At 43.7% G+C, this 115705-nt stretch overlaps 1 protein-coding gene and 1 pseudogene across 2 annotated transcripts; both read right to left on the bottom strand.

Annotated features, from left to right (window-relative positions):
- Positions 1 to 9613: 9613 nt before the first annotated feature.
- Positions 9614 to 98228, bottom strand: LOC308329132 (gamma-aminobutyric acid receptor subunit rho-2-like; annotated as a pseudogene). Its single transcript has 10 exons — positions 98074 to 98228; positions 91740 to 91852; positions 64608 to 64675; positions 55043 to 55266; positions 41906 to 41990; positions 40489 to 40629; positions 31896 to 32048; positions 21106 to 21314; positions 9891 to 10057; positions 9614 to 9854 (listed from the first exon to the last, which is right to left on the bottom strand). The product of its transcript is annotated as a gamma-aminobutyric acid receptor subunit rho-2-like (transcript).
- Positions 57011 to 58627, bottom strand: LOC308329133 (sodium-dependent lysophosphatidylcholine symporter 1-B-like; the record flags this gene model as incomplete). The annotated part of the gene is made up of 1 exon (XM_080783339.1): positions 57011 to 58627. The coding sequence occupies one exon, from the start codon at positions 58625 to 58627 to the stop codon at positions 57011 to 57013; it is 1617 nt and encodes a 538-aa protein (XP_080639465.1).
- Positions 98229 to 115705: the final 17477 nt, after the last annotated feature.

Raw genomic sequence — 115705 nt, 5'->3', positions numbered from 1 at the left:
TATCGTATTTATACTATTTACAGTTAAACCTATATGTTTTTTTTAAATGTTTTATGTTTATGTTTATATGTTTGTTGATTGTTAATTAGCCTCCCTCGGTATAAAACAAATTGTTAATCAACAAAGCGTCTAAACCGCTTCGTGTGACAGACTAGTCACTAGTCCAAAACCAACATAATATATTACACAGGGTATTGTATCGTATTTATACTATTTACAGTTAAACCTATATGTTTTTTTTAAATGTTTTATGTTTATGTTTATATGTTTGTTGATTGTTAATTAGCCTCCCTCGGTATAAAACAAATTGTTAATCAACAAAGCGTCTAAACCGCTTCGTGTGACAGACTAGTCACTAGTCCAAAACCAACATAATATATTACACAGGATTCTGATTTCTGACAGCCGGTTGCCAGGGAAACTCCCGTAGCAGCCAATGGGAGCGCGGCCGTCCCTCTGGAGCATGGGACGTGCAGTGTTTGGCGTGGAGGGGAGGGGCAGATTGAAGAAGCACACAGCAGCGTCGTCACTCACACCATTCAAACTGGAAAAGGCGCCTCCTGTCATGTGACTGAGCGATACCCAACCCCAGTAGGTCCAAATATAATGTAATACAGTAGATTAGAGGGGTAGGCAGCAGGCTGCAACCTTGGGCACGGGTGGCAACCGGTGCCAACTGCCAACCCCTGCCAACTGCCAACATTGGCACAGTGAAGTTCACTGGGCCAATGTTGACAGTTGGCAGGGGTTGTCATGCACCCTTCACTGAGTGAAGGGTGATCACTATTCACTGGAACACTGGCATAAGTGTGAGAAGAAATAAATGGTAATTGTTTATGGACAATTAATATTTGTTGGAATTGTTTTACCGGTCATTTTTAATATCATACAAGCAGCCATATTTTGAACAGACCCTAACCCTCTAAGACCCGGATTAATTTCTACTTGCAAAAAAGAGATTTCAACCTTACTACTACTTTGTACTACTAGGAATTAGGTTAAAAAAAGATGTTACAAAAAAAAAGAAGTTTGATGAACATTTTATGCACATATAATAAATTAATAATTTACATTTGGGGGATATCTTTCACAATAATGAATAAAACATGTTCTAGACATTCTAATGATCACAAAAAAACATATATTACAATTATTTCACTTACTTTTATTAGGGTTAAAGGTCAAAAGTCATATAGGTTAAAAATTGAAAACAGAGTCCAGACATTTTTAATTTGTGTGAATTTCAGCCTCTGTGGGGGGTATTATATGCAAATATCATGAACAATGGCATTGCAATGAACATCACTGATGACGTTTAGGTGAAAAAAAATAATAAGAAATAAGTAATTAATTAAAATAAAATTGTTGCTATAAAGCAACGCTGGGTCTTAGAGGGCTAAGTAGCTGCTGTAAGCCAGCACTATAAGGTGAGAGTACAACCAAATCCTCTGCATAAATCATGTGATTAATAAGGTGATCCCCCACCATGCAGCCAGTTTTACACTCTTTTAACTGTTCTGATAAATCATCCAAATACAAATTAAATAATATAGGCGATAAAATTCCCCCCCTGGCAGATATAAGGGGACACCTCGCTCTTGTAGCTTTAGAAAAGGTTTACCGTGATGAATACGGTCGGTCAGGAAACACAAAAATACTGTACTGTTGCAACTTCTATACTGACTTACAATTTCCAGTGCATAGATACATAAATCAGTGCCATGATTTTTCTTAAGTGCATAGATACATAAATCAGTGCCATGATTTTTCTTAAAACCGAATTGATTGTCGGTGGATGCTTTTGGATGTATTCCTTGAGCCTGCCCATGAGGATGACTTAGACATTATGCTCGCCAGCGTGATTGGCCTATAATGTTACCATGTTATCCTTGTAACAATCATTGTAAAATTTTAGGCTTGAGTTTTAACAGGAAAAGTTCAATAGTATATTAGGCCTATACATGCTCTTCAAAATAATACGTATAAAAAGTATACAATTTTCCAGGCGAAGGAGCAGCGGTTCTACTCCGAGTCTCTCTCGTGTGACTGAACTTCTCACCCTATCTCTAAGGGAGATGCCAGCCACCCGTCGAAGAAAACTCATTTACATCAGTGGTTCTCAAACTTCAAGGACCCCAGCATGACCCCACTCTGAGAACCACTATAGAACCGTTTAAGACAGCTCTTTCTATGTATTAATATTATTGTTTTTACCATCATGTTGTATGGAATGTGATATTTGCCGTCTTAGTAGTCAAAGTATAATGCAGGGATACTCAAATAGATTTACCTGTGGGCCACATTGCAAAAATGGCAAGGGGCCAGGGGCCAGTAGATAAAATTACGACATTAATGATACTTGATAACTTCTCTCTTTCAATTGCTTTATTTTCGCAAAATGTATCAAAGTACAATGTGCATGCACACAATATGTAAATAAATAAATGTGTTACATTTTCTTGCATAAACACAAAGAGCTGTTTCCATAACTGCACAAATTATTGCACATAACATGAGTAGCTGTTATAATAACATAACATAACATGAGTAGCTCTTTGCCTGCCTGCCTGCCTGTCTGTCTGTCTGTCCATGAGTAGTTATTTGTCTGTCTGTCAATGAGTAGCTGTCTTACTGTCTGCCTGTCTATGAGTAGCTGTCTGTCTGTCTGCCTGCCTGCTTGTCCAATTGTCCATGAGTAGCTGTCTGTCTGCCTGTCTATGAGTAGCTGTCTGCCTTCCTGCCTGTCCAATTGTCCATGAGTAGCTGTCTGTCTGTCTATGAGTAGCTGTCTGCCTTCCTGCCTGTCCAATTGTCCATGAGTAGCTGTCTGCCTGCCTGTCCAATTCTCCATGAGTAGCTGTCTGTCTGCCTGTCTATGAGTAGCTGTCTGACTGCCTGCCTGTCCAATTCTCCATGAGTAGCTGTCTGTCTGTCTGCCTGTCTATGAGTAGCTGTCTGCCTGCCTGCCAGCCAGCAAGTTCGTTAACAGAAAATAAATTGTTATGGCTGAGTAAAATAAAATACAATAAACACAATTTGCCTGAAAATAGATTACCCAGCTATGACCTTTTTCATGAAAAAAAATGAGTAGTGATATGGCTGACTGAGTAAAATAAAACAATCTACCTGAAAATAGATAGCTATAAGTGAAGAGCAATTTCCGCAATTTCTGCAATTACCATTTCCGCAATTTCCGCCTATTCCGCAATTTCCATTTCCGCAATTTCCTCAATTTCCATTTCCACCATTTCCGCAATTTCCGCAATTTCCATTTCCGCATTTCCGCAATTTCCATTTCCACAATTACAATTTCCGCAATTTCCATTTCCAACTATTAATGGCAGCTGGGTTTCATCATTCAAATAAAATAGAATTCTGTCCGTTTAGCTATAAAATTATGTCAGGGAATAGGGATACACAGTATATGTCTTTCATTTGCATTGCATCTCCCCCCCCCAAGCTTTTATTTTCGTTCGAGTAATAGTACAACTCTAATAGTATTACTTATAATAATGTAATTAAAGATAACTTCATTCAGATTTATTTATTTTTATTTCATTTTCCAGATTTGTTTTTCTTCTTTTTTTTTAGATTTTCATTGGTGGGCCAGTCATAATGGTCCCGCGGGCCTGATGTGGCCCGCGGGCCTGAGGTTGAGTATCACTGGTCTAATGTATCCGGGAAAGAAATAAGAGTGATGTTTGACAGCATTCAGGATGGTTTTTATTTAATATCACCTTAATAAATAAATACATTGCAATTTGTAACATTCTTCAATGTCAGTATAGCAACAAATTAATGTTTTACAGTGATAGGCATACTGTACATATCATACAAAAACATATCTCACCCGCAGGCCGCTGCACAGACAGTATAGATACAGTAAAACTCCAGAGTATTTGTGTTGATGTAACTTGCCTTTTTGTACATTTTCAGAGTTACAATAACACCCTGGGTGTTCCTGTAAATGTGTCTTCGAAATAAAGAGTACAGGGTGACCCTATTAGACCCTATTAGGGTCTCCACAGCAAGAGTCCTGCGGGTATATCTAGTCAAATTAAACACATGATATCAATGGGGAATCGGGATAGGTTGAAGGGCTGTGGAAGTATACGTAAAAAATTATAGGAGACCTCTTTACTGGATATACAAAACATATATATTTTTCCAAACCTTACAATGGCGCATGGTTTAGCAATGCATTTTGTTTACACTATAGCAGTATATACTGTACGTTTCAAACGATATTTCAATATTATTATCGTCACCGTCGGGCTGCGGAAACCTTGCATGTCCATTATTTCCTCCTTCAATGTGACGTCACGCTTTGCAACGTGACGCGTCGTACGTCCAACATGCTGCCATTTGCACTTTTTGGGGGGGAAATGTTAACATTTAAACCCATTTTGACCTGAGATCAGATTCTAAAAATGTCTTCTACATCCTGACAGTTTTCTGAAAAAGCTACGTTTCTATGTCGGTCGTTCTTCGATTTTTCAAAAATAGCAGACCTACAAGCTCGTAGGCCTCGCAGACCTACGAGCTTGTAGATCTGCTATTTTTCAATAACTAAAGCATTACATAATGCCAACACCAAAAGGGGTTCTCGTCCAAAATGGGTTAAAATTATCGCCTATAATCGCCCAACATAGGGGCGCCAGGTTGAATGTGGTTCATGTGTCTGTGGGTTTTTATAAATATTGAAAAGTACAAACAGCTTGTGACTATAATAACTATAGCTTGGTTCCATTTTCCATTTCCTGAAAAAGGCTACGGTTTTGAACATACAAGGTTTCCGCCCGACATCGACGATCATATGCATCAACATAAGGAAAATCAAATGAACCCCCCCCCCCCCCCCCATGTTGTGCTTGATGGTCCTTGAAAGTTGCCTTAAAATGAAGTCACTGTAATATTATATATCACTTTGAACAAAATGGTACACCACTTTACAATGTACAGGAACAGTTAGCTTCATTAAAGCCTGATTCATGGGGCTGTATTTTGCGTGTCTTAAGTACCAGGTCTTATTCCCTAACTTGAGTAAACTAAAGACCTGGAGGCGTGATCAATGCTCTTTGGCCACTCAGAATAGCCAAATGGCATTGATCACGCCTCCAGGTCTTTAGTTTACTCAAGTTAGGGAATAAGACCTGGTACTTAAGACACGCAAAATACAGCCCATGGTGTCTCGCGTCGAGAATAGCGGACCTCCAAGCTCTCAGTGCGTCACAGGCCGGCTGGTCGGCTGCACCGCGTTGAGAGCTTGGAGGTCTGCCATTCTCTGCCGTTCTCGGCGCCATCGCATCGTAAACTATATAGGCGTAAGACTTCACAGTCTGTAGCACCTCATAATATAACTATCAGTCTCTCAACTCTCCTTTCTGCTACATTCTACAATAGACCTTCTTAACAGCAGTAGTGGCGGACGGGACAAAGTATACTTGTGATAGTCATGTGATGATCAAATATAAATGTCCTTATGGGGGTATATCTCTAAACAATTTATTTATATAAAGAACAGGCATTTACTATGGGCAGCCATGTTTTGTAGTTGACTACCTCAGTCAATGAAGCAGCCAGCATTCACTGAGGCTACAAAAAACAAGTATCTGTGTTTTATTCTTATTTAGACTAAATTCCACTCTGTTGCAACATAACATACTCGGGCTTAGGCTACTTGAGGCCTACTGGGTTTGAGTATTTTGCTTTTTAGACTTGCTGTTATAGACTTGATAAAAAAACAAATCTGGATGAGCCAAAGATCTGATTTGAGGTGAAAGTTACTCAGTCAAGCATTGGGTTGAAAGTACTGGAGAGTGCTTCCTTTAAAAATGTATTAAAAATGTTTTCGCTATGCATTACAAATTAGCCTATACAAAGTGCATTGTCCTTTTAATATGAATGGATTGTTGTGTTGAAATTAAACATTTTCAAACTAAATGCAAGGATGTTCCAGAAAGTTTAATACAACATCAGTAATAGTGAACGTGAATATCTGTAATTGTTAACGTCAAAAGCGCAATATTTGACTTTGAAATGTATCCACAAATAGGCTACAAATAAATAAAGTGCAGATACTAAAAACATCTACACAATTAAACTACTACTACTGAAATACTTCATAACTGTCCACCACTGATGTTACCTCCTGTGGGTGTTACCAAGGATACTAATTAAGGCTGTGTTCCCTTCGAGTCAAACAGAGTCAGCAGCTATAGAGCACCGAAGTCCTGACGTAACTCGCTCATCCCGACGATTCCCCTGGTTCGCGGAAGTAATTTCTCTATGGAGAATAACATGGGGTGATCTTAATATCGTCTACTATAAGCGTTGTGGTCCAAAAATAAACAAGCTGTCTCGGCGTTATTGTCAGGGAGGCGTCTCTGTATCGTTTGCAACAGTCAGTCACTCATATATGATACAGTCTGCTTCTAGCGAAAATCTAACTAATTCAGCAGCAGTAACATTAGCGTTTTCTCTCAGTCAGTTGATTCTTCATATCCATATGAGTGAAGCGGCCGGGGTGACATTTTATTTATTTTTCAAACACAGTTGTTATATGAGGCCATCTAAAATCGCCTCAATGGGGATTTCAATGCAACTAAACAAATACATGAACCTGGGGACTGACGCCCTCTACTGGAAGTGACGTCAGACTTCGGTGCTCTATTGTGCATGTACCTACTGTACGTTGGAAAGACTCTGCTACACTAAACGGAACAAAGCCTTTATACCACAGTAACCCTGGCATCCTTTTTTGGGGCAATTCATGTTTTTGTAAAAAAATAATAATATGAATTACTAAACGTTCCAAAACTAGGTGTTGAATCGTCATTGGTAACACCTACATTTTGTTAATAATGGATGCGTGAAAAAGGTCTATAGTGCAAACAGTTCATAAACATTCAAACAGGTAGCCACCACTTTGATTCATTTTCTTTCTTTTTTTCTTCTTTTTTTTCTTTTTTCAAAAATCACCAGCCTGAAAAGGCCAACGTCTTACAGATAATACAAACTGAAAATAAGATTAAGGTAAATACCAAATTAAATGTATTTTTCTCTTGGGGTTCAGCTTCGTACCATGATTTTGCCTTATTAGTCGCTAGAACGACAGGGCGTAGGCCTACAGCCGGCGACAAACCTATAGGCCGTTTACTGCCTTAGAAAACAAACCGCATGTCACTTCCTCCATATGAACCAACGGCATAAGCCTATGAAGGACTTTGGATTTTGTTCTGTAATGAGATTTATCGTTTTTATTATGTTAACAGTTTCCACCTAGTTTAAACAACGAAAGCTGGGAGACAAGCTTGTCCTCATTCCTTATAGTCGAGCAAATACTTTAGAGCAGTGGACCTGAACCTGTGAGCAGACTGGTGAGCCAGTCTGCTCACCCCCCCAGGGCCTTTCTCAGCCCCACCCCCTCTCCCACTGTTTCTATTGTGTTTAGTTTCCAAAATGGCCGCAGCACCAGGAGGGGATGGGGGGCGGAGGTGAGCGGGCGGGGTCGACATATGCCCTTACTGGGCTGCATTCAAGACACTTGCCTTGTGTCTGAACACAGCTTCATCAAACAAAATGTTTGGTCAAACCATATGGGCTTCCATTGGAAATGCATCAGAGCGGCCATTAAACACAAAGACACAAGACAGACACAAGACAGGTGTCTTGAATGTGTGAACGCAGCTCAGTAAGGGCTCACCTCCGCCCCACCCCCTCCTGGTGCTGCGGCCATCTTGGAAACAAAAACACAATATAAACAATTGGAGAGGGGTGGGGGCCGAGAAAAAGGCCCTCATTAGGAAAACACTGGCGATTTGAATGATATCAACATTAATATTTAAAATGGTATATTTTCTTTAAAACCTTGGGAAAGAACACGTGTGTGTTCATATAGTGATATTAAAGAACACGTGTGTGTTCATATAGTGATATCACCGATAAGATAGGAATGTGAAGAACACCACGGCGGGCTCCATTGATCAAAGCGGGAACACATAATCGATCGATTTGATCGTTAAAAAATAAACATGCTCTGAAAATGCGGCACAGCTGCCGTCGTTAAGTGTTCAGACCAGGTGGTTCTGCTTTCAAGATTTTCCAAGTGGATCCTGATCCTGATCCGGGAAAATGATCCGGCAGCCGCTGGTTTCTACAGACCGACGTCAGTCTCGTGACGACTCTGCCCCGGGTCGTTTGGCTGCCCCGGGGAGCGCCCGTATAGAAAACAACACGTGTGCGACGACAGCGCCGTCTCAATGTTCCATCAACGCCCCAAAACGCCACCTTTAATTAAAGCAACTTTTAAATCAGTAAGTGTTTAAACACCTCATACATTCAGTGTGCGCTGAAAGCACTGTCACGTTGTCCACAACACAGATTCACTTGAAGATAGTTGGCGAGCATGTTTTTGTTTGTTTGTTCTTATCTTTATCTCCCGGCAGAAGCGAACTCCATCTCACATAATGGGGGGGGGGGGTGTGGTCGTCATGAGGAAGCTTTTTTTCAAACAGCAGTTGATGAAGAGAGGTTTTAGTTTTTTTTGTCTGTTTTTTTTTTGCAGGGTTTGTCGACAGCAAAAGCTGAAAAGGGAATTCAGCGACGACACAGAGGCTGAACACATGCCTGTGGGCCAACCGGCTTCTATTATTCCTTGTTATGTTTTGTTTTCGTCTCCACACCGTTGTAAAGTAATGAAGTAATGCTGATCAAAGTGCCATATGAGAGACACACAGAGAGAGAGAGAGACACAGAGAGAGACACAGAGAGACAGAGAGAGAGACAGAGAGAGACACAGAGAGAGACACAGAGAGACAGAGAGAGAGACACAGAGAGAGACAGAGAGAGACACAGAGAGAGACACAGAGAGAGAGAGAGAGAGAGAGAGAGAGAGAGAGAGAGACACAGAGAGAGACAGAGAGAGACAGAGAGAGAGAGAGACAGAGAGAGAGAGAGAGACACACACAGAGAGAGAGAGACACAGAGAGAGACAGAGAGAGACAGAGAGACAGAGAGAGACACAGAGAGAGACAGAGAGAGACAGAGACACAGACAGAGACACAGAGAGAGACACAGAGAGAGACAGAGAGAGACAGAGAGACAGAGAGAGACACAGAGAGAGACACAGAGAGAGACAGAGACACAGAGAGAGACACAGAGAGAGACAGAGACACAGAGAGAGAGAGAGAGAGAGAGAGAGAGAGAGAGAGAAGAAGAAGAAGACGAATAGAAGCAACAAAGCAAACGAGAATGCCCTTGAGGATGTCTGTTCTTTTTTCCCATCCTCCTCAACACGGAAGAGCTTCTTTCTGTCTGTTGGATCACATCTAGAACCAATTAACCGCAGCTCCACCCATCATCGTCTCAAAGGTCTTATAGTTCCGCCACGTCGTCCCTCGGCCTCGGACGCTGTATTAGTTATCGTCCTAATCTGAGCGCCGCCGGCCAGCCTGCTCTCTCTCTCTGACCCATTAATCCATAAAAAAAGAAGGTGTCACCATTCGGACAGGTTGTAGCAGCAGCAGCAGCAGCAGCTATAGGGCATCCTCTCCCCCATCCCATCCCCTCCAGATCCGATCAGATCCAGACCCAGAACCAGAACCAGAACCTCTCAGCAGTAGACGGACCAGTAGATGAGGTTGAAGAAGATGTACGCGCCGGGGAAGATGCTGCGCGAGTACTTGTCGATGGCGTGCGTGTTCTTGATGATGTTGATCTTGGGTATGCTCCGCTTCTTCTTGGTGGCGGTGGACTCGCTGCTCACCGACAGGTGCACCACCATGTGCTCCGGCTTCTCGGAGGGGACGGCGCCGCCACCGGGACCACCCCCCGTGTTGGTGGTGGTGGTGGTGGCGTGGGGAGGGGCTCCTCCTCCTGCGTGGTGGTGCAGGTGGTGGTGGTGGTGGTGGTGCGCGTCCTCCTCGGGCTCCTCGTCCTCTTCGGGCATGACCATGGGGTCCACGGTGTAGCCGGCCAGGCTGTTGGTGTCGGCCTCGCTGTAGGTCCCGTCCATGGCCATGCGCATCTGGGAGATGCCGCACGTGCAGGGCAGAGACTGAGGGGGGGAGGGGGAGAGGGAGGGGGAGGGGGAGAGAGAGGGCAACGGTTCAATACCAAGGCAAATCACGTCATTAAAACGCATTGAGGCCTGAGGATGATTCTACAAAATGTCTTCTAAATCCTACACAGTTATTCTGAAAAAAAAACTATGTTTCTATGTCAGTGGTGCTCAAACTATTTCATGTCAAGGACCCCCCAGGAATTATATGTATTTGGCTGCCGACCCCCATCTGAAAATATGTGGTTCCAGGGACACCCCCCTCCCATCCCCAGAAGCAAAACATTTCATGCCTGAAACATAGCTAAAGTATAACATAATGCTTAAAACATGCTTAAAAAAACATTTTTTCAACCATTTTTTATATCTTTCAGAAGATTTCAACAATAGCAGATGTGCAAGCTTGTAGATCTGCTCTTTGTATCTTGAATAGCCAGCACTAAAAATCAAAAAGTGACAGATCATTCTTTCCCGGTTTTTAACGCGTAAAGTTCAAATCTCTGAGATTTAAATGAAGACTTGGTTATTAAGGGGGAGGCATCATTAGGCGTCCTGTGGTGAGTTAGATTGGAGGCGCGGGACAAAATGAGCCATGAAATTGTTATGTTATACAGTATGCCTCTACAGCACTGACTGCACAACATGATCTAATTCACAACTATTCATGTGTTTAATAAAAGTTACACGCAATTATTACAAATCCAGACAGCCCAGAGTGTTTTTATTTGTAGTCACAAACTTTAGTTCACGCTTTTCATTGGTTCAATTTTTATATATATTTTTTATAAAACAAACAAACATGAGGCGCTGTGAGCTTGTATCTTTGCGTGACGCTGTAGCATGTCAAAGTAGGGAAAAATAACATGCAGGTCTAAATCTCAAAAGTAGCTAGTAACTAAAGCTAAATCAAATACTTTTAGCGAAGTAAAAAATAATTACATTTGCCTCTGAAATAGGCAGATGAGAAAAATCTCAAGTAAAGTACTCAAGTAAAGTAACTGTTTAGATATTGTTTAGATAAACTCCAATCCAGCCAAACTCAGCCTGTATCAGATCTGTGCCACATCCAGATTGGAATCAGATTAGTTTGAAATAAGTCTAAACACAAATACCTCAAAAATGTACTTATTTACAGTACCTAAAGCTGTAAGGAATAGCATGCCACATTTCTTTTTGGTATTCAGACAGCTAGCAATGGGTAAAACTCTCCCACATAAAGATTATAGTCTCTGTGCCTCAATCTGCATTCAAAGACTTTACCAATGACAAAGCTTCTAGGAACATCTTTGAATGCAGATTGTGGCCCCTAGATGTGTCACAGAGTGTTTTACTCATTGCTGGCTGTCTGAATACCAAACAATAAATAAAAAAAGTAATTACAATTTGGACATATTATTGCTTATATAGCAGCTTTAATAAATTAACTTTCCACCACTGGCCTCCAGCAGCGGTAACATAAAAAATAAATAAAAAACTTCACATTCTGATTAAAGATGATAAAATGACAGCTCCCCAGCTGCTAAAACACATCCCGTCTGATCAGGCCCTTAATAATGGTCTTTTGGGAGCGGTCTACTGATCATTCCCACCACGTTTCCTCCCGTCTGGGCTCAACTTATTTGAGCGATATACGAGACAGAACAGAAGGGAGAACACGCTGTATAATAATCCTCAGAGGTGTAATATATAATATATATTATATATTACACCCTCTGTTCTGTCTATAATATATCATCCTCAGAGGTGTAATATATAATATATATTATATTATATTATATTATAGACAGAACAGAAGGGAGAACACGCCGTATGATCCTCAGAGGTAGTTATGAACAAAGACGTATACGCGAGGGGATTAAACGGCATCTGCATGACCCGATCCCAACACGCCCACACATCATTATTATTTAATTTGTTTTCAAGTTCAGTTTCGCATCAGTTCCACTAAACTCTTATTAACTCTCCTATTCTTTGTTTGTTTTGTCATCCACTTAAACCCAATTAACCGGTAGCATAATCGGAATAGGCCATATCAGTATCGGTCGGAACGGTCTCAAAATAATACAGATTATTTCATCGGTTTTAATCGTGTCTGGTACCCCCTCCAAATTCAGAACCAACATGGGAAAGTTCTCATTCTACAACTACTCCACCAAAATGTCCTGCTGACACCCAGTGGTAAAAAAAAGTACATTTTATTCTTAAAAAAATAAAAAATTAAGTGTGAATACTGCAATATAGACGTATACTCTCTGTTACAGGTAAAAGTCTGGAATTAAAAATGTACAAAAAAATGAAAGCCTGCAGTTTCTATTAGCTTGGATTCCCCTTCGGTGAAGAGCTGGGACTAGGTAATAAGACGCAAGTAAGAATAAGTGAGACGCTCTTAATCCGGAGCGATTTACAGTAAGCAAGAACAACACAAGCTATACAGTAATACATCAAATACTGTGAAATAGTCATCAATAATCATAAGCAAGCTAAGATTACTGTATCTGTAAAGTGAGGCTATAGGAGTATACATTATAGAGTTCTACAGTACGTGCTATACGACTACATAAAATGATAAATTATAAATCTAATACAACGCTAAAATATAAATCTAAATTCCATAAGCTTAGCTTTGGCATAATATGCTTGTAAGGTCATCGAGGCTAGCACTGCGCAAAAAGCATGGAATACGGCTGTGTATATTATTACAGGAAACTCCCGTTAAACTTTCCAACAAACTCCGGTAAACCCCCGAATTGTACCATCACACCTGTATATTACCGTATATTAACTGTATATGCTGCTAAACTTGAGGTTTACGGGCAAATCTAGTGCCAATAATTGCCTGTTAACTCCTCTTTTCACGCAGTGTAGTGCAAGTGCTACGGCAAGTGCTACGGTCTGAAGAGGTGAGTTTTCAGACTATACGGCGGAAGATTGGGAGTGAGTCTGCACTGCAGTTCTGATTGCAACGGGAAATGCATTCCATTCCGTGTTGGAGCCAGACGGGAGAAGAGTTTGGGACGTGCTGTGGAGAGTTTTCCCTTTTGTCCCGTTGTCTACCCAACGGTGACGATATTACCACCAGTGAAACCACCCGTGTGTTTTCGTGGGATAAGCTTGGAAATCACATCAACACAATTTTGGAGGAGAGTGGGTTAATTGAATAACAAACGGCACACGGTTTTGTCCTTCTAACGGCATGAGTCGATTTTATACATCGTCTCGCATGGTGTCGACAATGTCGCTCCCGACTCCTTCCAAACTTCATGCATAATTCAAAAGCTCCAGCCGGAGAGGGGAGGAAAAAAAACAGCCCACACCAATATATCTGGCAGGAAAGATGTGCTTAAATCTCCTCGACCGAAAGAAAGAAAATAAGTAAATTCCCACACACGCACACTTATGTCACCTCCTCAAAAACAGTGGAAGGCGTTTCGGTCACCAGGGCTGTTCTTGAGTCCCGTAAACTCGTAAAGTGTGTGCAGGAATCGACTTTTGTGTTTTTGATTTGAACTACGAGGATTTGATTTCCCTGCTGTAGCACAACAGAGTGACGTGGTGTGCAAGCAGTTGGTGTAAAACTGCAAAAGTAACCGAGTAAATGTACTCATATTGTACAATATTGAGGTGCTTTGACTTTACTTGTGTGTCAATTTTTTTAGATGATTACACTTCTGCTCACCTACATCTCAGAGGAAGTATTTTTTTTATTATCATTATTATATTTCTTTACCGCAGCCTACTTCTCAGATTGATCGAATGTCTCGTGTGTCTCGCTCTGACTTTTGGCCTTAGACCTTTTAGACCTCCCACTATTTTCTATTACATAAACGGTTTTGAAACATCGCTAAACTGCGGTGGCTCTGCCAAACGGTGAAAACACAAAGCTACCGGTAGTTGTAATCGATGTTGTTAACCCATTTTGACCTGACGTCGAAATTAAAAAAAAACGTTCGCTCTGAAAGAATATATATTCAAATATTTGTGCCGCATTTTCAGGATTTTTCAAAAATAGCAGACCTAGATCTGCTATTTTTCAATAGCTAAAGTATAACATAATGCTTAGTTAAAACACCAAAAGGGGTCCCCCAGCTAAATGTTGGAGCGATAACCACATAATCTTGATCTCTGCAGGGAGAGCATCAAAATATTTCGCTCAAGAGTGAAATTATTGTTAAACATCTGCATTACTTAAATTGCAAGAAGTCTAAACTTTTTGATAACAAAATTTTTAACATTAGAGCTGATATTATGAATGGTGCTGCTGCTAGCGCAAACCCTCAAACAGCAGCTAATGGTCCCAGAGTAGATCTCTCCAGGGGGAGCCTATTAACGTTCTGCGCAATTGATGAAGATGAACTCCGCAAAACCATATCACAGATGACATCATCCTCCTGTTCATTGGATAAAATTCCCACCACCTTTCTCAAAGAGGTCTTGGACAGTGTGATTGGAGATATCCTAAAAATTGTAAACAGCTCTCTACAATCAGGTGTCTTCCCAGACTCACTGAAGACTGCTGTAGTTAGGCCCCTACTCAAGAAACACAATCTTGATCCCTCTGTTTTGGGTAACTATCGACCCATTTCAAATCTACCCTTTCTGGGCAAGGTTTTAGAAAAATGCATCTTTCATCAATTGGATGTGTTTCTACAGAACAACAATGTGCACAACAAATTCCAATCTGGCTTTAGGAAAGGTCACAGCACAGAAACAGCACTTGTAAAAGTAATTAATGATCTTAGGGTGTCTGCTGACAAGAAACATGTATCTGTTCTCCTACTCCTAGATCTAACGGCTGCATTTGACACGATTGATCATTCAATTTTAATACAGCGTCTGGAGCACTGGATAGGCCTGTCTGGTACGGCCCTGTCCTGGTTTTCCTCCTACCTATCAAACAGAAGTTACTTTGTCAATCTAGCCGAGTTTGACTCAGACAAACACGACATCAGCTCTGGTATTCCACAGGGCTCGATTCTTGGCCCTCTGCTTTTCTCCTTGTACATACTGCCATTGGGCGAACTCATTACCAATCACGGAGTCAATTTTCATTTCTATGCTGATGATACCCAACTTTATCTTTCTGTGGCTCCAGATGATCCCTGTGCTTTAGACCCGCTGTTGACCTGTCTGTCTAGCATCAAATGTTGGATGAGCGAGAACTTTCTCAAGCTAAACGAGGATAAGACAGAAGTTCTCATAATCGGTTCTAGTGAGCAGAAAGAATCAATAATAAGCAGACTTGGTAACCTGACTGTAGAAAGTAACAGTAAAGTAAAGAACCTGGGGGTTATTATTGATTCTGAATTGAATTTCAATTCACACATTAATCATGTTACCAAGATTGCCTTTTTTCACCTTAGAAATATTGCACGAATCAGAGCCTATTTGTCCTTGGACGATGCAAAAACGCTAATCCACGCCTTTGTTTTTTCTCGGCTTGACTACTGCAATGCACTTTTTTCAGGACTGCCTAAGAAAACAACTGACAGACTACAACTTGTCCAAAATGCAGCAGCCAGAGTTTTAACTAGAACTAAGATGAGAGAACATATTACTCCAGTTTTGGCATCACTGCACTGGCTTCCGGTTGTTTTTAGGATTGATTTTAAAATTCTTTTACTTGTCTATAAAGCTCTCAATGGTCTCGCACCTTCCTACCTACATGACTGCTTGCCTAAATATGTCCCAAACCGCCCCCTAAGGTCTTCCACTGCCGGCCTGCTCGCTTTGCCAAAAAAAATGGCAACTAAAAAACACGGGGAAGCAGCTTTTTGCTTCTACGGGCCGTCGGCATGGAACAAGCTCCCACTGTACCTTCGTCAGGCAGCCTCTGTAGACATTTTTAAAGCTCAGCTCAAGACCCACTTCTACAACATTGCTTTTAATTGATCTTTTATTTTTTTATTTTTGTTATTCATGTCCTCACTGTATTGCATTACTGCTTGTTTTTAATGTTGTTGCCTTGCTTTTCTTTTATCCTCCATTTCTCTGTAAAGCACTTTGAGCTGCATTTCATGTCATGAAAGGTGCTATACAAATAAAGTTTTATTATTATTATTATTATTATTATTATTATTATTATTAAACAATATTAGAGAATGCAGAAGAATTGTTAATTTGAACAAAATCTGTGGAAAAAATCTCATACCCAACTGTTACTGCTGTCATGTTGTAATTATTATGCAATTTGTTAGTTTTCTAAGTTTATTATTTTCTTGATATATATTTGAGTAAAAGGTATATTTATGAGTTGAAGTTTCCGGTGCTATGCCCATATATGGTTTGCGTCGTCGATGGTTCACAATCATTGTTCCACTGTTCCGTAGAGATGCCGGGCGGTTTTTTTTACAGCGTGTTGCTGACCAACAGGTTTGTGTGTTTAGAGTTGTAACCGTTACATCAAGACATATTGACATTGTGTGGTTTAAATGTCTTATTCATGGAATGACTTGTATTTCAGTGTCGCTGTCTTTATGGGCACTTCAGAGGGCAAAGACGTCCTTTCATTTCCTTCGGTTTACGCAGCAGCGCCAGTGAGGTGTGTTTGTTTCCTTTCTGCATTTGTTATTGTTTCTTATATGATAATGTTTCAGTATTGTTTGGTTCTAATCTGAATGTTCGTTTTATGCTTTATTTTACAACAGTTTGACGTTGTGGATTGATTGTGTGACAGACAATAAATCTACCAGTGATAAAAGAACTACCTTGCCTCGTTCTGAGTCCGTTGGGAGTGACACCAACGACAACAACAGATTCTAAGCCTCGAGTCTGAGGCGCTAAATCTCATCAAAATGGTGGTCCGTAAGCTCAAATACAGACTAAATAATGGACCTTGATATGGAAGAAAGGTTGAAACCCATTGATTTAGTACACTAGTCGTGTTCCCGAACGGGGGAATAGAAGATGGTGTCTTCAAAGTCGCTGCCTTCAAAAAGAGATGTATAGTGATCATAAATTCAATAAGGTCAGACTACAGAAGTCCCTTTTTCTTTTATTTTCCATCAGTCAATTTTGAGGGTAAATTGAGCACCTGGTCAAGGGCCAGCACAACAAGGAAGGACACCACTGGCTCCCAGGGGTGGAAAGTAACTACCGGTAAGTACTTTTACTTACTGTAAGTACAATTCTGAGGTATTTGTACTTTACTTGAATTTCCAATTTCCTGAGTATTTCCAATTTCCAGTACTTTTACTTCTACTTCTACAATTATTTGAAAACTTTACTTACTTACTTTTGATTAGAAACATACATTAACAGACAGACAGACAGACAGCACTTAGGAGTTGCTGCACTGCTCAAAACAACACGCAAATGTTGCTACTTTTGGCAGCTATAACTTTTGCCTGCTTATTTTATGCTACGTGCACAAATGTACATAATTGTATCTTCCTTTCAGATGTTTTCCTTTTGCTCTCCCTCTCTCTGCTGCCAGCCCCCACCACCCTCTTTGTTTGTCCTGAAAATAAACGAGCGATGGAGCTAGCACAAACAAATTATATCCACTTATTTCTTTAAAGCTGTAAGCCAGTGATGTGACAATAATAACATTGATTTCCTTTTAATATTCTCTGCAGGCCAGCGAGTGAAACGGCAGGTCCAGAAGGCCCTGCGTCAAGTCCAATGCCATGAGTCATGCAGTGTTGTTTTTGGCAGCAAGTTTAGTCAAGTTAGTTTTAGTCATAGTCTGTTGAATAGCATTCATTTAGTTTTTGTCATAATTTTAGTCACCTGGAATGTTAGTCTAGTTTTAGTCAACTTTAATATCATAAGATTTTAGTCGACTAAATCTACAGTTGATTTAGTCGACTCAAATGTATTTTGGTGGGCCTTGATGTCGTCGTAATGGCTAATTTTACACTTGCTGAAAATAGCCGATCTACAAGCTGACAACGCGTAGCAGCGCGACACGTTGTGAGCTGATATCGTGAGCTGATATGATATCTGATATCATAGCTGATATCTCATCTGATATCATAGCTGATATATCATGATGTTGGGGATGCTGTGATATGCAATAGGCAACAGTTTGGTCATGCACTAACAATGCGACCTTTATTTATATGAAAAGTATAAACTAAATGAGATGAAATCATTCCCAGTTTGTTCACAAACAACAGGCTCCAGATGTCTAAACACACAGCCTACCCTTTGCTCCCTCTGTGGCATCTGTGGTTAACACCCAGTTAACACACTTTCTTTTTTTTTTTGTCTGTGGAAGTTAAATATCGTCTCTGTCAGGTGGAAATCTCATCTGTCCTGCAGGGATTTTCAAATGGAAAAGTAGCCTGGAAAAGCTTAGAGTTTCGAGCTTGCACGTTTGAGCACATCGAACGCGTGGACCTCACAGGTCACAGACAAGCTCAGGGAGAGAAGGATGAGGCTGGCTGGGCACTGCGTCATGCACCCGGGAAATGTGGTGGCGATCAAACAGAAAGTGTGGAAGCCACGGGACTCGCTCTTTTTCTCAGCATTTCGCCCAGACGGGTATGCTTTTTCTGTGAGGTTAGGGTTAAGGTTAGGGTTAGGGATAGTGTTGCGGCTGATAGCAATCCCCCAATGCATTGATCAGCCGGTAGGCTGAGCCTGGGAGATGGGAAATGTATGCCAGCATTAAAAAGGACTCGCGTCCAAACGAATGCTCAAGTTTAAAATGCTTTTACTTCGGCGTCACCAAATATTACAGTACATTGCCAATAAATATATCATAAATTGAAGGTTAGGCCGACCTGGGCGAAACGTCGAAGAAAGAGGGAGTCCCGCGGGAGCCAACACAAGGCACAGCTAGGAGGGGAGAGAGGCGGCGGTGCACCACCTACGTAGACGCACTGCGGAGCGACAGCGGAGCTAACGACACTGCAGAGCTCAAAGCCCTGAAGCTGGAGGGTGGGAGGGTGTGGAGGGAAGCGGTTCAGGAGTCCCGACTCGGCGTTGGCTAGTCCGTACTCTCGCGTTGCTTCGTCGCATCGCATCTAAACAGGACAATAAGTGATGAAATATAGTGACAGCCAAATTAAATGATAATGTGTAATACTTTTAAAAACCACATGCATGCCTTATAGCATCCCTATTCTGGGGCGTTCTGGGGAAAACAAACCAAAAAAAGCTGATCCACAAGCTCACAATGCTTCCATAACAACAACAACAAGACACGCCACCAGAGGGAGCTCCACTGATCTTGTTCAACCCAGATTTGGCACAAACATGGGGTTAAGTCTGCTGCTATGCCACCAAAATGTGGATGCCAAAAATCTAAATCAAAGCTTAACACCAGAAATGAGACCCCCACCCCAACTGTTAAAGGTACATAATACGGTATGTTTTATTGTTACTAGTGATGACGATGTAATATTACGTCTTATGTAATCCCAATTAATTGAATACAGTCCACAATGGAAAGAAGCCCTTAATTTCGTCTTTTTTGCGTGATCCTTTTAGCACCTTTTTTATCACTGTACTATTTACAAACTGTGAACACTTACAGCGCTAGCATTTATTGATAAATTATGATCTAATTCACGCCAGAATTCCTCCCTGGACAGGCCTTGTTTAACCCATTCTGACCGGGAACCCATTTTGGCGTCAGCATCATGTCGTGCTTTAGCTATTGAAAAATAGCAGATCTACAAGCTCATACGAGCTTGTAGGTCTGCTATTTTTGAAAAATCGAAGAACGACTGACATTTTTAAGAATCTGATCTCAGGTCAGAATGGGTTGATCAGACCAGTGTGTGTCCAGTGGAAAACCTCGTATGAATCTGATCTCAGGTCAGAATGGGTTAATGGATCTATCCCGGGGCACTGGAGGGCTCCACATCGTCGGCTCCGTGCCATCAAAGAAACGTTGTTTTGACCAAAAAAATGCAATCTGGAACAAGGAATAGTCATATGGGATTGCAAATATAATCTCAGTGCAAACCAGTTGAAGGGAGGATTTTCAAACCTCCATAAATCCTGACTCTAGGATCTCTGCAGTCCTCGGTGGATTTTCTACCATCCACATTTTGGATTTAATTTGTGCCTTTGTACCGTGACGTGTGCGTGTTCCAATGATAATAGTGTGTGTAACGAGTGTGTGTGTGGTGGTGGGGGGGGGGGGGGGGGGAGGGGGGGAATCCGTCTTTTAAAGTGAACGCGTATGCTGGCACTGGGAACTGGGGTTTATGCTAACGAATCAATCAATTTGCCTTAAGTTATGAGCTTGTAGATCTGCTTTTATGGGCTGACATTTTTCTGGTCACCAAAGTAGGAAAGAAAGAAAAAATAAGAATGAAAGAAAGAAAAAGAAAATAACGTGAAAGAAAGAAAAAAAGAAAGAAATGAACAGAGAAATGAAAGATATATAACAGAGAAAGAAAGAAAGAAAGAACTTGGAGAAAAGCCTGTGTAACAAAAGTGTTACAAAATTGCCGTGTGCTCCGGTCGGGAGTGGACGATAATCGTTACGTCATGTTGTAGTCATTGTTTTGTAGTCATATCAGGCAGGAACAATCAATCGGAACTTCCTTTTCCCTCAAACCGCAAGAATAACAATAAAAGCTCTCGTATAGCCTGTGGCTTTTATTGAGAAAAATCAGTTTGAGGGAAAAGGAAGGATGACTGATCAAAATCAAAGTCATACGATTTGTCACACACGTTACCGCAGTGAAATTTGTTCTCCGCATTTGACCCATCTCTCTTGGAGCGGTGAGCTGCAGCCGTGCCGCGCTCGGGAATCATTTGATTAGTAGATTTGACCCCCCAATCCAACCCTTTGATGCTGAGTGTCAAGCAGGGAGGCATTGGGTCCCATTTTTACAGTCTTTGGTATGACCCGGCCGGGGATTGAACCCCGACCTCCCAGTTTCAGGGCGGACACTCTAACCACAAGGCCACTGACTGATGACTACAAAACAATGACTACAACATGACGCGTATCATAAACGAACAAGAAGGAATGCTGCCCCCTGCAGGCTATACCAAAGACGTATCACAAACCAGCCTCCTATACACACGGGACACTAGGACAGCTCTTCATGGACAGCCCTACCTGTGACCTGTGACCCTACCTGAGACCGGGCCCGCTCCCTCATCTTGCGCTCGCGGCGGTCCTGCGCGGTGGACAGGTAGTTGACGGCGGCGTACTCCAGCACGGAGAGGAAGACGAAGACGAAGCTCACCCACAGGTAGATGTCCACCGCCTTGATGTAGGACACCCGGGGCATGGACGCGTTCACCCCCGTTATGATGGTGGACATGGTCAGCACCGTGGTGATGCCTGGGGACAGACAGGGCGCAGACAGAGGTGTCAACTATATTATAAAATATGAACTAGAAGGTTAGATATAAGTGTTATTTTGTTCCCTCAGCGTTGTTTTTGTTTGTTCTCTTGTTGAGCTCTATGTTATTTCGTCTTGTTGTTCTCTTTTTTTTGGGTAGGGTGAGGGTTAGGGTTAGGGTTAGATGTTTTATGTTTTATTTTTTTTATTGATAGGGGCAGGTATAAATAAGATTTATCTTCCTCCTGCTCCTTTTCTTTTCTGATATGGAATATATATATATATAAAAAAAGAGTAAAATGAATATAATCATGTAAAACCACAACTGAAATGAAATAAATAAATATGAAATTAAATATGAAATGAACTATAGACGCCTTTTATTTATGTTTTTATAAGTTTTATCAGACGATTTTGTAACCCATTCTTCACCCCTGTGTCAATTATCTAATGTGATCCTGGGCTCTACACACCCTCCGCCAACCTAGTCCCCATATATGGGGGACAAGGGGAGAGCAACGGACTTGAACTCATGCTTCCTTCATGTCCAAGAGTGTCCAAGTTGCTCCTTTACACCTGACAGGGGGGAGTTTCCCTGGTTGGACGTAGCGCGTGGAAGGAACACGTTATTCCGACCAGTTCCTTTCCCCTCCATCAGGCGCCCCGGCTGGCCAGTGGGAGGCACTTTTTTGTGAGGGTACCTACCCTAGGGGACACGGAGAGAACATGTGAGGGTACCTACCCTAGGGGACACGGGGAGAACATGTGAGGGTACCTACCCTAGGGGACACGGAGAGAACATGTGAGGGTACCTACCCTAGGGGACACGGGGAGAACATGTGAGGGTACCTACCCTAGGGGACACGGGGAGAACATGTGAGGGTACCTACCCCAGGGGACACGGGGAGAACATGCAAACTCCACACAGAAAGGCCCTTTCGCCAACCCCCGGCCACGGGTATGGGCACTGGTGACGTGGAGACCCACAGCGTCACCAGCGGGAATCGAACCCAGGACCATCTAGCCTGTGAGGCGACTGTGCCACCGTGCCCCCTCTTAAGATTTAGCTGGCCCGCAGACCGCAATGACCTTGGGGGATTTCATTATACACCTCAATAATATCCACACAGACAGATACTGAGGTGGCAAACCATTCAGTGATTTAAAAACAAACAAATCAACCTGAAGCGCACAGGGAGCCAGTGAAGTGACGCCAGAATGGCTGTGAGGCGGTCACGCCTGAGAGTTCCACTTAAAAACAAACAATACAATTTTAAAATCAATCAGAAGAACACAGGGAGCCATTGAAGTGACACCAGAACGGGCGTGAGGCGGTCACGCCAGAGAGTTCCAGTTAAAAAGGCGTGCCGTGGCATTGTGGACGTGAAGCCGAGCAAAGGATGCTTGATGAATGGATGAAGGTATCAGTGAAAAGGGAGACATGGAAGAGGAAGGACTGGTGGGGTGGGATCAACATATGGAATGTCAGAACAGGTCAGCTCCATATATGGAGCTCACGTGTTTAACCCATTTTGACCTGAGATCAGATTCTAAAAATGTCTTCTACATCCTGACAGTTTTCTGAAAAAGCTATGTTTCCATGTCAGTCGTTCTTCGATTTTTCAAAAATAGCAGACCTACAAGCTCATAGCACGCAACTCGGTGGCGCGCTATGAACTTGTAGATCTGCTATTTTTCAATAGCTAACACCAAAAGGGGTTCCCGCCCCAAAATGGTTTAATGTTAGTCGGTGGGGCGAACGATTCTGGAGTTACGCAGACTACAGACGTTCACAGACTTGATGCATTTATAGATAGATTACGGCTCAAACATTATGCAAATCATATGCAAATCTCTCCCCTAAAATACACTATGCCACGAGGACAACTTTAGAGCATGTCCATTTCCTTTAGGACAAATTGAAAATAACTTCATTCTCGATGTTTAAACTGAAGTGATATTAACACATTCTGAATATTATCAAAGTATATACTTTGGGGCACCCTTGGACTTAGTTCACAGCACCCTGAGGTGCCATATGGTACCCACTTTGAGAAACCCAGCTGTACTTGAGACAATTAATTAATAATTTAAAAAGATAATGAAAATAGCTGATTTATAAGTGATGCGATGCGTTGTGAGCTTGCACCTGCTATTTTCACAATTTAGTGAAACGTTTTGAACATTTAGCCTATACACATTTGTTTTTAATGTCATACATATGTGGAAAATGTACTTTGATATTTGTGCTTTGACACTTTGTAGTATCCGTTGACTCGTACTTTTGTCATGACTAGTCTAAACTAAGTATGCACCCCTCACTGAAAAATTCATTGTCTCAGAATACATTTCTTTCTAGATGATAGTAAAGTAAATGAAGTCCAAAAAGACTAAACCAGTGGTACCAGAACTTTTAGCATGTGACCTGAAAGAGAAATGTGATGTCTCCCCGGGACCTAAACAAGTGAAAATAGCACGTCCAAACCAGTGTTGTTTTCGTCGACTAAAACCAAGACGAAAAATGTTTGTTGACTAAATTTTTTCACTGAGGAAAACTAAATGGAAACTAAATGAAAACTGAAAGCTATGATGACTAAAACTAAGACTAGACAAATAAAAACTAGACTAAAATGTTAGGAAGGGACTAGTGGACAAGAGATCCAGTATAAATAATTTTACAATTAGTTGCATGCTGAAAATAGCCAATCTACAAGCTCACAGTGCGACGCGTTGTGAAAAAAACAGGCATTACGACGGCATCAACATTTTGTACGACAAACAAGTCAACTGTATATTTAGTCGACTAAAATCTTATATTGCGTCGACTATAACTAGACTAACACTAAGACATTCCAGGTGACTAAAATGTGACTGAAACTAAATGAAAACTATTCAAGAGACTATGACTAAAACTAAAATCCAAATGTGCTGCCAAAAACCACACGCGTCTAAACTCCCACAATGCTGCAGCGCCTGCTGTGTACAATGTGTAGCTTACAGTAGCAGTGCAGTGCCTGCTGTGTACAATGTGTAGCTTACAGTAGCAGCTACGGCATGTCGCGTTTGGTTGGGTTTTCTTATCCACAATATGAATTATGAATCCTAAGACATGAGGCCGTGGGGGTAAAGAATTACCAACTGTAACCAGTGAGATAAAAGAAAACAGGCATTTCTTTTTTCTTTTTCACAATAATCTCACCCCTCGAACTGAAACAACAAAACAAGACACAACTCGACAGGGGAGGAAGACAGTGTGACAGAAACAGATGTAGAGAGAATCCAATGGGGGAAAAACAAAAGAGTGCAGGCGTGCGTGTGCGTGCGTGTGTGTGAGACTGTGTGTGTGCGTGCGTGTGTGTGTGTGTACATGCGTTGTGTGCGTACATGCGTACATGCGTGCGTTCGTGTCTGTATCATTGTCATGTTCAGTGATGGAAGAAGGTTATTTGTTTTTTTTTACTGAAGTCAAAGTATCAGGACAACAATGTGGAAATTCTCAAGTACAAGAGTTTGATACTGAAAGATTTCACTTGAGCAAAAAGTATTGCCATCAAAATCCACTTAAAGTAGCAAAAGTAAAAGCAACAACAGTGAATTAAAACAATTAAGACATAATTCGTGTCACATTGCGACCCACTGTGAGCGTGTTAGTATCTATTTTCTACTTGCGTGGTTTATTATGATAAGGGGTTAGGGATGGTATCGTGTGACAGAAACAGATGTAGAGAGAATCCACTGGGGGAAAAACAAAAGAGTGCAGGCTTGCGCGCGCGCGTGTGACTGTGTGTGTGCGTGCGTGCGTGTGTGCGTACATGCGTTGTGTGCGTACATGCGTGCGTTGCGTGCGTGTGTGTCTGTATCATTGTCATGTTCAATGATGGACGAAGGTTATTTGTTTTTTTTTACTGAAGTCAAAGTATCAAGACAAGAATGTGGAAATTCTCAGTACAACTTTGATACTCAAAACTTTCACTTGAGCAAAAGGTATTGCCATCGAAATCTACTTAAAGTAGCAAAAGTAAAAGCAACAACAGTGAATTAAAACAATTAAGACATAATTCGTGTCACATCGCGACCCGCTGTGAGCTTGTTAGATTACGTTAGTATCTATTTTCTACTTGCGTGGTTTATTATGATAAGGGGTTAGGGATGCTATCGTGTTGGTTAAAGCTGCACTATGTAACTGTAACTCTATTTTAGTGAATACAATAATGTTGTTAATAAAACTTAAACTTAATTAAAACATACAATTGGGTGTGGTGGTTATTACATTTGCTCTCCGCTGCTCTTCTATTGAGATTTACTGTATAGATCCATTTTTATTTTTGCTTATTTTCGGACACAACTTGGTTGGTCAATTTTAATTATCTCCCCTTAACAAGCCACACTATTATAGCTGGGTGCTAAAACATGTCATAATCTCCCCTTAACAAGCCACACTATTATAGCTTGGTGCTAAAACATGTCATATCGCCCCTTAACAAGCCACACTATTATAGCTTGGTGGTAAAACATGTCATATCTCCCCTTAACAAGCCACACTATTATAGCTTGGTGCTAAAACATGTCATATCGCCCCATAACAAGCCACACTATTATAGCTTGGTGGTAAAACATGTCATATCTCCCCTTAACAAGCCACACTATTATAGCTTGGTGCTAAAACATGTCATAATCTCCCCATAACAAGCCACACTATTATAGCTTGGTGCTAAAACATGTCATATCGCCCCTTAACAAGCCACACTATTATAGCTTGGCGGTAAAACATGTCATAATCTCCCCATAACAAGCCACACTATTATAGCTTGGCGGTAAAACATGTCATAATCTCCCCATAACAAGCCACACTATTATAGCTTGGCGGTAAAACATGTCATAATCTCCCCATAACAAGCCACACTATTATAGCTTGGTGCTAAAACATGTCATATCGCCCCTTAACAAGCCACACTATTATAGCTGGGTGGTAAAACATGTCATATCGCCCCATAACAAGCCACACTATTATAGCTTGGTGGTAAAACATGTCATAATCTCCCCATAACAAGCCACACTATTATAGCTTGGCGGTAAAACATGTCATATCGCCCCATAACAAGCCACACTATTATAGCTGGGTGGTAAAACATGTCATATCTCCCCTTAACAAGCCACACTATTATAGCTTGGAGGTAAAACATGTCATATCTCCCCTTAACAAGCCACACTATTATAGCTTGGTGGTAAAACATGTCATATCGCCCCTTAACAAGCCACACTATTATAGCTTGGTGGTAAAACATGTCATATCTCCCCTTAACAAGCCACACTATTATAGCTGGGTGGTAAAACATCTCATATCGCCCCTTAACAAGCCACACTATTATAGCTTGGTGGTAAAACATGTCATATCGCCCCATAACAAGCCACACTATTATAGCTTGGAGGTAAAACATGTCATATCTCCCCTTAACAAGCCACACTATTATAGCTTGGTGGTAAAACATGTCATATCGCCCCATAACAAGCCACACTATTATAGCTGGGTGGTAAAACATGTCATAATCTCCCCATAACAAGCCACACTATTATAGCTTGGTGCTAAAACATGTCATATCGCCCCTTAACAAGCCACACTATTATAGCTTGGCGGTAAAACATGTCATAATCTCCCCATAACAAGCCACACTATTATAGCTTGGCGGTAAAACATGTCATAATCTCCCCATAACAAGCCACACTATTATAGCTTGGCGGTAAAACATGTCATAATCTCCCCATAACAAGCCACACTATTATAGCTTGGCGGTAAAACATGTCATAATCTCCCCATAACAAGCCACACTATTATAGCTGGGTGGTAAAACATGTCATATCGCCCCATAACAAGCCACACTATTATAGCTGGGTGGTAAAACATGTCATAATCTCCCCTTAACAAGCCACACTATTATAGCTTGGTGCTAAAACATGTCATAATCTCCCCATAACAAGCCACACTATTATAGCTTGGTGCTAAAACATGTCATAATCTCCCCATAACAAGCCACACTATTATAGCTTGGTGCTAAAACATGTCATATCGCCCCTTAACAAGCCACACTATTATAGCTGGGTGGTAAAACATGTCATATCGCCCCTTAACAAGCCACACTATTATAGCTGGGTGGTAAAACATGTCATATCGCCCCTTAACAAGCCACACTATTATAGCTGGGTGGTAAAACATGTCATATCTCCCCTTAACAAGCCACACTATTATAGCTTGGTGCTAAAACATGTCATAATCTCCCCATAACAAGCCACACTATTATAGCTTGGTGCTAAAACATGTCATATCGCCCCATAACAAGCCACACTATTATAGCTTGGCGGTAAAACATGTCATATCGCCCCATAACAAGCCACACTATTATAGCTTGGCGGTAAAACATGTCATATCTCCCCTTAACAAGCCACACTATTATAGCTTGGTGGTAAAACATGTCATATCGCCCCATAACAAGCCACACTATTATAGCTTGGCGGTAAAACATGTCATATCGCCCCATAACAAGCCACACTATTATAGCTTGGCGGTAAAACATGTCATATCTCCCCTTAACAAGCCACACTATTATAGCTGGGTGGTAAAACATGTCATATCGCCCCTTAACAAGCCACACTATTATAGCTTGGTGGTAAAACATGTCATATCGCCCCATAACAAGCCACACTATTATAGCTGGGTGGTAAAACATGTCATATCGCCCCATAACAAGCCACACTCTTATAGCTGGGTGGTAAAACATGTCATATCGCCCCATAACAAGCCACACTATTATAGCTTGGCTGTAAAACATGTCATATCGCCCCATAACAAGCCACACTATTATAGCTGGGTGGTAAAACATGTCATAATCTCCCCATAACAAGCCACACTATTATAGCTTGGCTGTAAAACATGTCATATCGCCCCATAACAAGCCACACTATTATAGCTTGGTGCTAAAACATGTCATAATCTCCCCTTAACAAGCCACACTATTATAGCTTGGCTGTAAAACATGTCATATCGCCCCATAACAAGCCACACTATTATAGCTTGGTGCTAAAACATGTCATATCGCCCCATAACAAGCCACACTATTATAGCTTGGCGGTAAAACATGTCATATCGCCCCATAACAAGCCACACTATTATAGCTTGGTGCTAAAACATGTCATATCTCCCCTTAACAAGCCACACTATTATAGCTGGGTGGTAAAACATGTCATATCGCCCCATAACAAGCCACACTATTATAGCTGGGTGGTAAAACATGTCATATCGCCCCATAACAAGCCACACTATTATAGCTGGGTGGTAAAACATGTCATAATCTCCCCTTAACAAGCCACACTATTATAGCTTGGCGGTAAAACATGTCATATCGCCCCATAACAAGCCACACTATTATAGCTTGGTGCTAAAACATGTCATATCGCCCCATAACAAGCCACACTATTATAGCTTGGTGCTAAAACATGTCATATCGCCCCATAACAAGCCACACTATTATAGCTGGGTGGTAAAACATGTCATATCGCCCCTTAACAAGCCACACTATTATAGCTTGGCGGTAAAACATGTCATATCGCCCCATAACAAGCCACACTATTATAGCTTGGTGCTAAAACATGTCATATCGCCCCATAACAAGCCACACTATTATAGCTTGGCGGTAAAACATGTCATATCGCCCCATAACAAGCCACACTATTATAGCTTGGCGGTAAAACATGTCATATCGCCCCTTAACAAGCCACACTATTATAGCTTGGCGGTAAAACATGTCATATCGCCCCATAACAAGCCACACTATTATAGCTTGGTGGTAAAACATGTCATATCGCCCCATAACAAGCCACACTATTATAGCTTGGTGGTAAAACATGTCATAATCTCCCCTTAACAAGCCACACTATTATAGCTTGGTGCTAAAACATGTCATAATCTCCCCATAACAAGCCACACTATTATAGCTTGGCGGTAAAACATGTCATATCGCCCCATAACAAGCCACACTATTATAGCTTGGTGGTAAAACATGTCATAATCTCCCCATAACAAGCCACACTATTATAGCTTGGTGGTAAAACATGTCATATCGCCCCATAACAAGCCACACTATTATAGCTTGGCGGTAAAACATGTCATATCGCCCCATAACAAGCCACACTATTATAGCTGGGTGGTAAAACATGTCATATCGCCCCATAACAAGCCACACTATTATAGCTTGGCGGTAAAACATGTCATATCGCCCCATAACAAGCCACACTATTATAGCTTGGTGGTAAAACATGTCATATCGCCCCATAACAAGCCACACTATTATAGCTTGGCGGTAAAACATGTCATATCGCCCCTTAACAAGCCACACTATTATAGCTTGGTGGTAAAACATGTCATATCTCCCCTTAACAAGCCACACTATTATAGCTTGGTGGTAAAACATGTCATATCGCCCCTTAACAAGCCACACTATTATAGCTTGGTGCTAAAACATGTCATATCGCCCCATAACAAGCCACACTATTATAGCTTGGTGGTAAAACATGTCATATCGCCCCATAACAAGCCACACTATTATAGCTGGGTGGTAAAACATGTCATATCGCCCCTTAACAAGCCACACTATTATAGCTTGGTGGTAAAACATGTCATATCGCCCCTTAACAAGCCACACTATTATAGCTTGGTGGTGAAACATGTCATATCGCCCCTTAACAAGCCACACTATTATAGCTTGGCGGTAAAACATGTCATATCGCCCCTTAACAAGCCACACTATTATAGCTTGGCGGTAAAACATGTCATATCGCCCCTTAACAAGCCACACTATTATAGCTTGGTGGTAAAACATGTCATATCGCCCCTTAACAAGCCACACTATTATAGCTTGGCGGTAAAACATGTCATATCGCCCCTTAACAAGCCACACTATTATAGCTTGGCTGTAAAACATGTCATATCGCCCCATAACAAGCCACACTATTATAGCTTGGCTGTAAAACATCTCATATCGCCCCATAACAAGCCACACTATTATAGCTTGGTGGTAAAACATGTCATATCGCCCCATAACAAGCCACACTATTATAGCTTGGCGGTAAAACATGTCATATCGCCCCTTAACAAGCCACACTATTATAGCTGGGTGGTAAAACATGTCATATCGCCCCTTAACAAGCCACACTATTATAGCTTGGAGGTAAAACATGTCATATCTCCCCTTAACAAGCCACACTATTATAGCTGGGTGGTAAAACATGTCATATCGCCCCTTAACAAGCCACACTATTATAGCTTGGAGGTAAAACATGTCATATCGCCCCATAACAAGCCACACTATTATAGCTGGGTGGTAAAACATGTCATATCGCCCCATAACAAGCCACACTATTATAGCTTGGTGGTAAAACATAATGTCAGCACCAGAGGGTTCAAGTCAGGATTCAGGATTTTCATTCCTATCTCGCTGAACACAGAACTCTCTCCTCTGGACTGCATGACGAATCGCTTAAAAAAAGAAAAGAAACGCACATTGGCTACACCATTGGTTCTTAACCCATTCTGAACGGGAATCCATTTTGGTGTTAGCATCATGTCATGCTTTAGCTATTGAAAAATAGCAGATCTACAAGCTCGTAGCGCGCCACCGAGTGGCGCGCTACGAGCTTGTAGGTCTGCTATTTTTTTTTTATCGAAGAACGACTGACATTTTTTTAAATCTGATCTCAGGTCAGAATGGGTTAATCAGACCAGTGTGTCCGGTGGAAACCTCGTACGAATCTGATCTCAGGTCAGAATGGGTTAAAGTGGGGGTTCTTGGTACAATAAGGGCAATGATACTCTTACGTAAGTAATAAGTATGCGAGTACTTCTTCCACCACCGCCGTTTGAGAAGCACGCTAACACATTCAACGCCTTATTATTGACAAGATACCGCGACTGCGATTGTTTAATTAACCCATTCTGACCTGAGATCAGATTCATACGAGGTTTCCACTGGACACACACTGGTCTGATTAACCCATTCTGACCTGAGATCAGATTCTAAAAATGTCAGTCGTTCTTCGATTTTTCAAAAATAGCAGACCTACAAGCTCGTAGCGCGCCACTCGGTGGCGCGCTATGAGCTTGTAGATCTGCTATTTTTCAATAGCTAAAGCATAACATGATGCTATAACACCAAAATGGGTTCACGTTCAGAATGGGTTAAAGGGACACTTCACCCTTTTTGCAAAATAATATATGTTAATGACCTTTAGAAGATTTAGAACACTTTCCTGGGGGTCTTTATGTGTGTAATATGTGGTTTTACACATTTTAGATTTTTAGCAGTGAGCCCAGTGTCTCTGATGTCATGGACACTGGGCTCACTTACTTCCTGGACTACATGTTGTCTCAGTAAGACAGCCCTCCCCCCTATCCACAACAACGAGGAGCAGTGCACCAAATCATTATGGGAATTGTAGTAATAAAGACCCGCAGGAAAGTGTTCTAAATCTTCTAAACGTCATTGACATATATTCTTTTGTGTCCCTTTAAGGCCATGACGTGCTTGTCTTACCCAGGGAGACTCTGGCCGGGACGGCCCGGCGGTCGATCCAGAAGGACACCCAGGACAGCATGACCATGAGCGTGGCGGGGAAGTACGTCTGCAGCAGGAAGAAGAAGATGTGGCGCCGCAGGGTGAAGTTGATGTACAGACGGTTGTACCAGCCTGGAGAAAACAACACACACAGAAACAAGTTGATGTACAGACGGTTGTACCAGCCTGGAGAAAACAACAGACACAGAAACAAGTTGATGTACAGACGGTTGTACCAGCCTGGAGAAAACACAAAGAAACAAGTTGATGTACAGACGGTTGTACCAGCCTGGAGAAAACAACAGACACAGAAACAAGTTGATGTACAGACGGTTGTACCAGCCTGGAGAAAACACACAGAAACAAGTTGATGTACAGACGGTTGTACCAGCCTGGAGAAAACAACAGACACAGAAACAAGTTGATGTACAGACGGTTGTACCAGCCTGGAGAAAACAAGTAACAACACACAGAAACAAGTTGATGTACAGACGGTTGTACCAGCCTGGAGAAAACAACACACAGAAACAAGTTGATGTACAGACGGTTGTACCAGCCTGGAGAAAACAAGTAACAACACACAGAAACAAGTTGATGTACAGACGGTTGTACCAGCCTGGAGAAAACAACACACACAGAAACAAGTTGATGTACAGACGGTTGTACCAGCCTGGAGAAAACAACACACACACAGAAACAAGTTGATGTACAGACGGTTGTACCAGCCTGGAGAAAACAACACACACAGAAACAAGTTGATGTACAGACGGTTGTACCAGCCTGGAGAAAACAACACACAGAAACAAGTTGATGTACAGACGGTTGTACCAGCCTGGAGAAAACAACACACAGAAACAAGTTGATGTACAGACGGTTGTACCAGCCTGGAGAAAACAACACACACAGAAACACGTTGATGTACAGACGGTTGTACCAGCCTGGAGAAAACAACAGACACAGAAACACGTTGATGTACAGACGGTTGTACCAGCCTGGAGAAAAACAACAGACACAGAAACAAGTTGATGTACAGACGGTTGTACCAGCCTGGAGAAAACAACAGACACAGAAACAAGTTGATGTACAGACGGTTGTACCAGCCTGGAGAAAACAACACACACAGAAACAAGTTGATGTACAGACGGTTGTACCAGCCTGGAGAAAACAACACACACAGAAACAAGTTGATGTACAGACGGTTGTACCAGCCTGGAGAAAACAACACACACAGAAACAAGTTGATGTACAGACGGTTGTACCAGCCTGGAGAAAACAACACACACAGAAACAAGTTAATGTACAGAGTACCAGCCTGGAGAAAACAACACACACAGAAACAAGTTGATGTACAGACGGTTGTACCAGCCTGGAGAAAACAACACACACAGAAACAAGTTGATGTACAGACGGTTGTACCAGCCTGGAGAAAACAACACACACAGAAACAAGTTGATGTACAGACGGTTGTACCAGCCTGGAGAAAACAACAGACACAGAAACAAGTTATCTGATTGATGTACAGACGGTTGTACCAGCCTGGAGAAAACAACACACACAGAAACAAGTTGATGTACAGACGGTTGTACCAGCCTGGAGAAAACAACACACAGAAACAAGTTGATGTACAGACGGTTGTACCAGCCTGGAGAAAACAACACACACAGAAACAAGTTGATGTACAGACGGTTGTACCAGCCTGGAGAAAACAACACACACAGAAACAAGTTGATGTACAGACGGTTGTACCAGCCTGGAGAAAACAACACACACAGAAACAAGTTGATGTACAGACGGTTGTACCAGCCTGGAGAAAACAACACACACAGAAACAAGTTGATGTACAGACGGTTGTACCAGCCTGGAGAAAACAACACACACAGAAACAAGTTGATGTACAGACGGTTGTACCAGCCTGGAGAAAAACAACACACACAGAAACAAGTTGATGTACAGACGGTTGTACCAGCCTGGAGAAAAACAACACACAGAAACAAGTTGATGTAGAGACGGTTGTACCAGCCTGGAGAAAAACAACACACAGAAACAAGTTGATGTACAGACAGTTGTACCTGCCTGGAGAAAAACAACAGACACAGAAACAAGTTGATGTACAGACGGTTGTACCAGCCTGGAGAAAACAACACACACAGAAACAAGTTGATGTACAGACGGTTGTACCAGCCTGGAGAAAACAACAACACACAGAAACACGTTGATGTACAGACGGTTGTACCAGCCTGGAGAAAAACAACAGACACAGAAACAAGTTGATGTACAGACGGTTGTACCAGCCTGGAGAAAAACAACAGACACAGAAACAAGTTGATGTACAGACGGTTGTACCAGCCTGGAGAAAACAACACACACAGAAACAAGTTGATGTACAGACGGTTGTACCAGCCTGGAGAAAACACACAAAAACAAGTTGATGTACAGACGGTTGTACCAGCCTGGAGAAAAACAACACACACAGAAACACGTTGATGTACAGACGGTTGTACCAGCCTGGAGAAAAACAACACACAGAAAAACGTACTCTGATTGATGTGTTACACTCCAGTAAGGCTAGTGACGTTAACCCGTTTAGACCTGAGAACGATTATACAAATGCCTTCTAAAGTCTGACAGTTTTCTGGAAAACCAGTCAGTCGTTCTCAAGCATTTTCATGTAATTGGCCGTCGACCCCCATCTGAAAATATGTTGTTCCAGGGACCCCCGAAGCAAAGATTTGACTTAAAACGTTTGCTCTGAAATAATATATTCAAAGATTTGCGCCACATTCTCAAGACTTTTCATATTTTCAAGACTTTTCAAAAAGAACAGACCACAAGCTCGTAGCGCGGCACTCGGTGCCGCACTATGAGCTTGTAGATCTGCTATTTTTCAATAGTTCAAGTATAACATAATGCTTAAAGCACCAAAAGGGGTTCCCGCCCAGAATGGCTTAGTAGAAAATGGTCTTTTACATTACTTACAAGTGAAAGTCCTGCATTCAAACATTAGCTTGTACTTTTAAATGTACTTAAAGTGGCAAAAGTAAAATGACTCATTATGCATGCAGAATATATAACTTGCCAACATATAGACAGGAATAGACAACCTATACAAGTCAAATAACCAAAGTATAACAGAGCAGAGCTCAAGTGGTGTGCATGTTTGTACTGTAATGTGTATGTTTTGCAATATGAAATTAAATTTGCAAAGTAACTATAGTAACTAAACATTTCAAATAACTCTAGTGAAATAAATTCCGAGGTTTAATGTCGTGGGAATATAAAGTATTGAATGTATAACCTTCCAGCACTGTTATTATTTTTTAAATAATACTTTGATGCCCGCTTTATTCATTAATTACCTTTTTTCTAAGATAATAACAGCTGGAGGTATGACAGTTGGCACAGCGCGATAGTTTGTGTTTATCCCATTTTGGGCGGGAAGCCCTTTTGGTGTTAGCATTATGTTATGCTTTAGCTATTGAAAAATAGCAGATCTACAAGCTCATAGCGCACCACCGAGTGGCGCGCTACGAGCTTGTAGGTCTGCTATTTTAGATTTTTCTTTTTTAGAAACATAGCTTTTTCAGAAAACTGTCAGGATGTAGAAGACATTTTTAGAATCTGATCTCAGGTCAAAATGGGTTATTGTGTACACATTTTTGTTATACCACCATTAGGCACAAGTGTTCGTATACCAAAATGCTAATTTTACAACACCTGGTCCACAGCAGGCTTCTGAATAACACACAGCAACAAAATACTAAACACCAAAATGTCTACAGGGGGTATTACAGAGAGAACAATATGGTGTTCCTCTGTGAGCCGTGAGTTAATACCTCTATTAAAAACAATATATTGTTGCTTCTCGGGTGGATTAAACCTTCTATGTCTCCAAAACGGTTCCCGTTTCTAGCCAGAGCGTGGCCAGACTATAATGCAAACAGAGGCCCACGGTGAAAAAGGTGACAGTGTGCGGGGCCCGACGCTGTGCCACGGGCGAAGCCGCGGCGCAGATCTTTTGAGCGTTTATCGGTACTAAACCGATAAACGCGCGTGGGGGGGGGGGGGGGGTCGTGGGGGACAGTATACTGCACTTAAGAGTCATCAGCACAAATCTATTACTCTCAGTATGTAGAAAGATGTTCAAATTAATTACTTCCTGTACTGTACTAGCCCTCCTCCCCGGCCTGCATGTGTGTCTGTGTGTTAGGCTGTGCAACAGTGACACTTGGTGGTGAACAAATGCTATAACGCTATGTTCGTGCTCAGACACACCCAATGACACAGGGACACATGTAGCCAGGGACAGACTCAATGACACAGGGACACAGCCAGGGACAGACTCAATGACACAGAGACACAGCCAGGGACAGACCTAATGACACAGGGACACAGCCAGGGACAGACTCAATGACACAGGGACACAGGGACACAGCCAGGGACAGACCTAATGACACAGGGACACAGCCAGGGACAGACTCAATGACACAGGGACACAGGAACACAGGGACAGACTCAATGACACAGGGACACAGGGACACAGCCAGGGACAGACCCAATGACACAGGGACACAGCCAGGGACAGACTCAATGACACAGGGACACAGCCAGGGACAGACCCAATGACACAGGGACACAGCCAGGGACAGACCCAATGACACAGGGACACAGCCAGGGACAGACCCAATGACACAGGGACACAGCCAGGGACAGACCCAATGACACAGGGACACAGCCAGGGACAGACCCAATGACACAGGGACACAGCCAGGGACAGACTCAATGGCACAGGGACACAGCCAGGGACAGACTCAATGACACAGGGACACAGCCAGGGACAGACTCAATGACACAGGGACACAGGGACAGACTCAATGACACAGGGACACAGCCAGGGACAGACCCAATGACACAGGGACACAGGGACACAGCCAGGGACAGACTCAATGACACAGGGACACAGCCAGGGACAGACTCAATGACACAGGGACAGATTTCTGTCCTAAAAGGGCCGAGGGCATCTTTTATTTCTATTTTTTTGCAGTGGCATGTTTGTCTGGTCTCCAGGCTTTTACTTGTCTGGTATTACGGAATAAGTGAGATACATTCTTAATTGCACAGGCATCAATGGTGTTAAATGATGGCCAGAGAATAAGTGCATACAGTAGAAGTCAAATAAAAACGCTTATTTTTCATTGTTTAAATATTATAAAACACACATAGTATACAGTGAGTCAGTGACTACTAACATTCACTCTCCAATCTTTTCAGAACTAGCAGAATTATCAGTTTTATACAAGCCTGCAGTAGCTCGTAGTTCTGCTATTTTTGCTACTTTTGTTTGACACGCATAAATACTAGTGGCGCCGGTGGGTGTATTGGGAGGTCGGCTCCATTAGCTCCGGTTCTTTTACGGTGCGCGGGTCCTTCACATTGGACCTGTGAAGAGAAGACCTCTGTGCAGTGTGTGTAGAGAACATTTAACCCATTTAGACCTGAGGACGATTCTACAAATGTCTTCTAAATCCTTTCTGAAAACATGTTTCTATGTCAGTTGTTCTCAAACATTTTCATGTCAAGGACTAAAAAGGCAATTAGACGTCTTGACGTTTTTGGCTACTAAACAGTTGCTCTGTGCTCAAAGTGCAATTAAAAAGCAAACATTTCGGTCCCAAGACCTTCGTCAGTGCTATATGATTTTCACAGACAAAGAACTTAATTGCTCTTATAGAGCTCCAAGACAATACAGCTCAGGTGCTGATAATTGCTAATTGATGACATCACCAGATGTTTGGGGCGTGGACATTACAGAATAGATATACAAAATCACACAGTTATATAGGAAACAAGAATATTGACAGACTTATACAATCACTTTTTGAAAATAACTTTTTCCTTATAGGTAGCACTGGAGGGAGAGATATCTTCATTCAAGCCACCTGTATTGACAGACTGCAAATAAAAAAATCCATCTAGATTCAGTTTGGAGGAGTTTAGTGTCTAAATCAACCCCCTCTTCTAGATTTCTTAACTTGATCAATGACTGTGTAAGACAGATCTGCTTCCGGCTTCCATGAAGTGTCTGGCGACAGGAGATTTGATGTCCTTGCGTCTGATGGCACTCATGTGTTCTATGATTCGTGTGCGGACTTGCCCTAGATGTTTTGCCTACATACAGTACTGTAGATTACCAAGGGGAATCCAAACAGCAGGGGAACTTAACTGACAGTTTCATGTTAGAATTGCAGTCTTCTGCACACGCTCAAGGCCATTTTTAGACCATAGCGCTGACAACTAATGACTTCAAATCAGGCCTTGTTCCCGTTTACTTTTGACCGTGATTAATTTCCATTTTCTTGGGACGCTTTTTTTACTGTCACAAACAGCCAGGCTAACAGCAAGACCAAAATACCTTTAATCCATTCTGAACGGGAACCCATGTTGGTGTTTTAAGCATTATGTTATACTTTAGCTATTTTTGAAAGATCATGAAAGTGTGGTGCAAATCTTTGAATAAATATATTCTTTCAGAGTGAACGTTTTTAACTGAAATCTTTGCTTCTGGGGGTCGGCGGCCAATTACATATAATTTTCAGGGTCCTTGACATGAAATAGCTTGAGAACCACTGACATAGAAACTGTCATGATTTAGAAGACATCCTCAGGTCTAAATGGGTTAATAAAAAACATTATTAATGCTATAACCCTAATCCTAATTATTTTCTAATTAACCACATGAGCCGTACCGCGACTATTTAAGAGAAATGTTCAAAAATAGCACAAGAAGTACACGCTTGCAGCACGCAAGAAAATACATGTTAATGACGTTTGGAAGATTTAGAACACTTTCCTGGGGGTCTTTATGTGTGTGATTATGTGTGGTTTTAGATATTTTAGATTTTAGCAGTGAGCCCAGTGTCTCTGATGTCATGGACACTGGGCTCACTCCATCCTCCACGAAAAGGCCTCGTTGTCCTGACCCCTTAGCTATCATTTATACATTATGGATAATTAGTGTGGACTTAGACTGTTTTTTTTCTGTGGCATTCAATTGATTAATCTATTTATTCACTGTGTTCTCATTCAGATTTGGCATAGAAGTGGAATTTACCGTAAAGAGATGGTGTGAAAAGTAAGCCTGTCTGTGAGTCGGGGTAAGAATGGTGGTCCCTTATTGGCTGTTGATGGTGATGTAAATAAGGTACGTTTCTCAAAGTTATAAGGGGTGTAATATAAAGGATTTAGAACAGCAGTTGTAATAGACATTACTTAGTAGTAGTACTTGCACGCTCTGCTTGGCGCAAGTTGGCACCTCGACAGACAGCATCTTTAGTTATATTTATTATTATTTTCTTTATTTTGTGTGTGTGTGTGTGTGTGTGTGTGTGTGTGTGTGTGTGTGTGTGTGGAGACATCAAAGGGGCTTGAGCCCCTGCCATTTTTACCGTCTGTAAAAAATAAAGTGGCCACACTCCAGATGAATTCAACATTATGGTGAAAGGAATGCAAATGCCCCGCTTTCCTTTCCTCTCCACACCGAGGGCAGAATTCAAGAGAATTGCCTTTTTTTCCCCCAAACTCTCCTGAACTTTGAATGCAGCGTCTTTGAATGCAGCGTCGCCCTGAATTCATGCCACACGCAAAGGGCTTCAATAGAACATTCCACACGCAAAGGGCTTCAATAGAACATGCCACACGCAAAGGGCTTCAATAGAACATGCCACACGCAAAGGGCTTCAATAGAACATGCCACACGCAAAGGGCTTCAATAGAACATGCCACACGCAAAGGGCTTCAATAGAACATTCCACACGCAAAGGGCTTCAATAGAACATGCCACACGCAAAGGGCTTCAATAGAACATGCCACACGCAAAAGGCTTCAATAGAACATGCCACACGCAAAGGGCTTCAATAGAACATGCCACACGCAAAGGGCTTCAATAGAACATGCCACACGCAAAGGGCTTCAATAGAACATGCCACACGCAAAAGGCTTCAATAGAACATGCCACACGCAAAGGGCTTCAATAGAACATGCCACACGCAAAGGGCTTCAATAGAACATGCCACACGCAAAGGGCTTCAATAGAAAAGTAACCATTTTGGACAGAATGAGGTTGACGCCTCTGTCAGGTGCCAACCTCATTACCGCTATGTCCACAATTGGCACCCGTCAGGTGCCAACCTCATTATGTGCAACATGGTTACTTTTCAAGGATTCAAATTCCAAAGTAGCAAAAGTAGCACATCGACAAGCAGCTCGAAGCCCGTCGCTTTGTAGATCTGCTATTTAGCCTGCTTTTGTGTGACGGTGATCAAGTAGGGCGTTAAAGATGGAGTGCGACAATTCTGTGAGGTGACACTATCCATCCATCCATCCATTTTCAACCGCTTATCCGTAGCCGGGTCGCAGGGGCAACGTCGCAGAGAGCTCCAGACTTCCCTCTCCAGAGCAACATCAGTGACTTCCTCCTGGGGGGATCCCGAGACTAGGCCAGGCGGGGCGTGGTGTGTGTTGGTGTGTACCTGTGCTGCTGTGTGTACAGTGCAGTACAGTATGGGCTGTGTCGTACCTGTGCTGCTGTAGAAGGCCAGGCGCGACGTGGTGTGGAACTTCTGGATGAGGAACTGGGACAGGGAGATGCGGTCGTCCGTCGAGAGAGACTCGTCGCCGCTCTTCCAGTACAGCATCAGGTCCTCGTCCGTGTAGGCGTCTGGAGAGAGAGAGGGGGGGGGGGGGAGGAGAGAAGAGAGGGGGGGGGGGAGAGGAGGAGAGGAGAGAGAGAGAGAGAGAGAGGAGAGAGAGAAGATGAGAGAGAGAAGAGAGAGGAGAGAGAGAGAGAGAGAGAGAAGAGAGAGAGAGAGAGTGAGAGAGAGAGAGAGAAGAGAGAGAGAGATTGAGAGAAGAGAGGAGAGAGAGAGAGAGAGAGAGAGAGAGAGAGAGAGAGAAGAGAGAGAGAGAAGAGAGAGAGAGAGAGAGATCGATGAGAGAGAGAGAGAGAGAGAGATGAGAGAGAGAGAGAGAGAGAAGAGAGAGAGAGAGAGAGAGAGAGAGAGAGAGAGCACAGCATCCATTCCACATGACTAAGTACTGTATACTGCAGGCGCGGAGACTACCGGGGGTGCATGGTAGCTGAAACCACCCACGGTTAAAATAATAAGCCAATATGCACCCACGTATTAAGGGCAAGAGGTGTTGGGCCCGCCCAACTTGGGCATTCAAATGCTAATAAGGTGGCTTTTGTTCGGGACTTTGAGCACTCACAATCATTATTGAAACATGACGCCCCTGGTATACTGTAAGTGTAAGTGCTGTACTTTAGATCTCGGATCCAAATATCTTACTTTCACTTGAAATTATCTCACATTGTGCCAATTGTTCGCAATATTTGGAAAATAGTCTAATCTATCAAGATCGACAACCCTGAGCAGCATTTGGCATAATACTAATTCACAATACACAAAACGCTTAACCTTGATGACTAGAACTGTTAGGAGAAATGTTTGAATTCATGATGCTTTTGACTTTGGGTCCTCCAGTCCAAACCAATCTAATCTGTCTGCAGTTTGAAAGGCTTTTGCTTTTGTGTGCAAACCGAGTCTGAAAGGTTCAAGGACACTTAAAGTATATTATGTATTCATCCAATGCGTCACAGACGGGAGCCCAGACTTTTTCCAAAACATTAATTTGCTTTTAAAGTGGGTCTGCTAGTCGAGTTTATTTGTTCATTAAAAAAAAAAAAAAAAGGATTTAGCTTTAGTCTGAGTCATAATTCGCTATTTAGTGTTGATTTCAGTTGGGTTTCCAGTGGTTTCGGACATACTGACTGCAATGAAAGCCAGAGACAAAAAATCCTCTGAACTTCTTAAATGCAAGTCCAAGCTAGCTAGGAACATAGCTTTTTCAGAAAACTTGTCAGGATTGTAGAAGACATTTCTAGAATCTGATCTCAGGTCAGAATGGGATAATGTTGTTTCTGGTATACTCACAGCTCTCCAGCTCCAGTGAGCAGGTCTGGGAGTCCAACGGGAAGCGGCTGAAGTCCATATTACCTACGCTGCCGTCACGGTCACCCTGTCCAACATCAAAGAGAAAAACCACAACGGAAACTGTGTGAATATGAATATGAGCATCGCAACCTCTCCACAGACATGCATATATGAGCATCGTAACCATGTCACTGACATGAATATATGAGCATCGTAACCTGTCACAGACATGAATATATGAGCATCGTAACCTGTCACAGACGTGATGTGCAGAGCAAGTTCAGCCAGGAAACCTCAGCGCAGTCGCTGCCGCCGGTGTAGAATTAATTGGGCCGCCTCAGCATCACGTTCTCACCCACATGGTTCATGGTCAGTTCAGCCAATATTGTATTTAATTTTAAATAAAATAAAAGACAATCTTTCACTGCTTCTGATTTGGACAGTCTTCCTGCTCAGTAAAAAGCAAGCAGGAATACTCTGAACTCTCCAATCCATCTGCCTCTTGGCCAATTCTGTTCACAACTTGAAAAACAGTGTTTTTACTGGTAGAAATAAAAGGTTAAATAAATATATATTTCCATCCACTTAATTTATATATCACATTTCACAAACTCAAGGTTAACAAAGTGCTGTACAAAAAGTAATAAAGCTAAGACACGCTTTAAAGCTAAAACAGAGAAACCATAGCAAGAGGACACAAGATAACAACGAAGCCAAACCAAAACATTGACCACAGAAACTCTCAAACTGAATTCAAGGCAAAATAAAAGCTCATATTATTCCACAATCTGGGGCTAACGACAGAAAAGGCTCGGTCACCTGGTCTTCTTTGTGACCTCAAGTTTCAACTGGCATGCAGTACGCAATGGTCTTGTGGCCCACCTTCGCCACGTTTAAAATCACACTCAAAAACCCACCTTTCAGGCTTGCTTTTTCTCCAGAACCACCCCAAAAGGCTCTGGTCAGGCTCTGCCAGTGGGCCTAATCAGCCTAAATCTCAGCCAATAGATTGCCATGGCAACCCCACACCTGACAATTGATTACTTAACCGCTCCACTTTTCACAGACAGTTTGCACTCTTCACTCAGGCAGACAGGCAGATACAGAGATCTCCATGTGGGACAAAGACAGACAGACCGTTAAAACGGGTGCTATGACAAGTTGACAGCGGGTACTCAAGTAGGCCGGTGGCCGACAGGCACGTATAGGTCTAGTTATTATTAATGAGTTCAGGGAGATTCTGAGGTGCTAAACCGTTCAGTGATCTAAAGAGAAGAACTCTCTGTCCTCCTGATCTAAAACTAGAGACGGATGGAGAAGCTTTCAACCCATTAAGACCTGAAGCTGATGCTACAAACACCTGTGCCAGGGACCCCGTGTGAACTGAGTGGAAATACGTTGGCTGTGACCAGGGGACCCGTCTATGAATGTGTTTATAGAGTCAATTCACTTGCCTCTAGTTCTGGGTGCCTGACGCAGTGCCCTGCCAGCCTCTAGTTCTGGGTGCCTGACGCAGTGCCCTGCCAGCCTCTAGTTCTGGGTGCCTGACGCAGTGCCCTGCCAGCCTCTAGTTCTGGGTGCCTGACGCAGTGCCCTGCCAGCCTCTAGTTCTGGGTGCCTGACGCAGTGCCCTGCCAGCCTCTAGTTCTGGGTGCCTGACGCAGTGCCCTGCCAGCCTCTAGTTCTGGGTGCCTGACGCAGTGCCCTGCCAGCCTCTAGTTCTGGGTGCCTGACGCAGTGCCCTGCCAGCCTCTAGTTCTGGGTGCCTGACGCTGTGCCCTGCCAGCCTCTAGTTCTGGGTGCCTGACGCAGTGCCCTGCCAGCCTTTGGGTGCCTGACGCAGTGTCCTGCCAGCCTCTAGTTCTGGGTGCCTGACGCAGTGCCCTGCCAGCCTCTAGTTCTGGGTGCCTGACGCAGTGCCCTGCCAGCCTCATCCTTCTCTCTCTGACTTTGTCTGTGACCCGCGGTAGGTCCCCATAGAGGTCCACATTACTGATACGGTCCGTGTGAAACCTAGTGCCATTCGTAGCATAATAGAAGACGCATTTAAGAAACTCTGGTTCTGCAACCAGGGGGCACCTAAACACACACTTTTATTCTAGTTTTAGTGTAGCCATAATATGATATCACTACCCTGAAAATTGTATCGCTGTTTTTCACATTCAGTCTCTATCTCAGGACCAAGGAGGACAGATGAGAGAGGAGCCATGAAGGGAATGGAGTCTGGGTAGCCGTTTGTACTTTTTAATCCATTACGACCTGAGGCAAAATCTCTGTTAAACCTATCAGTTTTCTGAAAATGTCCATCTGAGTGTCTCTCAAACCTTGTCATGTCAAGGACCCCCCTGATGTTATGTGTATTTGGCCGCCGACCCCATCTGAGAATATTTTGTTCCAGGGACGCCCAGAAGTAAATATTGGAGGTAAACAATAATAATACATTAAAAAGATATGTACATATTTTCACAAAAAACAAAACAGCTCAAATGTAAAACGACACACAGATGTTTTTTTCGGTCTTATATCCCATTCTGAACGGGAACCCATTTTGGTATTGGCATCATGTTATGCTTTAGCTATTGAAAAACAGCAGATCTACAAGCTCATAGCGCGCCACCGAGTGGCGCGCTATGAGCTTGTAGGTCTGCTATTTTTGAAAAATCAAAAAACGACTGACATTTTTAGAATCTGATCTCAGGTCAGAATGGGTTAATCAGACCAGTGTGTGTCCAGTGGAAACCTCGTATGAATCTGATCTCAGGTCAGAATGGGTTAAGTCCAACGCATGCATGTCTCTCTCTCTTTATCTCTGGTTCATAAATAAAAGATGGGATCATCCTCATTCGCTCCGTTCATATTCTAAGCTTTATTTCGGTGACTGAAGCTTAAAACGGAAACTCTCCATGTTGTTTCTGGACTCTTTGGCCTCATGCCGTCGTGGCAGCAATGAATATTTATCAGAAATGCCAGTCTAATGAGGAGGCTCGTTAACCCATTCTGACCTGAGATCAGATTCATACGAGGTTTCCACTCGACACACACTGGTCTGATTAACCCATTCTGACCCGAGATCAGATTCTAAAAATGTCAGTCGTTCTTCGATTTTTCAAAAATAGCAGACCTACAAGCTCGTAGCGCGCCACCGAGCTTGTAGATCTGCTATTTTTCAATAGCTAAAGCATAACATGATGCTAACACCAAGATGGGTTCCCGGTCAGAATGGGTTAAAATAATGCCAACAACCCACTCGCATCACCACTCACACACACACACACACACATCACATTTTGAAAAACGTGTCTCGCCACCTCTTACGGTATAACAACCTAGCGGGGGCTACGGCGCGCCGTGGGCCAATTAGGCAGTCTGGATATTTGGTTTATTAATACGGTATAGGCGGTATTTACATCAGCATTTCTGCTTAAATTGCTCAGGTGATGGATGGGAGAGAGAGTGAAGAGGCGGTGTGGGATGGTCGGGTCGGGGAGGAGGAGGTGTGTGCAGTGCTGCAGACCTGACACGGGCCTGTATGTTCTGTACGGATTAGAAACGGACCGGGTCTATTTATGGTCAATTCTTCTAGCTACAGCAGTACACACCCTAGTTGCCTAGTACACTGGTTCTCAAACCTTTTTCCTGCCAATTAAGGACTCGACAGAGCGCTGTGTCGTTTGTGTCGTTTTCACCTCAAACAGTGGGTCGGTATACATGTGGGGGTCGCGGACCGATTTTTATGGGTAGCGAGTAAATATCACCCTTTTTTCCATTTCCTACATTTAAAACACACACATTTTAAAAAGTTGAAACAAAACAATCACAACTTTTCATCAATTAAAAACAATTCCTTCAAGTATTTGGAAAAATACATTTAAAATAAAATCGAATAATTTCCATAAATAAATCAAAGGTTCAAGAAGGACTGAAAATAGCCCATCTACGAGCTCGCAACGTGGCGCGAAGCCACACGTTGTGTGCTTGTAGATCTGCAACTTTCACTGGTTTGGGTCCCGGGGCAAACGTGACATTCTTTCTTTTGGGTCTTGAGCGTTCTTGACGTTTACGTCAGAACTTACAGAACTTTATGAAGTGACAGCCTGTGTTTCTCTTATCTCTTTTCTCTCTCTCTCAGTTTTTCATGGTCATTGAACATTTTAACTTAAACATTAAACTTCATAAAGCTGTTCCTGTCACTTCATAAATATGTCACTTCATAATGTGAAGTGACAGCCTTTGTTTTGTTTCTGTCTGTCTCAGTTCCTTTCATGGTCATTGAACATCGTCTCGGTGGAAAGTTGTGCGTCTGGGAAATGACAATGTATACAAAGTCTTTGATTGTGTTTGGCTGAGCAAAGCACCGGATATGTTTTGTGAAGTTGGAGGACTAATGAACAATGAGCTGTCTCCAGTCAGTGGTGTACGCTAACTAAGTACATTTACTCATGTATACTTATAAGTACTGTTTTTTTACTTTACCGGAGTAGTACTTTATACCGTCTCTACGATACTGGTACCACTTATTTCACCTCTACCACTGGTTTTTGGATAATAACAATAATATCAGATATTACGGTAAATATCCTTTAACTTATTTTATTATTTCAAATACACGCTAGTGAAAATGGCAGATCTACAAGCTCACAATGCAGTAAGATGAGCCACGTTGTGAGCTTGTAGTTCTGCCATTTGTATTATTATAGACAGTACTTTAACTTACAGACAGCAAAGATTTGACCAAGCAACTTTCACTGAAGTAATATTTGACTACATGTACTGGGGTGGAGTACTTTGTCCTGCACCACTGGTCTTTTGCAGTCTTTTGTACAGTATACGTGATTGATTACTCCCTCGTGTGATGAAACCTGCTATAGGGCGATACGATACTTTGGAGTTTGGAAAGGGTCGGCATTCAGAAAAGCACGGCTGGTCTTTATGCCCACGACTCATCGACAAAGATCATATCATCGATGTCGGGCAGAAACCACTTAAAATATCTCCATAATTTAACGTTTGTTTTTGTCGTAAAATTAACACTCTACTTGATCATACTACAGCGTCAAACAAAAGCACCAATACACATTTAGCGTTGCGTTTTGAGCTTGCAGATCTGCTTATACTTTAGCTGTTTTTGAATTTCAACGCTGACAAGTAAACAGTTCTGGGACATAATAGGTTTCTCCACCCGATAGAAACGATACACTACCTCTAATTAGAGCACGACATCTATAGCCATAGTGCTGAGGCCGCTCCACACAAACAAACCACTCCACAGAGAAGGATTGCAGTCATTAAATAAGCCCACAAGCAAAATGCAGTTGAACTGCTTGGCGTCCAGTATTAGAATCTAAAGGTCCCACTCCCCTGCGTGCACATCAAACCTATCATTATACTTCTGTATCCCCTATAATATAATTATATATTATGGGCTGTATTTTGCGTGTCTTAAGTACCTGGTCTTATTCCCTAACTTGAGTAAACTAAAGACCTGGAGGCGTGGTCAATGCTCTTTGGCCACTCAGAATAGCCAAATGGCATTGACCACGCCTCCAGGTCTTTAGTTTACTCAAGTTAGGGAATAAGACCTGGTACTTAAGACACGCAAAATACAGCCCTATGCATCATAGTGTGGTGGGCCGCCATACAAACTACTGCCCCATGCCGACCGCCACAGTAATGAATTCGTTACCAACAAATTATATTGTCTTTTATACAAATTTTATCTGCAATTAATCGCGCATGTTTTTTGTATACCTATCGTGACCGTTTTTCCACTTAAAGGGTTAGTTTAGATTTTTGGACTTAAAGCTGTAGGAGATACTTGCCATTAATATATAGCGTTTGCAATGGTATTAATTGACTGCATGATCGAGTCCCGTGGTGGGAGTTCTGCTCTGGTTTTGGTCACTATTAACACTTAAGACTGCAGACCGTGTGGCCACAAAGTGGTAAATAGCTTTCGCGGGATTACTACTCAAGTACTTCCCCGCTCGCAGACCTCCATTGTATAAGAAAAGCTATCTTTCTCGAGAAATGTTTATATTTCAATTGCGATGCGATGAAAAAGCAGAAGTCAGATCCGAACTTCGGATGTCTGATCAGCACAACGGACGGACAGGGACGTAGTGTTTTAACTCTGGATGTCTGATCAGCACAACGGACGGACAGGGACGTAGTGTTTTTGTGTCTGATCAGCACAACGGACGGACAGGGACGTAGTGTTTTTGTGTCTGATCAGCACAACGGACGGACAGGGACGTAGTGTTTTTGTGTCTGATCAGCACAACGGACGGACAGGGACGTAGTGTTTTTGTGTCTGATCAGCACAACGGACGGACAGGGACGTAGTGTTTTTGTGTCTGATCAGCACAACGGACGGACAGGGACGTAGTGTTTTAACTCTGGATGTCTGATCAGCACAACGGACGGACAGGGACGTAGTGTTTTAACTCTGGATGTCTGATCAGCACAACGGACGGACAGGGACGTAGTGTTTTAACTCTGGATGTCTGATCAGCACAACGGACGGACAGGGACGTAGTGTTTTAACTCTGGATGTCTGATCAGCACAACGGACGGACAGGGACGTAGTGTTTTAACTCTGGATGTCTGATCAGCACAACGGACGGACAGGGACGTAGTGTTTTAACTCTGGATGTCTGATCAGCACAACGGACGGACAGGGACGTAGTGTTTTAACTCTGGATGTCTGATCAGCACAACGGACGGACAGGGACGTAGTGTTTTAACTCTGGATGTCTGATCAGCACAACGGACGGACAGGGACGTAGTGTTTTAACTCTGGATGTCTGATCAGCACAACGGACGGACAGGGACGTAGTGTTTTAACTCTGGATGTCTGATCAGCACAACGGACGGACAGGGACGTAGTGTTTTAACTCTGGATGTCTGATCAGCACAACGGACGGACAGGGACGTAGTGTTTTAACTCTGGATGTCTGATCAGCACAACGGACGGACAGGGACGTAGTGTTTTAACTCTGGATGTCTGATCAGCACAACGGACGGACAGGGACGTAGTGTTTTAACTCTGGATGTCTGATCAGCACAACGGACGGACAGGGACGTAGTGTTTTAACTCTGGATGTCTGATCAGCACAACGGACGGACAGGGACGTAGTGTTTTAACTCTGGATGTCTGATCAGCACAACGGACGGACAGGGACGTAGTGTTTTAACTCTGGATGTCTGATCAGCACAACGGACGGACAGGGACGTAGTGTTTTAACTCTGGATGTCTGATCAGCACAACGGACGGACAGGGACGTAGTGTTTTAACTCTGGATGTCTGATCAGCACAACGGACGGACAGGGACGTAGTGTTTTAACTCTGGATGTCTGATCAGCACAACGGACGGACAGGGACGTAGTGTTTTAACTCTGGATGTCTGATCAGCACAACGGACGGACAGGGACGTAGTGTTTTAACTCTGGATGTCTGATCAGCACAACGGACGGACAGGGACGTAGTGTTTTAACTCTGGATGTCTGATCAGCACAACGGACGGACAGGGACGTAGTGTTTTAACTCTGGATGTCTGATCAGCACAACGGACGGACAGGGACGTAGTGTTTTAACTCTGGATGTCTGATCAGCACAACGGACGGACAGGGACGTAGTGTTTTAACTCTGGATGTCTGATCAGCACAACGGACGGACAGGGACGTAGTGTTTTAACTCTGGATGTCTGATCAGCACAACGGACGGACAGGGACGTAGTGTTTTAACTCTGGATGTCTGATCAGCACAACGGACGGACAGGGACGTAGTGTTTTAACTCTGGATGTCTGATCAGCACAACGGACGGACAGGGACGTAGTGTTTTAACTCTGGATGTCTGATCAGCACAACGGACGGACAGGGACGTAGTGTTTTAACTCTGGATGTCTGATCAGCACAACGGACGGACAGGGACGTAGTGTTTTAACTCTGGATGTCTGATCAGCACAACGGACGGACAGGGACGTAGTGTTTTAACTCTGGATGTCTGATCAGCACAACGGACGGACAGGGACGTAGTGTTTTAACTCTGGATGTCTGATCAGCACAACGGACGGACAGGGACGTAGTGTTTTAACTCTGGATGTCTGATCAGCACAACGGACGGACAGGGACGTAGTGTTTTAACTCTGGATGTCTGATCAGCACAACGGACGGACAGGGACGTAGTGTTTTAACTCTGGATGTCTGATCAGCACAACGGACGGACAGGGACGTAGTGTTTTAACTCTGGATGTCTGATCAGCACAACGGACGGACAGGGACGTAGTGTTTTAACTCTGGATGTCTGATCAGCACAACGGACGGACAGGGACGTAGTGTTTTAACTCTGGATGTCTGATCAGCACAACGGACGGACAGGGACGTAGTGTTTTAACTCTGGATGTCTGATCAGCACAACGGACGGACAGGGACGTAGTGTTTTAACTCTGGATGTCTGATCAGCACAACGGACGGACAGGGACGTAGTGTTTTAACTCTGGATGTCTGATCAGCACAACGGACGGACAGGGACGTAGTGTTTTAACTCTGGATGTCTGATCAGCACAACGGACGGACAGGGACGTAGTGTTTTAACTCTGGATGTCTGATCAGCACAACGGACGGACAGGGACGTAGTGTTTTAACTCTGGATGTCTGATCAGCACAACGGACGGACAGGGACGTAGTGTTTTAACTCTGGATGTCTGATCAGCACAACGGACGGACAGGGACGTAGTGTTTTAACTCTGGATGTCTGATCAGCACAACGGACGGACAGGGACGTAGTGTTTTAACTCTGGATGTCTGATCAGCACAACGGACGGACAGGGACGTAGTGTTTTAACTCTGGATGTCTGATCAGCACAACGGACGGACAGGGACGTAGTGTTTTAACTCTGGATGTCTGATCAGCACAACGGACGGACAGGGACGTAGTGTTTTAACTCTGGATGTCTGATCAGCACAACGGACGGACAGGGACGTAGTGTTTTAACTCTGGATGTCTGATCAGCACAACGGACGGACAGGGACGTAGTGTTTTAACTCTGGATGTCTGATCAGCACAACGGACGGACAGGGACGTAGTGTTTTAACTCTGGATGTCTGATCAGCACAACGGACGGACAGGGACGTAGTGTTTTAACTCTGGATGTCTGATCAGCACAACGGACGGACAGGGACGTAGTGTTTTAACTCTGGATGTCTGATCAGCACAACGGACGGACAGGGACGTAGTGTTTTAACTCTGGATGTCTGATCAGCACAACGGACGGACAGGGACGTAGTGTTTTAACTCTGGATGTCTGATCAGCACAACGGACGGACAGGGACGTAGTGTTTTAACTCTGGATGTCTGATCAGCACAACGGACGGACAGGGACGTAGTGTTTTAACTCTGGATGTCTGATCAGCACAACGGACGGACAGGGACGTAGTGTTTTAACTCTGGATGTCTGATCAGCACAACGGACGGACAGGGACGTAGTGTTTTAACTCTGGATGTCTGATCAGCACAACGGACGGACAGGGACGTAGTGTTTTAACTCTGGATGTCTGATCAGCACAACGGACGGACAGGGACGTAGTGTTTTAACTCTGGATGTCTGATCAGCACAACGGACGGACAGGGACGTAGTGTTTTAGAGAAAAGAGTACCAGAGAAGATCCTGATTATAACAGTAGTCTATGCATGCGCGAGCACGTTCCGTGTGCAAGCCGTTGCCTAGCAACCGGCTCAGTGCTAAAAGTTGGTCTTTCACCACCGTGCCGTTTCAGATCTATAAAGCTATGTATCTATCAAGTGCTCAAGTGAAAAAGGGCACCTTGTGCAGCGCGTGGAACCGGCCGGTTGCCTTAACCCATTCTGACCTGAGATCAGATTCACACGAGGTTTCCACTGGACACACACTGCTCTGATGAACCCATTCTGACCTGAGATCAGATTCTAAAAATGCCAGTCAGTCTTCGAATTTTCAAAAAATAGCAGACCTACAAGCTCGTAGCGCGCCACTCGGTGGCGCGCTATGAGCTTGTAGATCTGCTATTTTTCAATAGCTAAAGCATAACATGATGCCAACACCAGAATGGGTTCCCGTTCAGAATGGGTTAATAGATTTTGGGGCATAAATAATATATTAGAAGCTTTTTTCTTTCATCAAGAATTGATCGATGTCACCATGGTCCACATACTGTACACTGTAGGCCTACAAAAAAAGGGGGGGAATTTATTTTTTTCAAAAGGGCACATTGCTCTCCAGAGGGCAAGGGCAGGTGGTGCTCTAGCACCCCCTAGTGTCTGTGCACGCCACTGAAAATGGACATATACTGTACGTCAATCACAGACAACAGATGGCTATAAATAAATAAAACGTATATATATATATATATATACGTCAACAGCAGTCAATGTCTACGTTTACATGAGGTCTTTCAACACCTCTTAATTCCGAATAGAAGTTAAATCCTATTAAACGTTGTCATGTAAACACCTACAAAAACTTAAAATCCGAATGAAAATGCTCGATGCGATTTAAAAAACATTCCGATCCGGATAATTTCCGATGTTCAATGCGATTGAAAGAAAATTGGACTCATGTATATACACTGCTTCGGATGTAAGTTCATTCCGGTCTTTCTGAGCATGCTCATTTCCAAGGTGCCGCTCATATCCAAGGCGCGCCGATGAGTTTGCACATAGAGCGCGTTATTTCGTGCATTTTGCAGTTCCGAAATCCACACAAAAAAACGTGGTGCAGCAGCAGATGATGATCCCCCTGATGTGTGTGTGTGTGTGTGTGTGTGTGTGTGTGTGTGTTCAACAGTCTCTCTCTCTCTCTCTCTCTCTCTCTCTCAAAAATAACGAGCGACCCAGGCTTGATACAATAATCAGCGCGTTGCGTGCCCTGGCCGTGCTGTAGATTAAAGTACAAATAAAAACGAGATGATCACCTTCCCAGCGGAGAAGGGGTGCCGCAGCGGGTAGGGAAAAAAAAGACGGTAAACATATATGCCTGAATGAAATGATGGGATTTCAAAGTATCGTCTTTTGTCTGTAATGTTTATATTGTTCAACTTTGACCCCTCTGTCACATGGAACTATGTTTTCTGTGCTGCTATTGGCGTAGTGTTTTGCTGGACACAACAAAATACTGGGCATTTCTGGGAAATTCAAAGTTCACACTATGGTTCTGGCTAGGGGAAACACTGCTGAGTGTGTGCAAAAATGGACACTTAGTTAAATTGATTCTATGGATATCTGCTGTGTATTATAAAAAACAAATGGTTTTAAAGTGTTGGAAGCCAGATTTGTATTCTCTACGCCCCAAACAGCCTCTCTACAAACAGTACATGTAACAGTACGGCACTCCATATTGATTTAATTTTTGTCAAGTCAGATTATTCATATCCCATTTCAAATTGATTGCCATCCACCTCTGTCGACCCTGGGCTGGCAACCCGGCCCGACTGCAAAGCACACTTTTCTAGTTTATATACCGTATAAATGGGAAATATTAATATTCCACTCGGGGTGAAGTGTAGATAATTTATTGAAGAGGATGGGAGCATTAAAATGAGCAGTACATACTGTATGTGGTACCTCTCGAGCCCCTGACAACATACTCAGTATGTTGTCAGGGGCTCGAGGGGTGTGTTACAGTATGTTGGTACAGTAACTGTACCAACACACTGTACCACAACCTCCAGCCCCTGACAGGGCAGAATGTAAAACCCTTCTTATTAGAGACACTGGCTGCAATCCGGTATCGACAATTATTATTCCATGGCTTGGTTGAATGCTTGATTCTGATTGGTCAATGGCTGAATTCAGCAGTGAGTTATGTCCTGATAATGACCGTTCCGCTCTATAGCAGACTAATCAGACCCTCATGAGCACCAGCTGTGCGGCTGCGCCCCGCTTGATTTACTGCTGTTTCCAACATGACATGTAATCACACACACACACACACACACACACACACACACACACACACTAGTGACACACAATGTAATTTACATTTAAACATTGCTCTTAAAAATGTTTTTGAAAACATTTGAGCGAGAAATAGATGAAGCAATACCCAGAAATGGAATCTATCTGATCAACTCACTTTCTTGTATTCCGACAGTGCTCCAGCCCTGCAGCTGGCCGGACGCACCCATTTATTTTCATGTCATATGAAAGCAGGGAATCAAATTGACATATTGGTTGTTCAGTTTGACCCACCAGTTCTGGAGATATGGCTTATAGAGTAATGTCTTGCAGAGAAACAGCGAGTTGAGAAAACAGGCTTGAAATGAAAGCTTCACTTCTGTGGTCTCTAACATTACACCTAGCTACATGTTTAAGCATTTATTTCATATTTACATATCAATGTCAGCTCTGACACTTATTTCAGACATGCTCTAGCATGTGAAGAGTCTGCCTGTGCTATTAACGTTTGCGCGATGGCAGGCTCTCAGTCAAATCTGGTCACATTTGTAGAATCGTTCCCAGGTCAAAATGGGTTAAGTAACATAAATGCGATAACATAAATAGCACCTTACGAAGCTCACGGCGAAACGCGTCGTGCTAATAAATAAGTTTGATGCAGTAAGTTGTCCGTCTCTGTTCCCTGGAGTGTGCAGTCCCTTCCTTGGAAGGTTTTTCTCTCTTTTTGATGTCTATGCCTGCTAACTAGACTTGCACCTCCTACGGGTCGTTTTGGATGTGCAGGAGTCCCTTTTTTGTCTCTTAACATAAATGCGAGTATACTTTCTATACGACTTGGGGCTCACCTCAGACTGTAGAGGAACTCACCTCAGACTGATCAGAACTCACCTCAGACTGATCAGAACTCACCTCAGACTGATCAGAACTCACCTCAGACTGATCAGAACTCACCTCAGACTGATCAGAACTCACCTCAGACTGGTCAGAACTCACCTCAGACTGATCAGAACTCACCTCAGACTGTAGAGGAACTCACCTCAGACTGTAGAGGAACTCACCTCAGACTGATCAGAACTCACCTCAGACTGATCAGAACTCACCTCAGACTGATCAGAACTCACCTCAGACTGTAGAGGAACTCACCTCAGACTGTAGAGGAACTCACCTCAGACTGATCAGAACTCACCTCAGACTGATCAGAACTCACCTCAGACTGTAGAGCACGTGGCCGTCGGGGAACACGCGGATCATGATGTTGTCCGTGGTGGTGTCGTGGATGAAGCTCCTCTTGGAGTGGACGAAGAAGACGTCGGGCACCCAGATCTTCTTCACCAGCCGCCCGTCGAACGTCATGCTCTTATTGGTGGAGCTGGTGAAGGACAGACGCTCGTCCTTCCAGTAGTGTCTCAGGTACAGCGTCATGGTGAAGTCCTGCAGCCAGGGGGCGGTACGGAGCAAAAAGGGTTAAGCGTTTTTTTCCCCTTGAAGGCCCTCTGATGACGTTACATTTTGGCCATTGGAAAACAGCCGATCTACAAGCTCACAATGCGTCGCATCACAACGCATTGTGAGCTTGTAGATCGGCTGCTTTGTGTACAATATTTGTGTGCATTTGAAACTTGAAGGGGGGGCGGGGGGGTACGGAGCTATAAAATGTTATTAAAAAAAAACTAAAACACATTTAGCCCCATGGCTCGAATGGGGCTTTTGACCCCTATCAAAAACAGGTAAAATCCCTAAAACGAAAGAAAGCAGCAAATGAAGAAAACATCTTTTACTTTCTATAATAAAAAACCTAAAACATGAACCTTGGTTGAAAAAAACTAGTTGTCCTTTAACGGGTTAAATCTTTATACTTTGTTGAACAGAGTCTCCCAGGGCAGCGCTGTAGTCTGACTGCTACTCGTTCTGCCCCCCCCCCCCCCCCACCCCCCTAAATCTCTTCACAGAAGTATAGCTGATCCACAAACTTGGGATTGGGACGTTACGGTCCATGTGGTTAACGGATAAGGATGTACAACTCTACATTGGTGGTTCTGATCTGGATCCATCCATTGTCCCACATTTCCAAGAATGCCTCCCCAAAAGCCTGCCTGAATTACTACCGCCCGGTGGTCATTGGAGATGACCTGAGGCCGATTCTACAGAATGTCTTCTAAATCTGAACATTTCTGAAAAACCCATGTTTCTATGTCAGTGGTTCTTTTGGTAAAGAATAACTTTGTTGAATCGACAACGTTTCGATCTTCACAGATCTTCGTCAGGTCAATATACAGATGCAAACATTTCATCATTTTTTCCATAATTGCCTTATTGGCCCTGCACCCACTGTCGAGGTGTGTGTAAATAGTATATGCTCTCTATGTCTATGTTCTCAAACTATTTCATATCAAGCACCCCCAAAGATATATGTAATTGGCCGCCGACCCCCATCTGAAAATATGTTGTTCCAGTGACCCCCCCCCCCCCAGAAGCAAAGATTTGAGTTAAAAACATTCACTCTGAAAGAATATATTTGCACCACATTTTTACGATTTTTCAAAAATAGCAGAACTATAAGTTAGTTAGAGCTTGTAGATCTGCTATTTTTCAATAGCTAAAGTATAACATAATGCTTAAAACACCAAAAGGGTTAAACACCGTCCAGAATGGGTTAAGAAGAGATGAGATTAGATGGAAATGCTTAGACTACCAACCCAATAGATCCACCGTTAAAATAATGGGTTGGGCCAGACTGTGACACAGTATCACTAAACAGATATTTGAGATGTAACTGCACCACAGTGTTGCTTTTGGCAGAAAAAACATTTAGTTTTAGTCATAGTCTTTTGAAAAGTTTTAATTTAGTTTCAGTCACAATTTAGTCACCTGGAATGTGTTAGTGTTAGTCTAGTTTTAGTCGACTAAATGTCGTGAGGTTTTAGTCGATTTTGGCGGGCCTTGATGCCGTTTTTTTCACTAGCCGATCTGCTATTTTCAGCATGCAACCAAGTGTAAAATGATATTATACTGGATCTCTTGTCCACTAGTCCCTTCCTAACATTTTAGTCTAGTTTTTATTTGTTGACGAAATCGTCAGTATATTTAGTTTTCATGTAGTTTCCATTAGGTAGTCGACGCACATTTTTCGTCTTAGTTTTAGTCGATGAAAACACCAGTCAGCGTTTTGCTACTATCAGACAGAACCCTCCTCTACATGTGCGTCGTTGTCCTGCAGCTCCTGAAGCCGTCTGCGGTTGGCCTTCCTCGTCTCCTCGTCGATGGGATAAGTATAAAACACTGCGAAGCTGAGCAGAATGAGGGCGACGGGCGCGGCCGAGACCAACAGCTTCAGAGCCAGATTCACCTCCTCCGGCTGCTCGCAGCGTCCAGGAACGTAGCCCGCCAGATCCAAGCTCAGCGTGGAAACGCCCTGGGCGACGCCGGAGGCCAGCTTGGCAGAGAAGATGTAGAAGGAGTAGAAGATGGCCGCCTCGTGGCCGTCGCTGGACTCGGGGTTGTTGTTGTGCGCCCTGAAGTGGTCCAGCGCGTCGGGAAGCATCGACCACGGCAGCAGGTACGCCGACGCCACGCTCGCTCCGGCGGCCACGGCGACGACGTAGGTGAGCGTCAGGCGGCTCTCGGCGCACGCCAGCAGGACCAGGAAGGGAAGGACGGAGGCGCCGCCGGCGTAGACCGCCGTCTTCTTACCGAAGCGCGTCTGGAACCACTGCCAGGCGGGCACGCTCAGCGCGGCCGAGAGCATGACCACCAGAACGATGTTCTTGAAGTCCGCTCCGAAGCCCAGCGTGTAGCTGCAGAACAGCGCCAAGTTCCCGTTCAGGAGCTTGTACGCCAGCGACGAGAGGAGGAAGCCGGCGACCAGTCTGACGTAGGGTCCGTGCCCCGCCATCGTCCTGATCCCCTGGAGGAAAGAAGGCCTCGTGCTGGGCTCCGCTGAGCGGGGGCGGCGGCGGGGTTCCTCCACCTCTCGCACTCCAAAGAACAGAGCCGCGGTGCAGAGGAAGTAGAAGGCAGAGATGGCGCCCGAGGCCATCACGTAGGCGGCTTCCGTGCCGTCCGAGGAGAAAGGCGAGGAGCGCGTTTCGTTGGCGACAGCGAGCGGGGAGAAAGAACCGGTGGCGTTATTATTAATACCGGACGCCGGGGGGAGGAGGAGGCACGGCGGCGCGTCGCCCATCCCTACGATCTGCCCCTGGACGGCCGCGCCCACCACCACGGCCAGAACCTCCACGGTCATCCTGTAGGCCGTGGCCGAGTCTCTGTCCTCCTGCCGGGCGCTGAGGAACATGGTGAGGGCCGCGTAGGGAACGTCCACGCAGGTCTGCAGCGTCTGGTAGAGGCAGTAGGACGCCAGGTGCCAGACGAGGCTCCCGCCGCGGGCGAAGGGGGGGACGTACCACACCAGGACGTACGACAGCGCGGCCAGCGGAGCGGCCAGCCCGATCCAGGGCAGCATGCGTCCCGCCCGTGTCCGCGGGCTGCGGGAGACCAGGAAGCCCACCACGGGGTCCATCAGGGCGGCCCACAGGCAGCCGGCGAACAGGACCACGGAGGCGCTGTGGGCGTCCAGCCGCGCCACGTCCAGCAGGTAGATCTGCAGGAAGAAGCCCAGGGCGCAGCCGGAGATCTGGCGGGGCGCTCCGCCGGCGGCGTAGCACAGTTTGGCGCAGACCGACAGCCCGCCGCTCTGCGGCGTGCAGGCGTCATTTTTCGAGCCGACCGGCGCGTGTGCGTTCAAAGAACTCGCGTTGGGATTCCGAAGCTCCTCTCCCTGATCTCCTTCGGCCATGACGACAAGGCTTTGACTGTTTTAGATGGCTGCACCGTGAAGAACAACAAAACCCACAATGAAGGTTTTCTTATTTTGCACGGTTGGTGCATAAAGAAATAACGCCTTTCAGATGCTTTTAACACTTATCAAAGTCTGCGGTCATTTTGAGCGTAGACATCTCGGCGGGACATATATGGATATTATTTAAGAAATAGCCTCACGTGGTGATGAGACGCTCAACCGTACAAGGAGCTGAGACATCATCAACAGATCCTCATATGGACGTATATGGAGTTTCCACAATATCTAAGCCCAAACATGGTGTATCTATCGGCGTGGGTTCATGACGCCAGTCTGGAATGAGTCAGTCCATGACGCCTGTCCCTGATAAGCAGTGATGTCATTGGTGGGTTTTTTTTTTTTACTGGTACCACAGCGTTTTAATGATGTCACATTTTAATGACGTCACGTGCACGCGCGTGCATGTGCGCATCGCAGCATACACACAGAACAGCTGATATAGCCTATAAGCCTATTGTTATAGTATATAAGAGAGCGAAAAAGTTTGCTTTGGACGAATTAGTTGTTTGATGGACGAGGAGGCATTCTTCTTGTGTGCAGAACCCCACACAGCAGCAGCAGTATAGCCTACTGGAGCCCTAGCCTACTGCTGTAAGTGTGCATACTTACGGCTACGTGTGCTCATGTATAAACAGTTAAAGCTGTCCTGTTGTTATGCAAAGTAGTAGCCATTTGATTCGGCACGGTACTTGACACGGCGTGAAAAGAGGGGGTGGGCTAGGTGCCCGGGCGGAAAATGCCCAATCACCACGTGTAACTAAATTATATATATTTAAATTGTATTTCCTTTAGAGGATAGCCCCTTGAGGTTTATCATCTGGTTTTAGAGGGGGTCCTCGGGCACAACACAATAAATACAGTACATAGACAACACAATACAGTACATTAAACATGTCGACACAGAACAATACACTGACAACATCAACAAAACATAGATGCTCTCCAAACACTACATCAAGACCAGAAGCAACTGCACTGAAACACCTAACAAAATACTAATAGTTACTAATAATGAAAATAATAATTAAGCATTAAAGTACACACCTCTCTCCAAAAATCAAAGACAAGTACAAATGGGTTTCAGGTCTACAAGCAAAGAAGCCTTGAAGATATTAAATGACGTAATTGATCTCAAAGAAGCAGACAAGTTGTTCCAGTCAGACGAAGCTTTAAAATGAAAAGCACGTCTCCCGATCTCACTAGATGTTGTGGGTACAGAAAAATAAAGTTGTTGAGTATGTCTAAGAGGGTATCATTATCTAGAGTTATGTGTGACTATATGTCTAAGAGGGTATCATTATCTAGAGTTATGTGTGACTAATAACTGTTTTAACCCATTCTGACCGGGAACCCGTTTTGGTGTTAGCATCATGTTATGCTTTAGCTATTGAAAAATAGCAGATCTACAAGCTCGTAGCGCGCCACCGAGTGGCGCGCTACGAGCTTGTAGGTCTGCTATTTTTGAAAAATCGAAGAACGACTGACATTTTTAGAATCTGATCTCAGGTCAGAATGGGTTCATCAGACCAGTGTGTGTCCAGTGGAAACCTCGTATGAATCTGATCTCAGGTCAGAATGGGTTAAATATGATGGATAATTAAAGTAAATGCACTTAAAAATGAAAAGCAACCATGAGTGGAATTGCCTCCTCGTTTGAGGAGTTAGCCAATATAAGGTACCATACGTGACACAGTGGTGTGTCTGGTAGGGACTCATCAAGACAAATCTATAGATACTATGGTACTTGTGTACAATAGTTTAACCCATTCTGACCTGAGATCAGATTCATTCGAAGTTTCCACTGGACACACACTGGTCTGATGAACCCATTCTGACCTGAGATCAGATTCTAAAAATGTCAGTCGTTCTTCGATTTTTCAAAAATAGCAGACCTACAAGCTCGTAGCGCGCCACTCGGTGGCGCGCTATGAGCTTGTAGATCTGCTATTTTTCAATAGCTAAAGCATAACATGATGCTGGCAACAAAATGGGTTCCCGGTCAGAATGGGTTAAGATGCCATACATGACACAGTGGTGTGTCTGGTAGGGACTCATCAAGACAAATCTACAGATACTATTGTACTTGTGTACAATAGTTTAATGAATGGAGATGAGCTTCAGTAGTATTCTGATAAATGATATCACCGTAATCAATAACAGGAAATAAAATTAGTCCTAGGGCCTTATCTGATGATCTAAGGGTGCGTTCGTTTCGGTTTGTGCGGGGAGAGCATATCAAGTATATACAGTATTTAGGGGCCATTCCGTTTAAGGCTTTATTTATAAGTGATATGGAGAAGTTTTAAAATCGCACCTGGAGCCCACAGGCAACCAGTGAAGGCCTGCAGCTAGTATGGGTTGAGTTGTAGACGGGAAATTGCTTTTTTGTTAAGGCCGGAGAAAAATAAATGTACCCACTTGCCCTGCTGTGCTACGAAACCTCATCATGTGCAGGTTAACAGACTCTGAGAACAGCATAATTGCATCACTTTCTAACCCTGCAAAGAGCTCTGTTAGACTATCATCTAAGGCTGTGGAGCCACTGGCGTTCTAGCCTGTATATGTACAGAGATAAGTCCACCCTGTTTGTTTGTTTGTTGCGAACGCAGTGAGCACTTACTATGAGACCTAGCAGATCATGTCTGTGTGTCTGTCTGTGTGTCTGTCTGTCTGTCCGTCTGTCCCGCTATCCAAATATGGAGTGTGTTGCATCAGCAATCACTCAGCTCCATATATGGGCACAAAAGGGGCCAGGTCCACATATACAGTAACAGCGGGACAGACACACAGACAGACAGACATGATCTGCAGGGTCTCAGCTGCGTTCGCTTCCCGCGTTTGCGCGTCTTACTGGTTTATTTATAGTTTGTTTACTTTGGTGTTTTTATGTTTTATGTGCTCCGCCCTCCCTATATGGAAACCCCCTGTGAGTGTCTTAATAAAGTTTGAATTTAATTGAATTAAATGGAGTTGCAGTAGTCGAGGTGTGATGAAATAAGGGCGTGAATGACTTTCTCAAATCCTGGTCTCTAAACTGCCTCCCCCTGGCCAGCCGGGGCGCCTGATGGAGGGGAAAGGAACTGGTTGGAATAACGTGTTCCTTCCACGCGCTATACGTCCAACCAGGGAAACTCCCCCCTGTCAGGTGTAAAGGAGCAACTTGGACACTCAGGCATGAAGGAAGCATGAGTTCAAGTCCGTTGCTCTCCCCTTGTCCCCCATATATGGGGACTAGGTTGGTGGAGGGTGTGTAGAGCCCAGGATCACATTAGATGATTGACACAGGGGTGAAAAATGGGTTACAAAATCGTGGGATAAAAGATATATTATAGTGAGTGACTTTCTCAAGGACAGAGCGTGACACCACTGCTGATAAGGTGTCAGGTGTCATAATGGATCTCTAGGTCAACCATGTTCCTCAAGTTATGAGTTATGAATGCTCTCTAACAATTATACTCTATATTCATGCTGCCTGCTATTCATGCAGCGTTAATTTTACCCATTCTAGGCGGGAACCCCATTTGGTACTTTATAGCTATTGAAAAATAGCAGATCTAAAAGCTCATAGCGCGGCACAGAGTGCCGCGCTATGAGCTTGTAGGTCTGCTATTTTTGAAAAATCGTGAAAATGTGGCGCAAACCTTTGAATATATCAGAACGTTTTTTTTTTTTACTCAAATCTTTACTTCTGGGGCGGGGGGGTCCCTTGGAACCACATATTTTCAGATGGGGGTCGGCGGCCGATTACATATATATATTTGGGGTGTCCTTGACATGAAAATGTTTGAGAACGACTGACACAGAAACATGAGGTTTCTCAGAAAACTGTCAGGATTTAGAAGACATTTGTAGAATCGTCCTCAGGTCTAAAATGGGTTAAACAGTTTATTATGAGCCTTCTGGATCAAGAACCAACGCTCTGGTTTTCCAGACTAGATGGCAGCAGCGAACAACTTGCTGGGGTGAGAATATAGTACTCAAACCCCATTACTGGAGGCAAAGATGAGGAAGACGTTGATGTCTAACCGAGTCATGTAAAACACCCCTGGTAACACCCTGGTGTTATGTCTCTGGAATAGTCTGTCACCGTTACTGTCAATATCTTTAGTTCTGACTAATGTCCCAACTTTCTCCTCTGGGGTCAATGAAGCTAAATAGATTTTAGCTTACATTATGTTTTTGTGTCCTTTATTTACCCAGGGTATAGTAGCTATTAACTTTGCTCAAGGGCACTTCAGCGGTGTTGGGTGAATGGTTAATGGGTTAATGGTTAAAAGTGGTTAAAATAGCCGAACCCGCGGCGGCGCCATATTAATACGCGGGTGTAATCGCCTTATATCAAAATCCACCAGCAGAAGCCAAACACATACCTCTACTGCGCCCAGGACGGTTGCTAGGCAGGTTGCCATGTCCCTCCAGGCACAAGGCCCAAATACGCACACGCACACCCCATTGGAATCCAACTCATTAGGATTTATTTTTTGTTTTCTCTGAAAAATACTACAAAATCCGTCTTTTTGTCAAATCCATCCGGCGTTCAGATGAGAATAGGGATTTGTGATCCTACTGTGGCCGACATAATATACCATGTCTGGCGAAAGATAAACAACATGGCCAGCTGCTTTCTGTTTAGACTTTGTGAAGCGTGTGTTCGTCTTTGTGAAGCGTGTGTGACACACACAGAACTTGATGTTGATGTGAAAGCATGACGCCGAGGTACCATTATAGACCACTGGAGGGCGCAGCTCTCAAGGTGTTAACCCATTTTGACCTGACAGTTTTCTGTCAGGTCAAAAAGCTATGTTTCTATGTCAGTCGTTCTTCGATAAAAAAATAAATAGCAGAACTACAAGCTCGCCACCGAGTGGCGCGCTACGAGCTTGTAGATCTGCTATTTTTCAATAGCTAAAGCATAACATAACACGAAAAGGGGTTCCCGTCCAGAATGGGTTAACCCATTTAGACCTGAGGACAATTCCTGACAGTTTTCAGAAAATCCCATGTTTCTATGTCAGTGGTTCTCAAACTATTTCATGTCAAGGACACCCAACAATTATATATATGTAAATAGGCCTCCAACCCCCAATCTGAAAATATGTTGTTTCAGGGACCTCAGAAGCAAATATTTGAGTGAAAAATGTTCGCTCTGAGAGAATATACTGTATATTCCAAATTTGCGCCACATTTTCACTATTTAAAAAAAATAGCAGAGCTACAAGCTAGCTTCCTAACTTCGTATACACACACACACACACACACACACACACACACACACACACACACACACACACTCTCGACAGTTAGCTATGAGGAGTCATGTAAAACACCCTGCCGTTATGTCTCTGGAATAGTCTGTCACCGTTACTGTCAATATCTGTTAATATCTTTAGTTCTGACTTTCTCCTCTGGGGTCTGTCACCGTTACTGTCAATATCTTTACTTCTGACTAATGTCCCGACTTTCTCCTCTGGGGCCAATGAAGCTAAATAGCTTTTAGCTTACATTATGTTTTTTGTTGTTTTTGTGTCCTTTATTTACCCAGGGTATAGTAGCTATTAACTTTGCTCAAGGGCACTTCAGCGGTGTTGGGTGAGTGATGAACAATCACTTCCCGACACAGATCTTTCCTAGAATGTTTGGAAGGACACGAGATCCAGTAGAAGTCATTTTACACTTAGTTGCATGCTGAAAATAGCCGATCTACAAGCCCACAACGCTGCGTTACGACACGTTGTGAGCTTGTAGATCGGCTATTTTCAGCATGCAACTAAGTGTAAAATGACTTCTACTGGATCTCGTGTCCTTCCAAACATTCTAGGAAAGATCTGTGTCGGGAAGTGATTGTTCATCACTCACCCAACTTTTCTGCCAAAAACAACACAGCCTGTCAGCCTGTAGTGGTCATTTTAGAACGTACCATGTCCACTTCAGAGATGCTGTCCAAACTCTCCACCTGGACGTCCACTCCTACGGGAATAGCTGGACCTAGAAAGAAGAAAAAGAAAGACGTTGTGTTTTATTGTATTGTTCTTTTTTTTGGTTATAATCCTGTTATGTCTGTAGAAAAGCCGCTCTTCAGCATCACTGCTTTAAAACGTGATACTTGACCTCTGACCCCTACATACGGACAGTAATGACCGTCTGACCTCTGACCCCTACATACGGACAGTAATGACCGTCTGACCTCTGACCCCTACATACGGACAGTAATGACCGTCTGACCTCTGACCCCTACATACGGACAGTAATGACCCCATGACCTCAGAACCTTACATACAGACAGTAATTCCATTATCGGCCTCTCGACTCACAAACTCCATGTTTCAAGTGTGCGTGTGTGTGTGTGTGTGTGTGTGTGTGTGTGTGTGCGCGTGTGCGTGTGCGTGTGTGTGTGTGTGTGTGTGTGCATGTGCATGTGTGTATATAGCACAGGTTAAAGACCTCGTAATATGAAAATATGTTTCTCACACTTTTAGAGCATATCCGTGGTCATCATCATATGGGCATACCTTTCTTTCAATCATTTCATTTTTTCCATTTTTTCACAAACTGAAACATGACTCACAGATACACCAAATAACACAAACAACTAACATACATTATACACACATACTGTAAGTCCATACATAATCTTCATTTACCGGAACAGTCTTTATCATGAGTTGCTCCTTTGATACCGTGTATAGTTTGTAATTCATGAATAATAATTGTGAATTTAATTTCCTGGGGCTTAACATAACATATCTTTTTACTATTTAGCATATATATATTTTTTCCATTGGTGGTTTGTAATTGCAATTTTGTAAGTGCCGTTCCTACGACTGCCTGCTGATGATATTACTGCCGTTCCCTTTAGGGAAATCAATTGATATATAACTCATTTTATACTTCTTCAGTAATAGTCAGACCTGGTGAACGAGTCTCTCAATTTCACTGCTGTTTTTGGCAGTAAATTTAGATTTTAGTTTTAGTCTTATAGTCTCTTGAACATTTGCACGATTTTTCAAAAAAATAGCAGACCTACAAGCTTGTAGATCTGCTATTTTGTTAATAGCTAAAGTATAACATAATGCTTAAAACACAAACCCAGAATGAGTTAAATCTGCTACGTTTAGTAAAAAATAAACATGTGAGGGAGCTTCCTGACAGCAATGATGTCATCCACTTTGGTCATTACACACACACACACACACACACACACACACACACACACACGTCACATGATAGCGGTCCGCATGGATAAGATTTTCAAGCGATTTGCACCACTTTACATCACTCATCTATACATGTGCAGTCTGTAATCCAAGGAGATTAATGCTAAATGCTAGATTATAGCTCCCCGAGCCATTGAGATGTGGGACTGACTGTATTTGATGAGATCTCTACTGTATGTGATGGGATCTGTACTGTATGTGATGGATCTCTACTGTTAACATGACGACGCTTTGGGATTATTCTTCAATCACATGAGCAACAATAGCATGAAGTGCCAGTGTTGGTGGGGGGAAAAAAGTACTTCATTTTTGTTTTACTTAAGTAAAAGTATCAATACTGCAATGTAGAAATAGGCTACTCTATTACAAATTACGGAAATCAAAATGTACTTGAATACAACTACAAAACTATTGGTATAAAAATAACAATAAATGCTGAAGTGTAACAATGCTATAGCAGCTCTCCAAGGGGCTGAAGTGTAACAATGCTATAGCAGCTCTCCAAGGTGCTGAAGTGTAACAATGCTATAGTAGCTCTCCAAGGGGCTGAAGTGTAACAATGCTATAGTAGCTCTCCAAGGTGCTGAAGGGTAACAACACTATAGTAGCTCTCCAAGGTGCTGAAGTGTAACAATGCTATAGGAGCTCTCCAAGGGGCTGAAGTGTAACAATGCTATAGTAGCTCTCCAAGGTGCTGAAGTGTATCAACACTATATTAGCTCTCCAAGGTGCTGAAGTGTAACAATGCTATAGGAGCTCTCCAGGGTGCTGAAGTGTAACAATGCTATAGGTATATGAGCTCTCCAAGGTGCTGAAGTACAGTACAGTGAAATGTTCAGTTTTAAATGTTTTTCTTATTCTATTTATCTTTTTGTATGGATTCCTGTAGTTTTTTAGGACTTATTTATATTCAGAGTATTGTCTTGCAGCTTGATATTTTATTATTGTATGAGCCTGTGTTGTCTTTTAACTATAGGAGAAACGTAATTTGTTTTTGTTTTTTTCTGCAGCTGCAGTTGGAAAGAATGACAAATAATAAAGCAATCTTGAATCTTAGCACCCCGTGGTTTTGATTCCCAGCACGGCTACACACGGCCTTAGCAAAAACAAGTGTTAACAGAGGACAATGATAGACATAATTATGGAAAAAAGATGACATTTATGCTCCATTTCATCCAGCCTTTTATTTTTATACAGACGAATGGAAACGGCTCGATGGAAACAATAGCTGTGATTATCTCACGGAATTGTGCTTGGGCGATGTCACTTCCAACAAAGGTTTCAAGTGTGTAAGCGAACGCCTCAGTGCCTTTCGCTTAAACTCAACTGTGTAGAATATTAACGTTGCTGTATATGGAGACACCTTGTATTTCCATATACAGTATAACGTTTTATTGTTTTATTACATTTTTTCATCATACTACAGTGTCACACAAAAATAGAGCAACAGCAGCAAAAAAGAGCCGTTCTAGAAACTCATAATGCAACCTCTATATTCAACGTTAATATTTTTGGACTATTTGAAAATAGCTGATCCAAAAGCTCACATGAAAATAGCTAATCCACAAACTCACGTGAAAATAGCTGATCCACAAGCTCACAACGCATCACATCCAAACATTTGAGTATTGATTCATAATCTGATTGATTATTAATAATCTAAATCTTATCTGCAACTTAATTTACTAACTAAAGCTGCCACAATAAATGTAGTGGAGTAAAACAAACAGACATTGCCCACCCAGAGGCACCAATCTGACCTACTTGTACCCACTTGTATTTTTCTACTGGAGTAGAAGAATAAAGTAAATTGTAAAAAGTCATGGAAAGTCAAAGTACCTCAACATTGTCGTTAACACCCTTTCCAATGTGGCACGGGCAGAATTCCAAGCTATTAATGATCTGTAAACACTTCATCTTCAAATTAACTAATTTATTCTTGTAATTAAATCTGTTGCAGCATTGACATGTTTATTTCACTCCTGTCGAGATAATTAGTATACAGCAACGGTGCTATTGTAATAGTAGCTAATAATAGTAGCTTCTTCTGTCGTATGTCCTTTTTTAGACCTTCAACTCTGTTGCAGCAAGCCAGTCCAGTGTGTCATTGTCACACTGGACTGGTAAATGGTAAATGGTGCATTTATATAGCGCCTTTATCCAAGGCGCTTTACATAGATTGTGCATTACATTCACCCATTCACACACACATTCATACACCGATTGCGGCGGAAGCCATGCAAGGCACCAACCAGCACATCGGGAGCAATTTGGGGTTCAGTGTCTTCTTGCCCACAAGGACACTTCGACATGTAGACAGGAGGAGGAGCCGGGATTCGAACCGCCGACCCAGGGATCATTGGACGACCTGAGGTTGCATGGCCTTTAAGCGAAAACAAATGTCTTTACAATGTCCACCAACCATAATAATAGCTAATAGTAGCTAATAGCTTGAACATTTTATGATTTTATTTTTTTTATTTTTTCCAACCTGGTCCTGGATAACACATTTCGTTCTGTACTTGTACGGAATGACAATAACAAAAAAAAACTGAGAGCTTTTGTTCGCCACAGATCTGAAACGCCTTTGAACCTTTAATGTGCACAAAAAGCATGTTTCTTTTATGTACAGTAAAGGAACATTGCATTTTAGAACACTGTATTCATAACGCTGCAGGTTGCGTAAAGGCTAATTAGCCCAGGTCGTTATCGCTGGCAGACTCGAATATACTGCCAAAATGCTGCCATTACGCATCAGTCTAGTGTTTAGAGCTACTCTGTGCCAGGTTTTAAGTGTAATGTACAACTGAATCATCCTACTGTATGTGCTTCTAAAGCAATGAATGGCCTCTTAGCATCCTCCTATATGTCTGGAATACCTATTTCACACGGCATGCGTCACATACAAAACACCATTCTCCAGAATGGGAAAGCAGTTGAAAGCAGTGCATGCAATGCATAACATAGAAAGATAGATAACATAACTTTTGCACAAGCGCACAAGTATACTGTCCACTGATGGTGGACAGTACTGAACTTTCTGTGTGGAAATTAGACAAGAAAACGTGCATAAATGATTGCGTAAGCGCCATTAAAACCATCTGTGCGTTGCCTGTTCAAAAGTAGCAGATATACAAGCTTCAGAGTGCAAGCTTATACACCTGCTATTTTTGGAACATTTTTTGTAAGTGTGAAACTACCGACTTAGAAGGCATTGACCCATTTAGGCCTGACCTCAACATTTAAAAGAATTCTTCTAAATCCTCCAGTTTTCTGAAATAAATATTTTCTTGATTTAAAAAAAATAGCAGACCTACAGTACAAGCCACCGAGTGGCGCGCTACGAGCTTGTAGATCTGCTATTTTTCAATAGCTAAATTATAACATAATGTCTAGTTAAAACACCAAAATAATATCAATGGTGGGACATTGAGAAATCACCTATTTCATGAAAGACGACGATTAGACTAAAACAGTTTCTCTTACAATTTGTCATAGGTTCATTTATTTCCCCTCCAAAGAATGCCTACTGTATATAGAGGGTGTGCATGTGACATCATCATCATACCCGGAAGTTATGCGGGAACTAGCTCTGGTCCATAGCCTTCCTGCTTCGATTCTGCAAATTTCTGCCCTGCAGTAAGGCTATGCGACTTACCGGTTTAAATCTCAAATCGAAATCAGATCAGCCTCTCCTCTTTAGTGGAAATCTCACGAACGTTTGACCTACTCACCAATACAAGCAGGGCAGAAATTCGCAGAATCGAAGCAGGAAGGCTATGGACCAGAGCTAGCGGGAGCGCCTACCGAGTGTGCAAAGAAAACTACTTTTCTGTCTTTCTGTCCTTGCCAGCCCAAATACATCCAGACAGAAAAGTCCAATTTGATAGCATTAAATTAACCTTAACCCCATTCAGGCCTGACGTCGAAATTTTAAATAAATGTTTTCTAAATCATGAGAATCTTTGGAAAGATTTGAGCCACATTTTAACGATTTGGAATATATATATTCTTTCAGAGCGAACGTTTTCAACTCAAATCTTTGCTTCTGGGGTGGTGGTCTCTGGAACAACATATTTTCAGATGGGGGGTCGGCGGGTCAATTTCATATATTTTTGGGGGTCCTTGACATGAAAATGTTTGAGAACCACTGGCAGAAAACTGTCAGGATTTAGAAGGCATTTGTAGAATCGTCCTCAGCTCTAAATGGGTTAATAAACAAACGCGTTTAATTTAGAACAGACTAATTCTACATCTAAATTCTACAGCATCGCATCATCGCATATACAGGGCCTCCTAGAAATCCTCCTATCTTTTGGGAATCCTTCTAACGTTGCACTTGGGTGATCTGGGGATCCTCTGCAGTATACGTGGGTTTAGGTTTAGTGAACATTTCCTCAGGGGGGAACTCTTAGCCTTCGTGCGGTGCAGGATCTATGAAACGGAACATGCCCAGAGATATTTGTGGCAGACTTTCTGTGTACATTTATAAGAGGCGGTTGTGGGTGAGAAAAAAGGAGAGACGAATCACTTAAACCTAGCCCCTAACCAGTAGCGCGGAAAAAATAATAAATCATTTTTTTTCTTTAGTTCTGGAGATGTTTTTTCCCCAGAGTAGAAAACTGATCTGGGGTTTAGCTACGATAGACGCAGATTAAGCCATGGGCGGGAACCCCCTTTTGGTGTTTTAAGCATTATGTCATGCTTTAGTTGTTGAAAAATAGCAGATCTACAAGCTCATAGTGCGGCACCGAGTGCCACGCTACGAGCTTGTAGGTCTGCTATTTTTAGAAAAATCGTAAAAATGAGGCGCAAATCTTTGAATATATATTATTCTTTCAGAGCGAATGTTTTTAACTAAAAAAAACTTGGCTTCTCAGGAGTCCCTGGAAGAACATATTTTCAGATGGGGATCGGTAGCCAATTTCATAAAATCTCTGGGGGTCCTTGACATTAAATCATTTGTGAACCACTAATATCTATAGAAACATGAGGTTTTTTCAGAAAACTGTCATGATTTAGAAGGCATTCTTAACCCTAAATGGGTTAAAGCAATGAGCTGCTGGTTTGTGAGCTGGTTCAGCAACAGGCGTGCACTTCCCTAGAAAGCTAAAGTGCATTAAATTAACAATGTTTTTTTGGACACACTTGCACTGACTTATTTGTTATTTATTTGTTTCAAACGTCAAATTAGGCTTCACGACTTTGGGGGAAAAAACAATGTTTCCAATGTTGTGTACAGAAGGCCAAGCCAACGTGTATACAGAATGCCAAAACATTACCTTTGATAATACTTAGTGACACGTCGTTAGTTAAGCTTTATTTTTCTTTTTCTTTAACTGTTTTCTTTTTCCCATTGAGTTATTGTATTAAGAGTTTTACATTGAGTTTTACATTGACTTATTTTATTAAGAGTTTTACATTGAGTTTTACATCGAGTTATTGTATTTAGAGTTATTTTATTAAGGCCTGGCCATAACTGGGCTCTACTGGACTAGAATTTGAGAACTCTAATAACCCAAAGCACATTTGAGACGTATACATTCTACTTATATGTGCGAAAGGTCGTGGTGGGGTTTATGGTTGTTTGTTTGTCAGTCACAGTTCTGCTGTGCTCAGAAGAAAATAACACCTGATGGATTGTGAAGTGGATATATTTCCCTCTGCTCTTTGCTCTAAGGTCTGACTGACAGGGGAGGTATATGAGCTCTGTACACAACCTCCCTTCGGCTGACATTCAAGGGGAGGTATATGAGCTCTGTACACAACCTCCCTTCGGCTGACATTCAAGGGGAAGTAAATCTTTCATATTTCAAAATCTTTCATACTGTAACGGTAGGCTACTCAAACTGAAATTGTATTCATGGTTGCGATGTTATATTTATTAATCACTTGTTTTATATTTAGTTGTATTTAACTGTTTTTCTTACAGTCTTGTAAAATGCATTTAATATGATGTAATTGTAATGTATTTTATGTGTGGACCCCAGGAAGAGTAGCTGCTACTAAGGTAGTAGCTAATGGGGATCCAAATAAACAAATGAACCAAAAAAAATGCAAGCCACGCCATGTCGTCTTCTACCAGTGGTGGAAAAAACCTATCAATATTGCCATGTAGAACTTTACTCTGTTACAAGTAAAAGTCCGGGAGTTCAAAATCTACTTGAGTAAACGTGAAAAAAGTATTGGCCTCAAAATGTACTTAAAGTACCAAAAGTAAAAGTGCCCGTTGTAGCAGAATGTCTCATTTCAAGCGTTCAGGCTTGGGGGGGATTTGGTGTCCAGGTGAAATAGCAACAATCCAATTACAGTTGCAACTCAGGGCGCTTTGTCAACAATAGAGGCAGGGCTCAAAGTGCCCTCTCCCTATACGCTCATTCTGTAGCTCCGAGATGAGGTCACACCCTGGGCCCCTCCCACCGCGGTTCAGAAACAGTTTCCACAAGGAACGCTTCTTATACCCTTTTCTGCACAATGAATCCAAACAGTAAAGGGCCAAAATAGTTTTACACTAATTCAAAACTTATAGGATCGGCCAAGAAAATCCAAGTTTAAACGGTTACACGAGCGTTTACAGCCGTTCTTGCGCCCCCTCTTGAGCAGTAGTTAGTTTCCAATGAGACCTGCTTTTTTCGCGGAGGACAACGCAAGCGGTGCGACAACGCAAGCGTGTTTACGTGAGCGCGGTCCCGTTAATTTGTTGCGTTGCGTGCTGGTTTCGTGCAACACGCTTGCGTTGTTGCGCCCCCTCTTGAGCAGACCTGGAGGAGACCTGTCGTTGACCTCCTTGTTCTGACAGCCTCCCAAAGTAAACACATTGAGACTTCACTATAGTTGCATTGGCAAATGTTTTCACAATTAGTAACACAATCAAAGTTTTGCAAACTCATTATAGAATAGTTGACTCCGACAGATGTTTTGTTTGGACAAGCGGTTTCCGACCTAATCACGTATTGCCTGCTGGACGCCGGGCTGTGTCCCTGCCAAGGTACACATGTACACACTCTGGAGATGCTCATTAAAATGGCAGACGCTAACAAGACAGCAGGGCTGCAAGGGTGATGTTTTGGGTAAACAGGCAGTGCTTAAAAATGTTCATCCGACACGTTATCTGATGGCATATTTAATTAAATTCCATGCCCGGCATCGAGACTGGATTAAAAATCAGTCTACTACATCAGTTGGGACAAAATAATGATTGATGCAAACTTTCCCGAACATACGGAATATGAACTAGTGTGATTTACAGTAGTGGCATATCTGTACTTTACTTCAGTGTTTGTTTTCTTATGGAAGCTAATGACTTTCACACCACTTCATTTCAACGGTTAATATTCTGACCTGAGATCAGATTCATACGAGGTTTCCACTGGACACACACTGGTCTGATGAACCCATTCTGACCTGAGATCAGATTCTAAAAATCTCAGTCGTTCTTCGATTTTTCAAAAAAATAGCAGACCTACAAGCTCGTAGCGCGCCACTCGGTGGCGCGCTATGAGCTTGTAGATCTGCTATTTTTAAATAGCTAAAGCATAACATGATGCTGACACCAAATGGGTTCCCGGTCAGAATGGGTTAACAGAGTTCAAAGATTGTTGGACAACAACTTCAGAAACTTTATACATCCACGTATGATAACAGCATCCTAAGGTTATAGCAAGGGATATCACCTCTAATACTATGCATGTGTTGTATATGGAGAATATAGGTTGCTGCCTTCAGGAAGGAGATATGGCGTATACCAGCATATACAATAAAGTCAGACTAAAGAGGTCCTTTGTCCACCAGTCGACCTTGAGGTTCAATCAGGAGTTGTATTATAGTATAGCCACAGGATAATCTAAGCCGTGGATATTGCTCTTGTCTTCATGTCTTTATGTGTGTAAATTGTCTTGTTCTTTGTGTTTATGTCAAATGTGTGTATATGTGTTCTGCATACTTGGCTGCTGGGTTGCAAGACACATTTCAGTGTGAACTGACAATAAAGTACTGTATCATATCATATATCATAATATGCCAGCCACTAAACAGCCTCCATACAGAGCCAGCGCCAGACCATCAGAGTTTGATGCTGTCTGTGGGGCAGTTTGTGGGCCGGAGATATATGACAGATGTCAGAGAGAGAGGAGAGAGATACCTGTGTGAAATGGTCGACAGTTAGCAGGGAAGGGTAGAGATGCAGGGGGTGGTATGCACTATGCATTTTCAAAAAGAAAAAGAAGAAAGAAATGCTTGGAAATTATTGCAAAGGGTGAGAGGAGAGACATCACAGGGATTAATAAGATAATTAAAAATGTTAAAGATCACCTGGGGGTCTGTGGCTGTTGTTGTTAGAGACAGTAGCAGATATAGAGGCTGATTTAGCAGCATTTAAGGATCTTTCATAATATGTGGCGAGCGAGGCAGTCACGTAGTTCTAGTATCTTCATTCCATTCTGGACGGGAAACCCTTTTGGTGTTTTAAGCATTGTGTCATGCTTTAGCTGTTGGGAAATTGCAGATCTACAAGCTCATAGCGCGGCACTCGGTGCCGCGCTATGAACTTGTATAGGTATGCTATTTTAGTAAAATCGTGAAAATGTGGCCGCAAATCTTTGAATATATATTCTTTCAGAGCCAACCTTTGTAACTCAAATCTTTGCTTCTGGGGGGGGGGGTGGTCCCTGGAACAACATATTTTCAGATGGGGGTCGGCGGCCAATTACATATAATTCCAGGGGGGTCCTTGACATGAAATAGTTTGAGGACCACTCACATAGAAAACATTTTTTCTTTTTCCCCCAGAATACTGTCAGGTCTAAAATGGGTTATTTCAACGTCTCTCAGCTGGCCTGGAGGAGCCGCCTGAGAGCTCTATAGTGGTGTCGTTCAGCCGTGGCTCAGAAAGTGCTTTAGTGCGTTTTAGCCTGAGAGGAGATGCCGTCTAAAATGTGAGTGCATGTTGAGTTCCAATTCACGAGGAGCATCTCCGCAGTGGGAGTGTCATTAGTGTCTGATGCAGAGCTATAGGGGGCAGTGTCACTGAATATACTGTATGGGAGAATGGAGATGTGGTTTGACCGATTGACAGCGCGCGTTACGGCGCAGTCGGTCAGTGGGCTTATATAGAGATGGACTAGTTAACCCATTCTGACCTGAGATCAGATTCATACGAGGTTTCCACTAGGACACACACTGGTCTGATTATAACCCATTCTGACCGGAGATCAGATTCTATAAATGTCAGTCGTTCTTCGATTTTTCAAAAATAGCAGACCTACAAGCTCGTATCGCGCCACTCGGTGGCGCGCTATGAGCTTGTAGATCTGCTATTTTTCAATAGCTGAAGCATAACATGATGCTAACACCAAAACGGGTTCCCGGTCAGAATGGGTCAAGGAATCGTTGCAGTGCATATAATGGTGAAATGATCAGGGGCGGCCTTAGGGATCTGGAGGTCCCGTTTCATGACCAAATGAGGCCCCCATATATACCTATGACATCATTATTCTGTTGATACAGGTGTATTGACACATAGTTTTGACTGTTCAATATCGCTTGCAGCAGCCATTACTCTGGACAATTACGCAGCAACAACAACACCTCTCCTCATCCTGTCGTCCCTTCACAATAAAGTGTCTCCCATTTACTACCCAATGCTGCACATTTTACCCTGCAGGTTATTAAAAGGAAATAGGTGTAACTTTAACATCGTGGGAGACCAAGGCAGCGAATGTGTGTGTGTGTGTGTGTGTGTGTGTGAGTGTGTGAGAGTGAGAGAGAGAGAGAGAGAGAGAGAGAGAGAGTGTGAGAGAGGGCCACGTGTGGTGGGGGGTTGAATGATGTCTGGCAGTTAGTCGTAGCTCGGAGGCCCCCCTGAGGGTGGAGGCCCTTTTCATTTGAAACTGGTGAAACATAGCTAAGGCCCCCAAGAGGGCACAGATGTCAGATATGCTTATTTCGAGTCCTTTAGATAGGATGAGGACCAGAAAGTGTCCCTTTTCATTTGTTACAGACAGACTGAATTAGAATAAAGAAATCAGTGAGGTTTATGAAGTCCTTGACAAGGGGTTTGGATTCACAGCACATTGTAGTTTAACTCTGAGAGTGTACAAATGGAACCAAATGGACCCGTTAGGGTTATATCCAGTATATCTATATATTTTTTTAAATATACACATCAACAGAATTCAGTAAAAATGGCTAGCGCGGAACTCTCCTTTAAGCTGTGGCTCAAAACCTACATTCCTAATTTCCTAGTGCTCGTTGTCAGAAAGTCAGGGCCGTGAACCGGGCCCTGATATTTAAAAGGTTTAGAACCATTATTGGTCTCACATCAGCACCAAAGAGCTGCTAGAAAGAGCTGAGATGAAGCCGCCTCTGAGTGAGGAAGTGAAGCTGCGTAGATGGAAGATGATCGGACACGTACTACGACAGGACCACAACAATGACTGCAACATAGCATTAACACATGGGCACCAGAAGGGAAACGAAGGAAAGGGAAGACCAAAGACCACCTGGAGGCGTACCGTTGAGAAGGAGAGACAAGAGGCAGGATGGAGGTCATGGACTGAAGTGAGGATGGCAGCAGCTGACCGTGAAGGGTGGAAGCGCTCTGTGAAGGCCTTATGTGCCACAAGGCACGAAGTGGATAAGGTAGGTAAGGTAATTGGTCTCACAGAGAGAAGGTCAAGACCGCACATACAAAACCACTGAGCGATCACTTAGCAACACAATTACCATGCAGGAAAAACTATCTGCTTCAGTCAAGACAAATCATTGAAACTGGCTGTAGTACAGTCGGTGGGTGGCATTTTCTACTCCGCTATAAGGTTGAGAGTGTTGAGAGTGTTTAGTAATGCTGTCTTTTCTGTTTTTCATATCCATTTTGGCGTTCGATGCCAATTCAAATACTCAATTCAATTCAACTGGAGTACTTCCCATTTTCAATACTTCTACTTCTACGTAAAATGTTGATGCTGATACTTTTGTATACTTTTGAATACGATACTTCTTCCATCACTGCTTAGCAGGTTTTCATAATTACGGATGATTACGGTTCTCATAATTAGGGTTTTCAATCATAATTATGAAGATATATTTGAGAGTTTAAATGAAAATAGCAAGCAAGCCCAACTTGCCCCAGTAAGCAACTAAAAAAACAAGAATAAAATAAAATAAAAGCGCAATATTTACAAGCAACTTTACAAAAAAAAGAAGCCCAAAGTTGCTTAGAATACGCGGACATGGCAACCTTGCATATAATCAAATATAATGTTTGATTATAATAACAGATGTTTCTTATTTCTGGCCACATGGGCTAGAAGTTAATTGGTTGCTTCGGATCACATTGTCAAGTCAAGTCAATGTTTTATTTATTAGTGGATTTGCAGGCCCCTCTCAGCCATCTGCCCACTTATCCATGTTGGCGTTCGATAAAAACATGTCAATACAAATACTCAATTCAATTCAACAACACCACAACTCACTCTGAGTAAACATTATATTAAACATTCATATTTTTATAATAACCTGTCATTGATTTTCACCTATTTAAGCTGCGGTCGGTTGGGCCGAATTTTGATCAATCACAAACTGTCTGCAGGCAATCAAGCAAATGTGATACTAAATATTTATAACAAATAACAGCAACACAAGCAGCTGTTCATTTTACTTTTATAACCAGTCATTTGAGCTGCAATGCAGGGCAGACTGGTTGGGTGGTGGTTTCTGATTATATCAGTTACGATCAGGGCAACAGGTTTGTGTTCCATTGGTATTCGTTGTAGAGTAATACATAGACAAGTTAAATTGCTCATATAGATCCTCAGACAGTGTCAGCCCCAGAGACCCCTCCTGTGTGACAGCTTGCTTGACAACATGACTCATGTCATGTTAACTATAGCTTCCTTACAACAAATAAAATAACAATGTGGAGAACCACAATCTCTGCATTCACACTGTTAAGCTGCTAAATTAGGCAGTGCATGTCAATGTCTTACTCATTGGAGATGAGAACCTGGCATAATATTTGTAGGAAAGTGAAGGCAAAAGTATTAATTAATTCATTAATTAAAGAATGTTCCCCCCGGACATATCGCACAGGGCCTCACATTTCTCCCAGACGCCTCTGCTCACAGGATGCTGTACTACATGTTGTTATACAACGGTACAAATTGATAACATACAGAACATGCCCCCAAGTCAAGTTGCTTTCTCTGGGAGTTAACGGTATAACGCAAATGGGGCACAGTGCATTTAGTCTGTGGGTTAGGGAAATGGATGGAGCATGCAGATACAGTTCTGTGGGGATACGACAGACTGCGTGGAATAAGTAAGTAGCCTTGCCGAGCCATGAGGCCCATAGGGCAGGAGCCTATCTCCTGTTTCTGTAGCGTGAGGCAGCTTGATGTACAAGTACACCCCCTGGACATGACACTAGTATGTCACAGGGACTTACCCCCCAATCCAACCCTTGATGCTGAGTGTCAAGCAGGGAGGCACTGGGTCCCATTTTTACAGTCTTTGGTATGACCCGGCCGGGGATTCTAACCACGACCTCCCAGTCTCATGGCGGACACTCTAACCACAAGACCACTGAGCTAGCCTGGTACTGCGTGCTGCGTGCAATGGCATACAATTTTTCATGATAATTTTTTTTATGAAAAGCCCTCCGCTGTTGATGGTTACTTTGAGTCTCTACGCCTCCTGAATATAAAAGCAGGGAAGAGTCTCTTGCTTGAGGCAAAAAGGCCTTTTTATCCTATACCCACTTATCTGGTTCACATTCAGCGCTGTGGTCCTGGTGAGATATACTATTCCACTAGCCTTGGATATATAGGGTTTGAAATGCTATGGAGGCCACATGGGCGGGGTGCGCACGCTTTTCCGACACACCGAAGGTCCGAAGCACGGGGAACATGTGATGCGATGCGAAAATGCGAAGGTCCGACATGCGCTGCTCCCGTGCTTGCGGTTATGGTTAGGTTAGGGATTGAGGTTTCGGATCAATAGTATAGTATGTCGGAACTAAAGCCTGTACCCCACATGGGCTGGAAGTTAATTGGTTGCTATAGGATCACATTGTCAAGTCAAGTCAAGTCAATGTTTTATTTATAGAGGATTTTGCAGGCCCCTCTCAACCATCTGCCCACTTCTTATCCATATCCACCCCACAGGGAAAAGTTCATATATAAGATGGTGTTAAAAGAAAGACCAGACACACCAACATCTGCTAGCACTTATAGCAACGGTGATCTGATACGGAACAACTATTCTTGAACAAGACAAAGCCTTGAATAGAACCTGCAGGTACAGGTTGTGACCCTAGAGTGTTTACTGTACTTAGCAACGCGCTATATATCCATAATACAGCCTCTGGCTTGTTTCTGTGCAGAGCTGAGGTGAGCTGAGAGAGGATTACACGCTTGGCCGCGGACTTATTGGACTTCATGTTGTTTTTCCAAATCTATAACTATAAATGCGCCACGTATACAGTACGTCTCTGTGTGTGCGCCTGTACGGTTGTAATGCACGTAACACGTGAACCGTTTGACCCACCGACTTCACATTCAACAAACGCGTTCCACACCCCCGCAGGGAGTGCAGTTCCCGGTATCGAGTCGGTCGGACCCACGGTTCTCCAGAAGCACCACAAAAGGCTCTGGTCGTCAGGCTCTGCCAGTGGTCCTAATCAGCTCAACTCAGTCCTATAAGTCCCCTCACCCCTCACCTCATATCTGTATACACGTACATTTCAATGTTTCATGTTAAGGACATTTAAACGGCTTTTAATGCCATTGCGTATAAAAAAGAGGTAACCATTAGAAAATAACCTACTGTATCTACAAGAACACAATGCCGTTGTGAGCTTGTAGTTCAGATATTTTTCACAACATGTATAGCCTTATGTGTGGAACTGAGTCAAACTAAACATAATGCCAATACAATTCCTACAATTGCCAAGTGCTTGTCAGGGCAATTGGGGGTCCCCAGGCAGTACAAATATGATTATTTGGGGGGGTGGGTATACTCTTGACTCAGCCAGCCCCACTGTTTTCCTGAACAGTCTGTCTGTCTGTCTGAGGGAGAGATAACCCTTTGATCTGTGTCCTCATACAAATTGCAGTTCCGTTTTGTTTTGTTTTGATTTGATTTGATTTGAAACCTCTGCGTTCAAATCGCACATCAAGGAGCACAATTCAAAACTTATCATCTCCTCCTCATCGACCCTCACCGGCCCCCCTCTGTGTGCTCCATCTTTGTTGCACATAATGTAAGCACCGTTATAAGTGCAAATCGACGTTACAGATTCAGCGGCCGCTCAGAAAATGGGCCCTAACCCATTTAGAACTGAGGACGATTCTACAAATGTCTTCTAAATCCGGACAGTTTTCTTGAAAAAACTATGTTTCTTTTTTTTTTATATATATATTCTTTATCCCACGATTTTGTAACCCGTTTTTCACCCCTGTGCCAATCATCTACTGTGATCCTGGGCTCTACACACCCTCCGCCAACCTGGGGAGAGCAACGGACTTAACTCATGCTCCCTTCATGCCTGAGTGTCCAAGTTGCTCCTTTACACTTGACAGGGGGGAGTTTCCCTGGTTGGACGTAGCGCGTGGAAGGAACACGTTATTCCAACCAGTTCCTTTCCCCTCCATCAGGCGCCCCGGCTGGCCAGGGGGAGGCAGTTTAGAGACCAGGATTACTGCATGTTTTTGTGAGGGTACCTACCCTAGGGGACACGGGGAGAACATGCAAACTCCACACAGAAAGGCCATATGTTTCTAATGTCAGTGGTTCTCAAACGTTTTCATGTCAAGGACCACCACAAATATATGTAATATGCCGCCGACCCCCCATCTGAAAATATGTTGTTCCAGGGACCCTCACCAGAAGCAAAGATAGGAGTTTAAAAACGTTCGCTCTGAAATAATATATATTCAGAGATTTTCAAAAAATAGCAGACCTACAAAGCTCGTAGCGCGGCACTCGGTGCCGCGCTACGAGCTTGTAGATCTGCTATTTTTCAATAGCTAAAGTATGACGCGATGCTTAAAACACCCAAAGGGGTTCCCGCCCAAAATGGGCTAAGTGGAGAAGCTGTCCTGACAACGTTGAAGTGTGGTTGAAGCGTTGTTAGATCGTATTGATATGTGAAAGCTTATTCTGTCTCCTCTGTGACGGGCATGCAGGCCAATCGATTTACCAAATTGCAGAGGTGTATTTTTTGAAGGGATGTGGCTGCGTACTGCTGTTCAACGCTCAATAATAACAACAACAACAAACCTGTGTGTGGATTGCAGCCTAGAATTTACAATTTAGGCCAGGGGTGGCCCGGGGGCCACATGCGGCCCACCACCTTCACTCAATGTGGCACTCAGGTTAATGTCAGAATACTGAGTACTGATATAATATTGGTTTCAGCTGTTTACAATTCCACAACATGCAAACAACAGGACCCACTTTAATTACTTCAGTCTAAATTAGTAGCTCATTGCTCAACACTTACACAAGTATAATTAAAGGCTTCCAATTAAAAAATAGCAAAAACATAATCAAGATTTCAATTAGAATATAGAAAAAAGAGTGTTGAAGCCCTCTCCGTCGTCAAAGTTGCCCACCCCTGATTCAGGCATTTGGCATCAATCCAGAGTACAGTCAGCAAGGTGCAGTGGTGCACACAAAGTAATACATCAAACGCAGAGAAATAATTATCTAGGATCTTACTGTAGGAGAACCAAGAACCTATAATTAATCTAAACACTATATCTCTGCTGTCGGGAGGGAACCGCATAACTCCAAAATGATCATTTTTCAGGAAATGAAAAATATGTTTTTCTTCATGAAATTAAGAAAAACCTTATATTTTTAAAGCAAAGCATCTGCTTAGGCTATTTGTTCACAATGAAACCACCACTAGCAATAAGAACACCCAGGCTGGCAACAGCGATGCCAGCCTGCCATTGAAACCTGCCGCCGACCCAGCGACAGAACACAGAACCTGCCGAGGCGGACAGAACTAGTGTCTGTCTACAACACTGCACCGCACATGTCCTGAATTTAGTTATGCAGGATGTTGTCCACAACATCAAAGAGTGTCAGGATGTCATGGTAGTTGTTCTTCTCTGGGAGAAGGTTGCGGCTGCCGAAGGCTACGAATAAAGCCCACCACAGACAAAGTTTTTCCCATCTCAGCTGCCAGGCTGCTCAATGACCCTGGCTTCCCTTCCACCACGGGCAACATTTGATGCACTCTGAACTACTGTATAACCCTGCACTTTATATTTATTCCCTTCCCGGTGTTGTCTTATGTCTGTCTATTTGTGAAAAGATAATTGAATGCACTCATGTTATGTCAAAGCAAATTCCTACCGTATGTGTTGTGTATACACAAATGGCAAATAAAGGTATCTGAATCTGAATCAGAATCAGAAATTCACCAAAGTGACTAGCCTGGTTTAAGGAGTACCAGATGACTTAAACATGCTCTATAATCTAAACACGTTTCAAAAGTGTTACAAATAAGTGCTTAGAACCTAAACGCTTGGGTTTAGTGTAAAAGAAACAACAAAAAACATGACGATTATAAAAACATTTTGTCTCTGCTTCTGTGGTCTCTAACATTACACCTAGCTACATGTTTAAGCATTTATTTCATATTTACACGTCAATTTCAGACAAGCTCTAGTTATGTGTAGAGTCCGTCTGTGCTGTGAACTCATTTTGGATAAAAAAAATGAATGAATTCAGTTTTTCTCCTCTGGTGAAAAGATGTAGGTTGCTCGATGGCAGGCTCTCAATCAAATCTGGTCACACTGTGTTAGCTGATCTGAGTGAGCAGACTAGACTTAACACATGATGGCCATTCATCCCTCCATCCATGACAGCTGGCGCTTCTAAACCTTATGAAACTTGAGAGGCCCACCTGGTGTGAGTGAAGAGATGGCCAGACACATACCCAAAGAAATATATTACTGTTGCTTTTCAAAAAAAGGCTTTGTAAAAGTTCTCAATCATTTTCTTTTTCCTGGCGAGGTTTGTCCATTTTGGCAGTTTTATGAGCTTCTGACCAGCCCTGCGAATTGGTGTGAAAGCCTGTAATATCTATTGGCACATATTCGCGGTTATAAAAAAGAAAAGAAAAAAGAAGCTACTGTCTGTATGACAGTATGACAGTATGACAAAGAGTGTCAGGATGTCATGGTAGTTGTTCTTCTCTGGGAGAAGGTTGCGGCTGCCGAAGGCTACGAATAAAGCCCACCACAGACAAAGTTTTTCCCATCTCAGCTGCCAGGCTGCTCAATGACCCTGGCTTCCCTTCCACCCCTGCCTCCTCCTAGTGACACGGCAACATTTGATGCACTCTGAACTACTGTATAACCCTGCACTTTATATTTATTTCCCTGCACGGTGTTGTCTTATGTCTGTCTATCTGAGAAAATATAATTGAATGCACTCATGTTATGTCAAAGCAAATTCCTATGTGTGTATACACAAATGGCAAATAAAGGTATCTGAATCTGAATCTGAATCAGAAATTCACCAAAGTGACTAGCTTGGTTTAAGGAGTACCAGATGACTTAAACATGCTCTATAATACATTTAATATAAAAACATTTTGTCTCTGCTTCTGTGGTCTCTAACATTACACCTAGCTATACATGTTTAAGCATTTTTTTCATATTTACACGTCAATTACAGACATGCTCTAGTTATGTGAAGAGTCCGTCTGTGCTGTGAACTCATTTTGGATAAAAAAATTTATAAATTCAGTTTTTCTCCTCTGGTGAAAAGATGTAGGTTGCTCGATGGCAGGCTCTCAATCAAATCTGGTCACACTGTGTTAGCTGATCTGAGTGAGCGGACTAGACTTAACACATGATGGCCATTCATCCCTCCATCCATGACAGCAGGCGCTTCTAAACCTTATGAAACTTGAGAGGCCCACCTGGTGTGAGTGAAGAGATGGCCAGACACATACCCAAAGAAATATATTACTGTTGCTTTTCAAAAAAAGGCTTTGTAAAAGTTCTCAATCATTTTCTTTTTCCTGGCGAGGTTTGTCCATTTTGGCAGTTGTATGAGCTTCTGACCAGCCCTGCGAATTGGTGTCAAAGCCTGTAATATCTATTGGCACATGGAAAAAATAAGCTACTGTCTGTATCACAGTAGCTTGCCTGCGAAAATCGTTTGTTACATTTTGAGTTAAATAAAAATGTATAGGCTAAACGTCTCAATGAAGAAATCTATATCTAAATATTTGAATTGACAATATTTGGGCAGAAGTTCCGCTCGGTCCAGCGGTTTGTGCGATTAGCCCCGGAAACTAAGACAGACAGAAAGACAGACAGACAGACAGACAGGCAGGCAGGCAGACAGACAGACAGACAGACAGCATAGCCTCTTTCAGAGCCACGTGGCGCGAATGTTTCGTCTTATTCCAGGACCAAACATATGGTTGCCAAGTTTGCGAGATTTAAAGTCAAAGTCGTACGATTTGTCACACACGTTATTAGTAGTAGTAGTATTATATAATAGTATGAGTAGTACTCTCCAGTTTAGACTAACACTAGATATAGTGTCACTTGCGGCAACAGCTGTCCAGCCACACAACAGCTTGGTGCCTGTGCTAATCTCTAAGCAGTAAATATGAGGGAACCTCTGCCAGTTTAATCTGCTCGCCATCATCGAGGGCGGCGTGCGTGCGTGCGTGCGTACGTGTGTGCGTGAGTGAGTGTGTGTGTGTGTGTGGGTGGAGGGGGGGGGGGGGGGTAGCTTGCCACATAGTGAGGCTAGGCTAGGCTAACGACAGAGTGCTAAAATACGCTAGGTTATAAGCTAGCCGCACACAAATTAAGCCGGCAATTCCAGATGGCATGCTGGCTGTTTTACTAAAACCATCCATCAGCAAGCACTGGTTAATCTCTTCTGGTCGGATCTACAAGCTCATAGCGCGGCACCGAGTGCCGCGCTATGAACTTGGAAAGGAGGAGGAGGAAAAAAGAAAGAAAGCAAAACAGAGGTAATGATTAATGATGACTCTAGCCTTGCCTTGGCAGCTATCTATACATCGCACACATTCACATCGCTGAGCCAAACGAGCTACATGCTGTTGGTGACATTCCGAGTTGGCATGCAGATGCGTTCTGATAAGCAGCATCCCACTGACAATAGAGATTAGAGAATCATATGTATGGGTGCACACCAGGTGAGATATTCTTGTCGGGTACTTTGATCATATTCAAATTTTGTGGGGGTTTTTTTGTGGAAAATTAACACCCTACGTGATCATATACTACAATCATCAAAAGTATCAGATCTACAAGCTCAGATACGATAATATGGGGGCGTTTGATTCGTATAGTAACCGATGCGAGCGGGTAGCCAAAAATCAATGGATTATATATTGCTGTTGTTTTACTTGACAATCAAGTGATTTATAATCTCTATTGTTCCAACATCAAACTAATGGCATCAACAATCGTAGCTCGGATACGTTCTGTGGATATGATGCCTGCAGCACGCTATTATTATGAGCAGGGGCGGCCTTAGGAACCTGGAGGCCTGTTTTATGACCCAATGAGGCCCCCATATATACCTACGACATAATTATTCTGTTGATACAGGCGTATTGACACATAGTTTTGACTGTTCAATATCGCTCGCAGCACAATTTCGCAGCAACAACAACACCTCTCCTCATCCTGTCGTCCCTTCATAATATGTGTAACTTTAACATTGTGGGAGAGAGCAAGGCAGTGAGTGTGTGTGAGAGAGAGAGAGAGAGAGAGAGAGAGAGAGAGAGAGAGAGACAGAGAGAGAGAGAGAGAGAGAGAGGGCTACGTGTGGTGGGGGGGTTGAATGACGTCTGGCGGTCAGTCGTAGCTCGGAGGCCCCCCTTGAGGGTGGAGGCCCGTTTCAATTGAAACTGGTGAAACATAGCTAAGGCCTCCTATTATTATGAGACTCAAAACGGTCTAATTTACAATCCGCAGGCTTTTGTATATGAAAAACCTCAGAGGGCGGCATCAAAGTAAATGGCTGTACACTGGTGTCCATTTCTGTAATGCGGAGGAATTAATGGCCCTTGCGGTGGATGAAATCTAAAAATCCCATGAGCTCCTTAAGCCCACATTCAACGCCATAATGCCTCTCCGCACCCGTCCAAAGATGCCGTCCCATCCCAATAGAGCGCCGCAGTCCCACCCCCTCTCAGAAAAACGAGTGGCCCAGGAAATGAAACTTAAATAATTTATTTAAAGACGGTTACGCCGCGGACAAAGCCAACTCGGATCGTGGCAAATCATGACAATGAACACAATGTTTTGGGCCGATCAAATAATTTATAAGACGAAAAACTAAACAAATAGTGTTGTCTCCTGACTTTCTTTTCTTCTTTCTAATGATTTGATCGGCCCAAAACATTGTGTTCATTGTCATGATTCGTCACGATCCGAGTTGGCTTTGTCCGCGGCAGTACTACAGTCAGTACGACTGGGCGGGCGGGCGGGCGGGCGGGCGGGCGGGCAGACAGACAGACAGACAGACGCACTAATGGCTTTCACAGAGGCCAGTGACCGCGGGGCGCTCCATGCACCCCCCCCCCCCTTTAGCCAGGTGGATGAACGTAATAGGCTGTGCAGCGTGTGCGGGACGACCCCTGACCCCTGACCTTGTGAACTCTCATGGGTATAAATCCATAACGCTGGCTGATGGGCTTAAAGCCTCCGGAGCGCGTTTTCAAAAAGAGAGGAAAAAAAAGCACAAGAGCCTCTGTTCGTATGTACGGCAGCTCGTCATGAGCGGAGCGGAGCCAGCCGGCCAGCCGCCGCGCCTCGCACACACATCATGATCCTGTCTCTCTCTCTCTCTCTCTCTCTCTCTCTCCCCTTCTGCGTGGATTAGCAACGTGCTTAACCCGTTCTGACCTGAGATCAGACTCATACGAGGTTTCCACTGGACACACACTGGTCTGATGAACCCATTCTGACCTGAGATCAGATTCTAAAACAATGTCAGTCGTTCTTCGATTTTTCAAAAATAGCAGATCTACAAGCTCATAGCGCGCCACTCGGTGGCGCGCTATGAGCTTGTAGATCTGCTATTTTTGAAAAATCGAAGAAGATTTTTCAATAGCTAAAGCATAACATAATGCTAACACCAAAATGGGTTCCCGTTCAGAATGGGTTAATGTGTTATCTTGCCCTGGATTAAGAGCAATAATGCGTACGTACGCACGCACGGACGCACACACACACACACACACACACACACTGTACACGTGTTACTGTACTTCCGAGGACGTTTTAGGACGTCTGTTTTATGATGTCATGTCGTTTGTCGTTACGTTTACGAGGTTTTTGCCATTTATTTATTTTCTACTGTAAAGCTGCAAATGGCGATCGATAAGCTCACGCAACGTGTCGTAGTGCGGTCGCATTGCAAGCTTGTAGATCTAGCTATCTAGCGATCTATCTTTTTTCTTTTTTTAATAAATCACAACTCTAACAACTCCAACCTTGACCTGAATCGTTACCTATAGATTGTAAAAGCCTGAGTCTACATTTAAAAGTCAAAGTCAAAATGTGACTATACAGTAAGTATACTACGGCCACAGTAAGTACACACACACACACACACACACACACACACACACACACACACACACACACACACACACACACACACACACACACACACACACACACACACACACACACACACACACACACACACACACACACACACACACACACACACACACACACACACGCACGCACCCACCCATCCACGCATGCACGCACGCACGCATGCACACACACCCCTGTGGTGGTGCTAAAGCACTCTGGACATCGTGGACACGGGTCAGTGGAGACGGGATGGAGGATTGGACGTGGCCTGCATCATAAAAGGAACCCCTCTTGGTGTTGTAAGCATTATGTTATACTTTAGCTATAGTGGAAAATATCAGATCAAGTGCCATACTACAGGCATGTAGATCTGTTTTGTTTTATTGAAAATGTGTCACAAATCTTGGAATATCTTTCATAGCGATCGTTTTTTAAACTCAAATCTAATGCTTCGATCCGGGGGAGTGGGGGGTGGGGGTCCATGGAACAACATATTTTCAGATGGGGGGTCCGCGGCCAAATACAGATAATTCCGGGCGTTTCCTTGGCATGATAAAGGTTGAGCACCGCTGACATAGAAGCAGAGGTTTTTCAGAAAACTGCTAGGATTTAGAAGACATTGATTTTTAGAATCGGCCTCTAAATGGGATACGAACCCAAAAGGTCAGAGCGGAAGTCCTTACATGGCGGGCGGGGCGCAGCGCTGGCCTAGCGGTCCAGGCGCATCATGCCACATATATAAGGCTCTGGCCTGACGGCGCGCCGTGGGTTCGAGTCCCGTTCATGACGACCCTTTGCTGCATGTCTCTCTCTTACTTAACCCATTCAGGCCTGACGTCGAACTAAAAAAAATACATTCGCTCTGAAATAATATATTCAAAGATTTCTGCCACATTTTCATGATTTCACGAACTATAGTGGCCCTCTGGAGTGAGTGTGGAACTATAGTGGCCCTCTGGAGTGAGTGTGGAACTATAGTGGCCCTCTGGAGTGAGTGTGGAACTATAGTGGCCCTCTGGAGTGACTGTGGAACTATAGTGGCCCTCTGGAGTGACTGTGGAACTATAGTGGCCCTCTGGAGTGACTGTGGAACTATAGTGGCCCTCTGGAGTGAGTGTGGAACTATAGTGGCCCTCTGGAGTGAGGGTGGAACTATAGTGGCCCTCTGGAGTGAGTGTGGAACTATAGTGGCTCTCTGGAGTGAGTGTGGAACTATAGTGGCCCTCTGGAGTGACTGTGGAACTATAGTGGCCCTCTGGAGTGACTGTGGAACTATAGTGGTCTGTCAACTTATTGTCCTTGTATTTGGGCCATGTCCATAAACTTGTGCTCAGGGGTCTGCAATTGGGCGGATTGCTAAAAACAAATGCAAAAAAAGCTGGCTAAATACTGTTCTGTCTCAGCTACTATGGGCAGAAGAGAAGGCGTTGTTTCATTTATCCCTAGGTGGCTTAAAAAACCCAAAACAAACATCCTGTCAAGTAGTGTCAAGTAATAGTATGTCAATGTGCTATATATTATTTTTTTGTGTGTGTTAACCAGGTTGGTTAAGCATGTGCAGCAGCTATATCTGGTTGGACCATATATATATGTACCTAATTCTGATCAGTGTTTGGGTCTATTGTATTACGCCTCTTGTGCAGATCCAAATAAAATAATTCAAATGTGAGTGTCTGTGTGTGTGTGTGTGTGTGTGTGTGTGCCTTAAATGTTAAAATGCCTGCATATCCCCTCGTACTGCAGGAGGTTATTGTCGGTAATTCGTAGCAGAGGGAGAGAGAGAGAGAGAGAGAGAGAGAGAGAGAGAGAGAGAGAGAGAGAGAGAGAGAGCGCGCTCCGTTGTAATATGTCTAGACACAGATCCTCAACAGGGATTTAGAGCGTGTGCGTGTGCGTACGCGTGTGCTTGTGCTTGTGCATGGGTGTGCGTGTGTTTGTGCGCGTGTGGATTGGCCTTTCTAGTGGTGTTTCCGGCTGTGACTTATCGCAGGGAGCTCTACCTCTGCCCTGAAGTAGCAAAAGATCCTGACAGGTGAAAGAAAATGTTAACCCATTCTGACCTGAGATTCATACGAGGTTTCCACTGGACACACACTGGTCTGATTAACCCATTCTGACCTGAGATCAGATTCTAAAAATTATTAGATTTTTCGAAAATAGCAGACCTACAAGCTCGTAGCGCGCCACTCGGTGGCGCGCTATGAGCTTGTAGGTCTGCTATTTTTCAATAGCTAAAGCATAACATGATGCTATCACCAAAATGGGTTCCCGTTCAGAATGGGTTAAATAAAAAGCATTTATCAGCTGCTCGCCACAACCAAGACGCTTCAGAGGAAAGAAACATCAGTCAAAAAGAAGAGTTGTTTTGGTTGCTGTTGTTGCCAGTTTGGATTTGGGTTTATCTCATAGCGTCGGCTCGAAGGAGCAATAATGAGAACTGATGTGTTTTCTTTGCAGAGAGACCACACTGTGTGCAAAGCAAAGGTTTGTTTGATTGCTCATCCAGGGAAAAGATCCCTCACACAGTACGCGTACACTTTTAACACGTTAAGACCCAAGTTCTACAAATGTCTTCTAAAACATGACAGTTTTTTCTGAAAAAACCTATGTTTCTATATGTCAGTGGTGCTCAAACTATTTCATTTCAAGGACCCCCAGAATTATATGTAATTGGCTGCCAATCCCTATCTGGAAATATGTTGTTTCAGGGACCTCCCCAGAAGCAAAGATTTGAGTTAAAATGTTCACTCTGTAATAATATATATTCAAAGATTCAAGGCACATTTTCACGATTAAAAAAAAATGGCAGACCTACAAGCTCATAGCGCGCCACTCTGTGCCGCGCTATGAGCTTGTAGATCTGCTATTTTTCAATAGCTAAAGTATAACATAATGCTTTAAAAAAGGGGTTCCCGCCCAGAATGGGTTAAGTGTACCAACAACGACACCACAGCCCTCAGAGCTACATGCCCGTGTTTCATCTCAACTCCAAACCCAAACCATCAAGCGTGTCGACGCACAGTCGACCTCAGACTCCGCGGCATCGGAGGGTGTGCCACCATGTCATGTAAATATGAGCTGCTTCGAGACCCCCACACGTCTTCTATTGCCAATCTACAAAGGACGTCTTTTGAACTGCAGGGCGGGCGTCGTGTCTTTAACCTGCCGGGATGTCTGGAAAAACGAGCTCGTTTGCACAGAGTATATACCCCCAAAACTGGCGGTGAAGAAGCTTCTTCTTGTCGTGCGCCAAGCCAATTAATCTGGGAAATATATACAACCCCTGTAGCGAGTACGAAGCTGGAGGCTGCTGCTGCTGCGGAGACGTTGGGTTCTCTTAATCAAACAAGTTTTTACTTTCGTCGCCAACTTTTCACGTATACTGTAGCTTGAGAATCATTTCTCAAGCTTTGCTTTTTCAATTCTGAGACAGAGAGACGCTACGAGGTTGGATTCTAAATAATATCCTGTCTTGTTCTCTCCGGTCTCCCCGACATCAGAATAACTAACCGGTTGTGTGTCTTTGGGGCTAGCGTAATAAGTGCCGCCATGCTCGCCTGCAATTGACTTCCTGTCTCGAGGGAGCAGGTGCTTCGGCTCAAGCTGGGACTTAATTCACTCGCTGCTCCCCCCTCCCCCCCCCCCCCCCTGCCTGCTTCCATCGTCCCTCCCCTCCAATCTAAGCCTCTCCTTGAAGTTCCATATACACGTTATAGATGTGCAAAATCTAATCTAAGAAAATAAAGAAATTATACATTTTTATTTCACACTATGGATAATGGGAAGCGCTGCGTGCGTACTATCTCATCTCCAGAACAGATATACCGTATAGTAGAATAGCATCTTTGTTCTCCCTCTGACAAACTCCCAACAGATGCTTCCAAATCTAACATTAACTAGACGGCACCTAAAGACTTGGATGTCCATGATGAAAGGAGGTGTTGAATAAAAATCTGTTACTGACCGTCTATTTGCTGTGTGTGTGTGTGTGTGTGTGTGTGTGTGTGTGTGTGTGTGTGTCCTTGCATTTGGAAGTCTGGGCCATGTCCATAAACTTGTGCTCAGGGGTCTGCAATTGGGTGGATTGCAAGGACAAATGGACAAATGCAGTGTTTGGGTCTATTGTATTGCGCCTCTTGTGTAGATATAAATAATTCAAATGTGTGTGTGTGTGTGTGTGTGAGTGCGAGTGCGAGTGTGTGTGCGTGTACTTGCCTCCGAACGCAGGCCTCATGGTGAAATCGTGGTCCTCTACTTTGATAATATTCTCCGTCTTCAGCTTCCGGGACTTGGTCACATCCGGGGGCTTCTTGTTCAAGGTCAAGGAACTAGAAAACAATAGCATATATAATTATACAACAGTGATTAAAAGAATAGCATATAATTATACAATAGTTATATACAACCTTTTTTACTTTCAAAGACCCCCAGTTTGAAATGCATTAGGCCACGGACCCCCATTTGTCACAAGTTTATTTTAATTTTTTCGGTTTCCATCTGTGCACTTACAGTACAGGCTAGTATCATAAGGGTCAATTCAATTTGGTGTTCAACTATCAATCATTTATCTGGGGTGGGGACCCCCTGGAATCCTCACAAGGACCCTAGTGGTTCCCAGACCCCGTGGTGAGAATCAGTGGCTTGTGGAAGCCTTGCACATGATGTACAAGTACACCCACCCAGCCACGATATACAAGTACAGTACATCCCCTAGACACGTTGTAGGCCTACATCCCCAGTACATGACGCTAGTATATCGCATGCATATACATATGCATACTAGCAAACCCCAATCCCTTGATTCTGAGTGTAAAGCAGGGAGGCATTGGGTCCCAATGTGTATACAGTAGTCTTTGGTGTGACCCCGGTGGGGGAATGGAACCCCATCCCAATCTCAGAGCGGACACTCTAACCACAAGGACCACTGAGCTGCTAAACCAGCAGCACATAATACACTGTTACAAAGGGGACTTCACAACACTGTGGTTATATGCTTGTGAAGAGATGTGTTTTTTATTTAACCAGTAAAAACCACATTGAGACTGAAGTCTCTTTTACACAGTGTGAACTGGCCAAGAGAAGACGCGAAATAAGTGACACTAAACCGAAGAAGCTCAAAAGGAGAACAGGAAAGTCTAATAATGTAATAAAGACTAATAAATAAAACCTAAGCAACGGAATTTGCTAGTAAAACTAAAAAGCAAGGGAACATTTGCTAGTAAACTAAAAAGCAAGGGAACATTTGCTAGTAAACTAAAAAGCAAGGGAACATTTGCTAGACGTCAAAGCAGGAGCAGTGTTTGGGAAGTGTTCCCCGTGATGGCAACCCTTTTAAAGCTCACTGGGGGAATCACAGCAGACAGTTTGAGTCTGGTCTGTAGGTCATTCCAAGACCCGCGTCCGAAATAAGCAAGGCTTTTTAGATTAGATTTTGTTGGGGGCACGACGTAGCACAGCCAAGCATTTGATCTGAGGTTGAGAGAGATGCGATGTGAGGTGCATGGCAAACAGACTGGCTGAAGGTCAAACCTAGTGGCTGGTATTTCACATGGACCCTTCTTCCTTTTAGCCAAAATGGCATCCTACTATAAATGCGCCACGCCTCTGCGTGCGTACGTGTGTGTACGGTTGTAAAGCACGTAACTCGAGAACCGTTCGCCCCACCGACTTCACATTCGACACACGTGTTCCACACCCCCGCAGGGAGTGCAGTGCCCGGACTCGAGTCGGTCGGACCCACGGTTCTCCAAGAACCACCACAAAAGGCTCGGGTCAAGCTCTGCCAGTAGGCCTAATCAGCCTAAATCCCCTCACCTGTGCAATTACCAGCGAATTGATTGCCATGGCAACACCACACCTGACAATTGATTAGCCTACTTAACCAGTCCACTTTTCACAGTCAGTCAGTTTGTCCTCTTCACAGACAGGCAGATACAGAGATCTCCATGTGGGACACAGACAGGCAGATACAGAGATCTCCATGTGGGACACAGACAGACAGATACAGAGATCTCCATGTGGGACACAGACAGACAGACAGACAGATACAGAGATCTCCATGTGGGACACAGACAGACAGATACAGAGATCTCCATGTGGGACACAGACAGACAGGCAGATACAGAGATCTCCATGTGGGACACAGACAGACAGATACAGAGATCTCCATGTGGGACACAGACAGACAGACAGATACAGAGATCTCCATGTGGGACACAGACAGACAGACAGATACAGAGATCTCCATGTGGGACACAGACAGACAGATACAGAGATCTCCATGTGGGACACAGACAGACAGATACAGAGATCTTCATGTGGGACACAGACAGGTTAAAATGGGTGCTATAACAAGTTGACAACTGGTATTATTAGGTTCCCAAGTTGCATCGTTCTCAAGTAGGCCGGTAGCCGGCGGGCATGTACAGGCAACCATTATATAGACATATATAATACGAGTATACGTTGGGGTACGTACTGTATACGGACCTGGGATATGACCTAGCGTCAACGTAAACTTGGGGGGAAAGAGTTAAGGGTCCCACTTATAAAAACAGTGGCATGATGCAGAAACCTCTCATCTCACATGTTCAACTTCCGTAATTAACGCCCTATACTCCATCACACTCCAGTCACGCAAAAGCAGCGAGAGTAGCAGAACAACAAGCTTGTCCATCTGCTACACTTTAGGCCATTTGTGAATATATTCTGAATCCTAAAAGCAAGTAAACAGGTTTTGGACATAATGAGGGTTTTTCAATTTCCACCCAACGGTGATATGCTTCTCTGCTCCGTTTCATTTCTCCACGCTGAGACAAATGAACAGAACACAACACTTTGATTTAATGATGAGTTCGCCGTGGTGATTCTCCGTGCTAAAAGCATCTGCTGTGGTCATTACGTCGTTAGCAGAGAGCAGTGGTGTGTGTCATGTCGGTGGGTGGGTGGAGTATACCATCAGTGACCGCCGGGGTCAACATCTACAGGAACATCCATTTGCTTAACGCATTTCGACCGAGACCGATTCTAAAAAAAATGTTCGGTTTTCGGGAAAGAAAAACATGTTTTTCAAAAATAGCAGACCTACAAGCTCGTAGATCTGCTTGTAGATCTGCTATTTTTCCAATAGCTAAAGTATAACAAAAATGCTTAAAACACCAAAAAGGGGTTCCCGTCCAAAATGGGTTAAATGCCTTTTAACCCAATTTAGGGAATTTCGCAATGTTCTCTCTTTACCCAGAGTGCAACAAGCAACGTAAACACTATGCATAGAAGAGACTCTCATAGTGCCTCAGTATAAACTATGGATCACACATAAAGCTTTTTGTTTTGTTTACTTTTTCATTAACCTCTTCAACCTAACCATCCCAACAGTAATATACGTAGGAGTGTCCCTAATACCCTATACTCTCCAAAACAGCTCCTAAAGAGCACTTAGACAGACTGCTGCAATTTGGAACTGACCCCTGTAAATAGTCAAAGCCTCTAAGCACAGTGGTTCCCAAAGTGGGGCCCGGGGACCCCTGGGGCTTCTTGAGGGAGTTCCACTGGGTCCCCAGCTAAATTATAGTTTGGAACCAATTGGACCCTTATGGATCTGTAACTCTAAATTAACATTGATTTTACAAGACAGACAGACAGACAGACAGACAGACAGACAGACAGACAGACAGACAGACAGACAGACAGACAGACAGACAGACAGACAGACAGACAATAAATGCACCATGTGTCATGTACGTCTGTAATCCACGTATCTCGAGAAACGTTCACACTTCAAATTCCACCCACGTTATCCAGAACCGCCCCAAAAAGGCCTCTGCCGGGGCTCTGGACATGGCCCCTGGGCTCTGGACATGGCCCCTGGGCTCTGGACATGGCCCCTGGGCTCTGGACATGGCCCCTGGGCTCTGGACATGGCCCCTGGGCTCTGGACATGGCCCCTGCCCAGTGTACATATATGGAGCTGGCCTGTTCTGACCTCACAACACTCCATATTTGGGCATGGCTGACACAGAACTCCATATATATTAATAAAGGGACAATCTCCATATGGACAGATGGGTGGAACAGTTTTCCAGAACCAGCACCAGCCTGGGCTCTGCGCCGATTTATGGGGGTGGTCTTTTTGTGGAGTCCTTCCCTTGTGCCATTTCACGTCATTGGACAGTAAAATAAGCAATATGTTCTCATTAGTCTGAAACTAAAACTGACTGATGGCAGATTAAAAGATAATTCATTATGATAATAATTTATCATTACTTACCCTTATTGCACCCCCACACAAGCCCTTATTGGCCCCCCACACAAGCCCTTATTTGCCCCCACACACAAGCCCTAATTGGCCCCCCCACAAGCCCTTTTTGGCCCCCACACAAGCCCTTATTGGCACCCACATAAGCTTGTATTCGCCACACACACACACACACACACACACACACACACACACACACACACACACACACACACACACACACACACACACACACACACACACACACACACACACGTCCTATACGAAAAAAAAGAAAGGGCACTTTCAGGATTTGGGCAGGTGCTCAAGCCCCCCATAGATCTGGCCTGTTCTGACATCACAACACGGTCACTGCTCTACAGTACACATTAATTTGGTGGTCCTTGACCTGAAAATGTTTGAGAGTGTAGCCTATATGTATACTGTAACAGAGTGTCTCAGAGCCTCTGCCTGATGGCCTCATGAGTCTAATATCTCCCCTGGTCCACAGGGATATCCCTTTGGTCTGGTGGTCAAGATGTTGGACTTTCACGTGGGAGGGTTAGGTTAATACACTGTTGCCAGAGAAGGATTCTGGACAATAGCCCTTAACACATTCTGACCTGAGATCAGATTCATACGAGGTTTCCACTGGACACACACTGGTCTGATTAACCCATTCTGACCCGAGATCAGATTCTGAAAATGTCAGTCGTTCTTTGATTTTTCAAAAATTAGCAGACCTACAAACTCGTAGCGCGCCACTCGGTGGCGCACTATGAGCTTGTAGATCTGCTATTTTTCAATAGCTAAAGCATAACATGATGCTAAAACCAAAATGGGTTCCCATTCAGAATGGGTTAAGGTCAGGCTCAGCCTCCAGGCCGGTGACATTCAGAAAAGCGCTTTATTTTAACTAGCACAATGGGGACTCATTATGGACTTTTGCTGTCCTGAAAATACAAAATAAATCAATCTGTATGCAAGACATTCATTATAAATGACTACACTGTTGACGCCAATTAAGCACAATATGGCCATTTGGCTACAGGCTATAAACTGCTCCTCCTGAATTTATGCACCCCTTGGCAGCGGTCCAGACAAACTAAAATAAAATGCCACGCTGGGATAATTAATTGTAGCCTAAATGGAAACGACAGACAGCCAGGGAAGGGGGTCAACTCGAAAAGCCCTCTATATTCACAGCCAACCACGACAGGTCCCCGGCGCGCTGCGCCGCATGCATGCATGCGACTATTTTGAGACTCCACAGCCACCACATGTTTGTACTAAAACCACCGCTGCTGCTGATGATAAATAAATAAATAAAAGTCAAAGCTGTGCTCTTGCTCTCCCGCGGTGATCTCATCCATGGCTGGACGGCCCCGTCGGGGCAGGGATGATGACAGATGGAGAAAAACGTGCCTGTGACACGTGGGGGACGGACGGGACGGCGGAGGCACGCCAGTCCATGACCTGTTTGCTCTGATGATGATGATGAGTAGGCAAAGACATGCAGAGCTCAGCTCATATAGTGACTGCTCTGCCGGCTTCATCCCATCATGATCCCACACTGTTGTTGTGGTACAATAATATAACTGAGAACGGAGGAGCCTGGCTCCAGATGGAACCAAAAGGTTCCGTTTTGGTTCTATTTTGGAGGAGGGATATGCTATATTTTGGATCAGGTTCAGAATCACAACATGACTGCTCGCCCTTCACATTCAGGGCTATATACCTTCCTGTGGGACTGGGATTTAATTCTATACTGTCCACTTATTGATCAGCGTATTATTATCTCCAGAACTGAGAACGTGTGTATAGCTCCTCCAAATGGTTCCACTTGGATAACTTGTATTGACACTATAATATTGGACTTAATTAATTGTGCAGCAGTGATCAAGTTTACTGCCTGGTTTATTGAATTGTAGCTATAGGCTATAGCTCCTCTCCTCCATTTCAAAAGGATTCTTTTTTGTTCCAATTAGCTTTTTTGATATAATATAGGCTATCGTCTTCAGAAACACTGCTATTATACCATCACCATCACCCTCCCATGCGCACCGCGCACCCGACTTGGAATAAGATCGTGCAGGTGGTGATGATGATGGATGATGATTGATGATGATTATGAGATAATCATTTTTATTGTGACACGTAGACCTAGTCATAGACTGCTGCTGCACATACCGTATGCACACATTAACTCCTCAAACCTGCGTTTGTTTGTCTGAGGTGTCCAATTACGCACGGATATATTCGACAGTATACAGTAGGCTACAGTACAGTGGCTTATTTGGGTTCGATATTACTTACGTGCCGTGTTTCTGGGTCTCCACCGTGCCGGTCCATCGCCGAACCCGGCGCCGGTGGTGGTGTCCGTGGCGCCTCTTATCACGCCGGCATTCCCCGCCGGTAACGACCAGACAGAGGATGATTAAAACCAGCGCTTTGATCCAAAAACAAGGCATGGCGGCGGCGATCGGGCGACAAGCGACGAGCGGCGCGGCCGGGATTCCACAAGTGTGTGCAGGCTTATAATGTCTCCGAAGAAGTCGTGCGTCCGAATTCCGGCGAGAGCCCCTTTCAATCCATATCCACGAGGAGAATGCCAGCGCATCTTTTTCCCCGTTGGTTTAATATTGTTGTTCCGTTTGTTTTCAGCAGAGAGATAGGATAGGCTATGCGATCTCTGTCAACGCGTTATCGTGGCGTGTGATAGTGATGATGATCGGCGAGTTTATTCAGTCGTCCGTCCGTCCGTCCGTCCGCTGGAATGCGATATCACGTCTTGTTTGTGTCGTCCCCCCCACCCCATGAAACCTGACTGTCTCTGCTCCTTGTTTGTTGGTTTCCAAATGTGCGCATCTGCTCGGGGGGGCGGGGGGCGTGCCGACCGAGCCGAGTCCTCTACAAACACATGTATGTTTGGGGCGTTTCCACCAGGCTTTAGTTCTGTTCTGATTCTGAAGCACTCTGACAAGTGTAGCCTTGTCTTTAATGAGACATAATAGGGCTATACTAGATGGATCAACTTTGTGGAGTGCAATTATCACTTTTTTTTATATCAGAAGGGTGCCACCAGATTGAATCCTATACAATGTTGTGTGTGCATTCATCATAATCTCCATATGGCGTGGGAGGACTGGAGGACTGCATGCAAAAAAAGAACAGCTCCCATTTATGTAAAGAAAACATATTCACCATTTTTGAAGAACTTCAAAAGCCAACTGAAGAATCAAGATAAACATATTTGTCACTTAGTTGTCATTCACTCACTAGCCTACAAGCAGTGACATGTTTCACTCACTAGCCTACAAGCAGTGACATGTTTGCCTACACGCAGTGACATGTTTGCCTACAAGCAGTGACATGTTTGCCTACACGCAGTGACATGTTTGCCTACACGCAGTGACATGTTTGCCTACACGCAGTGACATGTTTGCGCGACTGCAACATCATTGTATCAGGCTACAGCTGTACAGCAAGACCATATTAGACGCCATATGACCATCCACCCATAATTCAACCGCTTATCCGAAGTCGGGTCGCGGGGGCAACATCTCCTGCACCAGAGAGCTCCAGACATGCAGACTTCCCTCTCCAGAGCAACATTAGGAACTTCCTCCTGGGATCCCGAGGCGTCCCAGGGCCAGTTTAGAGATTAATGCCCTTATTTATCAAAGCGGCGCATACGCCAAAATATGGGTTCACGCCGGATGGGTATATTTATTATTTCCGCAAAACCTTGAACTTGAACGTGAGCCCAGGACAAAAATCACGTCAGGTCGGGAGCTGTCGTATAGGCTTCAGGTATCAGCTGTTGTTCTGTCGCAGAAAGGCGGAGCATTGTTTGACCAGATGAGAGGCTGTCACAGGCATCGAAACATGTATTCACTCCTAAAATCTTAATATAAAACTGTATGTAATTGGGCTACATGTAGAAAAAGAGAAAAAAAGGAGTAGGCCTACATCAACGATGTGTCTTTGTGTCATATGAAATCGGTAGGAGATTACCAACTTTACAAGCAATTAGAATCGCGCAATTAAAACAATGTTGCAAGTTTAGATGCTTAAGCCATTTAAACAGTGTTTTCTGTTTTGGATGAGCGCATACCGTATGCCAGGATTTGCGCTGCCTGTGCTGGAATCCCCCCCCCTCCCCCCCCCCCCCCCTTTCTCGAGTTACATCTCGTCGTTTTAAGGATAAATCCGACGTGTCTCCAGAATGCCAAATGTGCCGTGCCGGCGTGCCAGTGCAAGTGCAGGGGACCGCATCGGCGATAGGTATAGGCTAACCCAGCCAGCCTGACAGCCCACCACCACACCAGTGCCACATGATGCTTCATATAATTGACAGTTGACAGCCCAGACACTGCAGCGACTAGCGAGGTAATCTAGACAGATTGTCATAAACGTGCATGGTCACGGTGTCATGGACGGACCACAGTGATAGAGACAGACAGACAGGACAGGACAGGAGGAGATGCATCTATATTTGCAAAACAGCAGCGTGTGTGTGTGCCTATTTGTTATTTAATTCATGCATGGTTCACATGCAGGTTCAGGTTTTCCTTCACGAATATATATTATTGTAGGCTATATTAAATTAATAAATACTTTAATAATTTAATATAGGCGTGGATGTTGACTGGGCAAATTAGCATGGCGGGGTGGGGATAGCGCATCCCCGGCCGATAGGTGTGAAGTGTGAACGGTTTGGGAGACCATTTCAAACAAAAGCGGCTTGCATGCTGTGGTTTACTAACCAGACATTTGCATATGCACAAGGCTGGAAGTTAAACTGGGCCAGCTCTAAACTGACTGGGCCCGTGGCCCAATGGACCCTACGCCAGTGACAATTGCTTGCAATCAAGTTGCGATATGTGTGTGTGTGTGTGTGTGGGTGGGTGAGGCAAGGCAAGGCAAGTGAGGCGAGAGGAGAAACAGACAGGGTAGGCCTATACAGCTTTATTTAATTCATGCAGGTGATCGTACTTTATTTATTTAAGATACAACACACCAGTTGGGCTTGCAAGTTGCGTGTGCGTGCGTGCGTGCGTCTGTATGTGTATGAGAGGGGGGGGGGGGTGAGGCGGGCAGCAAGGCAAGCAGGGGAAACTTTTTTATTGGCTTTTTCCATCGTTTCATAAATGCCGTGGCGACGTGGGTGTACTACAAAACCGACGCTCGAATTTGGAGCAGATTTTACACTCAATCGATAAATGAGGGCCATAATCCTTCCATCTGATCCTTGGTCTGCCCCAGGGTCTATTCCCAGTGGGACGTGCATCAAGGACCTCCCTATAGGGAGACGCTCGAGAGGCATCCTAACCACTCCGAGTCTCTCTCGCGTGACTGAACTTCTCACCCTATCTCTAAAGGGAGATGCCAGCCACCCGTCGGAGAAAACTCATTTTGGCCTCTTGTATCCACAACCTTATTCTTTCGGTCTTATGACCCACACTTCATGATCCTTAGGAAAGAAGATTGCTCGGTAGACAGAGAGCTTTGCCTTCTGGCTCAACTATATTGTCGTCACAGTGCAGTACAACATGCCCCTGCCACTCCCATTCTCCGGCATGATCTCCTACTCTGTCTCCCCGAGATACTTAAACTCCTCCACCTGGGGTAATGTCCCCCCTCCCCCAGAAGCAAAGATTTGAGTTACAAACGTTCACTGGGAAAGTATATAATATACTAATATTCAGAAGATTTGCACACGTTTTTTTACGATTTAAAAAAAAGTGCCCATGCACGGTATAAGCTTGTAGAATTAGATCTGCTGTTTTTCATTGGCTAAAATTATAACATAATGCTTAACCCATTCTGAACGGGAACCCATTTTGGTGTTAGCATCATGTTATGCTTTAGCTATTGAAAAATAGCAGATCTACAAACTCATAGCGCGCCACCGAGTGGCGCGCTACGAGCTTGTAGGTCTGCTATTTTTGGAAAAATCGAAGAACGACTGACATTTTTAGAATCTGATCTCGGGTCAGAATGGGTTAATCAGACCAGTGTGTGTCCAGTGGAAACCTCGTATGAATCTGATCTCAGGTCAGAATGGGTTAAAACACCAATAGGGGGTTCCCGTCCTGAATGGGGTTTATGTGAATGGCCTACTTTTGCATCGTCAAGAGAGTGCCTTGAATTCATCCCAAAGGGTGCTCTCTGCTCTGGCACCAGAGAAACCCCACGACTGGCGCCTCTGTCACTGAAGCTGCCTATTGAGAAATCCCACAGTGCTATTCTGGTCTCTCGAAGGAAAAGCTCAGGGCGCCGTGCCAGCGACAGGCTAACAGAGATGCCTCCTCACACGCCCACCATACCTCATGATGTGCCCTGCGGGAGTCATGTGTGTGTGTGTGTGTGTGGGGGGGGGGGGGGGCTCGACTGGCACAGTGCCCATCCATGACCCACGGCGCTCGCTGGGATAAGCATGATGTTGCCCGCCGCTTGTGCTTCACGCTTTTACACCCACTCGCAGATGGCCCACGCACGCACACACGCAAGCATACAAACACGGGGTCCGTACGCTTTTTCCATCCAAGTCATTGGTCCGACATGCGGAAAACGACCGGATTAAGGTTGGCGAACATGCGCTAAGGTTGGCGAACATGCGTTAAGGTTGGCGACCGGATTTAGGGCCGATTCATACTCCGAATAAAAGTCGGTTCGGCTCTGTAGAGCCTACAATGTGAAGTCACTTGAGGTTCGGGGTTAGGGGTTTCTTGTAAAGCTCTCAACGCCGGGCCCAAAGAATGTATAGGCCCGGCCCTACCCTACCTTAACTGGGTCGACCCGCCGAAATAAAGGATTTATGTAAGTCACTGTAAGGCTGTTATTAATGTTCCATTTCCATCGGTCTAATGGGTTTACAGTGCAGGTGCTGAGCAAAGCTGCCTTTAGTTTCCTTTGAAGTGAAGCAGTTATATGTCCAAGTGTTCGGTGTCCAAATACCAAAGAACAAACACAGCCTACAAAGTTTACAAACCATCCACGCACCGCTCATGGCAGATCTGTTATTTTGAGCACATATGACGAGGCACGCCGCTATCCGCCGTCCGTCCGCGAGGTTACAATACTAAGCCTTTTTTTTAATCACAGCCTGCAATTTGACGACATTGCGTGGTCATCATCATACACTTACTGTACGTGGAGCGTTTACAGAGTTACTCATTCATATGCATCGGTTGGTGACAGCATGGTGACGTTGATTAATGAAGGTTATTCATCGCAGCCTGCAGCTGGGTTTAACGAGATAGCTCAGTGCAACATGACAGAAAACATGACGCTTCAGCTATCGTGTGATAATCCGATTGATCTTATAAAACATTTAAGCCTTATGCCAAAACTGGTTAGAAGCTCATTTGTGAACAGATTTGACTTTGAATTTTCGTTCTTCATAGCTTCAAATTGACATATTGGTTGTTCAGTTTGACCCGCCAGTTTTGGAGATATGGCTTATAGAGTAATGTCTTGCGGAAAACAGGCTTGAAAGGTTCACTTCTGTGGACTCTTATAACATTACACCCAGCTACATGTTTAAGCATATATTTCATATTTACATGTGGATTTCAGCTCTGACACTTATTTCTGATACTTATTTCATACATGCATGTATGTGAAGAGTCTGCCTGTGCTATTAACTCATGGTGAAAAGCTGGAATTTGCCCGATGGCAGGCTCTCAGTGAAATCTGGTCACGCTTGGTGCTCAAACCAGAGGCCAGCCACTGCCAGCGGTAGCAAGTCTCACAGCGCTCAGTCCTGCTGTGCTGCCCGCGGGCTGCTGAAATGCTAGTGCGCATTTTCAGCAGAACGCTAATGCGCGTGAAGTGAATCGCCTAGAGGAACCCTCTTCATTATAAATAAGTATGTAAGCTATATACACACAATACACACATTACACAAATAACAGAATTGCTATTTTTATTATAATAACATTCTTAGAAAAAAGAAAAAATCACTGAGCCTGAGTCTCGGCCCGGCCCGAATAATTAGCATAGTTTTTGGGCCCGGCTTGGCCCGAAAACATTGGGTCGGGTCGGTACGGGTCGGGTTCTGGCAGAGTTTGAGAACTTTAGTTTCTTGTGACCCTACCATTAACATCCTATGGTAGGGAAAAATGTCAAACTTTCCTATTGCTTTAAGTAGCATGTGACATGTCGAACTAGGGGGTTTTCATCATTCTGAATCCATTCCAAGCATTAGTTTTGCACAAAATACACTCCTTGGGCTAAAAGCAGCCATAGCCACTTGCCCAAATGTGCCCAAAAGGTGCTGACCTCATCACATTAAGACATGATGTCTATGGCCGTTTGTCCATAGACTTCAAACTCCACACAGAAAGACAAACTCCACACAGAAAGGCCCTACTTTTCTGGCCTTGACAGCCCATACATCCAAACAGAAAAGTCCTACTGTATATCTGATTCCATTACACAATGTTAAATGACATTAAACTCACTTTGCCAAGTCACTTTGCCACTCACTTTATGCATGCATATAGCCTCTATATATCACGTCCCCCTCGGCTGCCGGACTATACCCTCTCTGCCTATGGGAGCCAGACAGACTATACCCTCTCTGCCTATGGGAGCCAGACAGACACTGCATGCGTGATGACTGATGATGTGCATGTGCTGCTGCTATGGCCTCTCGACCAATGGCAGCGCGGCGGTATTAGGGGCGAGTTACGTAACAAAAGTTGGCCAGGCCACCAGGCTACTATACGTCTATTAAAAAGTGATAAACCCAAAACCCTGCACTGCTTGATTCACTTCCATCGCTTTATCCCACATGTTTACTATTTATACAGGGCTGGGGAAATAGAATTACGCCCACGGGGGAATCACTTAACCCATTCTGACCGGGAACCCATTTTCGTGTTAGCATCATGTTATGCTTTAGCTATTGAAAAATAGCAGATCTACAAGCTCATAGCGCGCCACCGAGTGGCGCGCTACGAGCTTGTAGGTCTGCTATTTTTGAAAAATCGAAGAACGACCATTTTTAGAATCTGATCTCAGGTCAGAATGGGTTAAAAAGGAAAAAAAAGTACAGGAGTGTCCGTCTGGTGTCTAGCTTTGTACTGTACAGTAACTGCCCGTAACTGTACTGTAACTGTCCGTCTGGTGTCTAGCTTTGTACTGTAACTGACAACGAAGGCACCACTTTTTACAGCAGCGATGGGACAACGTATTCACATCGTTTACTTACTGTAAAGTGAAAGTATCAATCTTGCCATGCAGACAATTAAACCCATTTTGACCTGAGATCAGATTCTATAAATGTCTTCTATACATCCTGACAGTTTTCTGAAAAAGCTATGTTTCTATTGCGTCAGTCGTTCTTCGATTTAAAAAAAATAGCAAGACCTAGCTTGTAGGTTTTTATTTTGTTGCCATGGACACATTAATAATTCTACTCTCGAGTTGGAAGCATTGAGACTCATTTTAACCCTCAATGGCTTCCTTTAACGTCATAGTAAAAAGAAATGGCATCAACAAACGTGATGCCACTTCAAAGGGACCTACAGTCTATGGGACGGACTCCCAGCTGTTTAAAGGGATAAACGTGTCAAATAAAGGCAGCTCCTGTCACTCTCATTTTTAATGTTTTCCAGCAGCATGCAGCATGCAGCAGGAACAGCTCCAAGCAGAGTTTTGATGTTATACGTCTGAGGCTTGGCAGGTACTTCGGATGCTTTTCATGTTGCCTGTCAAGATTATGATTAGTCTTAAGACCCCTCGCTTCCCTTTTCTTATTTCCAAGAAATGCCCCATGGGGAATACTGTCATTCCAATAGCGTAGAGAGGCTCTCACACCATATAAGCGTTTTAACTCGTTTTGTGCGGGAACCCCTTTAGGTGTTAGCATCATGTTATGCTTTAGCTATTGAAAAATATAGCAGACCTACAAGCTCATAGCGCGCCACCGAGTGGCGCGCTACGAGCTTGTAGGTCTGCTATTTTTAGACATAGAAACATAGCCTTTTCAGAAAACTGTCAGGATGTAGAAGACGTTTTTTGAATCTGATCTCAGTTCAAAATGGGTTAAAATAGGTGGGGTTTATAAGAATTATTGAAATCAGGATGCCTTGCCACATTATAGAGAAACTTCACACCGATATGCGTCTCTCTTATCTGAAAGTGGCATGCGGTGGCACGCAGGAAAAGACTTGGAAATTAATGGAACGTCACAGACCTAAAGGAAACTAAACAAACATCTGCCACGCTGGATAACATAACTGAGCTGATGGAGCTAGAGTATCTGCAAGGACCACAGTGTATATGCAGCAGTGTTGTTTTTGTCCACTAAAACTTCGTCGACTACCCTTTTTTGAGTGGTGCAACCACTCCTACAACCAGCAATGTCCGTGTACCTGTGTAGGTACCTGTGTACCTGTGTAAATGAGCACGAGTATGTGACTTATTTATACCAGTAGGGGGCGCAAGAAACAGAGAGAGGGGTAGTGCTGTGTCTCTAATGAGAGAGAGAGAGAGAGAGAGAGAGAGAGGGAGAGAGAGAGGGTGGGTGGGGGGGGAATTGCAACACTCGTGTGTGATTTTTTACTGATGAAAACTAAATGGAAACTAAATTAAAACTAAGCTATGATGACTAAGACAAAAATGTATTGACAATTTCGTCAACAGCTAAAAACTATAGATTTAAATGCTATAGGGCAGAGGTTCCCAACAACTGGTACTATAGTACCACTGGTGGTACTTAATTGAGCCCGGAGTTGCCCCTAAAAAAAAGACAAAAGTGGAATTAAATATTTATATTACTACAGGTAGTTCTTCTGACCAAGCAATTGGTTGAAATACGCTATCCAGCCGTGCTGTAATGAGCATGACAGCACACCTATAGCCGTTAATAGAAGATTTGAGAACGGATTAATCACATTAGAAATATCATCATTTGTGCTGATTAGTGATTAGACAGAGTTTTGTCAGAGCAGCAGCATTATTAGATTAGGAATAGAACAAAAAGGACAGGTATTACGCTCCTGTATTTTAACATGCAGTTATTATGGTGGTACTTTGGAGAGACAAATATCTTCTGAGGTGGTACTTCAGTATAAAAGGTTGGGAACCAATGCTATATAGGGGACTAGTGGACAGAAGATCCAGTATAAGTCATTTTACACTTGGTTGCATGCTGAAAATAGCAGTTGTGAGCTTGTAGATCTAGCCATTTTCAGCAAGTGTAAAATCAGTCATTATACGACAACATCAAGGCCCGCTAAAATACATTTCAGTCGACTAAATCACCTGTAGATTTAGTCGACTAAAGTCTTATGACATTTAGTCGACTAAAACTAGCAACAGAATGTGCCAAAGACTGCCGAGCCGACCCTCATGATTATTATGATCTGATCACCCATGGCTGTGTACTTGTACGTGAATACACGATGTACTTGATATGTATTGTGTACTGCCTGAACTGTAGCATACTTTATAGTTAGGCTACGAGAGACATCTCAGACAGCAAGGTCAGCCTTGCTGCAGTTAGCGGTTGTGTTATGTCTCATGTGTTGTGGTCACGTCATTGGGATCCAGCTCTATAGACTGTATGTTCCTGTGTGTGTAATAAACTGTGTGAACCTTTAGCGTGATACCGTCTCGTGTCCAGTTATTTGTTCTCCCGGGCCAAAGTAAGAATAATTCAACTGGATTGTCACACACCACCCAGCCTGCACACACACTACCGGTCTGCCAGAACCACACACAACCCAGCCTGCACACACACTACCGGCTCTGCCAGAACCACACACCACCCAGCCTGCACAAACACTATACCACTCTGCCAGAACCACACACCACCCAGCCTGCACACACACTACCGCTCTGCCAGAACCACACACCACCCAGCCTGCACAAACACTATACCGGTCGGCCAGAACCACACACCACCCAGCCTGCACACACACTATACCGGTCTGCCAGAACCACACACCACCCAGCCTGCACAAACACTATACCGCTCTGCCAGAACCACACACCACCCAGCCTGCACACACACTACCGGTCTGCCAGAACCACACACCACCCAGCCTGCACAAACACTATACCGGTCGGCCAGAACCACACACCACCCAGCCTGCACACACACTACCACTCTGCCAGAACCACACAAGGGTCCAATTAGAGTTTACAACAATGATGACGATTTTTCTCTGCTGCTCCGCCACGTAATAACGAGCACCATGTGTGTGCGTCCTCCTCCTCCTCACGAACGGCAAAAGCAGCCGATCTGAACGATAACACAGCACTCTCGTCGGGAGGGGGGGTCACAAATATATCAGAGTAGGGCAACCTTAATGGTCAGCTACGTTCCTGAGTATATGCCTGGTATAGAATATAGCAGTAGAATATCCAAATATAAAAATAAAATAGTCTCTCCTATGTGTTCAGTCTTGGGAAAACAGGATTGTGTGAGTGTTTTGTTTGTGTGTATATATGAATTATAGATTTGTCAGTGCAGTGTTGACACTTGACAGTGAATCTGGTTTGGGACTGATGGCTGATGGGTAACAGGTGTGTCTGGGTATCAGGATGTCACACACGGCATATAAACAATGTCTGTCTTTATACACACAATGTTTGTGGAGGTTTCTGAAGAAGAGCCTGCATTTGTCATCTCCAAACGTTCACTGTATTTGTGCACTCTCAGAGTTATGGGGGTCCTTGCGAATAAAACTTTTGTGAACAACTACATTACTAGTTGCACTGCTAATAAATTATGCCATGTTGTCATGGTAAATCAGTGTCATACATAATATACTGACGGGAACCTGGAGACGTGGCTTTCAGTAATTGGGGTCCTATGATCAAAATGAGAACATCAGTATTCAGTGTGCAGAAAATGTAAAACGTTGCCACGGACAAGACCAAGTCTGTCTGGGCGTGCAGACTCTTTTTATTCTCATACCGTCACTATAATTGCTCCAGCACCCAGCCAGCCTATAGGTTTTAGAGGTGCGTGTCTTTTGGCTGTTTTCTTTTTTTTGCACACGCAATATTTGCACACGGAAATCTCAAACTCCATTCGATCATGATTTGAGGCATTTTTTGTTCAACCAGTCCTGCTAACTTCGGAAGCCAATTAGGATGGAACTAGACCAGTATACGTGCCCGTTGCAGTCGGCCAGCGGCCTACTTGGGAACGATGCTGCAGGGCAGAGGGTTTTTCCCTTGGCCTCCAGGGAGTGTACACGTGTGCAAAGTTTCACACAGTTATAGGTAAAAAAGAAGCTAATCTAAAAAGTCAACCACTTCATCCCAGCTGTGCCTTCAGCTGATCCACAAGCTCACACTGCGGATGTGGACGAGGGAGAAGATGCCTTTAGCTGATCCACAAGCTCACAAGGGGGTGTGGATGAGGGAGAAGATGCCTTTAGCTGATCCACAAGCTCACAAGGTGGGTGTGGAGGAGGGAGAAGATGCCTTTAGCTGATCCACAAGCTCACAAGTGGGTGTGGATGAGGGAGAAGATGCCTTTAGCTGATCCACAAGCTCACAAGGTGGGTGTGGATGTGGAGAAGATGCCTTTAGCTGATCCACAAGCTCACAAGGTGGGTGTGGATGTGGAGAAGATGCCTTTAGCTGATCCACAAGCTCACAGCGTGGATGTGGACGAGGGAGAAGATGCCTTTAGCTGATCCACAAGCTCACACCATGGATGTGGATGAGGGAGAAGTTGACTCCAGAGGCGAAGGAGAAAGCTCTAACCCCTATCCTATAGTATCCTATACTGTCCTGTTATCTATATTTGTGGGATGGATATAACAGACTGGCATGGCTTGATCGCAGGGACCAAACATAAGGATTGACATAGTGTGAACTACACACGATAAAACTTCAAGTAACGTATATATCATCTGTATATCTTTCCAGCTTTCTGCGAATCCCCTGTGATTCCTCCTCCTCGGCGGTGCTTAAATATCCAGAAGGCATAATAAGACCACGTACAGTATGGCCCACAGCGGAACGGTAGACGTTTGAAGAGGGGCTTGCCAGATATTAACCCATTTTGACCTGAGATCAGATTCTAATCTAAAAATCACACCTGTGTGAACTGAGTGGTGCAATTCCCCACCTCTCTCTCTCTCTCTCTCTCTCTCTCTCTCTCTCTCTCTCATTAGCAGGCAGCAGGCACATCACTATCCCTCTCTCTGTTTCTGGTGCCCCGTACTGGTACTAATAAGTCACATACTCGTGCTCATGACAGACCACTGATACATAGACACACACGGACATTGCTGGTTGTAGGAGTTGTTGCACCACTCAAAAATGTCTTCTACATCCTGACAGTTTTCTGAAAAAGCTATGTTTCTATGTGAGATTTTTCAAAAATATAGCAGACCTACAAGCTCGTAGCGCGCCACTCGGTGGCGCGCTACGAGCTTGTAGATCTGCTATTTTTCAATAGCTAAAGCATAACATTAAATGCTAACACCAAAAGGGGTCCCCGCCCAAAATGTGATAAAGTGTGAATAAGGATGGGAAGCATAGGATGTCATTCTTTTTGATTTTATGCACATAAATGAGGCTGCACTGGGGAGCGTAGATTGTTTTTCTCTCTCTCTCTCTTCAATAGGGCGCTCCTGGCAAATCAAATCGTATGTTCTCGCTTCTGAACGGTCGGGAACCCCTTTAGGTGTTTTTAAAGCATTATGGCTATTCTTTTTTTTAATCGAGAAAATGTAGTCGTGCAAATCGTTGAATATATTTATATTCTTTCACACAGCGAACGTTTTTAACTCAAATCTTTGCTTCTGGGAGATCCCCTGGAACAGTATCATTATTATTATTATTATTTTTGTGCATTTATATAGCGCCTTTATCCAAGGCGCTTTACATAGATTGTGCATTACATTCACCCATTCATACACGTATTGCGGCGGCAGCCATGCAAGGTACCAACCAGCACATCGGGATCAATGTGGGGTTCAGTGTCTTGCTCAAGGACACTTCGACATGTAGACAGGAGGAGGAGCCTGGATTCGAATGGATCATTAGAAAACCTGCTCTACCTCTTGAGCCACAGTCGCCCCAATTACATAAATTATACCTATTTTTGGGGGTCCTTGATATGAAAATGTTTGAGAACCACTGACACATAGAAACAGGATTTAGAAGGCATTTGTAGAATCTTTTCTCGGGTCTAAATGTGCGTGGATGAGTCAAGTATGGATATGTGACATTCTTTTAGATTTTGTGCACATACTGAGGCTGCACTGCAGGGAACATAGATTCTCTCTCCTCTCGCTCTCTCTTAGGGTGTCTGATCCTCTCTCTCTCTCTCTCTCTCTAGGGTGTCTGATCCTGGCAAATTGTATGTTCTCGCTGTATTAAGCTTTGCCGAGCCCTGATAGGCCCACAGGGCAGGAGCCGCCATATCTCCCGTTTTCCTTATTCCATTTTGGGCGGGAACCCCTTTTTAGTGTTATGCTTTAGCTATTGAAAAATAGCAGATCTACAAGCTCATAGCGCACCACCGAGTGGCGCGCTCTGAGCTTGTAGGTCTGCTATTTTTGAAAAATGCATGACTGACGACAGACATAGAAACATAGCTTTTTCAGAAAACTGTCAGGATGTAGAAGACATTTTTAGAATCTGATCTCAGGTCAGAATGTGTTATAGTGCGAGACAGCTCGATGATGATATGCAATGAAGATGCACTATTGCTGCTGCTATATGTTTGTCTGAAGGAAGACAGAACAAAACATACATTATACCTGTATACCTGTACACACAGAGATACTGTAATAATACAGAACAACCTTGAACCTTGAATATAGCCATAGGGGCCCCAATAATATAGTAGCAGCATCACAGCTGATACTCTAGTGTATCTAAACAACAACCCACACAATCCAATTGTCATGTAAATGCAACAACTCTGTGGCCAGGGGGATGGGGGGTATGTTTACTGTGTGTGTGCTGGCGCATGAACGTAATCTAATCTCATGGTTTATGAGGTCCTACAGCGATGGAACGCTGGTGTACAGTACGTATACAGTATACGTACAGTGTGGCAGAGACACTGCAGCATCACGGAGGCTACAGTATACTGTATACTGCCCGTCAACAGTGATTGTGTTTTTTGGTTTTTCCACTTTTAGCAGCTTTACGCCTACGAGACCGAAACAGTCTGCAACGCACACTAATACAGTGGTTTCTCAAAAGTCAAATCATCATATTTGAACTGGGGACCCCCCAAAATAATCATATTTGAGCTGGGGACCCCCCCAAAATAATCATATTTGAGCTGGGGACCCCCTAAAATAATCATATTTGAGCTGGCGACCCCCCCACAATAATCATATTTGAGCTGGGTATCCCCCCAAAATAATCATATTTGAGCTGGGTATCCCCCCAAAATAATCATATTTGAGCTGGGTATCCCCCCAAAATAATCATATTTGAGCTGGGTATCCCCCCAAAATAATCATATTTGAGCTGGTGACCAGTGACCACCCACCCTGACAAGCACTGTCGGTGAATGATCTCCGGACAACGACCACCTAGCCAAATATTATCCCTTACTTAACATACTCTACCATATACAGATTGCACAACATTACATTTTATTCATAGAAAAAGGCTACATTACCATACAGTATATATGGCCTACAGGTACAGTATTCTGCATGTGAGTCACGAGGAATCTTGAGTTTGAATCTGACTGCTGTCATGTGTCTCGCATGTCTCCACTCTCTCTCTCTCTGCAATCTAAATAAAGCATAACGCAATGAGAGAGAAGGGTGGGAAAAAAATATTCCACCCCCAATGCAAAGCAGCCAGGAGAATAACCCATTTAGGTCTGACGTCAAAAAGCATTATTACGATTTTTCAAAAATAGCAGACCTACAAGCTCGTAGCGCGCCACTCGGTGGCGCGCTATTAGCTTGTAGATCTGCTATTTTTCAATAGCTAAAGCATAACATAATTAATTTAGTTTTAAAACACCAAAAGGGGTTCCCGTCCAGAATGGAATAATTTAGAGCTGGCGTCTTCCAGTGTTCAGTGACGGAAGAATATACTCACATGGTGGTGTGTACTGTTAAGAGTCCACCAAATGTTGGTGCAGTGGCTGATTTAGGATTCAATAAATGGTCCTTGAATAAATTGTGGTCCTACTCCCCCCCCACAAACAAATTCCAAATGTTTGTAAACAAATCCCAAATGTTTGTAAACAAATCCCAAAATGTTTATAAACAAATCCCAAATGTTTGTAAACAAATCCCAAAATGTTTATAAACAAATCCCAAAATGTTTATAAACAAATCCCAAATGTTTATAAACAAATACCAAAATGTTTGTAAACAAATCCCAAATGTTTATAAACAAATCCCATGAGACTTACTATACAGTTCAACTGGTAGTGGTCCTACCCCCCCCCATGAGACTTACTACAGTTCAACTGGTAGTGGTCCTACCCCCCCCCCCCATGAGACTTACTACAGTTAACTGGTAGTGGTCCTACCCCCCCCCCATGAGACTTACTACAGTTCAACTGGTAGTGGTCCTACCCCCCCCCCCCCCATGAGACTTACTACAGTTAACTGGTAGTGGTCCTACCCCCCCCCCCCCATGAGACTTACTACAGTTAACTGGTAGTGGTCCTACCCCCCCCCCATGAGACTTACTACAGTTAACTGGTAGTGGTCCTACCCCCCCCCCCCATGAGACTTACTACAGTTAACTGGTAGTGGTCCTACCCCCCCACCCATGATACTTACTACAGTTAACTGGTAGTGGTCCTACCCCCCCACCCATGAGACTTACTACAGTTAACTGGTAGTGGTCCTCCCCCCCCCCCCATGAGACTTACTACAGTTCAACTGGTAGTGGTCCTTCCCCCCCCCCCCATGAGACTTACTACAGTTCAACTGGTAGTGGTCCTAGTATCAGTATCAGTACCCTTTGTTGAAATACTATGTTACACATACACGTTCGGTGTTCAAAATGTACCCGAGTAAAAGTACAAAAGTATTGCCATCAAAATATACTTTTAAAAGGTGTTTGCACACTTTTTTGTTCACTCCAAATATCGGAGGGAATTTCGGAGGACGTAAAAAATAAAAAAGGGACCCAATGCCTCCCTGCTTGGCACTCAGGGGGGTCAAATCAACTGATGATTCCCGAGCGTGGCGCACACACTGCGGCTCAACACACTTCAGCACCATGGATAGCTCCTACACATTGTTACATACTTCAGCACCATGGATAGCTCCTACAGTGTTACACACTTCAGCACCATGGATATCTCCTACACAGTGTTACACACTTCAGCACCATGGATAGCTCCTACACATTGTTACATACTTCAGCACCATGGATAGCTTCTACAGTGTTACACACTTCAGCACCATGGATATCTCCTACACAGTGTTACACACTTCAGCACCATGGATAGCTCCTACACATTGTTACATACTTCAGCACCATGGATAGCTCCTACACATTGTTACATACTTCAGCACCATGGATAGCTCCTACACTGTGTTACACACTGCAGCACCATGGATAGCTCCTACACAGTGTTACATACTTCAGCACAATGGATAGCTCCTACACAGTGTTACATACTTCCGCACCATGGATAGCTCCTACACTGTGTTACACACTGCAGCACCATGGATAGCTCCTACACATTGTTACATACTTCAGCACCATGGATAGCTCCTACACAGTGTTACACACTGCAGCACCATGGATAGCTCCTACACAGTGTTACACACTTCAGCACCATGGATAGCTCCTACACAGTGTTACACACTTCAGCACCATGGATAGCTCCTACATTGTTACACACTTCAGCACCATGGATAGCTCCTACACAGTGTTACACACTTCAGCACCATGGATAGCTCCTACAGTGTTACACACTTCAGCACCATGGATAGCTCCTACAGTGTTACACACTTCAGCACCATGGATAGCTCCTACAGCGTTACACACTTCAGCACCATGGATAGCTCCTACACAGTGTTACACACTTCAGCACCATGGATAGCTCCTACAGTGTTACACACTTCAGCACCATGGATAGCTCCTACACAGTGTTACACACTTCAGCACCATGGATAGCTCCTACAGTGTTACACACTTCAGCACCATGGATAGCTCCTACACAGTGTTACACACTTCAGCACCATGGATAGCTCCTACACAGTGTTACACACTTCAGCACCATGGATAGCTCCTACACAGTGTGTTACTTCAGCACCATGGATAGCTTCTACACAGTGTTACACACTTCAGCACCTTGGATAGCTCCTACACTGTGGAGTAACAGTGTAGGAGCTATCCATGGTGCTGAAGTGTGTAACACTGTAGGAGCTATCCATGGGGCTCAAGTGTGTAACACTGTAGGAGCTATCCATGGGGCTGAAGTGTGTAACACTGTGTTGGAGTACTTGAGTAATGTAGTTACTAATACTATATAGTGTGCCATGTTTATCCGGGTTCCTTTAGGTGACACACCACCACTCCCAGGTGTCGGTTCCTCCAGGGCTGAAAGACGCTCATAGGAAAAGTCAAGCGAATGATAATGTTTGCAGATCAGACGTTAACTTATTTGCACAGGCTGTAGGCAGCACACACACCTTACGTCTCTCCAAGGAGGGAGCTTACATCTGTAAACTAAGCAGTGATGAAGAGGCTTGAACATCGATCCTCTCGGGGGAAAAATCACTAGACATTATAGAATCCTTCTCTTATCCAGGTTATATATAGCCAAACGTTGCTCACACAACATTGTGCTGGGAGAGGAGAGCTGCCATAATGCACTAACTCTATATGCCAAATAGAAATGTTTCAGTCCTTAAAATAGATTTTCTTTGCACCTCTTGGTACCTGTTATGTACTTAAAGAGTATATATTAATAGAGACGGCAACGGGAGGAGACCCTGAATAAATTAATTAAACC

Source organism: Protomyctophum bolini (assembly GCF_963924005.1).
Source record: "Protomyctophum bolini genome assembly, chromosome: 15".
Lineage (NCBI taxonomy): Eukaryota > Metazoa > Chordata > Actinopteri > Myctophiformes > Myctophidae > Protomyctophum > Protomyctophum bolini.
This window is presented reverse-complemented; position numbering and strand designations above follow the sequence as displayed.